The sequence below is a fragment of the Thermobia domestica genome, chromosome 6 (assembly GCF_964235325.1).
Source record: "Thermobia domestica chromosome 6, izTheDome1.hap1.1, whole genome shotgun sequence".
Taxonomy (NCBI): domain Eukaryota; kingdom Metazoa; phylum Arthropoda; class Insecta; order Zygentoma; family Lepismatidae; genus Thermobia; species Thermobia domestica.
In genome coordinates, this window is record NC_137459.1 from 141722582 (window position 1) to 141866760 (window position 144179).

The window sequence follows — 144179 nt, forward strand, 5'->3', positions numbered from 1 at the left end:
TATCTATTGTCAATTGGAGAGTGTGTGTGGTGATAGCACTCTTGCAGAAAATAGTATTAGAAAGTTCGTGCGTGAGTTCGAAGCAGGGTGATTGATTGTGAAAATTGAACAGACTTCTGGACGTCCTAAAGCCGCATCAATTGAAGCTACGTTTGTCCGTGATGACAGTTGCATAACTGAAAATAGGTGTGCTATCATGTAAGAGATTTATGATACACTCACACGGGAGGGTCCCACAAGTTTTCACTGAAATCTGATTGCTACATAACACATCTCATAGAGCATTATGAGAAATGAAAATCAGAAAAAAAAAATAGGATGCTATGGACCAGAAGGATAGGAGCTACGGGGATTCAAAATTTAAATATACAAAAAAAAATGTATATCATTGAATTATGTATGTTTAGAGTAAATATATTGAAAACCGTTAAAGCAATCAAAACAAAAGTTGTATCAAAACAAGAGAACAAAATGTTCTATCGAAAGTCATAAACAGTGTTGTCGTAGGTGAATCAGTGTTGCCAACTCAACATAAAATATTTTCTTTGAAATAACACCATACACAAATGTGCACAGATTTAAAATGCACTATTATCACTAAATATAACAGTGAAGTGTAGTGGTAAAGTGTTGCACACTGTTTGAGCTACGTGTACTGAAAATGTACAATGGAGAAGTCTGATGTGTGGCAGCAAGACGTAATAAAGGAACCTGAGTCTCATACTATGAATTTAGTTCAAATGCATAACACCGATAGTATAACATAGCTAAATGTGAGCAATGTCACAAAATATTGACACATTTGAAAAACGAAATTGAGTGATACCACTTTTACGTCTGGTGTCAGCTCCGAAGATATATAGGACGGGACCTATAGTGTAAAGTATGATCCGAACCATTATGAAAGAGAAAGATAAGCATGAAATGTAAGGTATGACAAAACCATGTCCTATGTGGGATTGGAACACGCGATCAATAATATGTCAGTTGTATAGCCTTCTAGACCACACGGCTATTCGGGCCGACTAAAAACTAAATGAGGTAGCAATAAAATAATTATACTATTTCCAATGTGAATATGGTAATATTACAGTGTACAAACATAGTTATATGGTATGGAGGAGAGGAAGTAAAAGAATATGTCAGTTAACACGAAAGACAAACCAAGAAAGTACTCTTCCAAACATTGATAATATAATCTGGAGAATCAGTTTACAGAATTAGAAAACATGTGTTTCTTTCCTCGCGTGTATTATTTTGTTTTTATGAGTTGTCTGCTTATTCACCGGGGTTACGGAAATGTAATGCAGATCCCTCACTTTTTTTCTAGTGCATTCCTTTATTATTCTCTGTTGCCACATATCAGACTTCTCCGTTCTACATTTTCAGTACGCGTAGCTAAAACAGTGTGCAACACTGTACCACTACACTTCACTGTTATATTTAGTGATAATAGTGCATTTTAAATATGTGCACATTTGTATATGGTGTTATTTCCAATAAAATATTTTTATGTTGAGTTGGCAACACTGATTCACCTATGGCAACACTGGTTATGACTTTCGATAGGATATTTTGTTCTTTTGTTTTGATACAACTTTTGTTTTGATTGCTTTAACGGTTTTCAACATATTTACTTTAAACATACATAATGCAATGATACTTTTTTTTTGTATATTCAAATTTTGAATCCCCGTAGCTCCTATTCTTCTGGTCAATAGAATCCTAAATGTTGCTGATTTTAATTTCTCATAATGCTCTATGAGATGTGCTATGTGACAATCGGAATTCAGCGACAACTTGTGGGACCCTCCCGTGCCAGGTGTGCAATGGCTATAAGTACTAACGAACTAGGCGTAAGGAAAATTTCTTCTTACTGGGTTCCATGAATACTTAATGGCGATCAAAAAATGACAATGGCTTGTCAAACGTTGCAAATTTGAATTGCTTCAGAAGAGAGGAACAAGATTGCTTGGAAAGTGTTGTGACAATGGGTGAATCACATATTTCATAATTAATCCAGAAAAAAAAAAGAAGTGGATGCAGTGGATAAACAAAGATTCAACATCCTCTATAAAATTCAATAGTCAGGTGGCATCTAAAGAGGTGCTAATTGTGTCTTTTGGGATTCCTAGGGAGTAATATTATCCATCCTGTTTCGAAATATCATACAATTATGGGCAAGTATTTTTACACTGTGCTTTCAATAATGTATTTTTGTGTTTTTTGACCATGCCTTTTTGCCAAAATTGATTGAGACGTGACAAGTGGCCAATGGTAATTTCACTATCCACATTGGCAATCAACCGTCACACCGAACTAATGTTGTGACCTCATTCCTGTCTGACCAAAATGTTGAACTTCTGTAATATTCACTCTATTTACCTGATTTAGACCAAAGTAACTTTTGATTGCTCAGAAACCTCACATTCTTTTTCGTGGACGCCATTTTGTTAGCAGATCACCCCTGAGAAGTACTATTTTCTAGTATCTGAAACCTATTCCTAAAGATGATGACTATACCACGTTCTACATAAAATGGATTGAGTAATGGCAAGTGTGTAACAATAAAGAAGGGAGTTCGTTGAGAAACAAACGCTTGACCTCTCCAGAAGTAGTACAGAACCACGGAAGAGCCGTTCTCAATCACTATAAAATGAGATGGTTGTTCGAAACGTAGAGTTTTATGGTGTTTCTGGAGAGATTGCAGTGGCGAAACCACTCGTTTGGCTGCAAAATAATGCAAAATAATAATAATAATGATAATGATAATAATAATAATAATAATAATAATAATAATAATAATAATAATAATAATAATAATAATAATAATAATAATAATGAACAAAAGAAAAGAACGATGGACCTATGAGCAATGAAGGAAGATACTCTGCGTCGACGAACCTAAATTTCAGATATTCGGTTTCCGACGCCAGATGTTTGTGCGTTGCCCTTAAGGAAAAACGCTTTAATCCCGTCCGTGTAACACCTACAGTAAAACATCGAAGAAGTAGTATCATTGTGAGTGGTTGTTTCATAGAAAATCAAATCAACATAATGGTTGACAAAACCGGATGCCACAAAATTTTAAGTGAGCCTTTTAATTCCATTAGGAACAGTCATTCTGGGCCGTAATTATGACTTGAACAGGATAACAATCCAAAATTCTTCCAATTTGTGTAGTAATTAACTGTAAAGTAAAGAGTATGCTTATATCATCACAAGAATAGAATCGCTGCCATAGTCTCACGATTTGTCACTCATCGAGTTCATGAGTGACAGTCGGTGAACACATGCAGAAGGATACCGAATATATATGAAAGGGTCTCCTAAGCTGTTGGACTCGCTGAAGTTGGATAAATGCATGAAGTAAATCCTTGGGATTTGTAAAACTCTTATCAAAGCTAAGGATCGGCGCTAAGTTAACAAACTTTCTTAGTAAATGTGTCTCAGTGAAAAAAAAAAATAAAACAGTGTACCTTCGTTTCATTATGTGACAAGTAACGTTTATTTGCAAAATAGGCCCAACAAATTGGTGTTTGTATGGATATAGTCCACTTCGTCTGGAAAACTCTGAATTGTATATGTTTCGTAGGGTAACCCACTTTATAAGAAGTTAGTGTCCTGCTTTTAGTTTATGTATCTAACTAAACTACTAGGGTAACGAAAAACTATAAAAGAAATAAACAATAACAGACTTTAAAATACACTAAAATCAGAAAACAAAAAAAAAATATCAACTGACTTGCACAAAAGCGTTAAAAATCATAAAATAACAAAAGCACTGAAAATATAATAATAATAATAATAATAATAATAATAATAATAATAATAATAATAATAATAATAATAATAATAATAATAATAATAATAATAATACATCTCTTACATGAGACAATAATTAGGTGGTATTATATATAAAAATGAAGTCTCTATGAAGCCTAACAAATCAATTTGTTATATAAAATTAGTTTTCATGATAATTTTATGTCACTTTAATTTATTTGTCGTGCAACAGACTTCAAATTGTTCTATAGATACTGGTAATAAATAAGTTTCTGCTTACAAGAGTTTTATTATTATTATTATTATTGTTAAAATGCTACGAATATAAATTTGTATGTCTGAGCAAACTCTTGCTAAAATTATATATACCTATATCTATCTATCTATCTATCTACATATATATATATATATATAAACAGGCAGGACACATGGAACATTCTCATGTTCAGACTATCTGGTTCCGTTGGAGGTTCCTCCCAGCACCGATGGCATGTGAGGCGTGTGCCTCGCTGATAGCGGGAATCGAACGCAGGTCGCATCCTAATCACATAGTCATGAGGTCGTACCGTGTCGGTACACTGAGAATAGGCATATTGATGATTTTCAGAATTGCAAAAGCTCCGACAAGTATTTGTGGTATAACAAGATACATCCAATCGAATATATTAAAAAAATCAAAATAATAACGTCTTTGTACCAACTTGTGACTTATATATTTGAACGTTAAGTACTTGTCAGTCAAACGCTCATTTATGTTATGAAAATAGTTTAGAAATATAAAAGTGACACTACTTATTAATCTAATGTTCTGGAGGATATATAATAATACAAATTTCGTAAACAAACCAATGTGTTAAAATGGCCATCGTTATTGTTTCCCTCGTCATATGAGGTAATGAAACCGTAATTAAATTGATGAATTTTTAGCTTAGTGTATATTCCCGGTGGTTATTTGGACAATACAAACCTTTCCAATCATGGGTGTTATAGCGTAATTACTAAATAATTATATAAAATTATTTTTACTATTGTATTAAGACGTAAAATGTGAGGCTACTCTCGTAATATACGTGTTTTAAAAAATGTGTTCTGTCAAGGAGAATATATTTAGGTTGGTGTTTTTTCTTTTCTTTTTTTACCAGATTTCTGCAAGTTGAAGATATGTTTATTTACCAGCACTTATACACAGTTATCGTTTGCTTTTTAATTTGAATATTATTACCTTTAGTATTAGCAGAATGTAAAGCTGTTAATTACTTAGCATAAATATTCCTGTGATAATAATAATAATAATAATAATAATAATAATAATAATAATAATAATAATAATAATAATAATAATAATAATAATAATAATAATAATAATATAATGAGTTATTTTCTAAGGAACAAATAATCCTCTAATAGCTTACATTATATCATGAACTCATTTCAAATCTTGCAATAACAGTATAGTCTTTAGAAAAGATAAAATTTTCGAGTTATCTCAAAAAAAAAAAATGTGTTTGAAAGTTATACATTCCTTCCTAGTTGTGTTTCTCCCCAGTGTTGATCTAAGAAGAATACTGGGAGTTAACTTCCACAAATTTCACGAACAGTTTTTGTTTTTAAAATTGTATTATTTCCTTTTTGAAGAAAAAATATAATTGATTTTTCTCCAGTAAATTCGTTACAAAATACCTTCAACTACCGCACCTTGTCGACCAACATATTTTCTTGTAATTGTAAACAACATAATACTTGTTTAAAGCAGAGACCGTAGGTTATCGAGTTTCCAATGTTGATTTCTTTTTTCTAGAAACGATCTTTCAGCAAATGTATTGAGCTTGCTTTGTTCAATCCCGAAAAGCATATTTGTTTATATCTATAGGGATTATTGCAAGAGTGACCGCTGCTAATATTCTGAAGCATTCGCAGCTTATGCGCTGGAGTATACCAAACATTTATCTTAGAGTCCATATGCACTTACGTGTACTTGGAACAGCAAATACGATTCAAATCTTAGTGAAATCCCTGATAATCTTCGAGATTATTATATTCCAAGAAGGATAAAATCGAAATAATATATACATTTTTAAATAAACCAATCTTGCTTTTTATGCATTTTAAAACACTTAATCCTTTATTTCTTATTTTTGTGTTGAAATTACAAAATACATTTTTTATTAATTAATTAAAAAATAAAACAATAAAACTTGACATGCGTGTTGCCTGAACCTATATGAGTTTTGGACGAACTTGCATGTTTTATCTTATAATATTAACATATTCTAATAGAAGTGCATTAATATATGTTAAATTAAAACAAACCCAAAAACGCACTTTTTTTAAAAAAAAAGGAGTAATTGAGTACAAACAAAATGACTTCTTATTATCTTTTAATTTTAATTTAATTATATTTTTTTCTTATTATTTTTCTTCAGCAGATTAGTAGAAAAATCAACTCTTTGTTTCAGTCGTTGCAGAGTTTTAAATCCGCTACCAAGTAAGCATCAATTATTATTCTTACACGATTGATTAGCGTTTGTTTGCTCATTTGGTAACGCATTGTGCTAAACAGATCAGAAAATAACGATTAATGAGCAATTTTGACATTAGTCAGCAAGATTACAACAACACGCATTTACTCTTCTGCACACGATCAGAACTGGGAACAGTTTCGAAGAATAGCATATGGATCGCACAACACAGTGAATTAATAATTCTAAGTTGACTTATTATACTCGTTTCATAGCTAGAGTTACATATATGTGGTTTTGCTTGAGATAGCATTTCTTTATGCTTTAAAAGAATGTAAGTAAATTGTAATCTTATAACTAACATGAATTTTGAGTTTTAGGGAGGAAAAACAGTTTGCAACTGTTTAAGAACCAAATGAAGAATAAGTTGAAACCTCGATGTGTAGCCGGTACAAACTATTCCTTCAGTAGATGTTTTGCCTTTAACCTATCAAACAAACTTTCTTAACAGATGTTGCTTTTCATACCGCCTACATTCATTCATCTTTGTTTCCACATGTATCAGAGGTTGGCATGGAAACAAAATCTTGCTTAGCGTGATAATCAAAGAGAAATCTTTCTTGTTGTTTTAGCAGATATATTATATTTGCTACTTCTCTTTCCCTAAATCGTTTTACGCAATGATATAAAACCGTTAATATATGATATCAGACCACATTTTCCTTATGTTTTAGTCATAGCATACACTTTAAAAAATATTATTATTATTATTATTATTATTATTATTATTATTATTATTATTATTATTATTATTATTATTATTATCAAAGTAGCAAATATTTCCTCTACGAAATGTTTCATACATGTAATTTTGTAAAATTCCGCACTTCTTAAACAAGCTTGCAAACCAGTATTTTGCGTATGATAAAAATTGTTTTAAGGAACGTTTTGTTTAAAAGTTAAACATCAATTCATAAAAAATAGCAATCAATCAGTGCAATACTGTAGTTTATAAAAAAATACCAAATTTGAAAATCTTGTAGTGGAATGTAAATTCCTGTTATAAATATCACTTGAAGTTTGCTAGTAACGACTAAGATGCCTTATACCTAGGTAATGGTTAATATTTCTGTGTAACTATGTTCTCCAACCATCTTGAGGTTAAGCGTTCAAATAATCATCAATAAGACCTATTTTCACTTTATTACTATTTACGTATATTACACATTCTTTTAATTTTGTTAAGTATCTCAAATAAACTACTACAATTAAATCACCCACTTGTCTATACATCCGTACAACAACCTCTATGTTGTATAACACAAAACATTGCAAATATCACTACAGCATCCAGGCATTCATCCCGCGAATATGGGTGATATTTATATATTATCACATGTCCTAATAACAAAATATTCAAGATATGAATAACAATAATCCAACATCCATTTAAATGCATTCAGGACCCGAAACATGATATAAACTTATGTCATTATTATCACCTTATAACTAATAGTAGTTATTATTATATGAATGGAAGTATCGTCTTGAATAGTATGATTGTTGGTTTGATTTTGATTGGATATTCTGTCGGTATCAGTACACAGGGTTTGAGTACAAGGAGTAAACGTAAAGAAAACGCAACGACTTCTTTTGTCAGTTCTTAATATATTCCAAACTATCTTAAATGTCTATTGTTCGCGCAGTGACGATAAGGCTTATGAAATGTATCATATTTGAAGCTAATCATTGGAATAAATAAACAAAAAAGGCTATGCCTTCGGTGTTGTCCCTGCTTATATCAGTAAACTAAATAATTGCAACACAACGCCTTTGGCGTTACCCCTGTCAGTTCTAGGATTGGCTGTCATGTTTCTTCTTTCCTAAACTTAAACTCAAATGTCATCAGAGCTTTCGCCAATCAGCCTAGCAATCCCGAAAACTATGCATTTGTCACCAGTATCGGCCATTTTGAACATTATGTTTTTCATACCCCAGCCACCATGACGACGGCATTGGGTGTGTTACCATTCATCAAAACAACTACTAGAATTTTTAATTTGATACTAATATATGGCATCCCAGTTATTTCTCAGCTCAGTTTATGCGTGCATGTTGGCCTCCTATAGCCTCCCTCGCGGCGTATTAAAAAAAAAAGTTTCATACAGAATAAGATCTCGTGAAGATCGATACGAGTACCAAATACATAACTCCAGATCAATTCTTTCTGTACAAAAAAGTTACGATAGACACATAGATAGACAGACAGACAGATGCACACAATATTTACAAAGATTAAGAAATGAAACATATTTTCGTATAAAATTATTCTTATATTTACAGTAGTTTATGACTGAATGATATGCAACCCAAATTGATCTTGAGCGTGTTGGGTTGCATAAGCAGACTTTTGATCATTATTGCATTCTACACAATTATTGTATTATTGTTGCCTTGGATCTCTGAACACATAGATCAGAGCAACAAATTGGCTAATTTTTGTTTTGTTCTTCATTGTCTTCCGACATTCACTTTAGCAAATAGTTTAGGTTACGAACAGTGAAATCACTATTCTAAAGATATGTATTCCATAGATTTTGTATTATAAACGTTGTTCCACACTTACCACAAGATGTACGTAGAAAACTGTAAATCTTCCTAAGCTATATAATGTACTTGTAAAATGTCTTTAAATAGGAAAATTAAGTCTTATAAAAAATATATGAAGTATTTATACATTTTTCTGGTATCGAAATGTATGTTAATGCAAACTCAGTTTCGCTGAAATTACCCTCAAAAGTGCTGCCAAAATTGACTTTAAAGAGTTTGTTACTATGTCATGACTGAGTCAAAACTTTTTTTCACGCATCTTGAACAGTAGATTCACGCAAATTCATAGAATCGGTAGTCTGTCCCGTCAGTGAGAAATTCATTTTTTTTTCACTTACACCTATAAATATATTTTGTCAAATTTATAGCCTACCTATAAATAGTCTTCTTACACTCGAAATCAAAATATGTTTTATGTTTCGTGGGCATTGTTACTCAAACTTTGTATAGCTCAAATTGAATTTTACTAAGTTAACCTTAAGCATTTGTCCAGCATCGATACTTAGCCAGATCGTTTTCCTGTTTGATACATTCTTATTGTGTATGTCACAACATATAATATATAAACATTTCATGGTTGTACGTTAACTGTTTCAAAGCAAACTAGTAAGGCTAATGTGAAGCGTGTTAGTAAACCTATGTAGGTCTCAGAAAAGCATTATTCAAACACCCGTCCTAGAAAAATTCAACTTCTTAATCGAAAATAAGTTTCTCTCACTTTCCGCCCTATTACGTCTTGAATTTTATAATTTTACATGATATTCGTAGTCTAGAATTTGAGATACATTTTACGAAGATTCCAGTTACTTACGCTCAACTGTTTCGGCGACATAACAGAAAAAAAATGTCCAAGCCCGCTTTCCCTCTGAGGTTCAGATTTCGTAGATTCCCGGCCTACCCTCAGTCTTCGGTTCAATGAGGAATTTTGTACATTTCAATTTATATACCCAAGAGCTCCAAATATATGCAAGGAATTGAAGGAATTTTTTAAAGAAAATCATTTCTTCCCTGGAGGAGTGCCATTTCCAATTACTCTACCTCGGTCTTGCTTTAAGGTTAAATGAGTACATTTGTTTTATACAATTTGAAGTTATTGTGGTGAAGAGTTCCAAAGACCAGGCGAAAGTAAATTAAAATATTATTAACCTAATACTTTCGTATGTTTGGCAAAAGCCAAGCAATCATTCAAGATTAATATATCTCGTTAGAGACACATAAAAAAACAGTTACATAAAGCCTAGGGTATAAGAACATGTGCGGAAAGTTCCAAGATGTTACTTGTTATAATTTCGAGATTTTAGGAATGACAATACATACATATATATATATTCAAGCCCTCTTATCCAGCATCGCCATTTCAGATTATGTCATGAGGTGACAAGTACGCAGAGTACGCAGACATATAGCTTCAGTTTTATCATTAGTGTATTTCTATACAACTGAGTAAATATATGCATTTCACAAACTCAGGTGTGGTAATTGTCCCCTGGACTCAATAAATGTCTTCCTAAACCTTATCACTCCTTGGGGCTTGAATTTTGAAGTATCCTATATCATTTAGAACTTAAGTTCAAGGGGAACATTTATATAAAATTTCAAGTTTCTACGCTTAATGCTTTCAGAGATCAATAGAACGACAAAAGATATTCAAAACATTATTGTCCTTAGGGACTTTTTAAGCAATATCGGTATTATTTACAGCGTAGAGTGCAAGAGAAACATTTGAACAACATTTCGTAGGTTTGGGGAATAAAAACAATCAAACCATATTATCCTCCCTTATAGACAGAATTTCGAAAATTTGATCTTAACTTCAGCTTAAGCTGCAAGGGGAACATTAACACAAACTTTCAAGATTGTACGTCTAATAGTTTTGAAGATTTAAAGAATGGAAAAATCCAATCCTGTATCTCTCCTTAGGAATTGTATTTCGGATAAAAATAAATAAAAAGTTTTACCTACAACTTGGAGTCCAAGTAACAATATGTATATACAATTTCAAGATTCTACACATAATAGCTTCATAGGTCTGTAGAACATCATGTTTATTATTATTATTATTATTATTATTATTATTATTATTATTATTATTATTATTATTATTATTATTATTATTATTATTATTATTATTATTATTATTATTATTATTATTATTTGAGTCCCTTTTCCCACTGAGGGCCTACATTTCGAAAAAGAATGTTATTATCTAATACTTAATTTGTCTACAGTAGTAGTTTCGATCCACGAGTAATAGTTTCGAATTTCTGGCGAACGGCAAATAATCAAGCAAACCTTCTTTCCATTTCTTAGATACTTTATTTCAAAAGGTCATGCATTATCTTGAGTTTAGATTGCAAAGAAAACAATTATACAAAATATCAGAGTTCTACGTTTAACAGTTTTAGAGATCTGATGAACGAAAAACAATTAAAGAGCATTAGAGCTACCCTTAGAGCTGCATTAAAAATATATATATACACAGCCTAACTGCTAAGAAAAGCACTTATACAAAATTCCTAGATTAAACATAATCGTTTTGGAGGTCTACTGGTGAGTGAAATAGTGAGCCAGTCAGTGAATTTTATTTTTTACAGATAAATATTCGTAACGTATGTATCATTTTGTTGTAACACAACATTATCGACATAGTGAGGTATAACGCAGTTTGTGTTTCCAAACGAAGCTTGCCAACACATTATTCAATTGGTTGAAATGAGTAAAGGAACTACAGAGTGTACGTGTTTCATTACACCTGTGAAACAAAGGATTCTAAATTGTAAACCCGCTTAGAAGTAATTTACCTATTGTGATTCATGATAAATGAGATTCTGTAGAGCGCAGTGTAGTGCACGTGAGTAGATAAAATATGTGAACAACGCCATATTCTTAGTTATGAGAGTTAAATTTTTTTAACTACACTGTGTCACAATTCCCTAACTACCTATGACAATTCAGACTACACATAAAGTGAAAACCACACCAGAAATTCTGAGAGGCATTTCATAGGGATAACAGCTTCGGAAACTTGGCTTTTTTCCCCATCACAATACCGTTGTAAGCTTCTGCCAGAGTTGAGAGGACGGAAGCATTCCAGAAGCATCCCTGTCGAGACCTTGTAATCTGGATGACAAGACCTCTGCTCCGCAAGCAGTTATTCTCGAAAATTCTCTGCAAGTTGGAGAAGAAGTTGAGTGAATAACAGTTTCAGATTTTCGTGACACTTCCCTCTCTCTTGGGCCCCGTTGCTCCTCGTATTTGTGTGCCACCAAATGAAATAATATCGTGTGAAACATTCTGTAGTTCAGAAGTTCTGCTAAATAATTAATGTTGAAAACAATTCAAAATATACATTCGTTATGCTGCATCACTAAGATAAAAGAAACAGCATGCAGAGTCCAGTCATATGGTAGTAACAGTTCTCTCATTAACGCAGTATGTGACATACTTGCCTGATCTTATATAGCATTATTAATACTTAATAAACCAAAGTATATTAATCAATAAATATTAATACATTATTTCACTTCTTCTCTTAAAAAGTCGAAACAGATAAGTGATTTTGATGTCGGTCAAGATTAAATTTTAATTTATCCTGTCAATACGGAGGACTACAAGAGACAGAGCATTGCCTGAAATGTGGGACTCGAGTTATTATTATTATGTTGCATGTTACTTTACCTACCAACTATTTAGCATCTGCATCTTGAATTAAATCTCGGTGGAAGTGATTGTCTTGGATGGAAATATTTGTTTGAGATCCGTCTTTAAACATTAGATTTATGTCATAGACCATCGATACTAAGCATCTATATTTCAGTCAATTACGATTCGGGGTTTCATAGACACGTACTATGACACGTATTGCGATAAAATTCACAACATGAGAGGCATAATTATGAACTTCGTACCTCTAAGAAAATTGTAGTCAAATTATTCAATTCGTTGGCAAATAATACAATAATGTAAATAGGTATACCACTAGGTAGCAAATGACGTAACATTTGGATTAGCATTGCAGGCACCATACCCTGAGTAATATTGCTACACCTATCATGAATCCTGTAATGGCTTCTTCGTTAAGAATATGACATTGTTGTTATCAGAACATACGGGATTTTTCTTCTTGTGTAGGTTCGTTCTTTGTTTCTAATGCAATTTTACAAAAATTGTGTAATTTGTCAGATGTATTAAATTCTTAATCTAGATATATAAAAATTAGTATAGGCAAGTAAATGTTATTACTATATTTTACGTCATGAAAAACGATTTGGTTCTTAAGATTGAGAAAGCAGCTTCCATGTTGACCCAACAAGACAACATGAATTAGAAGGTAGTGAACTTCGGTGTAGAAAACCGGAAATATATTAATAATGTGTTATATACTGACTTACCAACTAGTTAGGTAGAGTTCTCATTAGATTCTACTCCATGTAATCGACTTTTATTCATGTAAAATGTATTCCAAGTTCAGTCAATGGGACACAACGTCTCAGTGGTAGGATAATCATTACTAGGAATAGGACACTATATTTTATTCAATAACGTTCATACACCACTCAAAACTGTCATGAAACAGCTCTTTTCAATGGACCTGTGTAACGCAGATAAGAAAGGGCTAAACTAGGCAATTGATGTGTTGAGACTGAAAACTGCAATATGTAAACACACAAACAATATTTCACTTAAAACAATACTTTTGAGGATAATATGCATTTCAATTTTGATACTTGCATGTTACTGATGGTAACTCACTTGCAGTAACAAGATACCCCCACATTCACTGATCTTAGCTACGTTGCTTTCACGTGAAGATGGACTGTTCTTCAAACATTGTTTTTCGCATCTCCATGCAATATACCCAACAAATATTTTAGGTAGCTTAATTTTTCAAAACATCAAGCTATCCAATCTAAGAGACGGTTCTCGTTCAGAAGCGATTCCCTATAGTAGTGCTTGCGATTTTTTGGAAGAAAAATAATATGAAGGCGGAAAATATGTTATTGTATTTCAGTGATAGTTAGTGTTACATATGGTATACAATAACACAAAGGGATCAGTTTGGAGAAGAAGTAAAATGAAAATTTAATTCAATGTTCCACGCTTGCAATTACGGGTAGTTAACAGCATAAGTTATTTATTCGTTTATCTCTTTAATGTCCCTTTTTATCAGTGAAATATGAATCTGGTGATTAACTTGGGATGAAAACCAACTATGCTTAAACAATTATTCAAATCCAAATATTATCCAATTATTATTATTATTATTATTATTATTATTATTATTATTATTATTATTAGTAGTAGTAGTAGTAGTAGTAGTATTGTTATATAATAATAATAATAATAATAATAATAATAATAATAATAATAATAATAATAATAATAATAATAATAATAATAATAATAATTATTATTATTATTATTATTATTATTATTATTATTATTATTATTATTATTATTATTATTATAAAGGGGAGTATATATTGTCTAGGTGGTTATGAGCTACTATTATTACGCTTCAACTTCATGAAGCTGTTAAATGCTATTATTTTATTTATATGCCTTTTATTTAGTAACTTAATTCTTTTATTTTTAGTAATAGGATCCAATGAAATTCACAAAAGAATAAAGTGTAAAGATTTTCAACCTCGTCTGTTATCATTACTTCTTTCTTTTATTCAATTCTGAACAGTTTGGATTTTATTTGGGTGTTTCCACACTTTTGGATCTCCCTGGATATATATTCTCTATATATATCCAGGGAGGTCCAAAAGTGTGGAAACAAACAAATACAATCCAAACTGTTCAGAATTGAATAAAAGAAAGAAGTAATGACAACAGACGAAGTTGAAAATCTTTTGAGACATGGCGCCATCACCGCCATCTTGAATTGGCGGGAACTTTTTAAAATGGGAACCCTGTCGTCTGATACATCAAATGGGGTTAAACGTTTTGCAGGAATCCAGTGGTTAAATCTTTTTGGTTCTACCATCAACCGATGCAAAGTTCTAACCATTTTTTTTTTTTTGCAATTAGCTGGAGATAACACAGCGGGCAATGTGTGGCCTACAGACTAATGATACAGCATGTTAAATGTATCCACTGCTGCCATTCATCCATTACCCTACCTAGTATGTCCTCAGGAATGTAGAAACATGTCCTCCTCGTCTGTCGCCATAACTCTTTTCCCAATTCTGAACGGTTTGTATTTTACTTGAGTGTTTCCACACCTGTGGATCACCCTGTATATATAATTAAATACTACATTTTTTGGCATGCATATGCCTGAAGTAGCAAAAAATCTTTCAATTTTACGTCCCATGTACATGGCGACTTGGCTAAGAAAAGATGGTGATGATGAGAAGTGAATGAAATGGTGGGATGGGTAAAGTGAGAGGAAACGGGAAAATCCCGAGAAAAAAAACACACAGAGTGTTTGTTTACCAAATGTCCACTTGACGAGAGATGGGATCGAACCAGAGAAACCACCCATCAGAGGTGAACACCCTGGGAGTGAACCACCTCGGCCTCTGTCTGAAGTAGCGTTTCATCAATTTTACCTAAGAATATTTCACCTAAAATCAGCTTTAAAATTATGTGTTCAATGGATTCGGTAGTATGTAGAATAATGCACAATGCGTTAAGGATTTATACTCGTATATTTTGTTTTAAATTTACAGTAATCAATGTTATCGGTAGAATAACTCATTTAATGTTAGTACAGTTAATAGAGCTCATATATTCTAGCTTTTTATAAATATCTTCAATATACGATAAATCTAACACTTCTAGCTGCGAAATTTTAAAGTAGTGTTTTGTAACATGTTTTGAAATAGCAACAAAGTTGCCATCTTCATAGACGTGTAAGAGCATCACGAACAGTTATAAGATGTTAATTTGCAACAATACGTGTTGTGAAAGCATCCAGACAATATAATTGAAATGGGTTTACAGCGTTATCAATATTGTTCAACATCATGAATGGTGTACCTTAGTGTTATTCTGAATCAGTTGGAGTGATGTGTAGTCTTACTCGTGTAACTGCAAAAGTAGAGTATGTTATAAAACACCATGTCTGAATAGGTCTGCTATTTTGTCAGGGTGAATGACGGTTCTATATGCAATGTGATAACCTTATTGTCACATTTATTGATGTTCATATTTGTTTTACATTGTAATATAATTATATTTCAGACTAACTTTTCTCGAAACAGAAAAGGTAATTAATTATACGATAATTAGAAAGTCAACCTCTCCTTTAGCAATTATCAAAAATTATTCTAGACCTGCATTCAAACACGTGCTGCTTGTCTCATCATTTTATTGGTATACCATTGGGAGTCTGTCGTTGCGTGATAACTTATTATCTACTGAAATTGTTATGGCTTAGGAGAATAATTTATGCATTAGACTTTACACGTGTGTTGTCTCGAAAATTGAGACCTATCTGCGGGCGCCTGTTCTCTAACTGAGGGAAGAGGGAAAATCTGATATGGAAGCTAAGATGCCGTGTCATGGAAATCCCATAAGAATCTTCCAGATCCGAGATGATGGGAATTCATGCCTTAGGTCTGATAGAGGGAGAGGGAGAGAGAATAGAAAGGACGGTAGCAACGGGTCGAATTACAGCTAACACGAAGATTCAAATATTTATTCTCTTGTTTGCCTTCATCTCTCATAAAGTAACGGACAAAAAAGAAGAAAATGCTGGAAAATGGAACGGAAAGAAATAGTGCATATATTAAAATGAAGGTAAGTCTCCCAAAATTATATCCAACTGAAATTGGTTTTAAGATATGACGTAAATTTTCATAAAATTAGCAAAGTTTGGCAAACAATAAATCTTGCAATTTCAACAATATACAATATTTCGTGTTTACATATCTTATTAGCCATATTTCTCTAAGGCGATATAGTGTGGTGGGGAAGTCATATACTGCAAGGATTGATCTTAGATGATGGTCGGATTCAAGTCCGGATCGTGGTTCTCAGACCATATTAATAGTTTGCCGAGTTCTTCATAACGTCAGAGCCTCAGGAGAACGTAAAGCACACACAAACATGCACACAAACCTCTCGCTGGTGTTTATAATTCCGGTGCACTGAAATTGCACAAACTATCACTTCCTTATCTGTTGATACAAATAAAGCCTTAATGAGCAAGCAACAAAATTGGAAATTGCGCAGCGTTGCCATTATTACATTAAGCATTTCGACTAATAAAGACAGTCACTAAAACGCAAGTCATTTTAGGGAAACAATACAAAGTAATCGATGACAATATATTTTCAGTTATTGCTAGTGTATGTGTGCAAGGTAATTCGTGTTACTACTCGGTTCAACATTTCTTGTCGTCGCAAATTCTGTCGAGGAATCTGAATCTTCAAATATACAAAACGATAATCATGCCTGTTGTTCTGTATGATTGCGAAACATGGTCGCTTAGTCTGCGGGAAGAATATAGACTGAAAGTATTTGAGAGCAAGATCCTGAGACGAATATTTGGACCCAAGATGAACAGGAATGGGGAATGGCGGAAACTTCATAACGAGGAACTACATAATGTATACGGTTTACCCAACATTATTAGGGTCGTCAAGTATAGGAGGCTTAGGTGGGCGGGTCATGTAGCTAGAATGGAAGAAAGTAGAAACGCTTTCAAAGTCTTGACTGGAAGACTAATCGGAAAACGACCAATAGGAAGACCTAGGCCCAGATGGGAGGACAATATTAAGATGGATCTCGCAGAGATTGGAATAAAAAGTAGAAATTGGATGCAGTTAGCTAAGGATAGAAGTCAGTGGAGAGCTTTTGCGAACGCCGCATTGAACCCCCGGGTTCCATAGGCCATAGAGTTAATTGTTAGTTAGTTCAAGGGCATGTTACTCAATCAGAGATAAGGATTTGTTTCATTTTCCAGTTTTGGCCAAGCATTTGTTTACATATTTCAGGTGTGTCTACCACGTATCTTAGTAACTCTCATTTCACCTTTCTATAGTGATCCTTACATTTGCATTTGTATCAAAAGTAGCGTGCTTTTCAGGAGGAAAGTACGCTTAGTTTAGGAATTCTCAGATAAACAATGAGAAATAACGTATGACATAAAAAAGCTGCAAGATTTAAATTCCAAGATTCAAACTGTAAACGTGAAAAGTTTTGTAAATATATATTTTGATTTGTAAATATTAGAATGCAACGCAAGTATATTTCATAAAGGGATGACGTTTATACACAGTTTCCTGAATTTTGTTATTGGCAACGTCGCTGTGAAAATTTGTGCAATTTCAGCACGTTCTCTTCCCCGTTAATAAGATAGATTACAAATATTATCAACGATCTAATCATTAGGGAAATTTGCGCAATGTCGTTGCACCGAATCAGTAATGTCACCCCATCTCACTCAACTCTATATCTATTCTCACCTCCTTGCCGAACGGGGTCTGAAATTACTGTAAACAACACCCATAGTGTTATTATTTACTTCAGTAACCCATAAACTACGAAGTTAACACTAAAATCGGTTAATTTATATTGGTTTTACATATCATTATCTTTTTTATTTATTTGTTTATAATGATTATTATTTTTGTCGAAGACTGACTTTCATTTGTTCTTTGGAAGATATTTGTTTTGGCTATGTTCATTGATTGTAAGTTCTAAGTAACCTGCCTACACAACAGGTTACTTAGTGTAGTAACTTATTCCACACTCTAATAAACCGATGAAGGTCTACACCAGGCAAAATTTCATTCTCCTAAGCCCGATGAGCTCAGTGTGTTTGTTTTGGAATACATGACCAAAGTTTGATCCGGATGGGATAAGTCTGGTGTATGAGCTATTTGGTTTCCAAAGTATGACAAAAAAATCTTCCACCTGTATCATTGGAACCGTTAATCACGACAACATGGATATCATACGCTTATGTAGTTATTCTTCAGGTCAAAATAAAGCGAAAATGCTATATAATCGTATACTCTGCAGGACCTCCTTCAATCGCTATGATGAATAAAAAATATCACTATGTGACAATGTCACAAACTACCTTGGAACCGTTATTTCCTCGATTGCCATGATAATAGGTGGTGCTAGTGTGCACATCTATCAACTTAAAGTGCCATCTGGAAGTAATCGATGGAACTATTTGATGGATTGGTAGATCTACTCTATGTTTTTTTTTTCCTGCGATATTGCTACGTGACGAAAATTTTCCGGAAAATTTTTCGATTCATAAAAATATACTCCATTTATTCCTACATCGTTGTGTAGTCGTGATGTGAAGTGAAAAAAATTCTTCTATATTTTTTTTAGGAAAGAGAATCCGTTTTAAACAAATATTAGTGATCAAGTAACAATTCTTCATTAATCATAAAATTGATTGAATTCATGTGTAGAAATGTTAAAAAGTGAATGATCGATTAAAGAATCTGAAAATTTTCATGGCTCAGATAATTTCCCGTACTGTGTGGAAACAAGTGAAACAATTTTCCATGAATCGAAAAATTGAAAAAAAAAAAAAATATGAGACGAAAAACTTTTATCATTTTGAAGCAAAAGGTAAAACAACTTTTTGTAAATCGAAAAGGTTTATTCCTCTGTAGAAACAAGTGAAAATAATTTTCATGGAACGGAAAATTTTCATTGCGATGTAGAAACAAGTGGAAATACTTTTCATAAGCCTAGCAATTTTGAATATTATGTATAGTGATGTTAGGTTGAAAATTTTAAACTATATTAAACTGGACATTGAGCTATAAAATTGAATTCCTGTACAGGAAAGTTAGACAGCCACAAATTATAATTTTCCAATTAGCTTTCGAGAACAAGATTTTTTTTAATATTATGCATAAAAATGTATTATAAATAATGACGATTCGACAGAACAAGTGTACACACACACACACACACACACACACACATATATATATATATATATATAAAGAAATATGTTTTTTTTTAATTTTGTAAATTAAAATGAAATTACTTGTTGCTTTTAGAACGCAGCGCTAATAGCGCAGCTTTCTACGTTTCTTTTATTATTTTATTGGAAGAACAACTACACAAATTAGTTTCCTTATTAGGTATATTTAGCTTTCTCTTCTGAATGAATATATGAATAAATAAATGGTGTTTGTTTCCAGAAAATGATCAGTATGAGTTACTTAAACCCGAATTTTTGGTAGTCAAAAATTTGCAGTAGGCGTTTTATATTATCTCAACTTATTTATAAATGTTGCAGTATGTAAATGTAGAAAAGTAGTAAAGCTATGACAAAACATCGTCTATTAAACTAACGAAATATAAGTTTGGGAGACTAAAGGTGATTTCTGAGGGAAGAACGCATTGAAGGTCTGGAAATATTATTAAAGAAATGAAGAATCTTTAGATTTTCACTTCATGAAACTTTTTAAGACAATATTTATTACCAATAACTTTTACGGCTGAACAACGATGTAGAAATATGTGAAATATGTTTTTAGTAATCGGAAAATGTTCATCACTTTTAATAAATTTAAATTGTAAATAATATAATGGGGTATATGTTCTCTACGAACTCGATGTATGTTCTCTGCACTTCACACACACACACACACACACACACACACACACATACACACACGCAGAGAGAGAGAGAGAGAGAGAGAGAGAGAGAGAGTTGATTTTCAGTTTAACGCTTTCAGTAGTGGGGCTATATGAGACGGTACCAACTGATTAATGCAGAATCCGAACTACATGATCTTCTGCCGAAAATCGAAGCAAGGTCTCCTATGCCAAAGCGCGTATGCTAACCGCTTAGCAACGAAGGAGCTCACAGAGGGAAAGAGAGAGAGAGAGAATATGTAAATTTTTACTTCCCAACTTGAAATATTAGAAAATTTTCCGGTTCCCGAAAGCTAATTGGAAAATTATAATTTGTTGCTGACCAACTTTTCTCTACAAAAGCTAAATTTTTAGCTCAATGTGCAGATAAATATAGTGAAAAATTTTCCAACTAACATCACTTTACATAAAATCGAAAGTTGTCCGGCTTATGAAAAGTTTTTTCCACTTGTTTCTACATCGTAAATAAAGAAATTCCGATCTATGAAAATTCCTTTCACTTGTTTCTACAGAGCAATGAAACTTTCCGATTCACAAAACGCTGTTTTACCTTTTGCTTCAAAATGATGAAAATTAGCCAATTCATAAAAAGTTCTTCAATTTCTCCATAGAAGACAGAAAATATTTCTATTCATGAATAATTGTTTCACTTATTCCTACATAGTACTGAAAATTTTCTGAGCAATGAAAAATTTCAGATTCTTTAAACAATCTTTCATTTTTTAAAAATTTTTATACATGAATTCAATCAATTTTATAGTTACTGAGGAATTGTTACTTGATTACTGACATTTATTTACAAGGGAAAATTTTCCGGAAAAACATAGTGGAAAATTTTCCACCTCACATCACTAATTGCTACATACTGCAATTCGCATCTTTAGGTAAGGACCCGAAATATATACAAGTATATATATTCATAATTTTATTTTGACTTGTAAAATATTGCTTTATAATGCATGAGTACCGTTTATAGAACACCCAATATATATATGATAAGTATTGGGCGTCCAGAATATGACTGTTTTACAACGTCAGGTGTCTCAGTAACCGTATCTCTATAATGATGCGTTTCCCGACATATGATCATGTGAATCTTTTTTAATTGTCTATCCGTAAGGAAACCACCCCTGAAATGTTACCGTGTCTTTTTGTTGCACCCTATTTCCAATAGTTCTCAGAGCAACAGCTGAAATATATAGATTTATTTCCCTCTCCCTTTTCGTGTCTTCAGTGTTCAACGAATATGATCCGTATATGTCATTATTTATGTCATTAGAGTTCCTCCCTTCTAAAACTGAAGGAAACTAATCTATCACTTTGAATTTCAAGGTTAAACCACTAAATTTGAAAATTTGCCGCAGTTATTTTAAATGTAAAACAGGTTCACTGGTTTTCTGGTGCATCCTTAATTATGTCGTATAAAATAAGAAAGACGACGAGAAACACAAGCTGATACAAGTAAATTGATGATGTGGTAAATACCCACATACTTAGCAGAACTCAAACTTGCGAATGGCATGTTCTAGTTCATACGCTGAAACTGTAGCCTTGTATAGGTTACCCGGCTAAAATATGTACTACTTTAATATACAACTTATGTATTTAATACGTAGGAAAATATTATCAAAACATATTTCAGCAATAAAAGCTTTAACAACCTAACAATGTGAATAATTACACTGACAAAATTGATACCTTAAATCCTTTCATTAATTTAATCATTTTCGGCACTGTAACTGTTGTGGAACTTAAAAGCTAATATTGGAAAATAAGTTTCATTTTCATTTGCATGGATGCCAAAAATATGTATTCCATGAAGAACTGTTAGATTTACAGGAACAGTGACCAGCGGAGGCAAAAGTTCATTTTTTGTGGACCCTTGATGGACAGTGGCCGTTTTCTAATCGGTTTTTAATGTTTCACTCGTCAGTTCTATTGGGTTTGGAACGTGAGTGTAGCGGAAACTTTTTTTTTTTTTTTTAATAACGTAATGATCCATGCGGAAACCTGCCTGGGAGATGAAGAGCCTCCATTAGCTATGCATGACTAAAATGCTCTGCAATGCCAAAATAGAGAGAGAGAGAGAGAGAGAGAGAGAGAGAGAGAAAGAGAGAAAGAGAGACAGAGAAAGAGAGGAGAAAATATATATGTAATAGAGAGGGTGTGTTTGTGTGTGTGTGTATATATATGCGTGGTAGGTGCATACGTGCATGTGTGAAAGAGAGAGAGGAGAAAGAGGCCAATATTAGTGAAGAATGTCTAGTCAACCTGTACTGTAGGCCGTGCTTTAGTTTTCAGTTCTATAAAACTTAACAAAACGGAAAACAGGATTCACCTTTTCTGCAGTACTGAGTCAGAAATGAACCATATGAAGAAAATCCTTCTTCAGTCGTGTCCAACGAAACGGAAAGTACGATTAAGTTACATGTTTTTTTTCTCCTCCTATTTTCTTTTTTCATGATGTTTAAACTAATGGTTACATTATGGACATTCAACAAGCAAGAACTATCACGGCACTTTGATAAGCTGTATTTGCAGTACTAGGAAACTAAGTAGAAATATTAAATTGAAATTTAACTTTATATGAATATGTTTGAGTATTGACGCTTTTAATGCTAAGCCCAGTAAGTCTCGTAATATCTTATTAATAGAGCAGGACGTAGTCGAAGTTTAAGTCGCGTCTTACGTGTGACTCCCTCAGTTTCGTTCTCCATGTTGCAGTCGGTAGCATGAGAAATATATTCGGGCTACCACATAGGATATGCACACACACACACACACACACACACACACACACACACACACACACACACACACACACACACACACACACACACACACTTCCATTTACTCTTGAAATTTGTAAACTAATGGATAAAAAAAATGAACTTTTGAGCATTTCCGGTCGCATTAACATAAACTGCCTTCCAGAGACGAATCCGTAAAAAGGACCGTAGAATTATCTTTAGATCTAACTCTTTCCCCTGCATTAATGCCACCGTGAAAGGTGAAAATTGAAGAATAATATTGTAGGATACATACAAAAAATCGTTGTAGATAAAACAGCTAGTAGAACAGAAAATGCGGCTATTTTATATCGCAAATTTGATAAATTATTTATATTAAAAAAAAGAAGATAATGATTCGCCCTGAAGATAATGTAATGATTAAACAATATATGAGAAATACACGACAATAAGTAGGGGAAACGTCGTAACTATAAACAGAGTACTGTTATTAACCATTTGCTTCACAGGATTTGCTAATTGATTCACTGCCAATTCCAGTGTTCCCAAAATATACTTTTGCCGTTTCCTTTCTTACTTGTTAGTACCAAAACTAAGGAGTAATTTAAGAAGAACATATTCGAAATCAGCAGGATAAATACAACAATACTTGATCTTTGCTGTTTTCTGGTATAACATGCGATTCATTCGTTTCTTACACAGGAGGCTAAGATGAAACTGATATTTGTTTCTAAAACGATTAGCAATTTCAGCAAACAAACTAAACTCATATTTATTTGAAATTGCAGTATTACATCCTAGCAGAAAATAGACCAAAACATGAAGAAATTCAGCTGCACATGAAAGAAGTTACTTTATGTCTTTTTTTCTAAAGCTGGACTCTTAAAACAATATTATTTTTTAGAGAAATAAATAAAAACCTTTTCATTTTTTTCTGTTAAGCTCTTCCGCAAATAACTGTGTAGTTAGTGTTCAAAATAAGTATATTGAAGCAATGAGTAAATCTTTTAAAATTATGATTTTTTTTTTTGTAATAAATACAGTGATTTGACCGTTAATACTGTTTCTGGCGTTTGGCGTGACTGGACTTCGTGGTGCACAAACACTGTCAGTGTAAGTCTTCTCTGAGTTTTCTCACATCCTCCAATTCCTCAGTCTTTCATTAACATCCATTGCATTATAACTGCCTCTTTTAACCTCAGCACATAATCCTGGGAGCTTAATCTAAACAAAAATTTTCTTATGTATATTTTATTTTTATTAAACAGGAAGAAAGTAACACAGTGTGTAGTGTGTTAATTACTTTGTGTTAATATTACAGCATGACAAGTATTAATATAACACAGTCCCTGTGTTATTTCAACATGATTTACTTATTATTTCAACACACATTATGTGTTATATTTCAAGGTCAGAGCAGTATAAGTAACACTGCTTTTTTGTTAATTCAACACTTCGTGTGTTAAAATTCAAGGTCAGATCACCAGCTTAACACCGTTTTTGGTGTTAGTTCGAATCCAGTTCTGTGTCACTACGACACCTATTTCGGTGTTGAAGTAACTCCGTGTGCGGTGTTGATGGAACAGATTTTCTGTGTTGGAAAAGCTTGTGGTGTGCATGTTTGCGATTACCGAAGATTCTACTTTTAAAATGAGAATAGTAAACTACAGAACACTTCATTGAGAGAACATTCATAAACTTTTCTTTGTCCTCCCCAACACTTATTGTAAAGTATTTCTTGATGGTTCGAAACACAATCTTCACCAACAACTTGTTCAAGAATGATAGGAAACTCTTACCGATATCCTTATTGTAGGTTTGCCATTGACCACCACCGTGTTTTTACTGGTTCTCCGCTATGTTGGAGACAGTCGCCGCTGGTGATTGGTGAGCTCTAGTGCAGTGTAGAGGTGACACAGTAATACGGTGTTGTTTCTCGCTGTTGTTCTTCAGAAACATTATGTAAAACAACTGAGAGCACATCGCGCGGTTTCCACATTGAAATTAAATACCTTGATTTACTTAAGTATTTCTTTCTACTGTGTCTGACTGAACGGGTCTTAATATGCTTAGCCTTTCATTTCTAAGGAAGTTGCTGAGTATTTTCCAGTGAAATTTTGAAACTGGTTTTCATTCTGTGTTTGCACATATTTTTTTTCGGGGGATAATGCATATAGAAAAATAAGATTCAGAATAAATCTTATTCTTTAATATGATGTTTTTCTTTTATTATTAGATCTCTCATTTCTTCAAATCTACAGGTTACATGCTGAAGCAAACCTATATTTCAAAGCTTAAAGCTATTGGGGGATAAAAAAAAAATCACTGAGAAGAGCTTGGCTCGGAATCAGCGGGTGAACGATTCGCGTCATTTGTCAATCTGTTCGAATTCTACCCTGATGGAGAGGAAACGGTTGCAATTTTCAATCGTGTCTTTATAACCACTGCCATTTGCTCCTTATTTTCGCTATCTTATACAGAAGTCTAACGCAATATTTTACAGGATATGATACAATTTTCTTGACACTTTTTGAGGTATTTCTTTCTCGTTGATTTTTCTTATCAACCTGTAATTCTGGAACGGCAAAATCAAATAAAGTTTCTATTGCTTTCAAATCTTGCTTTCATATCTTCTACTTAAGTTACAGAATGGCAAGGTTGGTGCGTGGGATCAAAAGCATTATTAACCTTCACGAAAGAAATAAAAAAAAGCATGACATGTTGCTTTTACGAATCTCTATTAAAGACGACAAACTAATATTAGTTTAAATTATGTAATGCAGTAAAATAAGTATAATTTGTAACGCATTTCAGATATTCCAAGTCAAATAGCTCAAGAGAGACATAAGCAAATCCATGACATTTTACTAAATCGTTTTATTACGGATTTTGCTACCAAGTGTATCGTTCATTTATTTATTTATAAGAATAATTCCATATACGACATTCTAATCATTCAACTTTGAAACAAGTAACAACGGAAAACAACAAAAAAAATCTGCAAGGAAAAAAGTGTTTATTTCAATAAAGCACATTCAAAAACGAAGGCCGTAAAGCATAATGAGTTTATTTATTAGTATTAAGTTATATTTTATCTCCTCATCTATCAATGTATATATATATATATATATATATATATATATATATATATATATATATATATATATATATATATATATATATATATGTATGTATGTATGTATGTATGTATGTATGTATGTGTGTGTGTATATATATGTGTGTTATAGTACAAGTTTATACTCGTGGATCAATTTTAACCAAACTTGGTACATATATTATTTACAATCTAAAAAAAAAAAGAATACAAAGGAAAATGGAAGTGGGAGACGTATAGAATGATCGGAAAAGATTCAATCCAATTTTCAGTATCGCTGATTTGAGAACAACCGATATTAGTGTTGAATTCATAGTCATCATGGTTCCTAAGTTGATTGATGGCAATTTTAGTACCTGTTAAATCAAACCTCAGTTTCCAGCATGGGGCTGGACCCCACTAGAACGCTTGAGAGAGAGTAGGAGGCTGACTTATAAAATTTATTAAAATTACTGTTATTAGTGTCGAATCCAGTTTTAGGACTCGTTGAGATGAATCGTGACACTCTCGATGCAATTTGAGTTCAATTTGTTCCTCCACCAGAACCAATAAATGGAAAATGGTAGCTTGTAAAATAATCGGAAACAATTAGTATTAGTGTGAAATCAAGTTTTCAGAATTACTAACTTCGTTGGTAACATTCTGTTGTCGTTTATGTCCAAGTTGAGGTCCCAAAGGTGGTAAGACCCTGTAGCGCCCCCTGGGGTTTCGAAAAGGAGAAACATGTACAAAAATTTTATTAGTGCCGTATCCATAGTTTTTGGGGTTACCGAGATAAATAGTGACACATCCATATCTGTTTAACTTCATGCTCAGCCTCCATTAGCATATCTAGAGCGATGGGAAGAGGTGATACATAAACATAATCAAACCCCACTGATATTAGTATCAAATCCATAGTTTTGCACCTCTCTGAGATAAATAGTCACACTTCCGATACCCGATACTGTTAACGTTTACACCGAGCCCCAGTCGGTATGGAGGGTGATAGGAGTGAAAAACAAACGTTCAAGATGACCTAGATTAGCATTGAATCTATCGCGTTTTGTCATCGAGTATATTAACCATATTTATGCAAGAATGAGCATGCTTGTTGGTCGTTGTTATTTATTGTACTCGATTCATTAATTTGCAATAGAGGTAATACCAAAGGTATTGCTCTTTTTTATTTATTTCCTGGCAGATGCTATGCCCTAGACATTGCTCGTACGTTCCTCTCTGTGTGTGGACAATATGTATTAGTGTGGAATCGATAGTTTCAGAAATAGGTAAATTGATTGGTGACAGTTCTGATGATATTAAAGTTCATGTTTAGTCCAGAGCGTGAGACATTCAGAGCACACCTAGGGCTGTGGGTAGGAAGGAGACGACATGTAAAAATAATCGAAAACGGCCGATATTAGTGTCAAATCCATAGCTTTCGGGGTCTCTGAGATGAATAGTGACACACCCATGAACAAGATTACTGTCGAATCCATAATTTGTAGGGTCAGAAAATCAGCTAGTCTGTTTTATGGGTTTAAATAAATATTCTAAACGGTCCAAAACAACTCATAGGCTGCTTTTATCGACCAGACAAAACTCTCCCTTGTACATATTGGAAGCATGTCGTGACTGTATGATTGCCGCCGTAGCAGACTGCAATGCAACACTTCTTGGAGATTTTAATATTTCCATTGACTGGTTTTCCCTTACATATGGTGTCTCATATTATAAAAACTATAATAATGACTATTTGTTTTTGGACAATTTTATGCATGCTCTGGGCTTAGCATAGAATACGATGCATTCTACTAGAGGCGTTAGTAACCTATACTATATTATATAACCCAAAAATCGACGGTTATATAATAAACATTAAACTTTTTCCCATCTGATCACGATTCCCTCAGTGTATTCTTTCCTCACGTCAAACACAAAATATATCAACGACAAAAATCAGTGTCTTCTTTACCTCAGTAGGAAAAGGCCCTTTGGAGTGAAATACGTCAAGTTCTTCATATTTTTCCATGGTGCTTACTTGCTTCAGGCTCAGTTGGCGATGCAGCTTACTTATTTACTAACGTCATACAGGCTGTGGTTAAAGATTTTTTGCCTTTCCGTAAAATACCTTCTTCAAAGTTCCTCCCGTGGTTTGATAAGGAACTAAAGTGCATACTTCGCAAAAAAAAAAAAAAAAAAGTGCATGGAGGCTATGGAAGGATTTTCCCAGTGAGTATACCTACAAGAACTTTACATATATTAGAAGACATAGCAAATATCTTACGAAAAGAAAGTATGAGGAGTACATTGAGCACATTAGAATCGATACAAGTAATAACCCTAAGCGTTTCTGGACCTAAGAAATAACCGAAAAAATAGTTCTCGTATACCGACAGAACTGACTCATAAAAAATGCATATGTAAATGAAAATGACAGGGCAAGGTGTTTAATGAATGTTTTGCTAGTAGCTTTGTTTCATCCCCTCCCACCTCTCCTTCCTACCCCTACTCTCTTCAACCTCTTTGTTCTGAATCGTTGTCTTCTATCAGTACCACTTCGACCGACGTACTTTCTCTTATCTTGACATTGACCCAGCAGCCCGCCTTAGGGCCAGATAATATTTACACTTGCTGCCTACGCAGTGTTGCCAGTTCGCTTTTTCAACCCCTTTGAAATTTACTAAATCGCTCTTTTGCAGAAGGTGTCTCCCACCTGTTGGAAGAGAGCTAATATCACTCCTATTTCATAAGTCTGGTAAGAATAAAAATGATATATCCTCCTATCGACCTAGTATTTCTTTATTATCACCTCTCTCACTCGTTTGTGAAAAGATAATCAAAAACAGGATCTTTCAGTTTGTTGCTCCATTTATAAACTCCTGAAAACACGGCATTTTGCCAGGAAAATCTTGTATTACTAATTTATGTTTTTTCTGTCCGATGCTATGGACATCTCAGAAAATTCTCAATTCGACATTTTGTATTTGGACCTGGCTAAGGCTTTCGATTCCCTTCCACACTATCTTATTATATACAAACTCAATTCTAGATTCAATTTACATGGCAAATTGCGTAGTCTTCTGGAAAAATATCTCAGTAATAGGACATAACGAGTTTCAGTTTCAGATTACTTTTCTGATTTTATTCCCGTAATTTCTGAAGTTCCTCAAGGCAGTGTTCTGGGTCCACTTTTATTCCTATTATACATGGACGACTTGCTTTCTTTGTTCACAAACAGCTCTACCAATATTTTTCTATTCGCTGATATTTGGAAACTCTACAAACAAGTTCAATCAGAGTACGATGCGCTTGCTCTTCAACATGATGCTTCAATTCTTCTCAACTGGTGTAACTCTTGGAAAATTGCGTTAAAAATCGAAAAAATGTGCTTCTCTTACGATTTTTCTAAAAAAAAAGGACTGTAAAACACATTTACAAAATTGGTCATAAGAACATAAATCCTGTCTCCTCTTTCAGAGATTTTGGTGTTATCATTGACAATAAGCTTACTTTTGCGGATCATATAAGCACAATATCGTGTACTGCTATGAGGAAACTGGGACTCCTTTATCGCTTCACTGACATAAAAAATCCTAATTCCTTAAGCTTGTTCTGCAAGTCATGTGTTGCTCCCACTATTGAGTACTGTTCTTCTATCTGGCCTATGGCCTGCCCTACTCATTGTATCCTGCCGAGTACCTCACCTCCGAACACTTCCAAAAAATGACGTTTTAAAATGTCTCAATATCAAACCTCTCCTAGTGAAAACATTTCTAACCTAATATTTTTGCAAAAAATTGTAAATGGCCAGACATCATGTGAACAGTTGTAAAAGCATTTCAATTTTCCCGTACCCGTTAGAACGATACGGTCTAGTGATCTCTTTTACACGAGAGCGGCGAGAGTTAATATTGCCCAAAGGTCCCTTCTAAACCGAATTGTCAGTGTCTATAATCAGTTGCCAGAAACTGTAAACGTTTTTTTTTTTTCAAGTAAGTATACTTTCAGATCATCTACAAAGAAGCTATTTTTGTAATGTCACTGTTGTGTTGTACCATCTTGACTTCAAATTGTTATTAAATTATGTTATGAAATTGTTAAAGTGTTTCAGTGTAAAATGGCCTAGTGCTGTATCTAACACCTGTTTTAACTAACTAACTCTATTGCCTATGAAACCCGGAGGTTGAATGCCGCGTTCACAAAAGCTCTCCACTGACTTCTATCCTTAGCCAATTGGATCCAGTTTCTACTTTGTATTCCTATCTCTGCGAGATATATCGTAATATTGTCCTCCCATGTGCGCCTTGGTATTCCTAATGGTCGTTTTCCGATTGGTCTTCCAGTCAAGACTTCCAAAGCGTTTCTACTTCCTTCCATTCTAGCTACATGACCTGCCCACCTACGCCTCCTAGACTTGATGACCCTAACAATGATGGGTAAACTGTGTAAATTATGTAGTTCCTCGGTATGGAGTTTTCGCCATTCTCCATTCCCGTTCCTCTTGGTTCCGAATATTCGTCTCAGGATATTGTTCTCAAATAATTTCAGTCTATGTTCTTTCCTCAGAGTAAGCGACCATGTTTCGCAACCATACAGAACAACACACATGATTATCGTTACTTTAAGCTCCAAATTCCTCGACAGAATTCGCGAATTCCTGCTTTTGGTCGATATTTAATTTCTTCGTGAATATGATTTTCGTCTGTTAATATTGATCCTAAATATTTGATAGTATCCACTTTATCAAAAGTATTATTTAATATTTTAACGCATCCATATTTGCCGTGCGTCCCGACGCACTTCAATGTATTTAGTTTTATCTGCATTAACCTCTAAACCCATGTCTCTGCAAGCCTTTAATAAGATATCTGCATTTATTTATATTGTTCTTCTAAATAAATAAATTGCTTTTGGATTTTAGTTATTACCCACTTGAAGCTGACTGTTTATTACGTTACTTTGATTAAAAGGCATATTCGAATAATACGACATAAAGATATATTGTAAGGGGATAAGGGGTTCCAAAACATGTGGCAAAAAATATATTATTAAGTTTCATTGAAATGCGTATCCTAAAGAGAACGAACTTAAATATTGGTCATAAACCTATTATCTCTGTTCAAAAAAATGGACATTTTAGGTTCCGACGTTAAATGAAATTCAGATAGATGTCTTACTGCACGTAGAAATCAGAAGAGTTTATATTAAGAAAAATGAAGTCTTTAAGTTTTATGTCCCACGATTATGCCGGCTAGGCTAAAGGAAACAGTGGTGATGAGAAATGAATGAAATGGTGGAATGAAGAAAGTGGGAGGAAACAGGAGAACACCGAGGAAACCTACTCACACGGTGTTTGTCAAGCATAAAGTTCGCTTGGCGTGAGGTGGGATTGAGCCAGGAACTCCTTGCGCTCTACCACTGAACCAGTGCTGCCTCGTAGTTTATTGTAATTGCAATACGAGCTCACCCTACTTTTCTTGCAAACGAACAATGAATTAGGATAACTTATACGAGTAAAACTAAACAAGATAATTCACGTGATTAGTTGCGTGCTAAAATCCCAATCTTTTTCAGTACACGTAAGAACATTTCCTATAAGATTTATGTTTTCAGGGTCTATTTGCAGATATTTTTTCATTGGCTGCTTCCCATAAAATGTTTCACTAACTCCGCAGTTCCCAATCTTTTTGACTGATGACACATTTTATACAATTTCGACGATACCGTGACTTGATTAGACTATTTTTGTTAACAGTAATACACGATATAATAGCATAAGACTATATATTTCAATATTTAGTAGGCCTATCAAAATAAGAATTTAGTATTATTATGTTATAGCATTAATATAACCTGTCTCAAAAATTATTTTGATTCATTAGTTAAGACTTGAAAGTTTAAAATTAAATGTATAAAGTATATGGGTTTTCTGGATAATACCTTTTTAGTTCTTAAATTCTCAAATTTCGCGACACACCTCATGCGGCTACGCGACACATCAATTTGTTGCGACACACCGATTGGGAATCACTGCGTTAACATGATTCTATGTTTTAAGGATACGTTTCTTTTCTTTCTTTTCTTTCGTCTTTGTTTTTTGTCAGTCATACCCATTTCTTGCGTGGTTTCAAATAACAAGTATCAATTAGACTATGACAAATGTACTTACAATTATTTTATCAAATACATCACAGCCATTTATGTTCTACGTGTTAACGATATAGCTTTTACAATTGGCCATATTAATTTTACGTGACGTCATGCATACAGCTGGTGTAACTTCTGAGATAATGGGAAATCTATTAAAACATATAAATAATTCAATTTTATTTCTACTAGGAATAATGACATTTAGAAATATGCGCGTATTGACGCAAAACAATAGCTTTATTTCAGATTCGTCCCAGGTGGGCAATAACTGCAAAAAATAAGAAAAGGAAAGAATGCATCAGGTTATCACCTGGTGAACTTCGTGGGAAAATAAAATATGGAAGCTTAAATGCAGTTTGCTAAATTACTTTCTAGTATGAGGGACGGTTAACATCAGATACGTTGCAAAGGTAGATATATTTTATATGTTAGTTTATTTTTTCATTAATCGCTGAACATTAAACAAACTAAACTTATGCAGAAAGCAAACTACTCGTCGTGCAAGAATGAGTTTATAAGTAACTATGTGACAAACAATAGTTAAATGAAATCATTAGCTTATCAATATTTAATCGGTTGTATTTAACATTAAGAACCACATGTTAAGCATTCGTTACATTACATTTGATGATCAAAAGCTGAAATTGGTCTAACGTAAGTACAAAATGTATGATAAGATTATGTAATCTTTATGAATAATATATATGCTTTCTTGTTTTATCAAATATATCGCACTCCGCTCCTGTAAAATGATACTATATGAAACTATGTAGTCAAATGCAATTTAACTAATTATACATTATGATCTTATGAAACCGTTAAATAATGGATATTCTATATATCAAATATTTTTCAAGAATGAGCCGCTAAAATGAATTATTTTTGAAAATTTATAAGGGAAAATTTATGTTTAATTAAGATAAAAGATAAAAGAATCAGTGTAAAAATGGAAAACAAGGTGCTAAAATTAAATAAACTTGAATCAGATGTTACGTATCGCCAAACAATTTCTGCGCTGTGTATACTCTTCTGTTCTAAATGCAGCATCATGAGAAAATCAAATTATCCCCCTCTTGAGTGCAGAATTGAAACGACTTATTGTTATAAAATGTTAAGGATACAAAACAGAAGGACAAAGCTGTATGTATCTATTTTAGTTCCCGGTGCCTCAGTTGTTGGTCTGCCTAGCTTCGTAAATATTTGAGACCACTGACCTGTCCTTCATGCATAATATATGGCTACGTTCTTCAACAACCTAGCCATCTCACCAAATCGTTAGACTTAACTCCACAATTGGACCTACTACATAACATCTGGCAAGGTCTCTCATCAAATATGCAATGTGAAAACAGACTTCACAGAAGGATGAAATAACGCCGAGAATGTCCATGCTTATAATATGCATGAGTCTCCAACAATTGACATGAGCATCGTTAATGTATTGGAGCGTGGATTATGTCTGAACAATCCCTGAATGAAGTAAAAATGTCAGCGTGGACTAGAAAAAGTAGTCAATGTACGAATGTACACAAGTATGTATGCACACTCTAATTATCTTTCGTAATGATGGTACCGCCAGTATATAGACACTAGATCTCGAAATTGAATTGTATTTGATAATGTAAACAACATTACAAGAGTCTTGAATATATAACTTAAGCTGATTAAACCATTAATAGTTTCATATGTTCCTAAATTACCAAGAAAACTATATCAGTATATTTTGATCATGCATGGTTCAGAATAGTAAAATAAAATCACCTCGAAAACTTCGATGAACTGTACGCATCACTGAATATCAATCAATTCAATATTATATATATATATATATATATATATATATATATATATATATATATATATATATATATATATATATATATATATATATATATATATATATATATACATTATGTGATCAAAAGTATCCGGACACCTGGCTGAAAATGTGGCGCCCTCCATTGGTACTGCTGGAATTCAATATGGTGTTGTCCCACCCGTAGCCTTGATGACAGCTTCCACTCTCGCAGGCATACTTTCACTCAGGTGTTGGAAGGTTTCTTGGGGAATGGCAGCCCATTCTTCACGGAGTGCTGAACTGAGGAGAGGTATCGATATAGGTCGGTGAGGCCTGGGACGAAGTCGGCGTTCCAAAATATCCCAAAGATGTTCTATAGGATTCAAGTCAGGACTATGTGCAGGCCAGTCGATTACAGGGATGTTATGTTATTGTAACCAGTCGCCACAGGCCGTGCGGTATAAACAGTTGCTCGATCGTGTTGAAAGATGCAATCGCCATCGCCGAATTGCTCTTCCACAGTGGGAAGCAAGAAGGTGCTTAAAACATCAATGTAGGCATGCACTGTGAGAGTGCCACGCAAGACAACAAACGGTACCAGCCCCCTCCAAGTAAAACACGACCACACCATAACACCACCATCTCCGAATTCTACTGTTGGCACTAGACACCTTGACAGATGACGTTCACTGGGCATTCCCCATCCCCACACCCTGCCATCGGATTGTTACATTATGCACCGTGATTCGTCACTCCACACAACGTTTTTCTACTGTTCAATCGTCCAATGTTTACGCTCCTTACACCAAGCAAGGCGTCGTTTGGCACTTACCTGCGTGTTGCGTGTCATATGAGCAGCCGCTCGATCATGAAATCCAAGTTTTCTCACCTCACGCCTAACTGTCATAGTACTTGGAGTGGATCCTGATACAGTTTAGAATTAATGTGCGATGGTCTGGATAGATATCTGCCTATTACACTTTACGACCCTTTTCAACTGTCGGCGGTCTCTGTCAGTCAACAGACAAGGTCGGCCTCTACGCTTTTGTGCTGTACATGTCCCTTCACGTTTCCGCTTCACTATCACATCAGACACAGTGGACTTAGGGATCTTTAGGAGTGTGGAAATCTCGCGTACAGACTTCTGACACAAGTTACACCCAATGACCTGAACACTTTCGAAGTCCGTGAGTTCTGCGGAGCGCCCCATTCTGCTTTCTCACGATGTCTAATGACTACTGATATATATATATATATATATATATATATATATATATATATATATATATATATATATATATATAAGTAGCACCTGAAATGCCGAACATACGACAAATGCTAGCGATAGACAGTTTGCGGTAAACAAGAATATCAAACGGGGCTCGTCAATCGCAGGTTTGGTGTGGTAGAAAAACATATCAACAAATAGGGCACCAGAAACGATGATTTTTCTTTGTTAGTAATTGAATGATAGACAAAATCATGAATAACGTGAAAGGCACACGCGAGAAAATACAACACCGTTTCTATCATGCTTCTACTGCACATAATAATTAAGATATTAGCAAGGGAATGGTTATGAACAGAAATACAAGTGATCCACTTGACCGCAGTACTACGGAATGCATGCCGTTTGATGTGTCTGACACACCAGTCCTTGTCGAAGAGCAAGTTGCGTTTGCCAAGCCACGAGATCGTGCTACTTCGTAACAGGCAGTCGTAGTGATAAGATTGAAGACGCTGGTGTTTACAAACCCGGATGCAGGAAGAATGCCTCAAAAGCCTGCCGCATGTACGCAGAGGGATATATGGATAGACGGCAGCCATCGCGGTGTATTTTTGGTAACCTATTCGTGCAATTAAGGGACAGCGGACGTGTAAAATTGCGACAAAATGTGAGGAAGAAGCCAATGTTGCTTTGGACAAGCAACAGGCTCTATTGGTCTGTAACACTAACGCATCCAAAGTGACAAATGCTCTGCCAACACAAATGTCAAATCTTTTGTGTCTTTGTGTGTGTGTGTGTGTGTGTGAATTCATACAATAGAACTCGTGATATTACTAGGGATGGTCGTACAAGTCAGCAAAGTGTATTACGTGTTCTGCATATACATAAGTTTCACCCATATCATATTACTATCCACTAGGAACGACATGGGAATGATTTTGTGAACTAGTAACATTATTTAATATACCGCTTCAGACAAGGATGGAAATATGGTATTAACATGACAGGTGGCCAACTCACAGTGCATGACGCACTACAGCGTGATTGAATATTTTTTTCTCAATAGGTGGTTAGGATGGAAGAACCTGTCAAATGGCCTGCACTTCTCCATATTTTAGCCGTTGGACTTTTCTTTTCTCTGGGAAAAATTGAAGACATTGTCTACTACGATATGCCTACAACATCAAACGATAAACAACAACTCATTACTGTACCCTATAGGACCATTTCACATGCGACGTTACATTGTGTGGAACGATCTTGCGTGTGCACCTCGAATGTATCGCAACAAACGGCCACAATTTTTAATATAGACTTTGACAGGCTAGATTCACGTCCATTACACATGGCAGTCTCTCTGGTTTTTAGACATCCTGCCATGGTCATTGGCGGTCAAGTAGGTCACTTTTCTTTCTGTTTACAAGCAATGTCATTCTCATATCACCATTAGTATGTGCAGAAGAAGCATGAAACAAACGAGGTTGTATTTCTCCGTGGCCCCTTTCATATTATTCATATTTTTGTTCACTGTTCAATTGCAGAAAAAAATCTTCTTTTCTGATAATTCATTTGCCGATATTTTTTTTTCCTACCAATACCATACCTGCCTTTGAAGGACACCGATTGGTATTGGTATTTACAGTGATATATATGGCAAGCGTTACTTCGGTAGGTTCACGTCTCATATACCAGGGTTCACGTCTCACTACTGAAAAAGACGTAAAACTGAAAATCAAATCATCAATTCAAAAAAAGAAGAAAAAGAAAAGAAATGAAACAACATGGAATTAAGACCTGTAATCATTTATAAATCCGTCACTAGAGAAAGATGGAAACAACTTTTTTTATACTTTGTTTTTTGTATTTGTTGTGTATCCCGAAGTAAACATGATTTCAACACACATGTTGCGTGTGTGTTGTGTGTGTGTGCATTTTCTTTATTTGCACTTTTTTCTGTGCGTATGCAGTTTTCAACGTATGCATGCAGTGTTATCGTATATAGAGCTATGTTGAAAAGTAACAGAAACTTTGAAGAGAATACTGAATTATGAGGTTTTAGTCGGTTCTGTTTTGAATCACAAAATACACTGACAGTTATATTTGGTAAGGGATTAATGATGGATTTTTTCTTTCTATCTTTTATTTATTTATTTTGCAATTTTAAAATACTACAAATTTATATTATACTTGACCTTGGTTTCTTCTAAAAATAAATTTAGAAAATCACCCGTTAAATAACAAAAAAAAAATGATACAGTATCTTCAATATAAGGTCTAACGTAAGTTATTGTAATGTAAAAATTGATGGAGAAGGTAGTTATTAAAAGTCACATTTTCGAGAGAAATACTATTATAAGATTAGTATTATAAGTAAAACAATTTAAAGTTAGTTACACTGCTAACACTATTTGAACGTTATTTCTTATATTGGAATGCAATTAAGATCATCCTATTGTTAATGTTGTTTCAGATTAAAGCGTCAGAAATTAATTTTCAATCCATAGACATGCAATTATTACATGTATATAAAGACATTCTTAATTAAAAGTTTAATTAATTTTAACAATGTACGAAGCTCTCAGATGGATATCTTTTTTTCAACCTTCATTCGTGAACAATAGTAATCACAATGTATAAATAATTGTATATTATGTATCCGTACGTATCTTCCAATTATTCGAGAGGGTAGTCCCGAGGGCTAGAGTGTGCTAAAATGCCTATAGTTTTCATCAATACTTATGTAAAGTGCATTTTATTGACATTTTAAAAATACAAACAAAGAATGTGCATAGAATGGACATTCGAAGTAATATTAGGCAATAAGGTTATGTCCCAGGAGTTCTTATTTATTATTTCAGAATGCACTTTTTTGATCGAGGAGAGATGTCGCATCATGATAAATGATTACTACCCAGAGACAACACATAAGGTTTGAATCCTACCTCGACATGTGATTCTACGTCTTATACTTATTCGCTGTTAACAAGCATAAAAAGTATGGTCAAAAGTACTAAACTTTGTTTCTCCGATTTCTTAAAATACAGCAAGTTGCGCTGGAGTTATTAGTGAGCAGGTACATTTTAGGTAATAATAATAATACTTACATATTAATTTTATTATTAACCCGTAAGTACTATGGACCGTCTCTCAGACCGCTGCGACTTTTCATATCATTATATTTTCCACAGTCTCACTACTACAAGTGGATCTTTTCATCTACCTTCCTGTCTACCAAATGGTTACGTACTGTGAAGTTCGTGTTATAATTGATCCCCTGTGCGCGGCGCTGGAGGGGTCGAGCGGTCTCAGAGACGTACTAAAGTAGTTACGTGAGTATTTTGCTGATCAGTTGTCTTTCGTTATCTACTGATTATTAGCTGTTTTGTGTCTTACCGTGTGGCACGTCTTGCACCACACATCAAATAATGACCCAGAGACCAGAAAACCTGAAATAATCACATTTTATAGCATGAGTAAAGGCGGAGTGGGTACTGTAGACAAAAAATGTACAGATTACACATCAAGTCGTCGAACAAGACGATAGCCATTGACAATTTTCTTTATGCTGGCGGATGTTGCGTTTGGTGTCAACGCGTATGTCTCGCATCAAGTCTACGCTAAGTCCGCAGTGATGACAAGACTTGATTTCATGAAAACGTTGGCAAAAGGACTTGTTAGGCCTCACATAGAACGTAGATTGTTCATCGGACATCTGCCTCGAGAGCTGAGTTTTTCAATCAAGAACATACTACAGCTTGAAAGTGAGTTTCCCACCATTGCACATAAGGAGTTCAAAAGGAAAACATAGTCTTCTGTCAACTGAGTTGTAAACGGAAAGCAAAGATATTCATTCGTGTCAGCGGTGTGAGGTACCGATTTCCTTGCAGTGCAGAAAAAGAATATATAAGTGCCTACCTGAAGAAAGTGTATGCTGTCAGAAAAGTTAGTGCGGTACTTTCTTTACCGGCAAAACGTATTTTCTTTACTTTCTCCATCATATAAGAAACAAAAATAAGTTTTATTCATTATCTTTTCACTACAAAAAATGTAAGAGTACAACTATAACAGTACCTTCTTGTAAGTTTAAAAAAGCTAAAATTCCATGTTTTTCTCCATTTTTACTGTATTTTTTATTCTCAGTGCATCTGTAAGAACAGTGTATTTTAAATTAGTGTTATTTTGACTACATAGAAACGGAAGAAAATGAATATTTCAACAATTACAATTTTAGTATAACAATGAAAGCATTGTTGCAAATTTTGACTATGTTCTATTTCTCATTGTTTTAAAAATATAAAGCTTTTTTTTTTACATCTCGAAATTATTATGTTTTACTTTTCTATAAGCAACTAAGATATGTAGGATATCATTTTTAAAAATATGGAATGAAACTACTATTCAGAAAATGTGAAACAACCATGCGGTCTGAGAGACCGTTCCATAATAGTTACGTGATTATTTTCGTCCATAGTACTTAAGGGTTAAGTGGTTCGGGAAAACATAATGGTGTGTAATATTTTGTAACTTTATAACAATCTGGAAAAGAAGGTTCAACATTAACATACAATTTAGTGCAATGGCACATGCCAAATAAGTTTCATCTCCCAACTACAGTTACATTTCCGACCTTAAACTACCTACATGATGTTAACTGATTAGATGGCAATCAATTCTACTAATCATCAATTTCACCGTAAGTAATCCTTGCCATTATATTTGCTCGAATCACTCATTTATCAGTATTTGTTTCTTCATATTTCACGACTTATAAGGAAATACCAATATGTATGAAATTTTGAGAAAATATTTCAAGTCACATTCGCTTAAATTGAAAACAAGGAATATGACATTTATCGAGTGCTCATAAATTATGCTTAAAACAGACTTTAATAACTTTAAACCTATACTAGATGATAGCAAACTGTTTAAAACATGTGACAAGATAAATCATACAGTTTATTATTATTATTATTATTATTATTATTATTATTATTATTATTATTATTATTATTATTATTATTATTATGCGATTATTATCCATTTGACGCAGATTTGATGAAAATTGGACGCCACACAAGAAAGCTCAGTATGTAGGCTGGTTCATAGGGACAAATTCTTATATTCAAGTACAACAAAACGTTCAGAAACAGTACGGAAGGAAAGCACCGTCCCTACCAATTGATCTTGCTTGGCATATGCCACCTGTGAAAGCATATAGTAATCTTCATAAACAGGGTCCAGGTCGCCCATCTGTTCTAGACGCCACCGTGGAAAAGATACGGCAAGCATCTGGTAGGACACAGGCAAAACCAGTGCGTACGGCGGCCAGAGAATTGGAAATGCAACAGTAAACGAAGTCCAGTTGTTTGACTGGACACGCTACAAGAATTATCTTTGCTATGATTGAGACACCTGCAGTGTGATGTCATATTCCGGCAGGATGGAGCACTACTTCACCGTTCCTTAAATGTCCGTCAATTTGTGAATTACAAATTTCTGAATAATTGAATTGGACAATATCTTCCGATTCGATAGCCACTACAACCACCTGGAATCACGCCACTTTACTGCATCCTACATCTGCAAAGGATCAGGTGTACCGGAGCAATATTACAAATCTACAGGACTTGGAAAAACGTATTCGCAATGCATTTGAATAGGTCACCATAAAGATCCTGGAGCGCACAGTAAAGATATTGACTACTGATTGGGCGTTGTCTGTGCCAGTGGCGGTGCCCAATTAACGTGTATAACGTGTAATGCACCTTTATGAATAAATTTGTGTGAGGAAACAGAGTGAGTTATCTTGTCACATGTTTAAAACTGTTCTTTATTATCTAGTATAATTCTGAAGTTATTTAAGATATAAATCTTGGAGACTCGGCATTTTTCACTCTCAAACGATGTTACACCAAACCTTTGAGGCTGCGAGTCATACGTATGTGTAATCGGGTTTTCAGACATCCGCTGAAAATTAATTACTAGCAGGTTTATTATTATTATTATTATTATTATTATTATTATTATTATTATTAGTAGTAGTAGTAGTAGTAGTAGTAGTAGTAGTAGCAGTGGCAGTAGTAGTAGTAGTAGTAGTAGTAGTAGTAGTAGTAGTAGTAGTAGTAGTAGTAGTAGTAGTAGTAGTATATTTCATAAATACCTAGCAAAGGTAGCTAGTCCTAAGTTAAGCTTGTTTATACAGTTTTCCTGGAAAAGGCTCCCTACTGAAAAAAAAATAGTTTTCACTGATTACTGAGCAATTTAGCACAAATGGAGCACAAACATGTCTCAAATAAAATTGACTTACTTCTCCTCGTAAAATCCTAATCCGTTATTAAAAATTAGTGATCCATTTGAATTTTGGAAGTTACGCCCAAACCACTTTCAGATGGGAATGGTCTGATTTCGTCACAGGAAAATTTTCTCCTACAAAATATTAGTTCATTTCGAACAATTTCCTCGTCTGATGCTTACATATATATATATATATATATATATATATATATATATATATATATATATATATATATATATATATATATATATATAGAGAGAGAGAGAGAGAGAGAGAGAGAGATAAATAAATATATAGATATTATACAGTCAGTGTTTAGAAACTTCACCTTACTTCTATTCAGACATAATTCGGTCCATATCTTTTAAACGATTGATTCTACGAAAGAAAAAGTCTAAGGACATCTTGTTAGTAGAATTGTATGAACTGCACTTCCTACATAACTAAGAAATTAAATGAAATCTTTGAATTTTACGTCCCATGATTATGCCAGCTAGGCTAAAGAGACGGTGATGATGAGAAATGAATGAAATGAACAAGTGGGAGGAAACGGCAGAACCCCGAGGAAACTCACGCACACGGTATTTATATACCACAAAATTCATCTGGCGGGAGCTGGAATCGAACCAGGGATCCCATGCAGAGTTTAACGCTCTACCACTAAGCCACCTCGGCCTCTTGACGCATAGCTAATTTCTTTTCAAAAATGATAATATTTGAGTAAAAAATATACACTTAACCTCTTAACTCTCTAGAAAAAAAAAAAAAAAAAAAAAAAAAAACAAGGCACAAATCAAGGACATTTCTCAACATAAACTGAAAATTTCAAAATAAATTTATCCACAAATTCTATTGTTCGTGTTTCTCTTGTTGTTTTTTTTCCTGGACTAAGCTGTGTGCAAACGTTAGTTTGGAATGAGATGGAAGTAAACAATATAGGCGTTCGAAATATATAATTTCAGTAACTAATGAAGGTAGCGACATTGAAACTGAAACACGTAGTAGAAAGTCATAACTTTTTTTTATTTTGTAAGGTATTGGGGCGCCTTTGGCGATCTGTACAGCAACAACGTGACTTGGGAAGAATTAGTAGATGTCCTGCGCCGTTTGCAGAGGGATTTACAGCCATACTTCTTGAAGCGCAGCGGAAAGTTCGCCATGTATACGTAGTATAGGGAAACGTTTCCTGACTTTATACTCTAACAAACCCTATACAGGTTCATAAATGTTGAGATCTGGCAAGTGACTAGGTCATGGCAGATATTCAACCTCACTATCAAGCTTATCAAACCACTCTGTTAGCAGTTTAGCAAAGTGGATGGGGCAGTTATCGTCCTGGAACACAGTACCGTCGTCTGAGAAGCGTGTTCGAATCATAGGGTGTAAATGGTCCCCCAGAATGTTTCTATAGTCATTTGCAGAAACCAAGGCTTCAAAAGGTAATGGAGGGAAGAGGGTAATAGTACTACGTCATTCTTTACTGATTTCAGTTCTGCAGGGTGTTTCGAAACAACACCGATAACGTTTGCTAGGTGATTCCTGACACAAAGATAATACAAAAAAGTATAGATCATCCTGGGTGCACAAATGCTTCCTTACGGAGTTATAGATTGCTGAAAACATGAAAACATGAAATTTAAAAGTCCATAGCTCCAAACCTATGGTCCCTACCGTAGTCGGGTCAAGACTTCACCTAGAACTAATATGTGCTCTATCCAAAAATGCATGTTTCATAATCCCGTTGTACTTCCGCAACAGCATTTATAGAATCGGTTGGAGAGTACTTCAAATTATATGGCCGTAGCCGAACTACCTCTATAAGAATTGTTTCGTGAGTACCTTAGGATTCTGAAACATGTATTTTTGGATAGGGTACATATTAGTTCGGAAGACTTGACCCGACTACGGTAGGTCTTATAGGCTTGGAGCTATGGACTTTTAAAGTTCATTTCTTTCATGTTTTCGGCAGCCTATAACTCCAAAAGGAAGCATGTGTGCACCCATAATGGTCTATACTTTTTGTCTTATCTTGGTGTCAAGAATCACCTCCCAAACGTTGTCAGTGTTGCTTCGAAGCACCCTGTATATAGATTGAATTGTTGTGAAGTCTTAAGTGAAATGTGCGACAAAATATTTAAAACTTGTTTTCATTGTGAAACATTATTCAAAATCCGTACAGAAAGAACATTTACTATTGTCCGGTCAGAAATACAACTTCAAACGACGCTGACGTCGTGCAAATTACAAACGTTTCACTCCCACAAATATTATATTTCATTTAATGTTTTGATATTTTTTTTAAAGTATACACATATATATTTTCATATAATATATTCAAACTATAACGAATCCAAAATATGAATATTTCTAGATTTCAATTTAGAACAAATATCTCTGAGGAATAGGATTTGTGTGGGTATAATCCAAAAATGCATTCATTAATGGCTACACCGATTCTGTATATCAAACTTTGCGTACACTAATAATTGCTCGCACAAACTTTTATTACACACATTTTCCTCATAACAATACTTAAAGGTCTCCCATATCACATTATGGGTTTGCTTCTCATTATTGGCTGATTTAAATCCAAGTACATGGGATTACGAAAAATAATCAAATAAAATACGCAGAAAGGGGCCGCGGTGGCTCAGTGGTAGAGCGTTCACCTCTTGTGCTTGGGGTCCCGGGGTCAAACCCTGTTCCTGCCAAGTGAACTCTGTGGTGGAAAAACACCGTGTGCGTGGGTTTTCTCGGGGTTCTCCCGTTTCCTTCCACTTTCTTCATTCCACCATTTCATTCAATTCTCATCATCACCATCTCCTTTAGCATAACCGGCATAATTGTGGGACGTAAAACTCAAAGATGTCATTTCATTTTCAAAATACGCAAAATACTGTATTGAAACCAAATGAGTTTTATAAGTTATCGTAGAACTCTGTAGAAAATTGGAAGAGGGTAATACTACTACGTCATTCTTTACTGATTTCAGTTCTATATAGACTGAATCGTTGTGAAGTCTTCAGGGAAATGTACATGTTGCACTAAAATCGAACAGTCTCAACGGGAGTTATCGAGGGATATATTTGTAAATTTAAACCATAATACATGAGAAGGCTGAGGCATATACCAAGTTTTGTGAAAGTCGCGTAAGTTTTGCCAAAGTTACTGTGGAACAGTCAAACAGAGTTGAGGCTTCGTTTTAACTCAATAATTTGGTTTAGTTACCGTTATTCTTACAAGAAACGTTTGTGCTGACCGCCATAGGTGGTAATGCAAGCGTTCCAACACTTTTGCCTAAAGTGGCAAATTATTTAAAAGATTTCAAGGTTATTTTGAGCAATATGACAGACATCATATAGACGCTACTCCGAAACATGTATGTCACGAATAGGAGTGCCACGCACTACACTCTTAATATGTCCACAAAAGTTAAAACTCACAGGCTACTCCTGAAGTAATTACTGGGTATATACATTTCCGATTTTCATAGATGTCTTGATTCATACAGTCTGCAGCTTCCTATTTCCTCCGTAAGGATTCTTTACTTATAGATACGCACGTTCTACCTTTGATCCAAATTCTATCTCCTCGACCATTTCTTAGACAATTTCTCAATTTGAAAAAGATGCACTTCCGTTACGTGAGGGAAGTATGCAACCATGCCAATCATTTCTTATATGATATATCGACATCACCCAAGCTTTTTTCTTTCTTTTTTTTTTTCTAGTGATGAATGTTTCCATTTATGTTAGTTCACGCTAGTATTCATTTTCCAGAATTGTCAGGAATACCTTTTCCATCATATGGATGCCACCACCGCATCCTTCGAAAAACGTTCATAATTTTACAGATCAGGTTACGAGTCTATAATGGGCGCACATTTGGGCAATATTCAGCTCGAAAGGTCATTATTGCATGGTTTCAGAGGCCTGTAGTTTCTGACAAGTAAACCTTACGTTTGGGTGAATCAAGTTGCTGACTGAGACACATATGAGAAAGTAGTAATAAATGTGATCAGTATTTCAGTGAAGTTTTAGGTGCGAAGCTCCAGGGGTTTAGGAGATACAGCTACCAGAACATCACATGGAAGTACAGAATAGTCTTCATAGAGTTGGAGGTAAAAGCTCTGTAAGACCTCTTGTAACGACAAAAGGTGAATAACAAATATATGGGTACATATTAGGACTAGGGGGAAGTCATATAGTAAGGGTATATCTGACGGCGGCCATCTTGAAATCCGCCATTTTGAATTAAGGTTAAAATTTTAAAATAGGAATAGGGTCATGTGATACATGATTTAAGGCGCAAATTTAATCAGAAGAACAATGGCGACGTTAATTTTGATTTACGCGCAATTGGTAAAAAGTTACAGGGAAATTAAATATTGTTGCTGCATATGTATTAGTCCTTTACCCCACCTTGTAAATTTTGTGTTAATGATAATAATTAAATAAAAAGCAGATGGATAAATATTAGGTCTATGGTAAGAGTTGTCTTGATGGCGGCCATGTTCAAATCCGCCATTTTGAATCAGACAAAAGTTTTAAACAAAACGTAAAACGTTGACACCTTATTAATAGCAAATTTTACCATAACTCCAACGGTATAACCATTTTTGCTTTATCATTAACCAGCACAAAACTAATGGATCGCACCTTATGACTACTGCTTTGACGGAATTGTTAACGATAAATGTGTCAAGTGTAACTCGATTGCCTTTGTCAGGTGTGCTCACTGTGAGCAGAGCATTTGTGCAAGTCATGCACTCTTTTCTGAACTACATATTGATTGTACTAATTGAAGACTTTTCTGGAAGAAAGACCCAAGTTCAATTATGACTCAATTCCACTTTGGCCATTTTTCCTTAAATTAGCAACTTGTTTATGCGATAACAAATGCTCGTTAATGATAAAGCAAAAATGGTTATACCGTTGGAGTTATGGTAAAATTTGCTATTAATAATGTGTCACTGTTATACGTTTTGTTTAAAACTTTTGGCTGATACAAAATGGCGGATTTGAACATGGCCGCCATCAAGACAACTCTTACCATAGACCTAATATTTATCCACCTGCTTTTTATTTAATTATTATCATTAACACAAAATTTACAAGATGGGGTAAAGGACTAATACATAGGCTGCAACAATATTTAATTTCCCTGTAACTTTTTACCAATTGCGCGTAAATCAAAATTAACGTCACCATTGTTCTTCTGATTAAATTTGCGCCTTAAATCATGTATCACATGACCCTATTCCTATTTTAAAAACTTAACCTTAATTCAAAATGGCGGATTTCAAGATGGCCGCCGTCAGGTATACCCTTACTATATGACTTCCCCCTAGTGCTAATATATACCCATATATTTGTTATTCACCTTTTGTCGTTACAAGAGGTCTTACAGAGCTTTTACCTCCAACTCTATGAAGACTATTCTGTACTTCCATGTGATGTTCTGGTAGCTGTATCTCCTAAACCCCTGGAGCTTCGCACCTACAACTTCACTGAAATACTGACCACATTTAGTACTACTTTCTCATATGTGTCTCAGTCAGCAACTCGATTCACCCAAACGTAAGGTTTACTTGTGAGATACAAGTTGCCGCACACCAGTTGTTGATAGGTACTTTTTTGTCTTGTTTTCACTTGTATAATCACCTTCCTAGATTCACACTCAAAGTTCTGATACATAGGTATATAAGTTTCTATCTACTCCTTAGAGTTGACCCAACTCTCGGTTGACTGTTTTAAAAATGGTACTCAAAGTAACCTACAACAACAGCCAGATCAGACAATCTAGGCATATTGTTTCACTTTTCTTCCATCAAAATGTATATTTTTTTTCTGGCCATTGCACGTTCAATCAGTCATTTAGCTTATCACAATATGGTAGTGTACAATATGTAGTCACCTCGGAATGAATATATATATATATATGTGTGTGTGTGTGTGTGCATGTGTGTGTGTGTGTGTGTGTATAGTTATAGTTATTTTAGCCTCAGCACATTACGGGTACATATATATTTTGCACGTCCTATAAAAGAATGCTTCTTCCGAAGTTCTACTGTTTATTGACTATTCACGCTGTTCTTGCTACATTATGCACATATGAATAGGTTGTTACGAACAATGAATTTAATAAATCCATTTGTTTTAAATGGCTAAAAAGATACAAATATCAAAACAAACAAAAAAAGAAAAAAAACATTCATCTCCTTGCTACACATATAAAATATAAAATGTGCATACTATAAAATGAATGTGAAAGAAGCAAAAACTCTTACGTTTTTCGTATGCATTAATATATGGAACTGACGTATAAAACGTATGAAGTTATATGGAGTGGAGAGTGTTTTATAAAGGTTCATGGAATATGTATTAGCTGCACGGAAGAACATTCAAATATTTTATTTTTGCCTTAAACATTCAGTAAATATAAACATTCTACGTATCAAGTACGGTAAAATATGAGTCTGCAATACTAGAGAAAAGAAATCAATGTTGTTCGTCATAGATATTCTTGTTTCTTCTTCTTTTTTTTGTTTGTAGTGTCATTTCCGTAAAGATACGTAACAAAATAAAATATCAGAACGTGTTATGAACTTCATTCAGTGTAGTGTTCTTTTTCATGACATACAGAGAGAAATGAACAATGTAGCTGTTCTTTTATATGGTATACTGTTCATTACACACACTAATCAGGGCGTGAGTAAACTCCAAATATAAGATACAACATTTAAAATATATATCATATAAAAATGTTTATATAAATTACGTGAGTACCGTTTTTCATTTTGTAATAATAATAATAATAATAATAATAATAATAATAATAATAATAATAATAATAATAATAATAATAATAATAATAATAATAATAATAATAATATAGAACTAAATGCATCTCGATTATTTTCTACAAAGAGCATATCTTGTTGACTATCTTTTTTTTTTCAGATGGCTTTCATTTATGCTTAGTTCGACATCTAAGAGTGTAGTGTATATGAAGACATACTTCTTCATATGAAAATTATATTGAAAACACAGATCATATCACTAATGAGTAAATTTTATCACTTAAGAAAGAATATTCACTCATTCTAACAATAATCCCAGAGACTAAAATAATGGGAGTGTGATTGACTAATATCCAGGAACTCATTTATTTTGACTTTTTCCTAACAATGGGCATCACCCAATTGTCCGGCTCCAATTTCAATGAAATTTCTTTGCTGATAGAGGACATGTATTCACTATTTGTGATGGCAGAAATGTTTGCCATGGTGCATGTTTTCTTTTTTTTTCTTTTTTAATTTTGTTTTTAAGAGTTTTGATCTGGTTATTAGAGATTACTGAAGAAGCCCCTTACTACCCTTTGTGAAGAGAGTGTAATGAAAGAATAACCATGTAGATACATATAAGGTCTAGGGGGAAGTCGTACGGTAGGTATGACCTTGGCATTAGCCATCTTGAAATACGCCATTTCGAATTAAAATCAAGATTTTCTTAATGGAAAGAGGGTAATATGATACATAATTTTGAGCTAGAGTTTAATCAGGAAGACAATGGTGAAGTTAGTTTTAAGATACGCCCATTTGGGTAAAAGCTACAGGCATATTAATTGTTTATACTTAGTATGTGCGTATACATACTAAGTCCCTTTCCTCCGCTTCTAACTCGCGTATTAATGACAATAAGTGAATAAAAGCTTCGGTAATACATATGCTTAGAGGGAAGTAAGGCGGTAAGGGTATCCTTGACGGCAGCCATCTTGAAATTCGCAATTTTGAATTAAAGTTAAGTTCTGAAAAATTAAAACCATATCATGTGACACCTCATTTTAATAGAAAATTCTCCCAAAAAGCCAACGGTATGCTTATTTTTGTTCTATATTTAACCAATATGAATTTAAGACTGCTTCTAATGTGCACCAAACGTTCATTATTCGATCTTTCAAATTGGCAACACTCCTAATTTTAACCGCATGTTTTAAGATTCCAACTGGCACTTTGCAATTGTTGCCATGGCTCATGTTTTCTAAATTGATTACATTTGTTAAGAGTTGCTATTTATCAGTTAGTGAATAGTTTGGGATAAGCATCCAGCAATCTTTCTGAATTTTGAAGACTTGCCATGCAATTATTTATTTCCTATACCTGCCCTTCTAAAACACGTTTACTGACATGAATCATCGCACAACGAAACAGCTCCAACTTTGCATTCAAGTAATACCGAAGACGCAGCTTGTAATGGATAGTAGATGAAACGAGAAGTCAAATGAAAAATCACTTCAAAAAGGAAAACGAAATATGATTGTTGTGTAAATCAATGTTTTTTTTTGTTTTGTTTTATATATATATTTCTGTATTATATATTCTATGGCAATGTTTGGCCACTCAGACAAAAAAGTCATTCGTTTTCTAGCAATTGTTGTCGAAGGTTCATGTTTGTAAGATTTATAATAAGTGTTCATCGGGAATTCGACACCTCTTTATAAACAAGTTACCTGTTTTCATATTATGTCCGTGGTACAAAAAGCGTGTTGGGAACAGTCATATTATGTCTCTCTGATATTTTATATCATTGCTGATGTTCCTCTAAAGTTGTATTTATTAAAAATATTTTATTGTTTGATGTTTGCGCAAAATGTAGGATATTTCCTGATAATTTTGTTTCCGTATAACAGCAATTTGTTATAATTTCATTTGCATTTCTTTACGTTACATAGGTCCATAGGTTCCTCATGTATTATGGTTTCAAATTAATAATTACGTTTCAAGTCTTCAGATTTCAGAAAGACTGTTGGATGCTTATCCCAACACTATTCACGAATTGACAAATCGCATCTCTTAAAAAATGCAATCAATTTAGAAAACATGAGCTATGGCAACAATTGCAAAGTGCTAGTTCGAATGTTAAAACATGCGGTGAAAATTAGAATTGTTGCCAATTTGAAAGATCGAATAATGAAGGTTTGGTGCACATTAGAAGAAGTTCTAAATTCATACTGGTTAACTATATAATAAAAATAAACATACCATTGGCTATTTTGGGAAATTTGCAATTAAAATGAGGTATCACATGATATGGTTTTTATTTTTCAAACTTCACTTTAATTCAAAATGGCGGATTTCAAGATGACTACCGTCAAGGATACCCTTACCGTATTACGTCCTTCTAGGCATAATATGTATTAACAACGCTTTTATCCACTTATTGTCATTAATACGCGAGTTAGAAGGGAAAGTAAGGGACTTACGCACATAGTACGTATAAACAATTAATATGCCTGTAACTTTTCCCCAGATGGGCGTATCTTAAAACTAACTTTACTATTGTCTTTATGATTAAATTCTAGCCTGAAATTATTTATTATATTATCCTATTCACATTTAAAAAACTTGACAAGGTCATATCGACAGTACGACTTCCCCCTTGGCCTTATATGTATCTACATGGTTGTTCCTTGATTAACGCTCTGTTTACAAATAGTAGTAAGGGACTTCTGCAGTAATCTCTAATAACCATATCACAACTCTTAAAAATTATAGAAAAGTAGAAAACATACACCATGACAAAAATTTCTGCCATCACAAATAATGAATATATGTACTCTATCAGCAAAAGAAATTTCATTGAAATTGGAGCAGGACAATTGGGTGATGTCCCTTGTAAGATATGTAATATAATTACGCGATATTATTAGTATAGACGAGGGTAATCCCAGAAGTAAGGTCTCCAAATCACTGGGACAGAAGGAAACTGTTCGTGCGGCTGTTGACACTATTTTGTTTAATGATTTCCCAATTCTCAAACAACGTGCGCGCAACTAGCTGAGATGATTAGTTTTGGCTTGGCAGCCATTTGTAATGAAGCTCTCTGATTGGTGCTACTGCCAAGTGCAAAGTTTGCACAGTTATTCGGATTTTGCACGCAAAAGCGTTAAAGCGATTAAAATTCAACGCCAATTGACTAAAACATATTACTAATCGTGCATGAATGTCACAAATATCCACAAGTAATGTAGGGAAATTGTGACTGTTCTGTGATCCGCAGTTTCCCTGGTTGCTGAGATGAACAGTGACATTTTCGACGCCGTCTAAATCCAACTTTATCATCCATTAGTACCCCTGGGGGAGTAAAAATATAAATATTTGGAAATGAGATATATCAGTGTCAAATCCATAGTTTTCGGGGTCACTTGGATAAATAGCGACACTCCATGTGTCGTTCAAGTCAGATTGTAACCCTCATTAACACCCGGGGAATGGAATAGTGACGTCCAAAGAAATCGAAAGCAACCGATATTCGTGTGGAATAATTATTTTTTTTTTTAGAGTAGCTAAGTTAATTGGTGACATTCGTGATGCCGTTTAAATACAAGTTCAGCCTACAGTGGGAACAACTCCCCTGAACACTCATAAGGCGGAGTGGAGGCATACATTAAAGTGAAAGTAAAAACCGATATTAGTGTCAAATCTATACCTTTTGAGTTGATTGCATACATAAAGAGTGACGCTCCAAAGACATTTAGTTCAAGTCCCATTAGCACCCTGCTGGCTGAAATTGTGACATAGAAAATAATTGAAAATTGCCGACATTAATGAAAAATTCACAGTTTTTGATGGCGTTTTTAATGCCGTTTAAGTCCAAGTTCATTGCTATCTTTAGAGGGTGGGTCAGATGAAAAAAAAATCAAAATTGATAGTTTGTTTTTATCGAATTCATAGTTTCCAGGGTTAGGAAAACGTCTGAACCGTTTGAAATGACTTTCGGAAGATAGATAGAATCCACCTCAAACTGATTCTTTTCTAATCATATCAGTTCGATGAAAGTCGTATTCTGTGGGGGTAGAGAGTTTTAATATGTATCCCAAAAGTAGAGTATCTTCTGAATTTTTATCATTAGACTTTGATTGAAGTAAATATTCTAAGGAGGAATGGAATTCAAATATTTCCAATGAACATATGCTTCCGTGCAGAGAACAAGCATTTCAGCTAGTACACGATATAGTTCGAAAATAAGTCGTTCTCTGCTAATAATAATGCATGTAATTTTTTTCCTGTTAGATTGAATTATTATTTTTTTACTGATTGAATATATAAAAAGATCAATGTTAAGTAGCATTTTTTCTCTTAACAGTGACCCACATAGTAGTTTTAATTTATTTTTTTACTTTATTTATTTATTTTTTGTGGTATACCCAGAATTTTAATTGTAAAGTATTGTTGAGTTCTTGTCGTTTTTCATTACTTCCTTTACTAAGTCTATCATAATTGATTTACAGACGTGGTTTATAACAATACTAGCTGAAATGCCCATTCTTTGCTTCACTCCTGCATAGGATACGTGTGTCACTGGAAGTGTAATAATTTAAAAAATATATCCATAATATATTACGGAAGCTACTAATGGTTTTGCTCACTACTTTTCCTCATGCCGAGGAAATTAAATTTTCTGAAACAAATAAGGATTTGAACTTCGATATTCTGAATGTTGGGTCAATAACTAATGCAGAAGTTCTAAGTACTATGAAGAAAAAGTTGAAGCCTAAAAGATCGGCTGGTCCATATGGTATTCCGTCATATATTATTAAGGGTTGTGCTGAAGTAATAACTCCACAATTAACGTTTATTTTTAATCTGGCTTTGAGAACATGTGAGTTCCCAAGTGAATGGAAGGCATCTACTGTTAATCTTATTTTAAAATCAGGAAATTCATCCGTGATTTCGAATTACAGACCGGATTCTATTATTAATTCATTAGCTAAAATATTTGAGTACATTCTGTGTGGCAGAATTTTCAAACATAATAAATTGGGAATATTGTAGCTACAACTTTGTTTTGTATTTGGAAGATCAACAATAACATATTTATTAAGTTTTGGAAAATGTATTTATGATCAGTTAGATGCAAATAGACGTGTGGATGTGATATATATAGATATTGAAAAATCATTTGATAGAGTAGATCACGAGATTCTAATAAAAAAGATGTACAATTTTGGTTTCTCAAAAAAAAATATATATATATATATATATAAATATATATATATATATATATATATATATATATATATATATATATATATATATATATATATATATATATATATATATATATATATACTGAAGTTCTTCTGCTTCTACTTATACAAAAGACATTTATTTGTATCTTTCAATAATAGAGTTTCTCAAGAATTCGTTGTTTCTTCGTCACGGCGGGAGGTCATGTGTTTCTGATCTTACGTCAAACTGTGGTTTCACGTCTTATACAGCCTTGCTACAGAAACGGACGCCAAACTTAAATCAAATCTTTTTTTTTTGCATAAATTTTGCCCCCCACTCTCCTCTTTAGAATATGTGTTTTAACCAAAGTAGCATGGCAAAAGCCCAGGTCGAAGTACGTGATAACGGTATAAAAATAATTTGAAACAGTCTAGTCACTTTCCCGTGATATTTATCGCTGAACATATATGTTTGTATTCACTTTTATAAAATAGATGCATCATATTGATAGTATAAACCATTTAAGTAAGTGCTAATACTAAATAATTATACAGTGGCATTCAATATTATTGTTTCATATACTGAAATGGTAAATAGATGTAAACAAAAAAAAAGAAAGAAAGAAAGAAATATAAATGTAAACTAGACTGATGAAATAGTCTTAAACTAGCAAATTTATAGTCTTTTCATAAATTGTAATAGAGATTAGACTTACTAAAACCCACTGCACATAGTGTTGAGCTATTTTTTCCCTCAAGTCAATGTTCACTAGTTTTATATCTGCAACCAGTAATAGATTTGTGTGAAAAGAATTTTATGTACTCTTGTATAAACAAACCTTCTTTCAATCTCTTTTAACGAATTTTAGGTTGCCTGTCGGAAATCTTTCATGTTTTCCTTCATTTCCTTTATGAAAAGAGAAAAGAAAAAAGTTCATAAAAACATCAGCTATTTGTTAGCAAAAGTTTTAACATCCTTTGTAGTTTCGTTTGTAGAAACCAGTGTTTTCCTAATGAAAGGTCTGATGTCTGGTAATGAGTAATACCACAGTCAACAAGAATAAAACATAAAGAGTAGAGGCAATGTATAATTATCATCACAGGAATATATTGACTCTCCTGAGCTTCCAAACGTCGACGCATTTCATAATTTACTTTATTTCAAAAGTTTGAGAAGTAATTAATATTTAAATGCAATATCATAGTTACTTTCTAAGAATGGATCAGCTTTAAACTATATATATATATATATATATATATATATATATATATATATATATATATATATTAACAGCATGGTTGGTTGGTTGTTATCATTTTTTTTCTTTTTTGCAGCGCATATGAGATATAAGAGATAAACCTACAGCTTAATGTGGGGTACAAATCACATGACCTGCAATTCGGAATCGAACCCGGATCTTCTGGAGATGAGACATATCGACAGTCTTGAGCAGTTACGCTTAAACATTCCGGACTTCATTATCAAGGGAAATAACTATTCAAAGTTCACTGCTGGTGGCACCACTGAACAGTTCCAAATTCAGAGATACGATTTATTACAACTGTCTTCGCAATTTTCTAACCTCAACTCGATTGAATATCATTGGATTGAAACAAAGAAATCATTTGCTTCTCATACAGATCAACGTACGGCTCTATACGAACTCATGAATTGCACACACGCACAAAAAAAAAAAAAAAAAAAAAAAAACTGGAGTTCTATTCCGGATTTTACGTGCTGTATGTGCACAATGTAGAATCGATGCCACGAACAATTTTGCTACATTGCTGTTACAAACAATGTACATCAACTAAAACAAGGAATTGGATCTGCCTTTAGTAACTAAAGTAAACAATTTTAACGTTTTATTTATTTATTTTTTTTTAATAATATTGCATAAACTTTGAAAATATACTAATATTTGAGTTTTGTGTTGATCTTTGGATTATCGTGTCATTCTTTGAAAGCATAACTTGTATAGAAGCAAAGCGAAGTTTTCGTAATTGTGTCACTGTACCTTTAACTTACAACTGATGGTGCATGGTAAGTATGGTAAGTGCATGCATTATATGCACTGCGCTGTACAACGAACTATTTATTTAAACAAGTGGCTACACACTTGTCTTTATTGTTAGTCGAAAACACACACACACAAATATATATATATATATATATATATATATATATATATATATATATATATATATATAGATATAGATATAGATATAGATATATATATATATATAGATAGATAGATAGATAGAGAGAGATAGAGACAGACAGACAGACAGAGATATAGAGATAGATAAATACTAGATATATAAAAGATATATAGATAGAAAATGAACTATACCTACAAATTGGAAGAGCTGATTCCTCACATCAAAATAAGAGAAAAATGTATTATGGACCTGTGGGGAAAAGTGCATAGTTTCATAGCTAGGGCTATCCAAAATTGCTAAAAAGCCAAATTTCGAGCGGCCTTGTTTTGAATTCAAAAATCTGTCGATGATGGTCGTTATGAGCATAAAGGAAGTCAAGCATACGCAGTCCAAAAATGCACATTTCATTAATGCTCAATGGGTGTGCAGGGTATTCTCTGCAGGGAGAAATTCCCAGGCATTACATCAATGGAATTTTGAGATATGCTCTGACTCTATGATTGGTACAAAGTAGGAAAACTATAAGTCTTGATAGCAGAGAACAGGGAATCCTTTGGTGCAATGTCGCAGGTGTTAAGGATCGTCAGCAGCACGGCCTCTTGTGCTCAGGAAAATGCACGCTGCGATGTTTTCTTTCACGCTTATAAGTAAATAAAACATGAAGTATATTATGACGACATGAGTGTGATATACAGCGCATCACACGTTATTCTGAACACAAAACACCATGGAGCTACCGATTCCGACCACTTCCGACTTCCCTCCGAACCATTGGATCACCATTGTTGTCAAAGCTTACATCCTGCTTACATTGGACCCTCCTTGAAATCAGGGTATATTTAAAAACTCTATTGAGAGCATATCTGAGAATTTCCTGTACACTTATTGAAAATTGATGAAATATGCACTTTTGGATTTTGTGTGTGTGGTTACCTTTACGCTGATAAGGACACCATTCACAGTTTCTGGAATTCGAAATAAGGCCTGTTGAAATTTAGCTTTTTCTCGATTTTGGACAGCCCTAGCTCTGAAACTATACGTTTTTCGCCATACATCTATATGAAGTTTTTGTTTCTTATTTTGATGTGAGGAATCACCTCTTACAATTTGTCGGTATAGTTCATTAACACCCTGTACATATACATATACATACACACACACACACACACACACACATATATATATATATATATATATATATATATATATATATATATATAAGGTAACAAAGAAAGTTATTTCGCTTTCTCACCCAACACCTTCGAACATCGATAAGTCACTTAAGACATACCTGGAAGATAAAAAATAGTCCCCATCAGTATCGACTACCTTCTGTGAATGTTCTGGAAGGCCATGAATTTCATCGCGGTAGAACTTGGAGGACCGTCAAGCGAAGAATGTAACAAGTGCATTTGCATCTCTACTACGGATTTGAACTGGCGTTCCCTAAGGTGATTGTCCAAGGAACGGAACAGGTGATAATCGGTCTGTGCAATGTCCAGAGAGTATGGTGGATGCAATAGTGTTTCACATCCAAGGCGTAGAATGGTGTTCCGCGCCACATCCTTGCCACGTGGGGCTTAGCGTTGTCCTGTAACAGGAGGACCCCTTTGCGATTCAGAAGTGCTGGCTCCAGAGTTTTGAGTTTTCTCTTGAACACGGCTTAGCTGCTGACAGTACACATTTGCGTTGATGCTCTGACTAGCTGGTAGCAGTTCCCTATGCGCGATACCACCAAACACACAAGGGGACCTTCTGGTGCAGTCTTGGTTTCTACTGTTTTGTAACCGGTTCATGGGATGCTAACCAACGATGACGACGATGTGGAGCTTCGTACAAGACACACTTTACATCACATGTCAACACCATGTCTAGAAATGGCTCCTTCCTCAGACAAGGCAGTGCTAGGGGTCCCCGGTTCGATGCCAGCTCCCGCCAAGTGAACTTTGTGGTGGACAAACACCGTGTGTGTGGGTTTTCTCGGGGTTCTCCCGTTTCTTCCCACTTTCTTCATTCCACCAGTTCATTTATTACTCACCATCACCGTCTCCTTTAGCCTAACCGGCATAAACGTGGGACGTAAAACTCAAAGATTTCTCAAAGATTTCAGACAAGGCAGTAAATAAATGCATGTATCTACTTGCGTTGCCTTCTGGCCCGGAGTCAAATCATGTGGAACATATCGATCCAACTTGTAGTGGTTCTCAATTTGATGGAGGTGTTACCGAATGGTTTCTCCACTCACACTGAATTGTTTTCTCGCATGTCTGGCCACTGTTCGCCTAAATTGCTACCTGAAGATCTTTATTTTACACATATGTTGCTCTTCTGACACGTGGTGGGTCTTCGAGTGTTTCGTCACCGTCCTTAAACTTGTTAAACTACCGCTGCACTGTCCGTGTAGTCACGACACTCCCACCAAAGGCCTGGCATATCTTCCGCCCCACTGCAGCGACATTTGACTCCAGTTTGAACTTGTAAAGCATACACGTCCTTATGACGCTCTATGGAGGTGCCATGTTCACTTTGTCGTTATGCAAGTTCACGGTGTAACTGAACTGCCAGAACCAGGTTGAGTAGTGGATATACTCCCACCAACAATTAACCTTTACTTTATCTCTATTCGCATTCAATTCATGGTGTGATGGCCAATTGAACACATACCTCTAAAAAGGCAACACAACTTTCTTGGCTACCTTTATGTATGTTTAACCGCCCCCAAGCCACCTAAACCTTGGAATGCAATTATAATATAGCATTTAGCATATAACGAAAGTTTGGAATATACCCTTATAACTTTGAAAAGGCTAAATGAAAAGGGTGTATATTTTGGATAAAGGTGATGCATATCAATCCACACTAGAAACTGAGTAGCATCAAAATGGCGGCCATCTTAAAGTTCGCCATCTTGGATTCAAACCCAAAAGTTTGAATATAAATGGGGTCGTGTGACATATCGTTTTGTTGTAGCTTTTCATCACAAACACAAATCTTTTTCTTATTTACAACTTATCTCTGATCATGTAATAGTTATTACGTTTATAATAACACTGTAATAGCCTTCAAGATTGTCTTTTTTATATTTTACAGAAGTATTTAAAAAGAGGTGCATATAAGAAACAAGAAACATTATATACGCTATTATATAATAGCACATTCCGTCCCAATGCACACCAACCTATTATTACGGACTTGATCGAAATGTTTATAATTTCGAAAATTAGACTGCAATATTATTTTAGTGCATAACAATGCAACCTTGGAAAAAACAAGTTACATAAATAAGTATAATTACATACTTGAAGAAGGACACCAGAAAACCCAAACAATTATATAAAAAAAAACATTATGTTTGTGGAAAATGTGAAAGCTGTGTTTTCCCGCAAACGTCACGAAAACTATTATTTCATAGTCTAGAATGCACTGGTTCTGAATGACATGAGAAAGAAAAATAACAAATGAGGCACATAAAAAAAACTATGGTTCTTAGACCAAGGTATTCAATTCTATTCAGTGATTGAGACACGGTCGCTCGATCGGAATATCGTCTCGTCTCGACTCGCTTTATTAAGTCGGACAGTATCGGGCAGGTAGTACAATTGTATTGACCACTGCAGTGACGCGGACTTATTGTCGTCGTTCCTGTGTGACAACGATGGATCTGTAAGTTGCATATTACATGGTTTTTTATTACACTTTTACATATGATTATGGCAGGACAGCACATATCAATTAAATTCTCATAACTGTAGGTTATGATAAACCCGGATCAATTACCTTTTCAATTGTTCCTTCAATTATCCTTATAGGTATTTCAATGTGTCAACTATTGCTCATGCAGATCTCACAATATATTTGGATTGGAAAAATGGTGCATGTGTTGGGGAAGCATGGCAATGACAGCATCTGCCATGAAATCTTTAAAGATAAGGTTGGGATTGTATTTATCTGCCAATAACTTTTTCTCAAACAAGTAGTGTGTTAATGGTTCACCCGGAGCCTGAACACGCGATCTATAGGCGTTTAATGCTGTTAATTGTATCTGACAAGGTTCAAACTGCTCCTCGAATGCAGCTTTTAAACCCGCCCATTCTTTGTTACGTAAAGACTCTTCTTGCGTCTATAACCAATACAAAGACGGTCCACTTAAGCAAGTGGGAAAGATAGCTTTCATCCGATCGGGAGTCCATGCGTTGATTTCGGCTAATCGTTCAAAATTTGCCAAAAATCTGTCAACACTTTTGGACGATCCGTCGGAAAATACATCTAAGGAGATTGAAGGAAGGATCATAGAAACCGGTTTAGCACTATTAGACCTACTGTTTGATCGAGTATTAGCCATGGTTAACTAGTTAAACTAGCAAAGTAAAGGATGCAAATTGCACTGATAGTGGACCACAAAACTACGTGAAGTACACAAACATACATATTTAATATATTGAAGGTTTAAAATGACAGTAATAATAAAAAAAAAACTGAAGGCTGTGAGTAACTAGCTAAATTTCACTGCCTAATTAAACCATTTTTGTAGCACCTGTATACTATTTCCTGTGTTCATTGACGATATGCAGTACGTATTGTTTTTTCTTTCCTGTCCTTCGTTAGAGTATATCTTTTAAAATGCTACAATAACAATTAAGAGCGACTTTTTCTGTCCGTCGTCCCACTAAAGGGTTTTGTCCTTTCTTTGGGTAAGTGCTTCATATAAAAGGTAGATTGCAGTTTAATGTGGTTGGTCTAAGAGGCGTACAAGTATATAATATGTATTTATGTAATTAGTGCATATATACACAGAGAAATGATTCAAGGGTGTCGATAACATCTAATGAAGTACAAGTATAATATAAGCATGAGACGCAATATTGTAGAATATGATACATTTATTACCATGTAGTGCTGAGTTAAGACGAATGCAAAACTGGGATGAATATAGTGCAGGAGGCAGTGGAGAGAGAAGTAGATGAAGATGAAATGCAGTGCTCTGAACGCCACATCACAAGGTATTTGTTAGTACTGACGAATGCAAGTTATCCATAACAGCTTTTTTTTTCTTTCTATGCCAGCGAAAAGCCAGCAGCCGTTAGAAGGTTGCGCTTTCTGTCCGGTAACAGATTATGCAGATAATTCATTGGAACTCAGTTATAATTTGATGCGCTATGAGATGTTCGTAAAGTAGGAGCAGGATATTCTATTTTATTTTCATTAAATGGGATATAACCCTAAAAGGACACTCTGGGGTGGCCGGCGACCCTACATGTGTTGACTTACGCACCTGCGCTTAAGCTAAATAGCCTAAATAGTACATGATTTGTCTACCTTCAATGTTTGAATAGTGGTCAAAGTAGGAAAATTTAATTGTTGGTTCTGCACAGTATTTGTATTTATTTTGTGCAGCTGGGTCATATACGACCCCAGAGTGTTCTTTTTGCTACGAAAATTCCATTGTTATATATATATATATATTTTTTTTTAAATTTTCTTTTCCTTTTGAGCTCTTTACGGCCATATATCGTAGCGACCAAAGTAAGGGATTCACATTAGGAGAAATGTCTGAAATACTGAGTGAGGAGACATCAGATCAAACTGAGAAAGAATCACTAAGTGGTAGATCTGGTCGGTGTTTTCTGTCCCCGGGACAAACAGTATGTACGTATTGCTTACTAAACTTACGTGTTGAATATCGTTTTGGAATTTGTGACGACTGTAAAGATGCAAAGTGACCTAACTAATGCTGTGAACAAATCAGAACTTTCAACATTTGTGTAGCTGTTTCAAATAATTTTAACGGGAAAATAGTATTAACATTTGTATTATTTTTAAGCAATAGAGCTAATGAACACAAAATTTGGTATTCTTCTAACTACTGACCTACCTGGCTATATCTATAAAATAACCTAACCTAACCTAAAAACCAGTTGCAAAAAATACATGTTAGGATAGGTTATAGTTATGTGTATACGTCGGTAGGTCACTAGTTAGAAGAAAACCGAAAATTTAAAACTAAACCATTACCAAATATTTGTGTTCAATAATCAAAGCAGTTGTCAGACTATGAGAACTTTCACATCTATAAGGTGACATACAAATGTTGTAGTCTAATCTAAAATAAATTAACACATGGTACCACCTCTTACTCGACTGGTGTATGCATTTTGTAATGGGTCCTTTATGACCCCACGGTGTACTTTGTGTCATGATAATGCTATGGTGTCCTTCCAGGGTTAATCATCATTTCATTTTATCATTATAAAAAAAGGAAAATGGGAGAAGTAAATGAAAAGAGGAACATGAAGTGCACTGTCACAACACAACACATACGTGATAGTGTAACAGATGAATGTTATCTTCTCTCAAACTCTGGACGTGATGAAGACAAACGGGTGCGCTGTTAATACATGAGGTTTTTCTTGTGCATAGAATGAAGGTGCTGTGTAATGAGGAACGACGGATGATGAAAAATCTGCAACTGCATCTAAATCTGGATGATCAGGAAGTAGGGTATAGCGGCAAAGTGAAGAGAGTAGCGACAAAGGTGTATCCAGTAATTTGCGAGGTGGATTGAACAGGATGTCTACTTGCATTGTGGTGAGGAGTAAGGGATGCCGGAACTCGGATATGTTAGTAATATACTTCGTCCGTAAAGCTTCAAGATGGAACAGAAGATGTGGGAAAGGCATAATTTCGTAAAGATCTTGAGTAGGACTAGGAAGTTTTATTCTGTAGGATATTCGTATGGCATGTAGTTCTAGTATTTTCAGTTTTTCATAATGACGCTGGAGTGCGGCTATCCATGCAGTGAATCCGTAGGTCAGGACTGGTCGCAAGAATACTTTGCAGGTGTTAAGGACGGTATTAGTTCGTGGTCCACAAGTAGTACAAGTGAGGTGTTTAAGGAGGTTAATACTGTTATATGGGTTCTGTATGACATTCTGAAGGTGAGGGCGCCAAGTGAGGCGGTGGTCAAAAATAACTCCCAGATATGTTACATGTTCAGCTGGATGAACCCACATGTTATCTACTTGGATATTCAGTAGTGAAGAATTTCGATGTACCCGTGATCTGAGTTTTGGCGGGAGAAAGACTATTGCTTGTGTTTTATCTGGGTTGAGTTTCAGACGTCACTTCGTACACCAGGTGAGAAAAGTTTGAATTGCTGCATTAATTTCAATACTTATACGATGAATAGTTCGTCCTAATGTAAGAAATGCAATATCGTCTGCACACTGCAAAATGTGTGTGTTTGGCGGCAATGGTGGCATATCTGCTACATATAGAAGATAAAGCAAAGGTGATACGGCAGACCCTTGTGGTACTCCAGAGATAATAAATATCGGGTGCGAGAGAGTGTCATTAAGAGCGACATAAGCAATACAGTTGTGAAGAAAATTATAGATAAACCTGATGTATGATATGAGAAGTGTGAGACGGATAAGTTTATATATGAGAGCTGCATGCCATAACGTATCGAATGCCTTTTCCAGGTCGAAGAGCACTAGACAAGATGGAAATTGTGTATCAAACTGATTGGTGATAATATTAGACAGACGAAGTAACTGATCATTGATACTAAAACCGGAGCGGAAACCAGCCTGATGTAGAGGGATTATATTACGTGTTGTTAGACAAGAATGAAGGCGTAGAACAAGGATTCTTTCAAGAATTTTGCAATACACAGAAGTAAGTTGAAAAGGCCGGTAAGAAGAAACAGTATTTGGTACTTAATATTCCAACCTATAACTTTTGGTTTCAAACCTTTGATTTACGGTTATTTGTGATTTCACGTTTATAACAAAAAGAAATATATTTTTTTTTAAAAAAAAGGTGTACTTTAAATAAATTACTTAAAGAGATATTTTTCACAGAGTTTATCCTTTTAAATTATTGTTCAAGGCCTTTGCATTTTAATAAGCCTTCTCCAAAATAAAAGCAAATGAATTGTGCTGCCATCTCTGGATTTTTAAACTATACGTTTGTGGACGTTTATATGTTTGTGGCAAATCCTTTCGGCAGTGAGATCTCGGAAACTACAGGCTATATAAAGATGACGTTTTCACTGATCGATTTAAAATTTTGCGCAGATTGTCCAGTTCTAACTCAACAGTTAAAAAAGCGTGACCATTATTTATTTGCTACACTTTTGCGGGTACACTGGAAGTGTTGAAATTAAAAAAGAAACAAAAAATACTAAAACATCATACCTATTATACATTCCAACACCATATAATTGTATATAAGGCTGCATATCTCTCGGGTGTTTGTTTCATGGCCAAATTATAATGAAAAACGAAAGATAGCCATTTCTCCAGTCTAAGTTGAATCTTTATTGTTTGGAGTGTTTTGCCCAATGAACACTCTATATCATGGACATTATAATTGATTTTATGTGTATTGTAATAGATTATTTTAAAATGTATAAAACGATAATCATGCCTGTTGTCCTGTATGGTTTCGAAATACTCGTATGGTCTCTTACTCGGAACGAAGAACATGGATTGAAAACATTTGAGAACAAGATCCTGAGACGAATATTCGGACCCAAGAGAAACAGGAATAGGGAATGGCGGAATCTTCATAACGAGGAACTACATAATATATACGGTTTATCCAATTGTTAGGGTCTTCAAATCTAGGAAGATCAGGTGTGCAGGTCATGTAGCCAGAATGGAAGAAACAGCGAACGCTTTCAAAATCTTGACTGGAAGGCCAGCCGGGAAATGACCATTAGGAAGACGTAGGCGCAGATGAGAGGACAATGTTAAGATGGATCTCGCAGGGATTGGAATACAAAGATGTACTGGCATCAGTAGCACCGTCCATTACTGAGTGAAAGCTACTTTGAAAAACTAATTCGAATATATGGTTTCGGCACGGTAGGTACAGTAAATCACGATCAAACTTCTTCTCAAGGTTTGTGCAATTATCATTTATTCTGCCGGTGTTGCTTGCTGTTGTATAGAAGCATAACACTTGTATTTTGTGTCCTATTCCCCATTAATCCACTACTTCGTAAAAAGCGATGGCTTGTGCTTCTCCTGTATGTAGACGATGATATTTCAGGGATGGCTAATAATTGTTCTTTGCCGTTAAAAGTTGCAAACATTACTAGTCTGTCATCCTTTTCTATGCTACTTTCAGCTGGGGTATATATACCTTATAACTTTCTACACTAGCGCATTCAGGTTTCCTTACAGAAAATAGACCACATGTATATTTATATTCCAAAGGTGTTAATTATTACGTGATCAGAGAAAAGTGGAAAATAAAGAGAGATGCTTATTTGAGGTGAAAGCTACTCAAAACTTTATGTCACACGACCCTTTCTCTATTTAAAATTTTCAGTGTGATTCCAAAATGGCGAACTTCAAGATAGTATCCACCGTGGTACTACTCAGTTTCAGGTGTAGATGTACCTTCATTACCTTTATTCAAAATATGATCCCTTTCTCTTCAATCGTTTCAAGGTTACAATGCTATATCCCGAACTTTCGCTATACTATATATTGCAAATGTAATCAGCAGTTTAAGTCACTTGGGGTCGATTAAATGTCTTTCAATGGAGCCACTTTTTTCATGGGTTAATTTGGACCGACATGGAATCAGTTTAGTGTTTGAGAGCAAAGAAATTCGGAGATTTAAAACTAAGGACCACTTTAATATATAACAAATATTCGGGAACCACTAACCACTGTAAATAATAAAATAACGAATTGTGGTAAACTGGTATTATTTAATATTTTTGCCCTTCAACCTGCTATTTATGCCTGTTTATTATGCATCATTTCTCAGTGAAAACAACAAAAAAATGTTAATAAGGAGAGGGGATTCGTCATTCGTATTTCATCTGTAAAAACTTAGGCATTTACTTCCGTCCACAATAGCTGTCCCCTTCAACGCACTTTCCTCCAAAACAATAGAATTCTAAAAGTCTTTCATGCGTGAAACTTCATCAATTTTCTGTCTTGCATTACCTTACATTTTGAATCATTTTTCTCCTGCTCTGATGGCAGACGCTATAGTTAGGCCATCGAAACACCCATTCATCGTTTTAGACTTTTAATGCTGGAGGAAAATTGCTTCTTTTGTTAAATGGAAATGCTTCCAGACTTTTGAAGTCTCAATCACTATTTTTTTCTCTCTTCTTTTTTTCACTGTCGTCTTTTTCCTCTCATTTTACACAATACATGCGTTTTGGAAGTTTTTAATGTCAGTTTCCATTTAACCGAATTGTTTCACAAAACACGTTGTATAATGAGATAGGGATTTTAGAGCACTTACAGACAGGATTTTTGCTGGCCATGAATATTCCAGATTAAATTACCAGTTTCAATATTCGATACCAGCTGCACCACACATTGCTATTCATATATATTGGTTAACAACGCATAGAATGCCATTGATTTCTGATTGAAAATGTGATTACTTCAAGAAATAATGTTGCTGATGACAGCTAAATTCTAATTTAGTATATTTGCATGTCATTTTTTATCTGGCTATGCATATAGAATGTTAAATGTGGTTAGGTAGTATTAGTTTTATTTGTTTATTAGTTTCCTCGTAACTCCGGAATGTCTGGACCAATTTTGACAAATGGTGTATTAAATTATTAGTCTTAAAATTGTGAATATCAACATACACAATTCATAATAATTAATATGAGCACGTTAGGCGCCATAGTATTTATATAGAAAGTCCGGATTTCTAATCCAAGCGCTTATGTCGATCCAACCTGTTAAAGGTATTCAGAAATTTTGTACTTCGTAGTACACATCTTGGACAGCAATTTTGAACATATATGTGCATTCTTTGAGAAAAGTCTTAGCACATTATTGATTTTTCAAAATTTGACAAATAAAAGGCATTATCTCCACACAAAATCATGTTTATTGGCCTTCTTTTTTTTAAAAAAAAATATAAAGAACGTTGCTCTTACAAGGATTAAGAAACTACATAATCTTGTTGACGCCAAGACAAATTTATTGAGGAAAGCTACTTGACAATAAGCACATAACTAAAGAGCATACAACTAAGATCTCGCTTTGTATCATGATGCATCGTTTAAAAGACACTTAGCGATGTGTGTATGAACCCTCGTCAATAGTTGTATCTTTACTTCAGCGAACAGTTGTGCATGCGCTATTTAATCGTTTTGTAATATGGGCAAAAGTAGATACAAATGTGTAACATGCGACCTTACTGTTTTTCTTAGCGCGAAACAGTTGAATAGTGTGAAGAACATGTAACTACTAGAAAATACGGAAGAGAAACTTTTAACTAAGTGTCGAAGAACGCACTCAAGTGGTTATTTTGAGAGAAGAGAGAGTCAATTTATGTAAAGGATTGCTCAGTGATTGGGCTGAGCAGTGCATCGGACTCCTGAAAACTAGGCATATACTAGTGTAAAAATTACACAGAAAAAGCACTGATCTATGGCCTTGGAAGTAGAATTGCGGCAATGAAACCACTTTTTCAAGAAGGAAACATTACAAAAATATGCTCGTAAGCAAAAGTAAATAAATAAATAAAATGAAAATAAAAACATAAAATAAAATAAAAACATAGCAATGAACTATGAAAGATGACACTCTGGATGGAGAAATCTAAATTCCAAATTTTCGCATCCAATGCTAGAAATTTGTGCGTTGTTGCAACGAAGAGCGCTTTCATCCCGGCCCTGTAATACCTGCAGCAAAGCACGAAGAAGGTAGAGTCATGATGGAGATGCTTTACAGACTGGTTCAGATGGAATAATGGACAAAAACGTATTTTACGACATTTAAGTAAGGTATGAAATGCATCAATAACGCGGATTTGAGGCAGTGACTTTGTCCTATAATGAACTACTATCCCGAACGTTCTTCGAAAGTGTGCAGTAGTTATATTCAATGCAAGGAATCTTACATCACCAGCAAATGGATTAGTCGTCACAGTCACTGCAATTGTTACCAATCGTGCTCTGGTAAAATGAACTTTACAGGGCACGGTAAATTTCACATTTTCTTCATGTAAATGAGCGTGAAACAAAACATCACATCGCGCGTTATTCTCAACACGAGAGACCGCAATGCTGGCGGCCTCCAATACGTCCAAGCTCCTTCAGAAGAATTTCGCGCCCACTGTTGTCAAATCTTATTTTTGGCAATTTTGAATCCACCTTGAAATCAACGCATATGTGGAATTTTTTAGAGCATATCTGAGAATTATACTATATAAGTAATCCCTTGCAGACCCATTTAAAGTGGCAAGATATACACTTTTTGATTGTGTATGTATGGTTTTATTTACGCTGTTATGGACCAAGGTTGCTTGAAATGACAGGTTGCCTCACACGGGATAAACATCGCGGCGTGACGTCACTGAAGGCCCGCTTTCTCCCTGCGAAGGCAGAAGCACAGGCAAATATCAACTACTTTTGCCTACGAACGTTGTATTTTTACTGAAGTTATTAGCATTGTTATTCTTTATTGAAAATATTTTACTACTGTAAAATATTGTAAAAGATGAGTACACATTGCTGTGTCTGGTAAAGAAATTGAAAAAATGAAATGCCAGGTAAAGAAATTGAAAAGAAAAAATGAAGTACGCGACGAACTTCCTTCATTTTCTTCCTCCTTCGACGCGTAAACACCCCTATAACGGAGGAAAGAAATGCAAAAGTTCGTAAATAATAATAATAATAATAACAATAATAATAATAATAATAATAATAATAATAATAATAATAATAATAATAATAATAATAATAATAATAATAATAATAATAATAATAATAATATGCAATTAAACTTAAGTATCATCCTAACATATTTATGAAGTCAATGAAGTGCTGAGAAATGCAGGTTACGAATTCAAACATACCAACCACTCAGCACTTCAGCATATATATAAAGGTTTTTTGGTACACGATAGCGGTCGCGTTTGTCAACTGAATCAAATCAAACTTTGTACATAATTAGTATGGAGTAAAATATTGGCCACAGTCGAAGATAGGTCAAATCGTTGTAGGGTCTGGGAGTTTAGCCTCGCTCCCCCCCCCCAAAAAAAAAAGCAGGTATGTTAACTCAGGCTAGCAGCTGAGTTTTTATCCGATTTAGGATTTATATTTCTGGGCTCTCGGTATCTTATGGCCATATAGCCCGTCATGTTTGAGGGATGAAGTCCCTCGGCAAGTACACTATCCGGGGAAAGGGAAGGAAGAAAGGATTGGGGAAGGTAGGAAGCGGCCTAGAAGTTATAAGTTATGGTGGTGAATGAGGAAAACCCAGGAAAACCTCATTTAAGGTCGCTAGCCTGAAAAAGCTGTTACACTTTTTCGACCGAGTATCCCCACTGGGAATCGAACCCGGGACCGCTCGCACTGAAGGCGAGATCGTTAGCGGTTACGCAAGTTTTTATCCAAATCAAACAAACTTTGTACATTGGAAATTAATAAGTTTCTTTAAAATCTACAATATTTTGATATCTACCTACCGTATACAGGCCCATGCCAGAATGGATTTCTTGTGTTTATAATTATTAGTTAATTAATATAATTTATTAAGACCTTCAGGCATCTGTTGTTCATTTTGCGATTGAAGGACATGGCAGGCGCCTATTTTTAAAGTGTATCATTCCCGTATATCTCGGTGAGATTGAGGAGAAATGTTGAAATTTTTTTTCAGAATTTCCATCAGTGGTGTTCGAACTTATGACTTAAATAATAATAATAGGGGTCTATTATTATTATTATTATTATTATTATTATTATTATTATTATTATTATTATTATTATTATTATTATTATTATTATTATTAAACACACAGATTTCCACACCACCCTGAAGTACTGTGTATGGTGCGTTACTTTTTTTTTAAAAAATGGAAGATTCCCCTGGAGGCCTATGAACTATTTTGAAAAAGTATGCGAATCACACTTTACCTAACTTTTTATGTGTCTTCGTTTTCAAATATTTCTTTTTCTCATTCGATTTTTCATTAATATGTCTTCTACGAATACACTGCTTTACAGAAGTTTTCATGACACTTGAATCAATGCCCTCTCCATACAGCCTACGTGCCATTCTGTTAGATATATTAATTACTAAACCTTTGCCTTTGGGAATGCCCCCTCCAACAATTCCTAAAAATACTATTTCTATTTTCTTAACTTTCTTGAAGAAAGTATTAGTTGGAACAGTCAAATATCCGTATGATAAATGTGAGACCCAGTCTGGTATAATGTAATCATGGCACGATGGTGTTTGGTCTCGTGTTCTTAGTCCCAAATTTTGATGTTTTCTTATGCTTCGTGGTTATCCATCCAGCAAGATATTTCAAGCCGTCTTCAGAAGTGTCACCTATCTGAAGCTCTTTTGTTGGTGATCAAATCTTGCTAGCTGTGTCAGTATCACTACTTACAGTTAGATGAGAATCCATTGTAGTTATTCGCCTTCCATTTCATCTACGTTGTCCATGTCTTCCGCAAGAGTTTTTAGAGCGGATGAAACAACAAATTCTTCATCTGTAACACCAGTAGTACACATATTCATCTTAAACATTTTTGGACTTTTCCCTAAAACTAGAGTCTGTATAGAGCATTCAAAAGGTGACGGACGGTCATCAAAACCTCCTCGATATACTATTTGAGAAAATGAGCTTTCAAGCATGTCCTGTTTAATTTTGGCTGTGAGAATATACTTTAGGTTATAATCTCTCAAGTCTTGGAGGAGCATTTGAATTGCGTTAATAGACATTAATATGCCTTTCTGAAATAACACTTGTTTTGTTTTTCATAGAGCTCACAACATCATAAAAATCTTGTAGTTTCTGTTTCTGTACGTCTTCGTGTCTACCAAAAGGGAATTTATATGGATTTATCGCTCCTTTATTGGACGAAACATTCAGTATATCGAACCAGTCGTTCACTAGTTCGATAAAATGTGTCGTCTTCATTGTTACTTCGTTGTTACTTCCTGGTTTATAATGTATTAGAGCTGTATCAACCGTATGGGACAGCAACTGTGAAGCCAATTTCACATTTTGCCTTTGAGTACCCTTACATTCCATATGGAGATTGTTAATCTTAGAGCAAACATTTATTTCACTCGATGTCAATTCTATCAGAGCTTTTAGAGCCTCTTGATTAACAACCGACCTGACCTGTCTTCTCAATTCATTTTATACTAACCCGCTCAATTGATTTTAAAAAGCATCCAAAATCACGGGAAAAAAGTACGCTTCAAGCAAGCAACAGAATATTCGCGCGGTTCAACCGGCCTTCAGTGACGTCACGTGTGACGTTTGTTTACCTCGTGTGAGGCAACCTGTCATTTCAAGCAACCTTGGTTATGGACCACTACTCCATGGTATCTCGAATTCGAAATAGCGCATGTTGAAATTTAGCGTTTCTATGGTTTTGGACAGCCCTAATTCTGGGACCATGCAATTTCCCCTACAAGTCAATACAAAACATTACTCTGATGTGAGTAATCGGCTGTTATAATTTATTGGTATGGTGCATTAACGTCCTACATACCTATACACAATCGTGTTCTAAACTTTCCCGATTTTACACAGTCAGAGTTTTGTTTATTTTCATTGTAATACAATTGTGCTATTTTTTGTTTAATGAAGACCAAAATCATTTCTAAGATCTAAAAAAAAGAAAAAAAAACACTAGTCTACTCCAATAATTTGTCAGAGTTGTACACTCCGTTAGTTGTACACTCATGTCCAAAATTACTGTCGCATGTGCGTAAATATGTTGTTCTAGGAATATAATTTGGTAACGAATTCGCCCGGTAATTCTAATAATGTTAGTGTGTGTATAATCGGCAAAGAAATTTATGTGACAAATTCCATATCAAAAGAGCAGTAAACAAGAACAATAAAACGAAAATAAAATGTACTTGTACATTTAGCAACATTTTAGTTTACTCATTATAATTTTGGTATTTATAATTCCTTTGCTATGAAATTTACCACAAATATACATTTCCCGACTTTACACATAGTATCAGTATTAAAAGTAACCTGCAAAATCATTAACAAATTATATTGTTACAAGAAGACAGTTATAGATATGCAACAATAATTTTGGACATGAATGTACGTTTGGGAGCAAATATTAAATTTTGTATGATAGGCGAAGGAATAAGTGACGGCTAAAACCTAAATATGCAACAGTCTAATTTATGTTTTCTTGAATTTTAAAACTGTCCTATTCCTGACTACATTATTTTGCTGTCTTCTAAATGCATTCTGAGAATCAACCGTTACAAAAGTAAACACAACTTAGATAAATGTTTTGTTGCCAAAGGCGTTTTTATTACTTTTTTAACTTAAAAATACCATATTTCGTTTTCATTAATAATCTTATTACATCCTACCTGAAGTGTCGTTTCTCGGGAAGTGAACACTATGGAACCAGCAATACAGTAATGTGTTATGGATTATCTAACGTCATAATTTTTGAAACTCCAGAACTTTCAGTCCTATCTCGAATGAGAAATCAATTTGAAAACAACTTTGTAAGCTACTAGAAGTAGTTAAAATCTACATGTATACGAAAATTGGTGGTTCTGAGTGGCTCCTTCGATTAGGAAAATCTGATCAACAGACACACACTTTTTTATACATGTATATTTTAGTAAAGAGTAAGGATTTTTCTTCATAATCTCGTTTCGCCACCTTAATGCAAATTCGTAATTTTGTTGTTGAAGGCAGAGGCGGACAAAGGCAAAATTTCCACCCGGGCAAAGTGACTTTTTGGCACCCCCCTGGTTGTAGCCTATATTTTACATTTTATTACAGTGACTTTAATATTTTAAACCCAGTTTTCAAAAAGAAAATAAAAACAATACTCAAATGCATGATATAGGATTATTTAGTACTTAAAAATATACATGTGGTATAAATTACATTATTAAGTTGAGTTGTTTTTAGTTTAGCGTCCCTTTCAGCAGCGAGGCTACATGAAACTTGGACATACTGATTAACGTGGAATCCGAACCACATGAGCTCCCGCCGGGAATCGAACCCTAAATTACATTATTATTATTATTATTATTATTATTATTATTATTATTATTATTATTATTATTATTTATGCAAACATATGTATAAACAAAACCAATTTCGAACAGCATTAATTGAATACTACTAATGGTGAGATGATTATTGCTATATTGTAAATTTGTTTTGTTATATCAATAATAACACGAGTCACATACAACAGTAACATATACAAAATCCAATAACACTCATTGTCTGTTATGAGAAAAGTTCACAAATAACATGACATGTTATAAGCAATACCAACTCCCCTTCACTCTTTCTTTTACATGCCATGTCTGCATTTGTAGATACAGCCCCCTTTCCCCTAGTATTATGAAACTTTCTTTTTCAATGGTGGAATGGAAACATTATGTAATTGACGCTACTTTCCAAGAATATAAACCAAAACAGTTAGTAGAAAACACACTATAAAATTTACTTTTTGAGTTGATTTTAGTTTAGCGTCCCTTTCAGCAGCGATGCTATATCAGACGTGGATCTACTGATTAACGTGGAACCCGAACCACATGGGCTCCTGTCGGGAACCGAACCCGGGTCTCCCATGCCAAATGCGAGTACGCTAATCGCTTAGCCACGAGGGAGCTCAATTTACTTTTTGAGGCTCGTTTTGGCGTCCTCTGACTAAGGCGCCCCGGGTAGTAGTCCGGGTTACCGGCCCTTGGTCTGCCCCTGGTTGCACGTCCTGTTTCCGATCTTCCAGCATATTTGTTTTGTTTTACACTTTATGGGAACAAAACGGTGCTATATCTAGCAAACATGCCCGATGAAGTTGTTTTTGGTAGCCAAGTTGCAAAAGGAAAGTACCAGGCAATTGCCGTAAAGAAAAACAATCTAGCGTTATCTTTGTTGAAGATTATACGTTCCACATTGACTAACTATCGAATTGTTTTCAGTTGCAAATGCAATGAAATATTTAAGAGTTATCATAACAATAAATTAGGCTACTTAAATCAAATTGGTCATCATTTCTAATGCAAAACAAAACAAAAAAATACGTGTTTTAAGTGCAAACGAACATATTATATCACTGGTGCAGGCGAGTGGACCAAGAGTAACCAAATTTTGGTCAGGGGTACCTTGGCCCTGGTCCAAGATCAAGACGAAGCCCTTATTTTAAAAAAAAAATCGAACCAGGGGGTACTAAGGGGGGCTTTTACCAGAACCGGCTTGGGTACCAGCCAAATTGACCAACAGTTACCAAATTTTAGTCACGAATACCTTGGTCCAGGCTCCAGACCAGAGTTAAACGCTTTTTGTCAAAATTCGAACCAGAGAGGTCTGAGGGGGGCGTTTACCGGGACAGTAGTAGAAAATGACCGATATTAGTGTCGAATTTATAGTCTTTGCGATCGCTGAAATCAACGGTGAAACTCCGAACGCATTAACTTCCAAATTCACGCTATTCGGCTCCGGGCCGCATACTTTTCGCGTTCGCTGAAATCAATGGTGACACTTCCATTAGCGATGAGTTGCAAATTTATTTGCAATTGTAATCGGGACGGGAGTCAGCGGGTGAGGGGGATACCGAGACATGGAAAAATAGCCGAAATGACCGATATTAGTATCAAATCCATAGTTTTCGTTGTCGCTGAGATCAAAGGTGATACTCCCACAGGCGTTTACTTCCAAATACAGCCCCCGTGCGAAGCATGGGTATATTCAACTATATATATATATATATGTGTGTGTGCGTGTGTGTGTGTGTATATATATATTGGGGCACAATTTAAAGTAGCGCGCATCCACTTTGAATTCGAATGCAATATTTCGATTCTGAACTTCAGTAAACAGCTACAACAATAAGCTGTTTATGCACTTATCGATTGTTGTTTCTTCAAGAATCGATTACATGCAATAATCGACCAAAATAATCATCGATTGTTAGTATTTTTGTTAGCATTCTTGACTAACGTCAACGATGGTTTCTTAGACCCTTTCAATTACATCATGAGTGATGAGGCATGGATTCATCTTTCCGGCCATGTGAATGCACGAAACACGATTTACTGGGCAACGGAGAACCCTAACGTTATTTGACAACAACCAAGCCATGATGAAAAAATAAAAATCGGCGTTTGGTGCAATGTAACAGGAACGCGCATCATTGGACCGATACATATATATATAACAACATGTGATTTTCTTCCTGTTTGGACACCTGAAGAGCAAGGTAAATGAAACAAATCCATACACAATACAGGAACTGAAAGACAACATTAGTCTTGAAGTTGTGTCATCGATATCTGAACTTTATGCCGGCTGTATCTGAATATGCTTACACGTACAGAGCTCTGTATTGATGTTGCAAATGATCACTTTCAACATATTGTATAAATGTATTTTCCTCTCTATTTTTCATCATAAATGCTGTAAATGGTAAGTCCATTTCAGCTCTTTGCTTCTTTTATTTTACTATATTCCTTTTATTCTTACACGGCGCCGTGTATGTATGTGAACTGTATATTTCAATATACTATCTAAACAGGAAAGTCTGATGAGTAATTGTGGTAATTTGAAAACCACTTTTTAGGTACGAACGCAGATACATTCTTTGATAACTGTCTATTCATTAGAAAAATAATTTAATTACAAATGTAACAACGTTTGACATTGTGGAATCACTTGTTGCCAATTGTTATTCACAAGCCATCTATTATTCATGACCCACACCATAACCTATTGTTTGTGCCAATCAGCTAGTCGATTGAGAACTGAATAACAGGTAATATCAAACGACTTATGGATTACCCTGTATATTACATCCTAAATGTTCTACGAAACAATTTTGATATTATTGAATATACTACTTTCATGTTATTAACAATGTAAGTGAAGCTTAATTATTTAAGACTTTTGTCGTGAAGCAAACGTTTTTATTGCTTTTTTTAATTGTATACTGTTCACTCAGTGCAATAACTTTTTATTTTCTTTTGTTAGCAATGCTTCTACTAAACTCTAGAACAATTGCCTATAACCTAGCAATATTTTGGTTGAAATTCATTACTTCTGTAAGATTTATGTCGTAAAGTTAAATAATGAACATTAACAAAAATAGTCCTAACAATAATACTAATAGCATACGAAGATAATCACCAGAGCAAAAATGAATGAAATATGCTTTTATCTTGTCAAAGCAAATATGAATCAGACAACCTTTGGCTGATTTAAAATTTATTTTAACTAAGTAAGCTGAATACCCATAAAACAAGAACAACAAATATATGTGTTTAGCAAGCATTCTTGTGAAGAAAACCACTATCACCACAAATTGTATAAGTGGGGAAATCAAGTGTGTAAAGAGTTAAGCTACAAGAATATATATATATATATATATATATATATATATATATATATATATATATATATATATATATATATATATAGCTTAGTCGTTGGTTGGTCGATAGTCAGCAGTTATCTGGAAACTCCTGGGGAAAACCCTCTCCACACTCCATTTATATGTATAAAAAACCGTGGTCTTAAAACCAAGGCAAGCGTTAAATTGGAGCCGCCACTTTTAATAACGGTGATATTTTAAGACTCGATTTATTCAGGATGGCTACAAAAGTTCGCTGAACAGGAGAATGCCGACGTGGAAAGGGGAAGAAGGCTCTTCAGGAAAAAAAAAAAAAAAAAAAAACAGCATACTTTAATTTGTCACGACCGTAAGTGACAAGTTGTGATTGTTGAGGAAAATTTCTCCTCTTCATATGACAGATTCCTGGCAAAAGAATTAAAACTATGACGCTGAGTTCTTTAATTCATTGGGAAATAGTGTGTAAATTTCAAAGACGAAGTTTTTAACTGAACGCACGTAAACAATGGTAGTCCTCGTTCCCTTCACGAAATTAAAAAAAAAAAGAACGATCGTGAAATAGAATTTCGTGCAAAACATAGAGAGGCATAAATAAACTAAAATTATGTTGAAACTTCTAATATTAATCTTTCATGGAAAATTACTCAATTATAGAGAATAATTAGAAACTAGACTACAAAAAGGGTATCTACAATATTCAGAATAGCGTGTAATTCTAGACAGCAAAATAGATCAAATTTGTGCTAGAGTGAATACATAAATGCAATATGTATGTTTTTGACAGTATAGTAAAGTGTTACTTTTTAAATGTTTTTTATTGTGCTGTGGTAGATTTCAGCTGATTATATATATATATATATATATATATATATATATATATATATATATATATATACGAGGTTTTTTGGTCTAGTCCAGTTTTCTTCCTTTGTTAAACGTGTTTTGTCTTAGAAAATTTGACTTAACAGGATTAGGAACTGAGAATTCTCCTTAGCTAGGAGGTTTTCTAAGAAAAAACAATCTTTGAGATCAAAACTAACATTGTGTTCATTACAATATGAAAGTAGCATTACGAAATCACATATACATCATTTTTTGCGATGACTTTTTGCCAGTTTTGTGTCAACACCATAAGATTATTCTATAGACACCATCATTCCATCAATTACATTAGGGAACAATATTTCAAAAGTTTTCTGTTGCATGAGATTTTCCAGCTGTTTTCATATATATTTTTTGAAAAGGGTTTCAATACATTTCTACATTAGATGTAGGAGTGTGTGTAATTGCCAAAGACAAATACTTTCGTATTGGAATATATTTTATCTGTAATGTACATTTATAATTTTAAATTATCAATATCTAGAATATATTTCATCTGTAATGATTATTTATAAGTTTAAATGCTCAATATCATCATTTTTCTAATGCATGTGGTGCTTATGTAGACCAGTGTGTCATTATCATGTGAATGCCTGAAAATTACATTTGTGTACTACAATATTGGGTTTGTACGTAATACCACTGAAATGTTGCAGTTCCAATTTTTAATGTAAATTAGTTGATTTTGCAAGGCTTAATATCAACTTTCTGTAATAGATGTGTTTTACTATTATTATTATTCAGACCTATATGTTAATTTCTGTGTAAATACTTATATTCTATTCATAGTGGATGCATATATAACGTCCGGAAACAAGTGCGTTTATTTTGCATATTTACAATATATATATATATATATATATATATATATATATATATATATATATATATATATAATGTGTGTGTGTGTCATTTGTGCATATTGTGGTGCACTCATAGTTTGTTCTGAATATATAGATTATTCTTTTGTTGATTATTCCAAGGATTTGTTCTTGCCCTATTTGGAGACTATATTAAAAGATTTCTTCAAGTGCATTGTTATACACTACGACAAGCCCCAATTGTAAAAATTATACATTTGATAAATTAACATTACAGTAAGAAGCACAAGACACTGAATTGCAAAAAAAAAAAAAAAAAAAAAAGTTTACACACAAAACTGAAGTTCCTATTTGAAAACAACACTCGCAAATTAGAGTAAGCGAGGTGTTGGTATCGATGCAACAAAATTGTTGTTCCCCAGTATTATCGCCAGTGAGTTCCCCTAGTCAACCGTGTCTCCAGGGACAATAACCGTCACACGGCAAACTAATTATATATATATATATATATATATATATATATATCGATCAGTACAAATTTACAAAAAAAATATATGGTTTCCGTTATATTATGTTGAGTAGGTGGGACTAATGTGAATCTTTCATCAGCCAGAATTGTTCTGATTTTTTGGCATTCGTGTAACAGCTGAAGTTTGTTTTGACATTTGCGTAACTATTAAATAACACACACACAAATACATTATGGTGTACAGATTATAATCAGTTAGTCTGGATGATGTGAAATCCAGATACATGGAGTTATGTTGTGCCAAGTGACTACGAAGCTGTAAACAAAGAAGATGATTATACATTTAGCGCTAATGTACTTAAAAAACATTTAATCAATGAAGGAAGATGATGCAAAATTACTGGAAGTATCAGATAAATTTGCTGAACTTAAAGATAAGTTGGTCTACTTTTTTTTGTGCAATAATCAGATAGAATCTGAAACATTTTAAGCCATACGCTCAAAGGATAGGATATGCAAATGACATTACGGCATTTAAACTGTTGGGTATACCTGAATTACACAAGACTAATATAACAATTCAGATTGTTTAAATCATTTATATTTTTTTTATTTTAGAGAGGAATTTTAAAAGCAAGTAGCAATGTCACTTGTACAAAATAAGATGGGGTTAGATGTGTATGGTGTATTGTCTCAATGAATATTGAAACTGTAAGTGGTAGTAGATTCCTACCACTTTCTGTTTGCTTCTTTTGTTTATTGTAACAACAGAACAGGCATTCTGAACATTTACAGTGTTTGTTTACATGTGGTAAACGACATGATTTTTTTTTTTTGTTTTTACAGACAAGAAACACAGAACATACAGAATACTAACTAATTCAGCTTATCATGTTACAAATTGCATTCGTAAACACTATTTCAGATATATTGAAGACATCTAACACTTGACATTTTTCTTCAATATTATTCTAGTAAGAGCTCATTCTCCTTAAAAGGGATTTACACAGGATGTCAGTACGTGCTTTCTTACAGTACAGAACACTACTATTGTTCAACATCATTTTAGGCGTTGGATCTTGCAGAAATATATTAGAAATTAATTATATGTAATTGATTTTATTATTTTATCTTCTATACAGGAAAACTAAATCACTAACAAACCTTCGTTGTTTTAGTATCAGTATATTGAAGTTGTTTGCTAGTTATAGATGTAATATACAATGCTTTATATATATATATATTAATAGTTTCAACAACTTGCGTAGTACTCTTTCAATCATTTGTGTATATTTTGCATTATTGGGAATCTAAATATCAGAAGAGCAATAATAATATAATTTCAACATTGTCATATAGCTGTACACGATAAACAAAACCAATATTCTCATATGCATTGTTTGTAACAGTTTCAATGTGATTTCCGAAAGTTAGTTTTGGAACTAAGGTTGCGTCTTTAGTAAGTATATTAGCATGTATATGAAAGGTATTATTGGGGCACGTCATCGATTTAAGAAAACAGCTTACATTTCTTCTTATTTTATAGAAATCAACCTTAAAATCGGAAAGTGAAGATTTTTTACCACTATTGGGTTGAAAATAATGTTAAGAGTTAATATGGTATCTATTTTTAGAAGGCTAAATCGATTCTCCCCACAAGAAACGCTCCTCACTTCATATTATCGTTTCTGGTCTATGTAGATCAATACTGAAATCGAAAGTACAGTTGAAGTACATTTATATCACTTCTGATTTATTACAGAGTTAAGAATGGACACAAAATATATTTTTGGCACGCTTAATGAATAAAATAAAATCATCTTTCGTTTCTCATTACTGCTATTATTACTGGCTCAATTATGAAACCAGAAATAATCGATTTCTTAACATTTTGCGTTTGAAGACAGCATCCATCAAAAAATTCGATTGCTACTAACTTTCCACCCTTTACATTGTGGCTAAAATTGATTGTGATCCATCAGGTCGTTCTTCAGATTCCTCGTTTCACGATCGGACGAATATATACCTACCGAGTAAACATGTAAACAAGTTTTGGTAGGAAACATTTGTTAAAATAGACATAATGTTATTTAGTAAATTGAGACAGATAAAAATTTAGCATATCATCATATTAACAGTCATATCTTTAGCTCTAACTGTCAAAATGATACCTAGAAAATTAATAGCAGTAACAACCAATATAATCTTCTGACCCTATCTTTTTTGTTTATTTATTATTGTTGTTTTATTTATTTATTTTAATAACGATCTATAAGGTTGTGCGGAGTGACAATTGACAGTCCATGCAAATTCAATAGTCAACAAAGTTCTCACATTCAGGTGCGTGTCAAAGCTTCAGTTTCGTCATGTGTTGCATGCAGCTTGTCATAATTGTTTCTAATGTTTATTATTATTACTATTACTATTGCCCTTTATTCGTAAAAAAATGCTCTCAAATTTACAACTATTTATTAGATCTGTAAGTCATTTAATTAATAGCATAGCATTTGCGTGAGAGGAAGACTGTTTTCATTTAATTTCCTAAAGTGTCATACCAGTTGGGGCAGTGGACATGACTGAGGATGTAGAAAGGAGAAAGACAGTGCGGGGGTACTTGCATGTTGGCATTTTATTTTTTACTCTTTTCATCTACTACAAGTGAGAGCCCTAGCGATTCAAAAAGAAAATAAAACGTTGTGGCAATTACGGAGGCCAGGAAATTATTCACCAAAATCAACAATCTTACTAGCAAGTCTGAAATCTAATTGAAATAATTTACTTAACATTGATGAGTCGTCAAAATAGGAGTTTGTGTAGTGTTAGGAGTTTGATTTTGTTTGTTTTCAACTACGATGCTAATAATAGCGTGTGTGTCACTGTAGAAGTGTGTGTGCCAGTGTTGGGAAAAGACATGTATTCTAAAAAGGAAAAGAAAAAATGGTGTTCAAGGACTACAGAGTACTATTCTACAGGGCAAAGCAAAGCGATATATATATATATATACTTCTATAACTTTGGGGTCCTCGTATGGAAACACAAATTGCACTATGTGACAACATCACAATTAAAGAACCGCAGAGTAGATCTACTATTCCATCAAATAGTTACATCGATTTCTCCAGATGACAGTTAAAGTCAAAAGGTGTTGACACTAGCACCACCTGTTAGCGTAATAATCAATGTAACGGTTCGATGGATTCCTAGCGCAATGCTAATGGTTCCAAGTTAATCTACGGCGTTGTCACATGGTGAAATGTTGATTCTTCAAAGTGGCTAAGGAAAGCAGCAGGGAGTATGCCATTGTATAGCATTTTTGCTTTATTTTGAACTGCAGAATAGCGCTTTGTTATACGTGGGAACCATTTTGAGAATACAATTGTAAATACATACATGCATCTATCCAATATTAACTATTCATAAAGGTTGATATAAAGTAACGGGTACTTCTGGTTGACGTGGAAAGTTGAAATGGTGCACGATTTGGCTAGCTTTTCGGGACTAGCTCACCGCAAAATTAAAAAAGGGCTATTTTTAATGTTTATGAGGTCTAAAGGGAGATAAAGAAATCCCCATGCTAATTAAAAGGGATTTGTTATATATAATGTCATGTTTCAGATACTTCAAATTGGAACAGGGACCTGAAATTTGGTATGCTTGTACGTTTCCGATAGTGTTAACTGACTAAATCACAAAAAAATCCAACTTTAGAGTGATTTTGTGGGTAATTGAAAAATCTTCCCCATGCTATTTATACAGGACATCTTCTACACCACGATGGCTCAGTGTTAGAGCATACCCTCTGGGCATGGGGTCCCTGGTTCGACCCCACCTCGCGCCAAGTGAGCTTTGTAGTGAGTAAGCACAGTGTGCGGGGGTTTGTTGTGTTCTTCCGTTTCATCCCATTTTCTTCATTCCACCACTTCACTCATTTCTCATCATCGCCGTCTCCTTTAGCCTAGCCGGCATAACCATGGGACGCAGAACTCAAGATTTCATTTCATTCTTCATCATTTACACCCCAAAATGTTTAAGCACTTCCGGCAGGATTAGAATGATGAAATTTGCCATTATTGTAGCCTTTCGAGACTAAACCATAGATAAATTGCCAAAAGTAATGTTTTTTTTATTATTATTATTTTAAGGGATCTAAAATGGTAAGAATAAATTCCCCACGTTATTTAGTATGATCTCCTTTGGACATACAATCTTAAGTTTTAGGTACTTGGGATTAGAATAGAAGCTTGAAATTCGGTAAGATTGTAAGTTTTTCATAGCGTTATCTAAGTAAATCACCAAACAATAAAAATTACAACCTTAAAGTGGTCTTATGGGCAGCTGATAAAATATCCCCACGTTCCAGATCCCAAACTGTTTATTCACTTTTGGCAGGAACAGAATGATGAAATTTGGCACGATTGTAGCCTTTCAGGACTACCCCACAGGAAAATTGCCGAATATGGGTAGTTTTGGTTTCTGGGAGCTTTAAAGAGAAATGAAAAATTCCATACTAATTAAAAAGGCGTTTTGTTGGTACATAAAATCTTATCTTTTAGTTGAAATACGAAGAGAATCTTGGAATTCGGTAGAATTGTGAGTTTAACATGTTCGGAGGTCTGGGAGTGAAGCACCCAGCTGGCCAAAGGCTAGTATATCTATATATATATCTATCTATATCTATATCTATCTATCTATCTATCTATCTATCTATCTATCTATCTATCTATCTATCTATCTATCTATATCTATATATATATATATATATATATATATATATATATATATATATATATATAGAGAGAGAGAGAGAGAGAGAGAGAGATGGAGAGAGAGAGATAGAGAGGTATATATAACCTAAGCGTACGAACAACGTGTTTCAGCAGAATTATGAATTAGTATTGATAATGAACTGTATACCTTTAACCTTAAACATATAATGTTGTTAAGCTGAATATGATATAAATTTTATACTTGGACAATATTTTAGTTAAATAAAAGTTAAAGAGTTCATCTTATTGTGCTATATCTCATTATTACATGCTGTCGTCTTGCTACTGTCATCATAAATAGCTCTGCGAAGATGCACTTTAATGTCAGTCTCTCCTTAATAGATGGCGTGGTTCCCGATTAGTATTTTTTTTTTAAATTTATAAAACAATGGTTTTCCCTCAATTTTCTCGAAAACTAATTATGGGCTTTTACGCTGACACACATGTTTTTTATCATGGTAAAATCTATTAATTAGTGTATTTATCATTTTTGTTCAATTTCCCTTCCTTATAAAAACAGTGATACTGTGCAATATTTATATAGTTTTACTACGAAATGGGGGTTGTATTTCAAATGCTAGTAACATGTTTCACTATAATAATAACTGCATTGGATATACGATGAAACGATTTTCAATACCTGCTTCGACTTTGATTTTAGTGCATTGATTTACATGGGACGATGTATTTTGAATTGACTGGGTTTTAATTATTTGACTTTTCTTTTTACTGGTTTCTTCTTGAAATGCATATTACTTTGTCAAATTTAAATTTTGTTACATATTGTGTTATCTAATTAAATTTAGTTTAGTTAACATTAAATTAATTGAAAAAATAATATTCAATTAAATAAATTTGAAGAAAGCAAAGTATAAAATACCATCATTAATTTCTAGTTCATTAAAACAGTAATAAACCTCTTATGAATCAATGGCCAAAAAAATGATGCTGTAAGTACTCAGCACCGTTAATTAAAACCACTCTGTCCTTTCAATTCATCCATTTCAACCCTACGCTTATCTCCGCTCCCAAGAGAAGGTATTCTCTTCTATGGATTATTGCATGGAAAAGAAACAGTTAATTACAGTGCAATCTCATGGTTAATAAACTGGGGCTAGAAACGTATAAAAATTCTTAAAAATTGTCAATCGATTGAATTTCTTTTCAACGACACATGTCAAGTTTTGGCACGAAATAAGTTAGCAACAATATTCTGTTTACTGGGCATACATACACATTTTCTGAGATAGCTGAACCTGTCAAGCTGTTGCTTACGCTTGGTATATTATTAATAGATATTTTTTTTGGATAAACTGTATCAAGTAATATAGCTTGTTTTTCTTATTGTTTCTCAAAACTTGGATTTTCTGGCATATGTTGTTTATTTAAAAAAATATTCAATTGCAGTACCAATAACTAATTTTGTAAAACAAGCCAAAATGGCAGATACTTACGGTTACTTAAGTAGATGGATAGCATAGACTTCAATGAGAGAAGTGTAATCAGTCAGAAAGAAGAGAATACCTTTCTGACATTGTGTTAGGAAGTTGTTCTAGAATTGAATGTAGAAAAAAAATAAATATATAGTAACAAGCCCATGCTTCATTTATGAATAATATCGTGATAAATAATATTGTACAGAAGATGAATAAGTATTTGGTTGTAATGGTAGCATATTATTTTATAAAATGAAGTGAATGTGAAGATTGAATGAAATCAAATTAGTGGGTAAAATTTGTGTTACTAATGCATAAGGAAAGCATGTTATCGGCGTGGTTAATATAGAGGTTAAAAAAAATAACATTTTAGTTCTGCGTATGGTATGCAAAAGGCAACTTCTTACGAGGTTAGATTAACTCACACTGAAAAGTTTTCGTAACCAATGTTTTAGATTTAATATATATATATATATATATATATATATATATATATATATATATATATATATATATATATATATATATTAGGTTGGAAAAGAAACAAATGAGTAAATTCAGAAAGCCATACAGCAAGGGACTTCGCAAAATATACGTGTAACTGAATATCGCACGGATAGGAACATCAAAACGTACGGTTGTTTATTCTAACGGAAACGTTTTGGGTCACAGTTCCTGCACTAAATAATTAAAGCTAAGTGTATTTCGAGAAGATAATCGAAATGCACATTGCCAAAATCATTTCGAATCATCATTAGCTAAAGACTGTTACAAGGTGCAAACGATGAGTAGCAACTGTGAAATGATAAATGAAGGGAAACAGCTAAAGTGGTTTTGTTACAAAACCTATTTCTTGTTTCTTTCTGAAATTTCGCTTCTACTTTGATAGTAACAAAACCAGAACCAATTTCGTTAGAAAATCAATTTAATTTATGGTTGTAGAAACTCATTTCTCTGGAAATTGATTTCAGTAAGAAGCCCTGAGCATTATTTTAAAAAATATATTTTATGTTCCGCACAAGGAATCGTATTTTTAAACATTCCGTTTCCAGGACCAAAATCTGGTGGAATCTATTTTTTATTATCGGTTGACTGCTAATCATAGATTATAATTAAATAATATTTGTTTTTACAGCGACAAACTTTCGTATATCCTCGGTCAGAGTTAAAGAAAGTCAAAACACAATCTCAGGATAAATATAGCATATGCTCATGAATTTAACTTCATACTTTCAATACTAAACATCTCGAAGCTTGACTTTAGACAGCCGAATAATGCTCACAATCAAGGTTTTTTAAGTGTCACACTCCGATTTGCTTGAAACTCCTCGAGTGAATAAAATAATCAAAGGTAGGGAACGTGATTTTTATGTCGGTCAACGTGGGGGATGAAGGTGGTAAATACCCCCTAAAATGCGAACACAGGGCAATATGACACATTTTAACAAGGACATAAATAGCAAAGCCCAATCAGAATGTGCTTTTAACTACTGGCGTGAATAAACGAATTAAAAGTAGGACATACGCGTTTTTTTTTACATCGGTCAATGTGGGGAATGAAGGGGTAATTACTCCCCTAAAGTACGAAAATATGGCAATATGACATATTTTACCAAGCCCATAGCTGGCAACGCACACTGCGGATTTCGCTGAAACTTGCAGTGAAAAGAATCAAAAATAGGATATAAGTGTTTTGTTAAGTCTTGGCCTTTCCTACATGGTCTTATAGTGACCAATGTTTGCAGTTTAGGGGTGTGTTTACCTTTTTATCCCCCACTTTGGCCTATATAATAAACATACATATCCTTCTGTTGATTTCTTTATTCACTCCAGGTGTTTCAAGCAAATCGGAGTGTAGCACTTGAGAAACCTTGAATATCAGTAGCAAATAAAATAAAATAAAATAAAATAATAAATACATAAATAAATAATAAAATAAATAAAAAATAAGATAAAGCTTCCTTAGCACTGACATGTATCCTTTCCGATGTATATTTTGATGGTGACACACAATGAGGATCCAGTGGTGGCATTAGTCAAGTGGTGTTTCTATTTAATCGAGTTTAGCAGAGAACAAGAAATAATAGACGGAAGTAGCTTTCTCTTTCGATTAAGGTATCATATATCACGACCGGAAAGAACAACGTAGACCATAAGTTGAACATAAATAATGCACAAACTCTCCACTGAGATACATCTATCAATCGTAACACTCCTTTACATAATTTATTATATCTATCAATATACATATATTGATTTAAATATTTAGTTCACTTTTGTGCAAAATATAAGTACGAATTAACAAATGGTTCATGAAATTACTGGGATACTACATGTTTCCCTAACAGCATTTTAAGTTGAAAATGCAAACTATAACCTTTACAAAATATTTGATCCAATAATCGCACTTGAAATTTTGTTGGCTGTAACAATTACATGAAGAACGATATTGTCAAGTCTTTCTATTTACACATTGTATACGCAGATAGAAAATAAAAAAAAGACAGTAGAAGCAAACAAACAGAACATAAACAGGTGAAACTGTGTGAGAATGTTCTGAGGAATTTCTAAGAGAGAAACAACGGTATAACTATCATAACCTTTTCCACACAAAAGTGCACTTACTCTTTCGCTGGTTCCGTAATAGCTACGTTCAATTATCTAGATATTCCATGGGGAAATCAATGGAGGAACTAGACAATTTTCTATGTCCAGGAAGATTAAGGACATTGATGAAAGTTTACAAAGCGTATAATAATCACTCCAGAGAGTCTACTAATCAATACTAAAAGTGAACATTTTTTGGGACGTAGATAAAATTATATTGTTACTTTACCAATGACTCCAAACTCGAAATAAGAATTTGCAATGTATATTCGAATATCATGCACAGTCTTATTAACTGGATTAGTTCGAGTTATTAGGTAATTACATTTTGGGTAATATACTCGTTATACTAGATGAAAAACAATGTTTTATCGAATTAAAATGACTTGAATCAGTTTGAGAATCTTTGGATTGAATGTTGAGGATTAGTATAGAGTAAATAAATAGCATTATTATATAACAATATAACTCAATACGCCAGTCACCACCTTCATAGATCAGAGTCAGGGTACTAGTTTTTACTAGCTGTGCTGTCTGCTACCTGGTACCATAAAGTTTCATTATCATGCAGACAATTTGCATATCAACCGAAGGATTGGGGGAGCATCTAGAATGTATTATTTACTAAAAAGTATATATTTTTTTTCAAATAAATATAAAATGCTATGATATCCAAAGCTTATACGTACGTCGCATAATAGAACCTTTAATAGAAAAAAAACAAATTAGTTAAATATGTATACAGAATTAATATCCAAATAGAAAATGTTACATCGATTAGATATCTTGGTGTAATTTTTGATTGTAAATTAACATTTGGTAATAATTTAGTTAGTGTTATAGGTTCAGCAAATAGAGCCTTAGGTTTTGTTACCAGAAACACAAAAATATTTTCACAATCATCAGTAATTATTACGTTATGAGCAACCCTTGTTAGAAGCAAATTAGACTATGCGTCGGTAATCTGGAGTCCGCACTTTAAGAGAGACATCCAAACAATTGAGGTGGTTCAAAACAAATTTTTGAGATATTTATATTATAAAACATTTAAACCAGATTTAACAACTTATTTGTCATGTCACTTTTATGCTCTCTATTCAACCTAAGTAGCTTAAAAGATAGAAGAATTGTACATTCTCTTATTATTTTAAGAAACATATTGACAAATAGTATTAAAAGTTCAACACTGCTGCTACATATCCTTTTCTATGTACCGAGATATCGCTCCAGAAATCAAAATATATTTTATATACCTATGTTGAAAAGTTCAACTCATGCACACTCACCTATTATATGAATGCTGAGAGTTTATAATAAATTAAATGAAAGGATATACCTATTTCAGATGGAAAAGTTAAATTTGTTAAACTTTTGTATGAAATACTGAATAATGACCATGTATGATCTATCATTATAATGTTAACGTACTGATATATATATATATATATATATATATATATATATATATATATATATATATATATATATATATATATATATATATATATATTATTGTTCTCATGGCTGGATTGTACATTCTTTCCTTTTTATTTTTTTAGTTTTTTTTTTCCTTTTATATTTTCCCTTTCTTTCCATGTTTTATTTTGCTTCTTTGTAAGGTAATATTGCCATCAATTATGCATGTCAAGAAGGTCTGTTATGGGTGTATGCCTGTATACTTTCATATAAAATAAATAAGTAAATAAATAATCCAAATTTACAAGGATAAATCAAAAAGTAAGGTGAATACACATAGTATTGTGTGTAGCTAATTAATTATTTTCCATGTTACAGGTAATCTGGTAATAGAAGTGTGACGGCTTGTACAACATTCTATGTCCACCCGTCTGGTGCTAAGAGCAACTCAAAGATGGCGAAACGACTGGAACATTACACTAAGAAGGAAGTGCACGGTGTCATTCGTTTTTTCTGGGCCAAGGGAACAAAAGCACGTGATATTCATCGAGAATTGATGCAGGTCTACGGAGATAGTGTTATGTCGCTGAAACAAGTGTACGTGTGGTGTAACACATTTGCAAGTGGTAGGTGTACTGTCACAGATGATGGCAGAAGTGGCAGACCATCAACGTCCATCACCGACGCGAATGTGGCTGTCGTCGATGCCATGATTCGTGAAGACAGAAGAGTGCGGTTGCAGGACATTACCAATGAATTGAACATCTCTTATGGTTCCGTAAGCGGTATCGTCCATGACTAACTGGGCTTCACAAAAGTGTGTGCGCGCTGGGTACCCAAGCTTCTGAGTAACGAACACAAAAAACAGCGAATGGGCATTTCCCTGAGCCACTTCACACGTTATGCCCACGAAGGAAATTCCTTCCTTCATCGCATCATAACGGGCGATGAAATTCCGATACATCTATGGACACCTGAATCCAAACGTCAGAGCATGACATGAAAACATCCCTCGTCACCACAGGCCAAGAAATGCAAGACAATATCATCTGCCCAGAAAACAATGGCTACTGTATTTTGGGACCGTCTCGGTGTTATTCATGTTGGATTTCTGGAAAAGGGTACGACCATTAATGCAGACACCTACTGCCAAATCCTGGACAGGCTGAAAGCAGCCATACGGCAGAAACGGCGGGGGGCACTCCGAGAGGGCGTGTTGTTACTGCATGATAACGCACATCCACATACAGCCGAACGGATCCGTACACACCTCTGCGGGTTCAAGTGGGAAATTCTCGATCACCCTCCGTATAGCCCTGATTTAGCCCCGTCGGATTACCATTTGTTCGGCTCCCTGAAGCAACATCTCCGTGGGCAGCGTTTCCAGACACTGACAGAGGCACAACAGGCTACACGTACCTGGTTAGGAAATCTGGAACCATATTTCTTTGAACAGGACATGGATGATTTGGTGCCACGTTGGAATAAATGTTTAGACAACTACGGTTCCTTCTTCGAATAATTGTGTGATGCCATAGTTCAAACATAGAAAAGCTTCATCGACGTATCTCTGTACGCTTTTCTGTAAATCAACATTCACCTAACTTTTGACTCACCCTTATATTGTCTGCGCTGTATCAAGATATTAGTGATGAGCGCAAGAGTCTTGGTCTTGCAGTTTTTGCAAGAGTCTTGCATGCAAGACCAAGACCAAGACCAAGACCAAGACCAGGAATCCCGATGCAAGACCAAGACCAAGACCAAGGGGTGCAAGACCAAGACCAAGACCAAGACCATACCTGCAAGACCAAGACCAAGACCAAGACTCTTGCGCAAGAGTCTTGCACAAGTATGGTACTACTTGATTTTTTATAGAATGTAAAAAGGAAGGGGGGAAATCATTACATCTTTCACGTGAACTTCTTGGCTCCAGTAAAAATACCGCCGGAGTGAATGTGTTCCCAGTAGTTTGTGCATTCCATGTGAGTCGATCTGCTCCTGTAACATATAGCTGCAATATGTCGTTTTTTGAATCGGTTGTTCACGAGACGACCGACAGCATAATTCTATGAATTGTTACAAGTTATAATAACTTCCGTGTCTGTTTTACTTTGGTCATCATTTGATCATTCACGACGGCCCATGATTGGATTTTGGGAAATCATACGAAGAATAGTTGTGTCCATAAGAAGTGGATAAGCAAAAATAAACTAGAGCATGTTATGGACACGGTAACTCAGTGGCAGAGCGTGCACCTCTGGTACATGGGGCCCTGGTTCGATCGCAGCTTGCGCTATGTGAGCTTCTTTGGTGAACAAACACCCTTTGCGTGGGTTTTCCCGTTTCCTCGTACTTTCTTCATTCCACCATTTCTCATCACCACTGTTTCCCTTAGCCTCAGTGTAATAATCGGGAGACGTTCAAGTAGATATTTCATTTCATTTTAAAGCATACTAGTGGTGTTCTTCTTCCAAAACTGAAGAGAAATGTAGTATTGAACATCGCAATTCCGTACACCATAGGTGCCGACTACATGGGTATGGCCTTGGCTCTGAGGTTCAAGCATCCGTTGGAAATTTTTAATGTGTACTTATAAAATTAATATTGAAATAACATTTTCATGACATTGTCAAAAACTTAGCGCATGTGACCGCAAGTTTGATTTCATAGGTGGATGCTTATACGTTGAATAATTGTTTATCAATATAGCTTATAGCCCCCTTAGATATACGGCATATCTAGGATTCAACGATATAACATTATACTGTACAACAATAAATAATCTATATTCACAACTAAGAGTGATTTCGTACTTATTTCAAATAACTTGAAGTTTGATGCCGTTATTATGTATTTCTAATGTAGGTCAAAAGTATTTATATAAATTGAATTGACACAAAAGACATAAACAGTTGAATCGTTTTCAGTTTTCACTCAAATTATTCTAAAATATTGGGGCCGCGGTGGCTCAGTGGTAGAGCGTTCAGCTCTGGTGTTTGGGGTCCCGCATTCGATCCCAGCACCCGCCAAGTGAACTTTGTGATGGAAAACACCGTGTACGTGGGTTTCCTCGGGGTTCTCCAGTTCCTCCCACTTTCTTCTTTCCACCATTTTCATTCATTTTTCATCATCACTGTCTCCTTTAGCCTAGCCGGCATAATCGTGGGACGTAAAACTCACAAATTTAATTTCATTTCATATTCTAAAATATTAAGAGGTTTAATTATTATTATTTTAATTTTTTCTCTCTTTTTTGGTCAATATTCCAAAACATATCATCATCGACATAATAATAGCTATTCTGCCATTATTGGCAGGTCACTTGCTGCAGCTGAGAAGCTTCGATGACTGTGGTCCTCAGCTAGTCTCTTCGTCTTAACGTAGCAATTTTCTGTCTTAATATATTTCTTCAACTACAATCTCCTTCGCCCCCTCCCTCTAGCACGTCCCTCATTATACAGTTCCTCCTCAGCAATGTCCTCCTCTTAATTACATCTAAAATTCTTCTTTTCTCCCCTACTGCTAATATTTCTAAAACCTTCGCATTCGTTTTCCGTTCAACCCAACTGATTCTCTCCTTTTTTCTCCATGCCCACATTTCGAAAGTCTAATTGTTTCATCGTTTTTGCATAATGTCCTTGTTTCTGCCCCATACAGTACATATTAGAATCAGTAAAACAAAATATCAATATTTAATTAGGAGTTTGTTCAATACAAAGATGAGCTATTCGTGGTTGGAAAGAAAAAAATCTGATGCCTTTAGAGTGTAAAAATAATTTTGCAATTTATGGTATTTGTGCCGTCTTGGTATTGTTTCATTCGTCTCACTGTCAGGGGTAGCCTCCCCAGTTTGGGAACCAGTGGAGTATTGGATCTGTTAAAACATATAAAAATATTACGAAATGTTGTGATTTATCTTATAAGTAGTGTAGCGTGATCACTCATTGAAAAAAAAAAAAAAAGGTTATCGCCTATGTTGTACAGTATCATCACACTTACACGAAGGTAAAATATATTACATTTAGAAACATACATTGTATTTCCCTCGCTATTGACGCAATGTAGGATTTATTATCCCTTATATCCAGAGTAAAATTTGCTTATGAAAATCATAGATTTCTTAAAAGCAAAACTTGCAAGACTCTTGCAAGCAAGACCAAGACTGGGTGTGCAAGACCAAGACCAAGACCAAGACCGAGGGTTCCAGTGCAAGACCAAGACCAAGACCGCATGTGCAAGACCAAGACCAAGACCAAGACCACCCGGGTCTTGGTCTTGGTCTTGCATTTGCTCATCACTACAAGATATGGTATGATACGTGATCAATTGATACATTTTTTCGTGCATTTTATTTCTTCAAACATTCAAATGAAATATTATTGATACAATACGTTTCTTCTAAACACTTTAACAAAATAAAGCTGAGTTTGTTATATTTCTTTTGTTTGTTTAACGTCTCCGGAACATTTTAATGTATCCGCTGTACTTATACATTATCCCAATACGTCATCTTAAAGAATAAATCCAAGCCGTGGTGTCACAATAAATCGAACTAAGTTTAAGTTCTTCGAGAATTGCGAATGAACACCTATACATTTTCAGAAAGATACAGAAATGTGCATCACAGTGATGAGTGGCCGTGATACACTTGTTTCAAATTATGAAACTATGCCAACCTATTATAATAGTGTTAAGTTTATGTTCTTCCTTATCTTGTAAAATGAAGATTCCTGGCTTAGCTAACTTATATTTTGGTACTCCATACATATTAATGTTACAACTCAGAGACATCTATCGAAATATTCAACAAAATTAATAATATGGATATGAACCACTTTTAGTCTGCAGTACAAATTTGCATTACTTGTGGTAATACGTATCAGTCGTGAATCGTTTCCGGAAGAATATTAAACCATTATTCACTCACTGCAGCTCTTTGTCTAGTCAGATATGATAAACGAGAAAACCTTCATTATGCTCGCTCCTCTGGACCTTACTATAAATGTTCAATATCATTTAAGTCTGGGGATCTAAAGGGACAGGAGAATTCTGAAGTTAACTTCGATATTGCTTAATACAGAAGTACCAGGCTTTAACTGCTACGTCTACTACCAGAGGAGTTGTTGTTGTCCGCACTTTCTTGAAGTTATCTTTACGCTATAGCTATTGACTTTAAATACATTTTAAACTAAACCAATGACAGCAAATGATGAAAGTTGCTCTATTCTGCATTTATAAAAACAAAATATTTACATATATGACATTGCTTGTATTAGTTAATCAGGAACATCAATTTGAACGCTGGTTTTGCCTTGGCAGTATATACATTTAGTACACTTTTTTATAATAAAATTTATCACGCTTTTGCAAGGTGTAGTGTTTCATAAAGACACGGAAGTGATACTTTAAAAAATGTGTTTGAGACTTAACATTTTTTTTTTTTTTGCGAAAACTATGATATATTACGCCTGATGCGATAGGAAGCTCAAACTTACCCACAAAAGATGTTTTTTTTTAAACAATAGTATATACTTCATGTAATAGAATTAACAAAATTAATGTAGAATTCAAACGAATATCTAAAATAAATCAAGAGATCTTTTAAAAAACGTTTTACACTACAAGAAATATAGAGCTCATTGGATAAATCCCTCTACCATTGTGTTTCTAGGGTTAAGCACCACTTGAGCAGGTCTGGCTGTGTGTGTTGACTTATTGCCATATTGGAATGCAGAGTAAGCGATTATGGTTTTCAGCTATACAGCACAACAGTAATAATCATTGTGTTGCATATTTTAAACTTCCAATTATTCGACATAATTCGCGAAGATAAAATAGTTTGGACTGAATAATAGCACGAACTCCCTGCTTTCAGACATTAAAATTGTTTTGGTTATGGTATTAGAATGCTAATACTGATCTTATTTATTTGAAAATGTCTACTTTGTCAAAGTATTACTTAATATTTTAACGTATCCACAATTTGCAATAGTACGATCATAGGAAATTCCCTTTTATTCAGTTTTCCCTGCATTTATTTATAAAACTATGCGTCTGCTGGCATTTAATGAAACTTTCTTGGTAATATTGTCCTCATACGATCCCCTACCAGGTTGATATCATTATCATAAGACATAAGCTGGTGTGTGCCATTTAGGTCTAGGCCCTGGCTGAAATCAATTTTCCTTATAGCATATTCCAGAACAAAATTGAAAACCAACAGCAACAACATGTATCATTGTCTCAAGTCATCCTCGACATGATAGCTCGTGGACAAGCATTTTCCTACTGAGACTTTACTTTAGCTCTCATTCAAACACATCTTTATTAATCGAACTAACTCTTTTTGGCCTAGCAAATTTGGTAAGAATATTCTACAGTCAGAAACAATATAGATTATAGGTTGGAGCTATCATTTTTAATGCCTCCAACGTATATTTGATACTGATTCTGATCGTATATATTATTTTTTCAAGTCAATAAATAATTGATGTACCATGGCGTTGTATTTCCATTTTTTTCGAGTATTTCGTGAATGGTAAATGCTTTGTCGATAATTGATCAGTTTTGCCTAAACCAGCACTGATAATCTCCAATAATTTCATCTAAGTATGAAGTCAATCTTTGTAATAATATTTGAGAGGATTTTACAGGACACTGAAAAAATAGAGATGCCTCAATAATTATTTGTCTCCCTTTCTTGTTGGTTGGAAAAATGATTGATTTTTTCCACTCTTGTGGCATTACCCCTTGCTCCATCTAAGGCTAATGAGTTTGTGTATCTCGTTCAACATTTTATGCGTTCAGTTAAAATTAACTCATCGGCAATAACGTTTATAACTGGAGATTGCGTTTCTTTAATTTATTTATAGCAATTTCTATTTATGTTTGGTTTGGGCCTGGAATACACGATTATGCTCTATCCGGTAATATTTTTATTTGGCTGTACATTTAACAAACTATAAAATAAATATTTTCACCTATTCAAAATATTATGCATGCCTATTGGAGCTTTACTGTCCACTTTCTTTAATGCGCAAACACGAAGTTAATACCTTCTCTTAAATTCGTTGGATTCTGTATGTATGTCTTGAATACTTCAATTTTTACTGCTATATCCAAATTCAATAACTTCAGTTTTTTTTTTAAATCGCATTTCCTTGTTCTAAATATTTTGGAAGTTTTCCGTCTGATGTTGATGAATTTTTATTCAATTACTATCTGAAATACCCATTCTTCACATAGGTCAGATAAAATATCTATGTGAACAAACTGAACAACGAAATAAAACAAAGGCCATTTTATACTACTTTTATGTTTCAAGGTAAACGCACCCTGAGACCCCCTGGTTCGAATTAAAAGAAAACCCACCTGGCACCCAGCAGATGGAGGCTGTATTTGGAAGTCAACGCCTGTTGGAGTGCTACTATTCATCTCAGCAACCGCGAAAACTATGGATTTGACACTAATATCGGTAATTTTGGGTTATTTTTACATGTCTCGGTTTCACCCCCCGTGACTTCTGGTCCGCAGCCGAATGAGGAGAATTTGGAAGTTAATGCGATCGGAGTTTCACCATTGATCTCAGCGACCGAGAAAACTATAAATTCGACACTAATATCGGCCATTTTCTACTACTACTATATCTACCCGTAAAAAATTCCCCTGAGAACCCCCTGATTCGAATTAAATAAAACCTGGAGCCTGCACCAAGATCTTGGTCTGGGGCCTGTACAAAGGTACCCATGACCAAACTTCGTTAACTCTCGGTCCACTCGTCTGGTCCCCAGGCCCCACAGAGAGGCCCCACCGACACTCATCTGGTCTGACACATACATACAGACAAACTCTTTATCTTATTTATATTAGATTATATATCGTTCAGATTTTGTAGCAAACACATTTTTGCCAGTTTTGGGTATTTGTCGAACCGCAGTTTCTTCCTACGTATTTATGTTTAATATTTTTGTTGGAATTTTATTACTATCCCTAGCTTTAACCTAAGTATCCTTAACATAAATACATTCCGTACCTTCTAAAACTGATGATCTATTCAAAATTGCAATCTGATATTCACCCTCTTTCCTGACTCTCCTGTAACTTCTTTAAATTAAACTTATCCGCCATCATATGTCAGGTAGTGATCAATACTATAGTCGGTCACCCTAAGTGACCGAATATCAATTATGCTAAACTGTCATCTTCTATCTACTTAGACGTGAGTTTTCTTTCTCTTTTTTGTTTGTTTATTTGGTGATGTACAAGTATATTTATGAGCATCGTAATGTGAGAGTTTTGTATTTTTACGATGAAGTTTTTAGACGTGGCAAAGTTCGCGAGTCTAACTCCAATACACTTACCTTTCTTGTGCCGTCTTGTGTTCACTACTGTTGGTTTGAAAATATCTTCTCGTCTTACCGTCTCACTGAAATTCCCCTGCCATAATTTTCATATGGTATTGCGGAAGTTAGTCAAATACGTTCCACTTCTTAAAACTGCCGTATATACCATCATCCTTATCATCTGTTGAGGCATGCACATTTAGAAGAATTATATCACACCACCGGCTCTTAAAGGTACTAAAAAACAAGTCCGCTATTAACAAATTCCTCCCATTTGATTGTTAACATTATTCATTTGTGAACGGAAAACTGTCTTTAGTTGTTGATTTTTATGTCATTTCCCATTCAAAAAACGTAAAATTTCCGGACTGCATTACTTCTTCTTCTTTGTCATCCAACTTTAAGTAGTCTTACACGGTCAATCCTATATTTATCTAACTCGCTCGTTACGGATTGTAATGCGCCTGTCCTATAAATACTTTTTTATAATCAATGTTTTAAATATCATGTCAATTTTACTTTGCCGAGGTCGTGCCAAATTGTCAGTCTCCGAATCCGAGGCTTCTGTGAATGTTTGTGAACAAGTGCATTTTTCTTACACCACGAGGTTGTTAGCCTCACGCAAAACCCCCAGCCTCTGGGACCGCCCGTTGTCGTTTGTCCATGATTGTGTATTAAATATATCCGCAGGTTATCTTCGTATCCGGAGACCTGCTCGAATCGCAACCTGGTGCTCCATGTCGTGGTGACAGGAGCCCACATTAAATGACAACATGTGGAACATGCTTCTGAATTTGACAAATTATCATCTAAAAGCACATTAGTGACGTGATATGTTCTCCTCTCCTTAGCATAAGTAATGTGTGCATCAAAAAATGATGAAACACGCTTTGAACACTTAATTTTGTGAAACTAATTTCTAACTAATTTAATGTAGCGATATGTTGGAATATTGTGTAGTTTAGTACCGGACACATATACTAGCGCATATATATATATATATATATATATATATATATATATATATATATATATATATATATATATATATATATATATATATGGGGAGGGAGACAGAGAGAGAGAGAAGGAGAAATAATTTATTCTATTTCCATGAGGAGGAGGATAGTTGTGACCAAATATGTGTCACTAATTGTAAATCAGAAATGGATAACACACCGTTTCAAAAGCTTAGAAATAAAGCGATCCAGCCTTGTACGAAGTTCTTCTGAACATACTATAAATAGCGAAAGTAATTTACGCAAAGATAAAAATACAGTATTCTTCAAAAATATGGGATGGTATGTTGTGTAGATTTAATTCAACAAACTATCAGGCCACCTTTATACATACCTCCACCTAAGAAAGAAAAAAAAAGTCTAAAACCGTATAAGGAACTTCTGACTTTATGACTCAAATGTGTCCACGAAAACTCTTTTGAGTACTTACTTTTTTTTTCCTAGCTTTGATTTAACTTGGAAAATTTCCAAGACCACTAAATAGCATTCCGTCATGCAATCGCAACAATAAATGCCTGAAATTAATTGAATCTTGCACATAAAGAACGTATAATAGCAAATTTACGTGTATTAAAAGAACAAACCAAGTTATACATTAATGCTAAGATTACATCAAATATTATCAATAATTAGCCACTAATTATCCTTAGCGCATTTAAATCAACTATTATCTTTAATGGGTAATGATATGTTATTTATTTCCATTACATTCAAATGTCTCTTGGGAAGTATTGTAGTGTATGAAACAGAAACGCGAATATTACGAAAATGTTATATAAAAAAATAAATGGAGAAAGCGTTTAAAATGTGAATATGGAGATCATAGATTAAAATTAGGTTTGTAGAAATAAAAAGTAAATGAGAAAACACTTACATAGGGAAAAGGGAAACAATAATACATCAGATGCACTGTAAAAAAAATGCCTTAAATTTACTGACCGATTACCGTCAACTCTCGCTGCCATCCGATTACCCTAAATTTTACGGATCACCGTTTTTTTCCATAAAAACGGCAGACCATATATTTAGAAGCAAAATAATATTGACCATGTTTAGAAACAAATTTGCTACCGTATATTTTACGGTAATTTACTGTAATATTTAGGGGTCGTTTTTTTTAAGCACAGGTGTGTTATTACCGTACAAGATTTACGGTAATTATCACACCGATCCTCTATCTAGAGGTCCTTGCTGGTTCAGCATGCGCTCTTGCTAGATCCAATAAGAATTATTTCGGGGCATTATATATTGACCCAATTTTCATCGAATTGCTGGGAACTGTATCAGTACACACACTGATTAGCAATAATTTTTGCTGGATGGATACAACTAGAGTGCACACTGGTCCACTGGTGTTAAAGACTACTTAACTAAAGAAAGCACAAAAGTGAACGAAAGATACGTTGCACCTACGACGTGCATAATATCCATAATAATAAAAGTTGAAATTAATTCTTAGTTTGTAATATTGAACTCTTGTTCTGATATCATCTTGAGCATACATTGCTTTTTCTTTTCAAAATTACCAATTTTGTCATGCATTGAACAAAACACCAGAAGAGGATTCGATATTACATACAAAAAAAAAGAAAAGAAAAAAGAAAAGAAAGAAAGAAAGAAACTGCTTCTTGAATTTTATAGCTGAGCTTTCGCACGCTTTAAGGATGTAGTTAAAACAAACATCCATTTCCTTTTAAGATATTCATAAATCAATATTCTGTTGCAGTGTTAGGACTAGCTTTACTGCATGCATTTTCGCTATGAGTACCAGTAGACTAATTGACCTCAAATACTATAATCAGCGATTCATTCCATTAGTCGCATTATTACGGTTTCAGATAACCAGGCAGCCACCCGACAACACAGATTAGAATGACCAGAAGTACGACTAAACAAGTGTAAAACCATATGACTTCTCACATCACTGCCTACAGTATCCAGTATTCGCTATCCCAAATTAATAAATACGTATTAGCATAATTATGTAACAGTGGCATCAATGCTAAAAAAAGGGCACCAAACTTCCACAGTATCGAACGTTTGCATATTTATTAAACGCTCAAATGTATTAACAAGACACCAGAACAGATTATAGGCACTCATAACAAATTTAAAGAAAAAAAACATTTACAGAAATATTTTTCAAATCTAACAATTTATTTATCCAGAAAAATAATAACAGCATGGGCGCCCAGTGAAAATTTTCTAGGGGACTCATCTCCTATTACATTTGATATTTTTATTTGTATTAAGAAATTTAATACGTTTTCATTAGCTAGGAGAGTGAATCCCTGCCCCTCCTTCGGGCACACATGAGTGACAGTATACTTTTATTTATGTAATATGAAAAGTCCCAGTTGATGCAACACAATTTATGTAATGCTGTACTACGTACGGTGAACTACGAAGCACTTTTCCTAAAGTTTTTTTTTCTTTTTTTTTTAAGTATTCCAACATTGTGATTCTAATTCTAGCTTCACCACCACTCGTAGTTGGCCACATCATCATAAGGCTTTAGTTTATACATCCAGCAGCATCTTGGTTTCGAAGCAATCTGCTTGCCACGATAGCCAACTAAAGTTTTGTTTGTCACCGAAAAAAGTTCAAATATTAACATCGTGCTTTCCCATACATTACCTTGCTTAATGTTGAATTTCCAGGATATCTTCAACAATAGTAGGCCTACTGTATTTATCACACCAGAAAACCACACACTAAACAAACAAACAAACAAAAGAAAGAAACAAAACAAAACAAAGCACAACACATCCGAAACTACGCGCCATCAATCCTCGCTTCGAACATGTGCTTTTTTTTTCCAATGCGCATGCCCGACACAAGCATCTGACAGGAAAACGGTCTCCTACCATTATTTTAGAAAAAACGGTAAACCGTATATTTTTCATGGTAGGAGGCACTTATTTTCAAGTTTTTTTGGTTACAGTGTAAAAGGCGGATGCGAACACATATGAAAGGATCAATTATATATATATATATATATATATATATATATATATATATATATATATATATATATATATATATATATACATGCTGCTCCACAAAACTTAAGCAACCCGAGAGAACGTGGTATAAGTGACGTGTGGGGCCTATTCAATACTGGTTAGTGGCATGCGCATACACAGAGACACACAGGCAAGGCGAGCACCCATTCTGTCGCATAAGCAGCAACGTTGCAAGCGCGGTGAACACATTATGCCACGAGACGTTCACCACAGCCCAGTAGTGCCCGTGGCTCCAAGCATTGAGTTAGTGGTTCTTGTGTGGGGTGCATACCTTGCAATGGCTGGTAGACAACATTTGAGTGACATTGACTACGGGCAAATAATTGGGCAGATCGCAAGTGGAAGTGGCGCGGTAATTCAACGTGGACGAAAGTGTTGTGTCGAGGCTGTGGAGTTGCTTCCAAACTGGAGGTGATGTCAGTAGACGTCATGGAGGAGGCCGTTCGAGGCCGACCGACTTCTCACAAGGTCTGCCAAACGTAACCGTCAAGCTTCATGCTCTCAACTGGTCAATGAGTTGTTTCAAGCTACAGGACAACGCGTGAGTCGTGAAACTGTTCGGCGGCGGCTCAATAGAGCAGGACTGTATGCAAGAAGGCCTGTGCTGTGTGTGCCATTGAAACTGGAGCACAAACGTGCACGTTACAAATGGTGCCAGGAACATGTTGCATGAGGGAACACCAGTGGGCGCGCGTCATGTACTCCGATGAGTCGAGATTCAGCCTGTCGTCTGATTCTGGTCAGACTTTAATGTGGAGAGAGCCAGGAGCACGCTATTATCCAAACTTCATTGCTGAACAGCCGTCCTATGGCGGTGGTTCCATTATGGTGTGGGGTGGAATTATGCTGGATGGGAAAACGGACCTCCATATTGTGCAAAATGGCAGTTTGACAACACAACGGTACCGGGATTAAATTTTTCAATACACATGTGCGCAATTTCCGCGGTGCATTTGGTCCAGACTTCCTGCCCATGGATGACAATGCCCGCCCACACCTTGCACATCTTGTGTCCGAGTATCTGGAGAGCGAAGACATTACACGTATTGCATGGCCTGCATATTCGCCGGACTTGAATCCCATCTAGCATGTGTGGAATGCTCTTGGGCGGCAAATAGTGCAGCGCAGTCTACCAGCACGCACTCTCCCTGACCTGCAAACAGCTATCCTCAAGGAGTGGCGCCATTCGCCGCAAGACTTACTCAACACTCTGATTTGCAGCATGGAGGCCAGATGTCGTGACTATATAGCTATTCATGGTAGTCACACGCCATATTGACTGCATATGCCCTCGCACAATCCAGCTTTACCTGTTGAGGTATCGTTGTGCTGAACTTTTTGGTCACTCTGTACATACTAACTGTATTGTTCGTCTTCACTTGTGTTGCATTGTGCATCTGGACCCTCTATTTGTTCATTATACTTGGTGCAGTGATCGTGTCGTTTTATTTTCTGCCATTTTCTTCGAGTTGCTTAAGTTTTGTGGAGCAGTATATATATATATATATATATATATATATATATATATATATATATATATATATATATATATATATATATATCGTCTGGACGTGTTATTTCTCATATATATTTAAGTTTTTATCAATTTGCTTATGACAATATGTTCAACCTTTCTTCGAACTGGCCACCTGGAGCTCTAACCAGGTTAAAAATAGGGCATCCGTAGCTGGTGGAGAAAAATAAGCGAGTGACTTGGTGTTTCCATCCCCATTGGTTTAATTAAAATCGCGAACTCCTCATATACGGTTGGAGTACTTCCCTCATTGAGGTTCAAGGAAACAATTGACTATTGAATTGATTATAAGCCTCCATAGAGGTTATCAGACGTAATTGATCCTAACAGTTGACGACCTTGCTATTTCTCTGGCTTCTCGATTTTCTGATACTATCCTCCTCGGAGGCAGAGATACCCGAAATCAGTTGACGCCATTGGCATCTCTACCGGATAATGAATACTTGTCTTTCTCTTCCATTGCGAGCTTTCCTAACACAGGGCCATGGCTTCTCCGACACAACCCTCATATCAGCATTGTGGATTATCTCAAATCATCCCGGGTCCACCAGAAGCAGCTGCTCTTGACAGGCAACGCAGGAAAAGCTATAAACGTGTTCAAGGCACTAGTCGATCTCCATCTGGATCTCGATCTCGATCACGTTCACCAGATGTTTCACGATCAACTCTGTCTCAGCCATCAAAGAAAGCACACACCATTAGCGATTCTGAATCTGAACTTCAGATAGATCTAGGAGACGACTGGTAATTTTCCCCACTACAAACACCGCAATGTCCACCGGTATACAGCTTTCTGCTTCAACAGTTTGATCCTAAGTTTACCAATCTCAAAATTTTGCTCCAGCGAATCCTGTATGTACATACCTCGTACATCAATTTCTGAGCTAATACCTACTCGCAATGGCATCATCATCAAATCAACAGATGGAAAACTGGTCAATAAGATTCTGAACTGCTGTGAAGTCTTTGGCAAAACTGCCACTGTGACACGGTTAACCGACAAAAGAGCCAAGCAGCCACCACCACCACGGACATCGCCTATCTTGTATGTAGTTATACGTGGTGTGTGCCCGTCGATCACAGACGAAGAGGTTGTAGAAGAGCTCAAACAGGAAGATCATGTCATTACGAAATGCATCCGCATTAAGAAAAATATGGGCCCGACTTATATGATGCATGTCCGACTTTCCTCGCATCAAGAAACCATCGATGAACTTCCAACTTCAGGGACATTCATCTTCAAACGTCGACACCGGGTCGAGGCATCTCGCACTCCACAACCTCTCCCACCTCGATGAAAAAAGTGTCAACAATACAACTCGCATTCAATATCAAAATGTCCAAATCAGCCAACGTGTGGCTTTTGTTCCGGGTCTCACTTCACTAAGGTCTGTCCAAATACACACCAACCGCCTAAATGCACTGCATGTCCTGAACAACATCCTACATTCAGCTATAAATGCAAAGCCAGGCCACCAGTTGACGAGACTAAACCTGAATTTGTGAAGGCTATCAGAACGCCCGAAACTAAATTTGAATCTCCGCCTATCACGTTAGTGTATCAACCTATCATGATCGAACAACTGGCATTTTTCATCGTAGCTCTGCAAAACATTCATCCCTTTCAAAGACAATATGTACTCCAACAAATCCAATTTGCAGTTCAGGCAACTCTTAACGTCACATTCAATGCTACATATTCAGGTTTATATGCTTATTTCCATGCTACTGCGGTTTCACCTAGTTCTTAAAAGCCTCACTCACTGTATACCAATCATTATGGCTTTAATATTTCTGTTTCTTAATATCCGGTCTCTTCAATCTCTTAAACCACTGTTTGAGCAACTACTACGAGAAGAACAAGACAATGCATTACTCCTTAACGAAACTCATCTGAAGCCTAAACAAAGCTGCAAATTCTCACTATACTCATTGCTCAGACATGACACAACCATACTCATGTGTCGTACAAATGGCGGAGACGCCCTTGGGTTTTCTCCTACAATCGCCTATCGCCAACGTTTTCTGTCAATACCAAACATACCGGAATACATCATTACCACTCTATACTACAAAGATATATATATATATATATATATATATATATATATATATATATATATATATATGTATATATATATATATATATATATATATATATATATATATATGTGTGTGTGTGTGTGTGTGTGTGTGTGTCACTTTGGCTACCATTTACATCCGCCCTGGTCATGCCATACCTCTCGAATTATTTCAATATATCTCAAACACGTTCCGCACGAACATCTTCATGGCAGACATAAATTTTCACAGTCGAACGGCCCGCCAAAAGGAACAATTTCTAGATAACATTGCAACCGAAACAACCGGCACATTCAATACTCTGCATCATTCTACCCAACCTATGTCGGATCCCACTCTACTTTTCATTACTTCAGGCAGTCTCTCTGCACGCGACACTTTCACAGTACTCGATCCTCTTGGTAGTGATCATGTTCACGCTAAATTATCACTCACGTCTTCACACCATCCAGCATCACACTAACCTCTTGTCACTCGTACCACGTTGCGCTGCGATAAAGGTGACTGACCAGGATATCGAGACTACCTCAGTAACACTTTTGCCAACTAAACTCTACCAGAAACGGAGGCAGATTTTTATAATTCTTCGGATAGAATAACTATTGCACTCCATGACGCAACCAGCTGTTTTATACCGACTAGTACATCCTATAGTTATCACCCAACGATCCCACCCCATTTTTTACCACTTATCAGACGTTCACGAGCACTCTACAGAGATTACAAACGTACAGGAAACCCAGAGTCGTTGCACTTACATCGTCAATTTCAACGCACAGTTCACAATTATGTTAAAGCATATAAACTCCGTCAATGAATAAAAGCTTGCAATAATGTGGCAGACACTGCACACCCATCCAGATACTGGCACCGTTTCCACATGCTTACTGGTCGCAAGAATCACACTACCTATACTCTCATAGAAATTGAAAATCTTCTTCAGAGGGACAAATAGAAAACAGACGCCTTCGCAACCTATCTACAATAGGGTGGAGCGTTTTCCACTTTTGTTGGAATTAGATGACGGCTAGTGCGGAAAAGGTGCCATTCCTGGCACCGGCCTTAATGATTGTTTTTTTTTATTTTTGGGGGGACAACCCCTTACACTACCCCAACGAACTTAAAGGTTTTAAGTGTTGGTTAGGCAACACGCACAACTCCAATGACAGAAAAGCTTCTTGTGGTCGTTTTTAGACTTACCTCATGGCTATAATACAATTATTTTATTAAAAGAAACCTGCAGCAATGCCAGTAAATAATTTTAATTTTTTTTTGAGTCAAGTATAGCCATATTAGCTCAGTTGTTGGAATTAATGTCCAGATTGTGTTTGGAATGGCACGTTAACGATGATTATAGGCATAGCTCTTGATATAACACGATTTTTTTTTTTTTTTTGCAAATCTTCGCTTGTTATGTACACCGACAGCAAATATCATCTAGCGGCAGGATACACAACCTCATAGTTGCTTACTTTGGCCACACTTTTCGAGCGTCGTCGCAACGTCCGGCTCCGTCCAGAAGATTCGCGCACCATCCGTTCGCCTCGTTGGCTCCAGAACCTACGCCGACGTTTCTAGAATATTATCGCTCGAAGTTCGGCGGTTGTATAAATATTGTGTACTTCGGCCAAACAATCAAACAGACCAGCTTATTGCAACTTAATCTTTAACGGTTTTAGTTCACTACTTTTCCTGTTAAGACAGAGAGTTTGTGCATTGTACCTAAAGTTACAGTCTTCTTAGTGCAATACGATTCATATACATTTTGTACACTTTGGTTTCCAAGTTCGGAAGCAACGGAAAGCAAGATGAAGAAAAATCCTCATAGCAGACCAACGCGAGAAAGTGGGAAACGAGGCTTTTTGGCACTCCAAGTGAAATGAGTGAAGTGCAGTTACCCACGTACGCTGACGTTATGTGACATTATTATTTGTTTCGAAGTGGTTTAAGTGGTGACGAAAGTGTAACTAAATTACGAGTGACTGACATTGCTAAACTAGTTGAACAAAAAGTTGTACATATTTGGCGTAAAGCAAGCATTCCTGTGGTTTCAGAAAAGAGAGTTTTTTGACATGCTGAAAACATTTTATACTAAGTGAGGCACCAAAGAAAAACATTTCAGTCGGCAAGGACAAGAAGCAACACTTCGTTCCGGTTTTGTTGCACACGCGGAAAAGTCTCGTTTGATATTGCGTCTTGCAAATGTAAAACCGTCGAAGATTGAAACTGTCAGAGGACACGCAAGATTCCAAAATGAGAATTCAAGTTTCTTTTGGACTAGAGAACATCACGGAAAATGAGCATTATTAACATTGACGTCCGAACAAGCAAATCTCTGTAAGAGATTTTTTTTTCCCGTAAAGTGAGCAGATTTCACGGGCAGACAACCAAGAAAGACGCTGGAAGTGTTAAAACAAGTCCATCAACTAGTGTGATTAGGCATAGGCACAGGTCAGAGATCCTGGCGTCGTAAAGGGAATCCAGCGAAGCTGTTGAATTGGGAAGCACGTCGGGATCTGACTTCGAGGCGCGACCAAGAAGGTAGCATAGCCTAAAGCGCATCTGTCTTCAAAATACAGCGGAGGCAGCGTTTAGAACTGGAGCTTGAGACAGACAGGTTCTTTTGATCGCTTCTGCCGTACTTCAGGACGCGAGACTCATAATGCCAGAGGACAAAAATCTTGTTGTTGACATATCTAAGGTACGAAGAGAAAAAGATAAACTGGGTGAGAAGATCCAGAAAGAAAAGGCCCACCTAGGCCGGGCGATTACTGTTATCTACTTCGACGGAAAAAATGATGCAACTCTTGTGCAATAAATCTACAACGGCAAACTACGAAGACGAGAAGTTACATACAAGCATATCACAGTTCTATCGGAGCCCGGTTCAGAATGCTTGGGTCATGCCACACCTAAGTCAGGCACTGACAAGGTTATTGCCGACTCTATATTGGAGCTTTTAGAGAAGAACCAGTATAGCGTGTCAAGTCTTGAGGCAGTCGGCAGCGATGGTGAAGCCACGAATACAGGATTGGATAACTGCGTGATAAGTCAGATACAAATATCCCTGGGAAAGGAACTGCAGCATATCATTTGCCATCTTCCTACCAACGAGTTACCATTTCAACACCTGGTTACCAAATCGATGGTGGAACGACCGGACACAACGCTTTTTCCGGCCCCATCGGAAGGAAATTAAAGGATTGTGAACGTTCATCGGTCGTCTCCTTTACACCCATTCCCGTGGAATGAGTGCTTGAAATGAAAGAAAAAAAAAAACAGATGGTTTAAGCAGCGACCAGAATTATCTGTTTGAAATTTATAAGGCTGTTGCTACAGAAATGTGTATTACCGATCTAGCAAACAGAAAACCAGAACCATTATCACATTCACGATGGCTTACATTGGCCTGTAGAAAGCTTTCCCAGTACATCAGTACTGATATACCTAGTTCAAGTGTGTCTACCTTGCCAGTACATTGTTAAAGTATACACTCCCGTCTGGTTTTCAAAACGGCGAAATCGTTCGTGCGAAATGGGCGTCATGCATATGTTTAGCATGGTTAAGCTATCACGTTTTCTGACAGAAAATCTACAACACAAGTTCATTCTGTTCTACAAACAAACGGATACTACGCTCATTATGTAAACCTGCTGATAGCGATGACAGCAGATGAAAATTTGCATATTCGAACGTTAGGCTGGAGAAGGGTCAAAAAGTGCCGCAGCCAGAAGACTCCGAGATCAAGTCGCCCACGTGACTTCATTGTTTCGAAATTAAACTTTACAGATGAAAATTACTACGACATGATTAATTGACCTAATGTCTAGCAGAGTCTCCAATCACACGAAACATAACGGACCAGCAGCTTGAAGAAAACATCTGAACTTCAGCTACTCTAACAACAACATTCCTTTGCCATAGTCAAGATGTGGAACGCACAGTGAAGCTGGTGTCCGAGGCAGCGTCGAAAAAGTGCGGCCAGAACGAAAGAGATATCTACGTTAGAGCCAAACTAAAGTCTAGAACAATAATGCCCCGCTTCGAGACCAAAAATAACTACGTGACCTAAGGTCAAATGTCAACGTATGCCTACTGGGTGAGTACGTGGGTGGAACTCGATGTGCAAACACCTCCCGGTGTTGAGTACTGGGTTATTTTGCGTACGGAGCACAAATAAAATCGTGTTATATCAAGAGTTATGCCTATAATCATCGTTAATGTGGCATTCCAAAAAAATCTGGACATTAATTCCAACAACTGAGCTAATATGGCTGTACTTTGACTCACAAACATTTTAAAATTATTTAGTGGCATTGATACAGGTTTCGTTTAATAAAATAATTCTATTATTGTCATGGGGTAACTCTAAAAACGACCACAAGTAGCTTTTCTGTCATTGGTGTTGTGCGTGTTGCCTAACAGAACGCTGAAAAACACTAAGTCCGATGGGGCAGGGTAAGGGTTTGTCCAAAAAAAAAAAACAGTAAGGTCGGTGCCACTAATGGCATCTTTTCCGCACTAGCCGTCATCGAATTTCCAACAAAAGTGCAAAACGCTACACCCTAATCTACAAATTATCTTCACGCCATATGAAGCTGCCATTCCTCGCAGGCATTCAACACATACCTTTGTCATAAATTCACCAGAACTTCAACCCAGCACGTCTCATATTTTACCGGACAATCCTCTTGCAACGCTTATCTCGGTAACAGATATCAACTCCGTCACGGCTCGCAAACGCAATACGGCCCCTGCTCTGGATTCAATCACTTATCGGCATGTAAAAGAAGCGTCTTACGTCTTTCTATATCTATTGGCAACTATCTTTACGTTTATTGTCCGCACAGGCTATCTTCCCCCTCAGTGGGAGACTTCCAAAACACTCATGTTTGCTAATCCACACAAACCAGTGAATACCGTATCATCTTATAGGCCCATACAATTAACGCCGACTTTCAGCAAAATATTGGAGGCCATCTTGTTAGACTTCACAATTACTTAACAGCGAAAACTTTGCTACTTTTACATCAAGCTGGTTTCCGACCAGGATATAGTATTAACGATCAATTACTTCGCCTCTCCAACATGATTACTAATCATTGAAATTCTTCCAAGCCTGCATGTATACTTTTATTCGATCTCGAAAAAGCATTTGATAAAGTATGGCACGTGGACTTCTATTCAAGCTTCTGTTTTTTTTTTTTGTCTTCCTATCTCGTACATTCGCTTCATATATAATTTCCTTACAAACCGCTTAGCTTACATCTACATTAATGACAGTGTATCTTATCTTATCTATCTTCATAGCGGCGTACCTCAAGGCTCTGCCTTGTCCCCACTTCTGTATCTGCTTTATGTCGCTGACATACCGTCCTTACCTCAACATGTTCATAATTTTCAGTACGCCGATGGCACGGCTTCCCTGCGTTACCTAAAACTATCTCTCAAATAAACGCAGCGATGAATGAAGCTATCCGTCGGTTTAGCGATTGGTGTCGAACGCGGCGCTGAACAATAATCGCTACCAAAACTCAGACCATAATCTTTATTCCACCAAAACGTCGATCACGAGTTCATCGAAACCCAACTCGTCTTGCACTTACCGTCAATGATACCGACATATAACACTCAAAGACAGTGAGCTACTTGGCTATAACATTTGATCACCATCTTACATGGCGTCCAAACCTCGCTACCGTCGTAAGAAAATCCAAAATTGCTTAAACTTATCATAAGCACAACGTGGGGTCTCCATTCTTCTACGCTCATTAACACTTACAAGGTCTTCATCCGTCCCGTTCTTACGTATGGTTTCACCGCATGAATATCAGTAAGCACAAAACATTACGGAAAGCTATTAATAATGGAACGATATGTTCTGCGCCTAGCCTACGGCATTAAATTAAGAGTCCAACCCATGAACTGTACGACCGCATTACATTTCCTCATCTTCTTTATCATTTAGAAGCTCTTCGTCTTACATATACAGATGGTGATCAGAAAAATGGAAACATCTGTAGTTGGCAACACGTCAGATGTATGGGTTGGCAGTGGTGTCGTGGCGCCCGCAGCGCCGGATCGCTGGTAGTGGTGTGTTAGGTCGGTCTCCATACTACGTCAGGCGCAGTGGAACAGTAGTGTTCAGTGGCTGCAGTAGACGGAGGTAGTGTAAAATGGGATACCTCTCAGATTTTCAAAGAGGGCAAATTGTTGGTGCGTGGTTATGTGGAGTGAGTGTGACGGCAGTGGCTACTCTGTTAGGTGTGTCGCGTGGGACAGTTTTGAAGGTGATGACGGCCTACACAACACACGGGAAAACCACATCGGGGAAGCGGAACAGTGGGCGGAAGAAAATCATGAGTAACAGGTCACGCCGGGTATTAAAGCGCATTGTCACGCAGAACCGTCTTGCCACTGCAAAGCAAGTGACGGAGGAACTCAATCAACACCTCCCCCACCCTTTTTCGACAATCACAGTCGAATTACATAACATGAACTTACGGGGTCGTGTTGCACGGGCCAAACCGCTCATCAGGGACCATAACGCTTTCGCACGCCGCAAATGGTGCCGCGACCATGCAACTTGGACCGTTGAGAATTGGAAACGTGTGATATGGTCGGATGAGTCATCCTTCACCCTATTCCCAACCACGGGCCGTGTTTATGTGTGGAGAATGCCCAAAGAAGCTTATGATCTACAGTGTCTCCGCCCAACTGTGAAACATGGCGGCGGCTCGGTGATGCTATGGGCCGCCATGTCATGGTTTTCATTGGGTCATTTGGTCACACTTAGCGAACGAATCACTGCCAACGATTATGTCGCAATTTTAAGAGAGCACTTGCATCATATGGTCCGGATGTTGTTCCCGGACAATAACGCCATCTTGAAGGATGATAATGCACCCATTCACACAGCTGGCGTAGTTGTAGCGTGGTTTGAGGAACATCGGGATGAAGTTCAACACCTCTCCTGACCCGCCCAATCCCCAGATCTCAATATAATTGAACATCTGTGGTCCGTCTTGGAAACACGACTCCGGCGACGATTTCCACCTCCATCCTCTCTCACAGAACTGGCCGATGCCCTGCACGAGGAATGATGTAAAATTCCACTTGCTACCATTCACGACCTTTATGCCTCCATCCCATGTCGCATCAAGGCTGTTTTGAAGGCTAAAGGTGGCCCGACACCACATTAATCTGGTAAGTTGATATTTCGTTCAGGTGTTTCCATTTTTTTCTGATCACCATCTGTACATCTCAGCGCTAAGACAGCGAACACGCTCTCTTTTTTGAAACCGTTTACAGCGACGCTCCCTACACCCAAAGCCATCGCCACACGCCTACACCTCTCTCACTGCTTTCCGCACTACATAAATATATTGTACCTCCAGTTCATCCCGATTCTAACATCATCAATATCCTCAGTACGTCACACATCCCGGCCTATATCTCACCTTCATATCATGCACAGTAAACCCGCTTGTTACTAACAGAGCCTCCTCATGTATCTCATCACGTCCAGAGTCGCCCATGGACAGAAAATTATAACTCAGCATCTGTCTTATCAACCAGTTCCTTTGTGTTGTTCCGTCTTTGCAGCACTTCTTTCTCATTTCACTTCACTCATCTCACCACTCAGACTTCCAAACTGCATCTTCGATTAAAAAAAATGTTATGGATGTTAAATAAAGTTAGTAAATGTCCTTTTGCCCAACATATATTCCTTTCCCCAATATAATGTCAAATCTCGTTCCCTAATAGAGGGTGTAGCCCTCGCAATGGGTGCTAGCTACACCATAGCTAGCTAACTTAAACAAACAACAACAACCTTTTTTTTCATTGCGGCATAAAATTATTATTTAACCCTGAAACGAAACAAATGATTTAAACACTTAAATAAAATAAAATTGGCCATTCGATATGAAAGAAGAGTAGATGTATTTTTCTAGTTCTAACGCATTGTTTGTAAAGCTATTAGAGCAATATTTATCGATTTTTAATGTAAAATAAAAACTTTATTACTATTACTAATAAATATCATAACTAATGTTATAGCTAGATGTAATGGTACACAATTCTCATTTACATTTTTTTTTTTTTCATAAGATGAAACTTTCAGTTAGTAATGCGTTTTATGAGCTATACACATATTTTATGTGGAAACACATAAGAAATACGTATATAGCCGCCAGATTTATCGATGTAATTAAGATTCAAAGGGGTGAAAGTTAAAGACACTTTCCACAAGTATTCTGTCTAAAACAATATTAACTCGTCGCTACACGTACCCGCGGCAAATTGAAGCAGTTTTATAAAAACACCTTCACTTTCCATATTCTAAGACAATAGGGGAAGAAGGGCCGAGTTATTCCCTACCCATCCCACCTCCACCTGACCCTGACCGGTTTGGTCAGTCACGACCATTTTTTCGGGAGTGGAAGGGTATGTCTTGGTCTCCGTGCGCAAATTGCTCATGGCGCGTGCAACCACGTAGAGATTGTTATAAGTAGGCTCCTAACGGGCGTGTTCTAGTGTTAAGTGTTGTATTTTAGGGGCCGTTTGCTCAAGCATTTTTAAACGTATTGTTTGAAGGGTAGAACAACAGGTGACACTAAAACGCTCTGCAAATTTCAAGAGGAAATTATGCTTTGGAAATAAGAAACTTTACACAAAATTTAACAAGATAAAATATATATATATAAAAAACTATCTCCTTTTCTGTATAAATTTTATAATTATAAAATTGAAAACAATTAGTTAAAATAGCAGAAGCCTTTACTTTAACACCTGCAATCATAAGTGCTTGCAAAAGTTATTTATGATTGTATGTTTTCTGTCGTTAAACCTGGATATTAACTTTAAATTTATTGGAGCAAATGGGCATTAGGTGTTTTAGTGTAGTAGTGTTCTAGTAGGTCACTACTCAGTTTCCCGTATCTGCCCTCGTAGCAAGAACAGGAAACCTACCGTCTTATACATCAAATACAACACTCCGATATGCAAGGAACACACAAGACCATCATGCACAAACTACACCGAGCGTGGTCAAGGACCAGCTGCAAACGATGAGGATGGAGAAGGTGACATGTAAATATACGTTCTAAATTTCACTGGACTGGTTTCATAACATCACTGTTCTAGTATATCAATGATGTTTCTGTACATTTTTTTTTTTTGTATTTGTAATAATAAAATGTGTGTCAATATAACGGAGTAAATTTCTTATAGCCCAAATAGCTAATGCGGCAATTTGCTCACAGCACGTGTTCTGGCGTTACTTTGTAAATCAAAGAGTGCAGCAATATGCTAACTTGGCATGTTCTCGTGAACTAATAGAAAATTCAAAAACTGTGAAAACATAACAAAAAATTGTCAAAATCTTTAAGTTTATCTTTTTTAGGTCTATAAAGTGTCTTTAAAAAGCTGAGAAACCGAAATTTCAAAATGTAAAATTTTCATTCTCAATAAAATTGTACAAATACTAAAATTAACTATCAAAACTTGCATGAGCAAATTACCGTCATGGCATGTTCTCATGTTACAATTGGGGGCCGTGTACTGACGAGTTAACATAATATAATAGAAAATAAATAAATTATGTGATTAATCCATTTTTCCTTATTGTGATAAGTTAATGTCATGCTCAAAATGGCCACTTACAGGTTTATTATTTTTGTAAACTAAACTCAAGATAAGTTCTAACAGAATATCGTAAGCTTACAATAAAATATTTCCCGAATGAGAAACGAATTAAGTGAAGTTAAGAAAAAAAATAGTTAGTATCTGCTTGTTTGTTTGTGATAATTTTAACTTACCAATTTGAATGTAGGCAGCCCGTAGAAAGAAAATGTAACGAGATGTATAACATTCAAGTACCTAGTAGCTGGTTAAGTAACCAGAATGGCGAATGCGGTATGTTGGATAGCATAACTTATACTGAATGGGAACCAATGTAAAGTCAGTTAACCAGCTCCGGAGTGAACATAAGACCTACAAGTACTGAATATTGTAAATTCAGGTTTGTATTTGTAGAACGTACTACAGGAAAATTAATGTAGTACTTGGATAAGAAAATTGTAAAAAAAAAAGAAAATCCCATAAAAAAGAATATACAGTATCTCTAGTTAGAGGATAAATAATGTTACTAGATTGATACAATCTTTGCTATAAAGTAAAGGAGACCAATAACAGTCACTATTGATAGATGTTCTTAAAGACAAGGAAGGCTGTATCGCAAGCACATTTTTCAACTTGATTAAGCAACTTGTTAATGGTTGATTTGAGTGTTTTGCGTCCTTATTTAGCACCAAGATTAATAAGAATTTGACATACTCTTAACATGGTTTGTGAACCATGTCGGGCCTTGAACCGGTATGGTTTCCATGTGCACAGACAATCATGTATGTTCAACCCTTACAATGAAAGCTGTTCTCCACCACACTATATTGTCTCCAAGAGCGATTGATTAGAGAACCACCACAAAGACCGTGGATGACTTGTGAGTGTTGTTGCTGGTGCTAGTGGTGATAATAATGATTAGGTTAAGACCAAGTGTATGTTTTAGACCTTTAACAATATGTGCTTTTCGCTAATCATTATGCTCATATAAAAAGTAGTTAAATAAGTGATCATATACACACCAATTGCACGACGACCATTGTGTACAATACGGGCTCAAAGTTGGAAATCCTTTTAACTGTCACCACTTTTCGAGCCCTTCATGGGAACTAATGACTAATAACTGCGTATTTAATGCCTGTAGTTCCTGGTTTGATTCCCCGTTGAATTAATTAAAATTGAACGCATTACGGTAGTTCTGATTCCACGTCAAACACACGTTCATATTTAACGTATCCTCGGTGATGGATAACAAATGGATGTTGAACTCCAATCTAACCAACCGTAGAATTTTAATGTTGTACATCCTAACTGTGCAGCATGTTCTTTTAGAAAGCTTAAACGTTTCGAGAGATCATTACTACTCTCAAGTTATTGTAAGGGAAAATGTCAGTTTTGTTGCAGGTATTGATGTAGGTGTTATAGTCAATAACGAAAGGAAAACAGGTATTTTTTTAAAAAAAATAACGTTACACAATTATGTCCTTTAGGTTAAGGGAGATGATGGTTAAGACAACTTAATGATTATGTAATAATTGATGGAATTATAATGTAGGAGAAAACACGCGAACCAGGCCGGGGATAAAACCACTAACCCCATGCACAATAAGTCAGCGTTCTACTACTAAGCCGCCGTGCCGCCAATGACAAAAGGAAATAGTAGATTCAATATAAATTATGTGCATATGTTCTTTTCATCTTCGATTTACACTGTATCGTTTATTTCTAAATAGTATCCAACATTAGCATGCTTCGTGTATAATAATCGCATAACGTTATTAATTCCAAATGCATTTCTAAGTAGAATAGTAAAACTCCCAGCAAAATAGAATACAACCTGTGAATGCAATTGTTTTGAGAGCCCCCTCTTCATTATTTTAACCCAATCCACCCATATACAAGGCTGAAATTAAGACGTGGACGAGGTAGTCTAAGAATATGCAAAAGGCTTTCATTTTTAAAATCAGCTTTGAAGATAAAATATATAATTGATATAAGATGGCAGAAAATGTTTACATAATTTGTCTTGAATTGACCTTCTCTTCCCTTACATTTTTTTTAAATACATGCTTGCCTCCTAACTTTTGGAAAGAAAAGGACCAACGAGCTTTTCTTTCACCGGTTTTCATGAAGCTATAATGAATGAATTGTTGTGTTGGTGTCATATATTCCTCATTATAAAATTAATACAAAACTCAGCTAAAGTTAGGTTTTATTAAAGGTCCGATCAAAAGTAATAATGAAGGAGGAAAAATTGCAGTTCAAAGTTGTTTACAATGGTATTATTATTATTACCTGTAAGCAAAATCAGGACTTTTGGTAATTTGTAAAATGTATGCATTTCTTCCAATAATATGCAGAAAGTCTTAAGAGGTCATTAAATTCAAAACTGTTAAGTAATCCATCTTCTTTTTTTGTTTTGTTTTGTTCTAGTGCATCTTTCGAAACGAGAACGTCTCCTGGGGATGCTAACACCCACGTTGAGAACCACTGACTCAAACCATGGATTCACCTTAACATTTTCATTACAAAACAATGTCCTCTTTAATATAAAGATGGTTAGGATATTAATTGAAACACCATACTTGTACTGCAACACATGGTGTTTGTGAGTGCAACACTTTTGGATTAACACTGACTTATGTAAGTGTTCTGTTGGATGATAGTAAGTAGTACGCAATGCAGTGTAGAACATATTTGTGTATCCAGTAAGAATACAAGGTGTTTCAAAATTCCTCTGACATAGGGTAACTCTGTTTTTATCAGGCACAACAAAATGTAAGAAGGGAAACCATCTCTAAATATGTTATGTTCAACCTAAAGTGAAGGATTGTTTAAACAAAAAAATAGGACGAGCCGTTTGGGCTGTACACTCTTTATACCCACAATGCTAAATGAAAATGCAACGTTGTTGCCATTTACCTGGACCTACAACATAATTGAATTAATTTATTGTATTTTATGCTAACCTGTCGTTGGCCGGCCTCCATTTCAAACAGTAACTTCGTTCACTTATGTTGTGGGTTAAGATAAATGGCAACATTGTATTTTCATTTAATATTTGGCGCATATCATTCACTTTAGATTGATAACATCATATTTGGAGACGGTTTCCTCTCTTACATTTTGTTGTAACTCTGATAATAGCAGAGTTAACATGTGCCAGGGGACTTATGAGACACCATGTATATTAGTGGTGCAACGCTGTAGATTTATCCGATTTTCAAAGAAGACAAATTGTGGGTACATGGTAAGTTGGGCCAAGTGTCTTCAAGACTGTCAATATCTAAAACGTCTCAAGAGCAGCAGTATCCATGGGCACCCGAAGGTGAGGGCAGAGGGCCCCCTGGCTTACGAAAATGTATAATGTATATTTCTAAATTTCTTTAGATTTTCTCAATACAAATACAAAATACCAAACGCAATATAGTAACTAGGGAGATGCCCCTCCCCTAGAAAATCTTCGGGCGCCCCTGGCAGTATCTAATATATTCAAAACTTTTGACAATACACAACCAGGAAAGAAAAATAGACAACTCAAACGAAACATTGCGGGAATGTATTACTGAACATTGAAGAGAATTGACACCTAGAACCGTCAAGACAACGCGGTATAATTCATTGAAGAACTTTTTATTTTAGTAACGCCCACATGATTATGCACTGAGGCTAAAGAAGGTAAAGAAAAAAGTAGTAAAAAGGAATACAGTATAATGAAACGGGAGATCCCCGATCAAACACGCACACCACACACATGTTTGTCCACTATTGCTCTCAAAGGAAGAATAACTTTCATTGATTTTATAGATATTTTAAGTGGCTGGCTACATCCTTTAGGACGTGTATTGTTCCCTAACTATGTAGTATTCCAAGATAACAACGTCTCAGTTTGCAACCAGACCTATTAAGGCGCATATTGAAGAATATCATGATGAATTACAAGAAGTGGTCTTGTCCGTTTTAGTCTTTAACTCGAGCATTATTGATCACTTATTCTCAGTTTTAGAACACTAATTATGGTACAAAGTGCCTCCCTCACCATCGCTGACGCAAATGAGTGTTACGCTGCATGAAGAATGACACCCACTGTTTTCAGGAAACCACTCGGGAGTTATGTGTTTTAATTCAGTGACAAACGTACGGTACGTGACAGGTTAAAAGTGATATATTTTGTTATTATGATTTCATTATTTTAATAGCCAGTTGTATGCATCAATTAAAATCGCCTTACCCTCTATATCATTCTGCCACTTTTCTATTACATTTCTAATAATACATTATCATTTTTTTTCAAATAATATCCAAATAAGTTACACACTTTTAAATTGCCCTCCTCCTCCCAATATTTACCAGCATTTCCAATATATTTTTTTTTCTTGTTACACGTCGCTAATTTGTGTATTTCTTCTTCAAATCTACATTTTGAATATTCCAAGTAGTTTACCATCGTTGTTAAGCGACATTCACGAATCAACCAAGTATCTGACAGATACATAAAATATTGCATACGAAGACACGGGGGCTCAGCAGCAGAACTCTCATTTTTGGTGCGAACGGACCATGGTTCGCATGCCAGGCCCTGAGAATTATGGAGGACCCCATAGTGTTCGTGGGGTGCTCAATTATTGCTTAATTTTCCCAATTATTTCATAACTATACGCTTTCATTAATCGCATATCTCTTTTAGCCTACAAGTCGTAATTGTGAAAAACTTAAAACAAGAAACGTAAGTACTTCTTATACAATATTTGATTATTACTGCTCTTAATTATATGTCCAACTAGCAGCGTTCACCCCGCTTCGCTGCGGTCACCCCGGAACGCAATAAACTTTGTTACTTAGATAATTTTTACTTTTTCGCTTTCAAGTGATTTATAGCGCCTGTCAGTTATGTTAACCCGCCGAGTCACAGGGTCATGCGGGTTGCATATAAATACGTTTATTTTTATACCTATGATGAACTAATAACAAAGGATTTGTACGTATGGACACCTGAATGGTCAATTATCTCAAGACACTGGTAATTGAAAATTAAAGTGATATGATAAAAACCATCTAGGGTCCACATCCTAACAACCCCCCAAAAATGAAAGAAATCGGTTCAGCCGTATTAGCGTGATGAGCGGACAAAGGATTTTTTTTACGTATTGACACCTGATTGGTCAATTATCTCAAGACACTGGTAATTGAAAATTAAAGTGATATGATAAAAACCATCTAGGGTCCAAATCCTAACAACCCCCCAAAAATGAAAGAAATCGGTTCAGCCGTATTAGCGTGATGAGCGGACAAAGGATTTTGTGCGTTCTCTTTTATATATATAGATAATCAACGAAACCCGCACCTCTCGTTCCTACGAACGAATTTTGTAGTTAAGATATATTAGTATTTTTTTTCTCATACTTGATCGTTTGAATAGCACTACTTCTGTTCGAGATACTATTCATGGTAAAATATAATCAACCAGACGGTTGGTTCTGATTTTTGTTGGTTCGTGATATGTGGTCAGTTAACAGCTCCCACCCCTCTTAATCTTGATGTCCTGCACCCGACTTCGCTACTTTTTAATTCGAAAAGCTCCTTAAGTTCCCTTATGAGTCAACCACCGAAAATTCTACTCTCCACTAAGAACTGAACCCGGTATTACGTACAGCAAAAACATGAGTGCTAATGAGTTGACTATATGTGTCAATATTAATACAAAATTCATAGATTTAACTAGAATCTAAAGCTAATTATCTGGCTTTCACTTTCCCTCGATCTTCTTTAGTTGACACACTTCTCTGATTGATAGCTATAGGAATATCACTTTAGTGTGTGTGAGAGAGTGTTTTATTTTTAAAACTTATTGTAATCCAAGGGTATTTATGCTTTGCACAAATGTTCTAGCATACACTTTTTTTGTTGTTGTTGAGACTACAGTGAAATGGATATATTAACTGCGTAGTTAATACATTAGGCATTCTCAAAACATTGCTTTCTAGTCATTTCCTTTAAACCAATATTGGATACATACGTAAAATGCAACGCTACTGTCGAGCTCTTTTCCCAGCGCTTTCATCTGTCAGCTATCTCCGCTGGTCTTGTGGCTTCACGCACATTCTTGGTGAAATTGATTCCAGGTTTGATTCCCGGTGGGAGACCATTGAAAACATTACAGTTGTTCAGGTTCCACTTTGAACCATAGTTATACTTCGAATATAGTTTAATTGTTGTAAAAGAAACGTAAAACATTAGCGAACTCTATCATTTTGCTTCTTGGACTCATTCGTTGTGTCATGCTCCAAGTCGATTCTTGTATTATTTTCCAATAATATTTAATAGTCACATGAAGTTATGGATCTTATTTAACCTATCAAAAATATTGTCAAAATATTTGTATTTTAAAACAAAAGATATGTTTCTAACTTTCCATTGTGCTGTCTCATCTAAAAATTTAATATTTAGAAATGTTCATGAATTCTTTTGTTAATTACTATTCGGAAATTTAGTTACTAGTAAAGATTGTAAGCAAATTAAAGTGACAAGGTTGTATATGCCGGTATAATACTTAAACTCAGCAGGTTTATGTTATACTATCTACTGAATCTAGCCACAAATTATTTGTAATCTGTTCATGTCTCGAAACAAATGAGCAATAACCTACATATGCCATTAATTACGCAACTATACTAAAGAATCAGACATTTCAGCCGCTATATGATGTAAATAAAACATAACACGTTTTATTTTGTTTAAATATGCCAACAACTCTTAACACTGTATGATATTGATTTAATTGTGCGGAAAAAAAACTTTATAACAATTTTCCTTTGACAAGATCCAGTTTTGCTAGCGTAAATTGAGTAATTTATATTAAAACTCTTCCCTTCTAGTTTTGTATATGTATAATTACATGGCAACTGAAAGTTTGCTAATATTCACTAATTTTCCGCTTAAACTGCACGTGCTCTACACCCACCCACCCACGCACAGAAGGAGAGAGAGAGAGAGCGAGAGAGAGAGAGAGAGATACTTTTTCTTTAGACAGCATATTCTAGATTTTTCCACTTTCTAATCGATACGATCCCATTGTCACCAAACATCAGAAGATTGCACTATCGAGCACCATCGCCTGAACGTTTTTCTTCATTTTGATCACTTAAGCACGAAAACTTTTGGCGTTAGACAGATAGAGACACGAACTTTTTAAAATAAAATAAAAAAGCAGTCCTTTGTTTCCAAGGAACACTAGAAAGAAAGGCTTACGTAACACAGGAGGTATTAAAAGTGAAGGTATATAAATATATATATATATATATATATATATATATATATATATATATATATATATATATATATATATATATATATATATATAATCCTATCCTTTTTTAAAAATAGTGATAGCTCAGCCTATATGTTTAGTTAGTATTAATGTCCTACGTTTAAGCTTGTTCCCACTTAAATATTACCTCACATAAAGCAAGCTTTATTTTGTTCAAACGTCCACAACTCTGTAAATTGTATTACATCGATGGAGCAGTTTCTGCAGACATACTTTTCTTTTGAGAACTTTTTCTGATAAGAAATGGTTTAGCTTATATAAATTGAACACTTTATTTTAAAAGTGTTCCCTTCTCGTTTCGTATGTGTGTATGATTGCAATGCAGAACATAAAACAGTTGCTACTGGATATTAATTAAAAATTGCAATACAAATAGCTATTCTCGAATTATGAAGTGTTAAGACTACAGTTATTTGTATTGCAGTGCTATTTGTGGAAGCACTAAGACCAGTAATTGTGTTCTGGGCATCAAACAAAGGTGTTTTTAATTATTTGGATGTTTCATGAAAATTACATATATAACATAGTACATTTGCATAGCACTTTTGTTCCATTGCTTCCTTAAATGTGTGTAAACTTATTTTCTGTTGTAAATGCAAACATATGGAGCAGGTGATACAATAAATGCATGTATTAAATTTATATTATTAGAATAACACCAATGACGTAATTCTTTTGAAACAAAATCTGGGAAACATGTTAAATAAATATTTTTTTTTCGAAAGGCAACAATACTTAAATATTCAAAATTTAACCGTTAAAATTCATCACTAATCCGGTAATTTTAAATATACATCATATTATAAGACAAAGAAAACGATAAGAATTGCTTAGAAGTGGTAGAGAGGATTGTGTATGAATTTAGAAAAGTATCTAGTCAACATTAACAGCATTAACAAATACGAGCCAAAAGTTATATGTATGGTTTCTAGAATATTCCTCAGACACAACTGGCCTTATTATGAACATATTTTCACGAATGTCCTCGTTCTTCGCTAACTACTCCCACATCTAATATATCAATGTATAAATAATGATATCAGAGTATGCAGTTTTTCGTATTTGAAAAGAAATAAAGGCATATATAGTTAAATATTAAAATTAGTCCACTATTAATTACAAGTCTAAACTATTAACTTAGTCGTAATTGTATGTAAGAATATCAAATATGTTAGCCTCTTAAACAATTGTTCAATCAACTTTCTAGACAAAAATAGTCTCAACACATTCTGCTAGGAATTAAAAAGGACCACGCAATATGTAAATTTTATAGGCAATATTCAATTCCGAAACAAATTGTTTCTTTATCTTAGGATAATTCAATTATCAACAGTCAACTTATTTATAATATAAAACAAATAAAAATTAATTGCACGGTACAAAAGCAGGGAAGAGTAAAAGCATGCATGTAGTGATGAAACGCAAAATGTGTGAAGAAAAGGCAAAGCAAATAGCAAATTTGAAAACGTGTATTTTAGTAAGTACTAAATACTACTACTACTACTACTACTAATAATAATAATAATAATAATAATAATAATAATAATAATAATATTAATAATAATAATAATAATAATAATAATAATAAGAAGAAGAAGAAGAAGAAGAAGGAGAAGAAGAAGAAGAAGGAAAAACAATAATGAACGACACTAAATATCTTGTATCTATATCTTTCTCATTTTTACCTATTGTAAGCATATTTTAAAACCTTAGTTTATGTACGGCAATTAGTTAAACAAGCGAACCCCAGTCCAGTAAGACTATCTGGGGCACCGCAAGAAACAATAGAGAAAAAATATGACAATTATCCGAAAAATGACATATCTAAGAAGTTATGATAATCAAAATTACCGTAGTGCAATCCAATATATGCCAGCGAAAATTATCATTTAACTTTGCTGCAGTAATTCCGTTCTCTCTCTCTCTCTCTCTCTCTCTCTCTCTCTCTCTCTAAATATATATATATATATATATATATATAACAATTTTCGGATATGCGCATTTGATTTACTTTAAGCGTTGCTTCTCATCCAGAGAAATAAAGTATTTTACTTGAAATTACTATTTCATTCAATTTCGATTATTTTATAGCTACAGACAGTGGCTACACATGAATAAGACTTTCATAAACTACAACTGTGAGTATCAAATAACGGTGAAAGGGACCTAAATGTTGTTTAAAAGCATATTAATAAACAACAAAAAATAAATAAAAACGTTCTCCTTGTAATGTCATTAGTTTCGTAAGTTAGATATGGCCAGTAAATTATTATGTATTTCACAATGCACGAAGTCATACACTTATAAATTATAATTCAAGTAGTGTTGTTAGTGTCGAGATACAATATTATTTAAAATCCTACCAATGTATTCCCAATGTTGTACATTGTTCTGAACACAACGTTTTGAAAGAAAAAAAAACATACAGAGAAATATACATGTTTTGTCTTGTGATTTAATAAGTAATTTAACATTTCAATCTCTAACTTCCTTGATATTAGGAATAAATAAATTAAAATATATGCATAAACAAATAAGCAAACTATGATACAACTTCGGTACAACAAATATTTTGACAGAATATAATAGTATTTTTCTCTATTTAAGACAAACGTAACTGATTGCATTTCGTAGCAATTACACTCCAATATATAGAATGATTAAATATTTTATATCGTCAACTTTGACTCACAGACAAAGCACTTAAATCGAGAAGCCCCCACATCCAGCACTTATATTCCTCCCTAACGTGTAGTTTCCTGGGAATCAAGGTATTCTATTTTTTTCTTCTTTGCAATGATGTTTACAATTTTAGTATAGCATATATATTTGATTATTTCATTATATGAAATATAATTCAGTTGTTTTCTTTTATCATAATCTACTTTACAGTACAACATATAACTATCAGCCGTTAACTCAAAGATTTAGTCTTTAACTCACACACACACATACACACACACACACACACACACAAAAGTAATGTGTGGAAAATAGTCTACAGAATACATTAAAAAAGAACATAAATTATGAAATTCAATTATAGGGTTTTCATGCTTCTATCTATGATAATTGTTTGGTGTTTGTACCATTTATAAATAACATATTTGTTACAAGTGAGATTTGTCAGAAATATGGGTAGGCAGGTAATACTATATATTACTATATTTAGATTGTGTGCCATGTTATTTGACTTGTAATTTTGTAAATTATCATAGATAAAATAAATAAGAATTAACTAACATTTGTGTTCCTTAAATGAAAGTTTTCATTAAATTCATCCCTAGTTTTAAGAGTCTTTTTCTAATATCTTAACTGTATGCGTAAAGAGAAATAAAATGTTTCTGGACATATATTGCAGTAAAGTGTTATGTCCTTAAGGGTAAATAACATACTCCATTCGCAAGAAGCTTCTAACGACTAAACTGTTAGCGTTCCGCCTTCGGTTCGGAAGACCTTGTTGCAATTCCAAATTACCAAATTTGCAGTTTGTATGATATGTCAAGCTATAGATGCACGTGCCATATAGCCTCAATACTGAAGACTGAGACAAGCTATCGGGCTCCAAGTAACCAAACCATCTTCCTTTACATCGAAATCGTGTCCCTTAAGTGCATGATGCAAATAAGGTGCAATTTGACATATATTGTCAGGAATATAATTTTATTATAGCAATACCATTTTCGAGACGCAGAAGTAATTGGTTAATGTTTTGAAATCCGGAATTGAATTTTCTAATTCTATAGGCGTTCTCATACCGAGGTTTATCCTCAGTTCTATCAGGTTAATTATCTGATGGAAACGCGTAAGTTCCTTCCAACGTATTATTCTTACCATGAGAAGAGTACATGTATTTATGTCCTAAATCGATACATCTGAACTCGGATATAAAATAATTATCTCTCATATTCACTATTGTTTCACTTCTGAGTTTTGTGGGACACAATAAATTGATTTATCTCCGGAAAATGATAAACAGTAAATTGTGAACTTGGATCTTGTAACACAAGTGTTGTTGCTTTTGTTTTAGTAAGCACATTTTAAAAATGATAAATTAGAAATATGTCATGTACTAGTATTCACGTCAATAAGTGCAAGCGTAAAGAACTTTCGTTATAAATTTTAAACACTTTTTTTTTTACTTTATTTACGTAATACCTCTTGAAACTTCCGAAATGTATCGGTCATCATAACAATTACAAAGATGGATCAAATCAACCATTTTAAAGTAATTGTAAAGCACTAAGCGTGAAACGATACACATTAATTCATTTAGCATAACATTTATTTGTATGCTCATAGCAGGAAAGAACAAAGGCATAAACATATAATGGAAATCATTCTCGATTGTATGACACAAATAAAAAAAAAAACGTATATTCCTTCTAGATTATAGTAAGACTAACGTGTTAACAAACACATGAGTTCCGTGGTTAAAATTTAGTACATTACGTATATAAGAGCGCCAAACACGACGAAATTTTTTGTTTATTCACTACATTTAATACTTAAATTGTGTCAAATTCCGTTATCTAAGTATAATATTTAGATTTGCAAACAAATCTATTTTATTTATTTCTAAGTTAGAACACGCCTCATAAATGCATATTACTTAAAATTCCCTAGTGATCAACATATAATAATAGTTTTATATCGCTATGATTCGTACATAGCAATATATATTCATATCTTGTTTATATCTAAGTTTTGCTTTAAGTGACAAATGTAGAAGAACAAAGGAAACATTGGAAAATAATTCTCATATTATGTTTTCGCTATTCGCAACAAGTGTCAGAATAAAAGATTGGAAAATGTAAGTCCGCGCGATCAAAAGAGGAAAATTATATTTGAATTTATTACAAATTACACTTTGGAATTTAATTTTTATATTATCTATATCTAAACTGTATAACGCAGAGTGTGATTGTTTTCAACTTTTCTTTTAATCTTATTTCTTTTCTTTTCTTTTTTTCTTTTTTCTGAACAAAAAGTTGAATTTTAGTTGCTAAGTGTTAATATTAATAAGAATCAAAACTATTGTTTTGATACTTATTTCGTCCGGTATCACCTTTCACTGAATTTTTTTTTTTTTTTTTTGAAAATAAAGTTAAGAAGTAAGAAGTACTTACCGCCATACTTCAACGTTCAAGAAGTATAAAACATGCCATTCTGGAGGTGTTCACGTCACTTCTGGTTCTTGTTGATTAAAACACTTGAGTCTCATACAATTTCCATTTGACACTAAATTTGACGTTTGCCGTTCCCTTGTGGAGCTGAGTTGTGAGTGCCGGCGAAATGCCGTGGAGCCAGGCAGCGTGTTTTACGCTGAGCAGAGCGCGCCGGAGAAAGGTCCGCCTCGCAGAGGGAAGAACTAGCGACTGGCAGGTTTCGAGGCAAACCCCGTTTGTTCATTGTCTAGCGTGCGCAGCGCACCCCAGTATTGTAGCTTGGTACCTAACTGGCAGGAACACATTACGACAAATTACATTTCCATATTTGCATGCATCTGTTGTGCCGAGTGTCAGAACACCTTAGCTTGTATCTCATCTTCTCTTTTCACACGAACATGCATACACACTTTTTCCCTTCGTGGTATTCCTATTTGACGCCTCGCACGCCAATGAAATAGCGTCTTGTCAGAACTGTCAAAAATACCTATACCTCAATCTTGGAGAATTATGTGCATGTGTAGGTCTCGGTCCAAGAGGATTCTTTTCCCTTTATTCTCCAAACTTGTGTTACGTTTACTTCAAATTTGTTCATTCCAATATCGATATATATATATTTATGTATCTATCCATCTAGCTCTAGCTTTCTCTCTCTCGCTCATTATATATATATAAATATATATATATATATATATATATATATATATATATATATATATATATAGATAGATAGATAGATAGATATAGTTAATTTTATGTTTATTTCAGGTTAACTCAAAACCGTGTTTCTGTAAACTTTTAGTAGCAAACAACATTCTATTTTGATTTATCTCTTAACAACTTCTGAACTCAGAAAACGAAAATAATGAATCAATAATAATATATATCGTTATATGTGTGCGTGTGTATCCGATTTTCAACCTCTGCTGACAAACTCTGGAATCGCTAACAAGTATCTTTCTATGTGCATGATACATCGCTCCATTCAAATTCTAGCATTATATATATATGCATGTGTCTGTGTGTGTGTGCGTACATGTGTTTGTTTGCTTGTTGAAATTGAACACCTTTCAGTATCGAGCATACGTAAGACGTGAGTTTCAGTTAAAAACACCGTTATGCGTTCATTTGTATGCTCTCCCATGGAAATCGAACCCAGAACTACGCGAAACAAAGAAACACGGAGTAATCCTAGGCAAGTGCAGAAGACATATTTTGAAAACAGATTATTTTCCGCATATCCTAGAAACACCTATCTAAATGAACAAATAATACTATTTAGTATTTGGTGACATGCCGGAGGAAAATATATTAATAAGAATACCTGAACTTTTCATCTCGTTTTGTATAAACATTTAAATTAAAGTGTTGTGCTAAAAGTCCATAATATACTCTATTTTAGGGACACATTTTGGACAATTGCAGACTTTTGGGATGCGCCTTTTAATCTAAACAAAATAAACACGGCTAGAGATGGGTACTAATTTCCAAATTTCATTTCAAACTGTTCACCTAGCTTGTTGTGATGCCATCATAAACAACTGAGAAAGAAAATCGCAAAATAGTGATACATATTGACCTGTTCCACTCCTTCGAAGAAGACTTTTCGAAAACGCTAGGACAGTTGTAAATTTATTTAAATGAGTTGTTTATATACAGACTTTAATCTTCCTAATTCAACAGGTTCATGAGATACTGTATTTTGACATACATTATACCCCTATACCCCTTTACGGTATGTTCTTTACTCAAAGTAACTTAAGGGGGCGCGGTGGCTTAGTGGTAGAGCGTTCACCTCTGGTGCTTGGGGTCCCGGGTTCGATCCCAGCCCCCGCCAAGTGAACTTTGTGGTGGACAAACACAGTGCTCGTGGATTTTCTCGGGGTTCTCCCGTTTCCTCCCACTTTCTTCATTCCACCATTTCACTCATCTCTCATCATCACCGTCTCCTTTAGCCTAACCGGCATAACCGTGGGACGTAAAACTTAAAGATTTCATTTCATTTCAAAGTAACTTAATACAAGCCTACCTCAGGGTAATACTAACCATACTCCAAACCTGGTTTCAAACTGTTCAACAATTCACCGTGATACAATCAGAAAGAAACACTGAAACGCCGTATTCAAATGACCTTTCATTGCTAAAAAAAAGCACAGAAAAGCCACTTTTCTTAAAACAAAACGAACAATAAATTGGGATGCATATCCACTTATTTTTAAAGAGGAGTTCGCATGATAAGTTTTATCTGCCTAACTTCACTGGCTCCTGTGATACTCATCTTCCACCATGCATTCACACCCATACATTAACCCTCTTCCCCCTTTTTCGATACATATTTTAATCAAAATTGCATAACAAAACTCCAGCTCAAGGAAAGTTCATGTCGAACTGTTGATTTTTTTTTTTTTTTTTAATGCGGTCCTACTCAAGATCAGGTTCATATGAAGATGTAAGATTATAACGGCATTTTTATACTTTAGACATGCAAGCTATTGTATAAGAAACCGATGAGCGATAGTGATATAGGTATATATATATATTTTTTTCAGTTTAATGTCCCACGACTGTCTCTGTGAGGTTGAGTGGAACTATGATCAAGGCAAGTGAATGATGATAGAACTATTGGTGGAATGAGAAAGTGGGAGTAAGCATGAGTATCTCAAGGAAACCCACTGACATGATGCTGCCCATCACAAACGTGCTTGGTTCGGGATCGAACCAGGAACCTCACACACCAGAGGTCAGCACTCTACCACTAAGCCACCGTGACCCCTAGGTATATATACCAAGTTGTTCATTTCCGCCGCACAATTAGTGAAGTTGGAGAACCAACCTTACAGTGAGGTAAGCTGGTTCCCTAAGTTCAAGGGATAGAATACTTACAAGATCACTTTGTCTTCGTATATATATATATATATATATATATATATATATATATATATATATATATATATATATATATATATATATATATCATGCATTTAAGAATTACATATATTGGTGGTATCATGCTAGTTGCTTTCGTCGGTACTAAAGGTAACAAAGTATATTCGTATAGCATAAGAGATACGGAAGTTGTTTAGAAATCATTACTGCTACAAGAATTATATAGATTTAACAACAATCTGCATTTACAGCAAACGAGGTAATAGAAACAAACAAATAAAAAAATGAAAATAACCAAAACGTTCGAGTCAAGCAAATTGCTAAGGCAGGTTACGTGTTTCATCAATTACTTTACTATAAGATAGGGCTCCATAAGGACATATCTGTTGCATCAATCATACGTTATTGTTTATAATTAAGTCTACCCGCAATTCTGAATAACAAAGCAGCAATTAGTAATCAACACATTTATCTAATTTGTTGACCAATTAAACAAACAAATCTTATTTTAGACAATCTAAACTACATCTATAATTTCCAAATAGCATAAATCAGTTGGTTTGAAAACCATCACTTAACAAGACAGCTTCCATCAAAAATAAATAACATTTTGCTGCATATCTAAATATTTGATTCCAAATTAATCATAAACTATTCTTTTTTCATGTAAGTGACTTAATCCTCATACGCCAAATAATAGCATCAAACACATCAGTATGAACATTGGGAATACAACTTAGTCATACAGAAACCATCTTAGCTATAACAGTAACCAAGAAAGTTCTGTAGCATTTTATTCAGATGTGTGTTCAATTAGTCCTCACACCATGAGTAGAATGCGAATGGAGGTAAAGCTAAGGTTTGTTGTTGCTGTGGGTATATCCAATATACTATCTGCTTGTGGCAGTTCAGTTACACAGTGGACATGCGTAAGGATAGAGCGAACATATGACCTCCACAGAGTCATAAGACCGTGTATGCTGTACGAGTTCAAACTTTGGTCAAACGCCGTTGTAGTGGGGCGGAAGACATATCAGGCCTTTCGTGAGGGTGTCGTGACTTTGCAAACAGTGCAGATGTAGTTTGACAAGTTTAAGGACGATTACTGAATACACGAAGATGCAGCACGTGCCGGAAAACAAATATACGCACAAAATGATATTCAGGCAGCAATTGAGGCGAACAGTGGCCAGACATGTGAGGAACTGGAACTACAATTCAGTGTGAATGGAGAAACCCTTCTGCAAGCACCTCCATCAACTTGAGAAACACTACAAGTCGGGTCGATGTGTTCCACATGATTTGACTCCGGGTGAGAAGGCATCGCGAGCAGACACCTGTGTTTCTTTGCTGTCTCCTCTGACAAGGGAACATCTTATATTGATAGTAGCGTTGCCCAATCAAAGAATTTGCATTCGATAGAGGAGTGAAGAAAAGTGAGAAATCCAAAGTTTTACGAAGCGACACCCAGAAATACAGGAAATACAGAGGAAAGAAGACTCTAGAATCTTGTGAATATAGCAATGTGAAAGATACATTGACAGAGAAAGAACTTCAAAATGATTAACGTAATCAGAATGGCATTTCCACAACAGTATAGTAAGCAATCCTCGTACCCACAGACATGCTCAATAACATCATATGCAATGCATTGTTGCCAACTGAGCACAAAATGAAGTTTTCTTAAATGGTACGGAAAACAAATTATAACATGTAGAAAATCTAATTATCAGTAGAACCATACTTGTGAAGTAATAATGCACAGTGTTACCAACGTTTGAAGATAGGCTTATATGCATTCCTATATGAATCTCGGATGTAGAAGAGAACATACAGTGCACGGTTGAAACTAGTTAAAACCAAAATATGAGACCACAAACAAGAATATAATCACTGGAGTACGAAAATAAGGGACGCAGAACAGTGTCGAAGCAGGTTTGTCCAAGTGGGAAATCAGAATAGTATCAAACACAACACACAAAATTGAAATGATGCACGCTCTTGAATTGACAATTGATTAGCAGGCTCACTTTTGTGATGCACGTAATATTGTATCACCTCGCACGTTATTTGTAGCAATTTTTTTCAGTGTTGCTGTTGATAAAGCGCTCCGCAGTATGTTGGTAATGTGTGTACTCTTCTACATCGATATCCATATAACCCTATCTTTAAATGTTGGCAACACTGTACATCATGACTTCACAGGTATGGTTCTAATCACAATTAGATTATCTACATGTTATATATTTTTTTTTCCGTGCCATGTAACAAAACTTCATTTTGTGCTCAGTTGGCAACAATACATTACATATGATATTAATGAACATGTCTGTGGGTACAATGTTTGCTTACTATACTGTTGTGTAAATGCCATTTTGATTATTTTAATCATTTTGAAGTTCTTTCTGCGTCAGTGTATCTTTTGCATTGCTATCTCCACATGATTCTAGATTCTTCTTTCCTCTGCATCTCCTGTGTTTCTGGGTGTCGGCTCCTAAAACTTTAGATTTCTCACTTTTCTTCACTCCTATATCGAATGCACATTGTTTAATTGGGCAATTCTACAATCAATATAAGATGTTTCCTTGTGAGGAAGGAGCCAATTCTGAAGAGGGTGTTGGCATATGATGATAAGTGGGTTATGTACGAAACTCCACGGCACATCCAATGAACCGGTTCCAGAGCAGCCGAAACCAGCACTGCACCAGAAGAAGGTGCTATTGTGTGTTTGGTGGACTGCTCGTGGAATCGTGCATCATGAACTGCTACCAGCTGGTCAGAGCATCAATGCAACTGTGTACTGTGAACAGCTGAGCCGTGTTCAAGAAAGTCTCAAAACTCTGAAGCCAGCACTTCTGAATCGCAAATGAGTCCTATTGTTACACGACAACGCTTAGTCACATGTGACTAGGGTGACCCGGAACACCATTCTTCGCCTTGAAAGGTAAGCCTATTGCATCCGCCATACTTCCCAAACAATGCACCGTCCGATTATCAGCTGTTCCATTTCTTGGACGATCACCTGAGAGGACACAAGTTCAAATCCCTATTAGATGTGCAAAATGCACTTGATATCTTCTTTCCTTTACGGCCACCAAGTTCTACCGCGATGGAATCCAGGACTTCCAGAACATTGGCAGGAGGTCGTCGATGCTGATGGGGATTATTTTTTTTTATCTTCCAGGCACGTCTTAGGTGACATATCGATGCTCCAAGATGGTAGGTGAAAAAGCGATAGAACTTTCTTGGTTACCTTGTATTTAAAAAAAAAAAAAATAAGATTGCACGATCGTCATTTGCTGAACTTGCACTAGCATGCACACCGAAGCAAATGAAAGAGAATAGTAGCATACGAGCATTTGGAGAACATTCATAGATGTTCATTTTCATTCCTTGCTGGTAATTCCGTGCGTAGTTTATACCATCAACAACAATTTAATTTGAATCAGTATTATCTTAGGCAGGTGTCGAAATATCATACGCAAATGTCTAAAATAGTATGTATGTTGAATTTTAAATAATTTATAGCATACTGGTTTGAACATTTATGTTCTTCCCATTTACGAATTTACGAATTTATATTAGTATGTGCACAAGTTATAGGAACTTAGACGGTTAGTATTAATACAATGTAGGAAGGCAATAAGTTAAACTAAATTGCGTAAAAAAATAATTTGGCATTATAGAATCACACATGCACGCACCAAAATTGCATGGCTGGACATTAACACAGACACCCACACCTCGACAAAAAGCAGACATTTTTTTTTTCGTTGTGGCTCGTTCGCTAATCTTCTCTAGTGTTCGATTCGGTGTAAATACAACTAAAAAAAATATTGGATGAAGCATCAGGAATAAAATCAACTATATTTATTTACATTAATCGTCTTCCAAAGCGTGTATCCACATGCATTTAAAATAATTTATACATATTTTTCGAATTAACAAAACATTTCACATTGGCGTATTACTAACCAAATCAAAATTGCTAAACTGAATTGCATTCTCTAATGTTCCATCACTGGTAATCAATCGTTAAATTATATCAGTGAATCATTATAACAATTAGTATAGCAATAATGTCAGAAATGGTCATACCTTTTTGTGGGGCTTATATTCCATATCGTAGGATCTTCCAGCTTGCAATGATTTGCATGTCTGAACCTGTACTTTAGGTTTATTTCTAGAGACACGTGTCAATGTAACTAATAAAGTAAAACCAAAATGCTTGTGATTTTGTTCGTAATATAAGTGTTCAAAGGCTTGTTCTTTATGCCTGTTGCACAGAATTAAACGTGTCTGTGTATTGGAATGTGCTCTTTGAAGCTTTGGTTGTGTCGCAGAGACACATGTATGAATAATTTTGTTGTAGAATTGCTCGGCTTTCAGGTTCAGCTGTAAACGCTTGCTCCCTAATGTAGTCCCACACGAACAAATAAATAGGGGTTAGCTCTGGGGACCGTAGTGTCCACGCGATAGAAAACCACATGACCAATCCATCGTTCAAGATACACTGCATCAAGATATTGCCGTACAGGGAGAACTTGATGAGGTGGTACGCCGACGTGTTGAAACTAATGATTAATGACTAATTGAACAGGAACAGCTTCCAACAAATTCTGCAGGTTCAACTCTTGTTTATTCAATTCAAATATAGTTGTCGCGGAGGCCTAGTTCGAGAAAAAACAGGCTCAATGAGATAGCCTCCAGGTATACCACATCAAATATTTACACCTCATCGCTGCTGCGTATGTTGCGAACGCACCAAACGCGGATTTTCTATGACCCAGTAGTCCATGTTGTGCGCGTTAACATTGGAATCATTAACAAAATAACACTCATTAGTCCAAAGAATATTATTGATGAAGTCAGGAGTCTCATTTAGAATGTGCAGATTTTTTTTTTCTGTAGAATGTAAGTCTTCTTTCTAAATAATGTCTATAGAACTGTTGGATCAGCTGAAGCTTGTATGGGTACCAGCGTTTTTCTTTCAAGATGTTATATTATGAAGTTTTATTAACTCCCAGGGTACGACTCTCTCTTCATTGACCTGTGCAAAAAAAAAGAAAAAAAACTATAAATTGCAGAGCAAAACTAGTCAGATGCTATCGTCATTCATAAACGTGATATGTTGTACATGCAAGCGGGTGTTCTCAAATGCGAAATTAAATTGCCAGATAATGTTTTGAGTTTCGTAAATATGCTGTACGTGAATAAAGTGAAGCAAAATGCAAATAAATAAATAAATAAATAAATGGTGTAAAATTGGCAACGTTCTTATCTAGTCATCACAATGATTACTGAATTCTTTGAAATATCGTAGTTATAACGGTATCTTATCATTTAAGCTCTTGCGTTTACAAGACAGTGTTCAGTCCTAACACACTACATGGAAAAGGACGTTGAAAGGGTGCTTCAAACTGATATAGTTTGTGTTGTCACATACGCTATTACAAACATGAAACTTGGAAAAACACTAGGAGAAGATGCAGTTAGCATTAGACATATTAAAATAATTGCGGCTTTGTACTAGGATGCAAGAAGGTAGTGTCCCCTAGAAATGGATAAGTGCCATGATGATATTGTTTCATAAAAAGGAGACAAATATCTACGGAATTGCAGACCCATAAGTCTCTTTCCGGCAGTAAAGTATTAACAAAAATGCTGACGCGTCGAGTAGAAAAATACAGCTAGACTTCACCCAAGCAAGAGAACAGGCAGGATTTAGGAGTGACTATAGCACAAGGGAGCATATCAAAATTGTGAGGGAACTGATATCAAAGATCAAACGAGTATAAGTTGCCTTTATCACAGTCGTTGGAAATATTTATGAAGAAGCCAGTGCGATTGTCCTGACATTTGGTTGAACGAAGAATGTGCAAATTAAAAGGGAACACGACAGGGAGACATAATTTCCCGCAAACTGTTTGCAAACATGCTAGAAAGTGTATACCGTTTTGTAAATTGGGAAAACAAGGGGATATATATTAATGGGGAATGTCAGACCCATCTACGTTTCGCCGACAATATAATTATCTTATCTAACAACAACACAGTACTTTAAGATATGATAGAAGATGTAAATCTAAAAGCAAGGAAGTCGAGTTAAAAATGCATATGGGGAAAACGAAAGATCTGTTCAACAAGTTCGCAGTGAAGTCACAGATAGAAGTGGAAGACACGCAGTTAGAAAAAAACTAAAACGTATGTTTTGTTGAGGCACAATACCTCTACGGATGGAAACATTAAAAAAATAAAATAAAAAATAACAGACATATCAAACTAGATAGTAGTGCACTCGAAAAAAAAAAAACAAGTTTGTATTGAAAAGTAAAATGCAGGTGTGCCTGGAACAGAAAATGTTTAACGAATGTATTCTACCTGTTCCGAGATATGGATCGGAGACTTGGACACGTATAAAATCAAACATTCACTGCCTTTGGACTATACAAGACAGCATGCATAGATTTATTATCGGTGTAACACACACAAAAAATGAGGGGGGGAATACATGGATCAAAAAGATAACAGGAGTGACGGATATTATCGAAAAAAGAAGGTTTAAATGGCAGTGATTGGGACACATTGTAAGAATAACTTATGGCAGCTAAACAAGATCAATCCTTGACTGGATTCCAAGAGACAAAAAATACATAAAAAACGTCTAAATATGATTTAGTGTGACGAAATAAAGAAGCTTTGTTTTTTTTTTTTTTATTAACTTGGAAACGGATTGCTCAAGATAGATGGTCGAGGAGAAATGTCGGAGAGACGTTCATCCAATCGTGGATCAACAACATTTGATAATGAATATTATTATATCATCATTATTATTATTATTATTATTATTATTATTATTATTATTATTAATAATAATAATAATAATAATAATAATAATAATAATAAATAGGTCTACTAGAAAACAATTATATTACTGGTAATTATCAATATAAACAATTGTGCGTGCAATTATTTTCCAATAATCATAGAAATACTAAAAGCTGAACTCACAGGAAACGAAGCCATACCCCTGCACTTTAGATAATTGCTTTACCAAGGCCCTCTGATCATTTTTTTTTTCATACGTGCGTGCGTTTCCCATATCTCGTCTAAGTTTGGGAATGCTGTAGTCTCCAACATCTCACCATTTTTTTTTTCGTTCCTGTTAGTAGAAGGTTATCAAGTGCTTGTATATAAAATACACCAGGTAGACATGTTTTCAAATGTTTGGTCTTTTCTTGTTTGTTTTGTTTCCAAGTGCATACGCATTTTTCTGTCTTTCCAGGTGGAAACGATTAATTTACTCAAGCTTCGCTACAGGGAAGTCGTGCACCTGTGAATATAACATTTCACTTGGAACTAAGTTTACGAATATTATTTTAAAGGTTAATCGACACGTCTGCAATTTCGAAGCCCGTTTTCAGTTTTTCGAGATGATATCACACGAGACTAGGGAACGAGATAGGTTCCTAGTCATGCTTGGCAACATATTCAGGAAAGTGTATACCCAATTTACATTAACAACCTTTTGAGTGAGGGTTCCATAGAAAGGACACTTTCTAGAAGCCAGCTGTAAAACTGAGGAGTTCGTTTTGCTTTAGAAGAGCGAGCAAGCGACCAATATATATATATATATATATATATATATTTGGTCTAGGAATTAATTCATGCGGTTGGTACGCACACATTGAAGCTGTAGTGTAGTACAAACACAAAATACATAAATACCTTAAGAAAAATATTGTCCATCGCTAGCCACCACTTTCGCCCATCTGTCAGGCAATGTACGGATTCCGTGGCGAAAGAAGTCATCATCCTTGGAAGCGATCCAGTCAGAGACCCATGTTTCGATATCTTCTGAAGAAGTAAACCGCTGTCCAATCAAATCGTTGTTCATGCAATCGAACAAGTAGTAGTCCGAAGGAGCAACGTATGGTGAATACGGCGGGTGGGGTAAAACTTCCCATCCGACATTTTCTAAATAGGTTTTGACCGGTTTTCGACATGTTGGCGAGCGTTATCATGTTGAACAATAAGTTTATCATGTCTGTTCTCCCATTCTTGTCGTGTTCTGGCCAGAGCTTGCTTCAAACGCATTAATTGTCGTCGATAACGTTCTCCATTCATAGTTTCACCCGGTTGCAGCAGCTCATAGTACACCACACCTTTCATATCCCACCATATGCACAGCATAACCTTTGAACAGTGAATATATCGTTTTGGTTGTGATGGACCTGGTTCACCTGGTTTCACCCAGGCCTTTTTTCGTTTAGGGTTCTCGTAATGGATCCACTTCTCATCACCCGTAATAATTCGATGCAGAAACCCCTTTCTGCTCTGTCGTTGAAGCAGCAATTCGCAAATGGTTTTTCGTCTTTCAACGTCTCTGTCTTTCAATTCATGTGGAACCCAATGTGACATCTTTTGAATCATTCCCATGGCTTTCAAGCGTTTGGAGACTGTTGTTTGATCAACGCCTAATGCTGCTGCAAGTTGTTCCTGCGTTTGACACGAATCCTGCTCGAGCAATGCTGTCAATTCTTCGTCTTGAAATTTTTTTTGGCTGTCCAGCTCGCTCTTGGTCTGCCAAGCCGAAATCACCACTTCTAAACCGTGCAAACCACTTCTGACACGTTCGCTCAGCTAGAGCATGGTCACCATACACTTCCACCAAAATACGATGACTTTCCGTCGCACTTTTCTGCATGTTAAAGTAATGCAGCAGGACACCCCGCAAAAACACTTTATCAGTCACAAATTGCGCCATGTTCACTTAACTACAAACTGGTGTTGTTGACGCTTTAATCCACTGCCCTATACTACGAACGATACGCGATGACAGGGGTTTGCAACACATGTGTGGATACACGGAACTGTGGGACGCTCCGTTCGTTGCGCTATCTCTTGTCCACCCGCACGAATTAATTCCTAGACCAAATATATATATATATATATATATATATATATATATATATATATATATATATATATATATATATATATATATATATATATATATATATATATATATGTAAGGATGCCAGGATGCCAATTAATATTTTAAATAATAATACTTTCTGCTTGTGTTTGTGTGAACTCTCCATGGCAGTTATCGCACTATTCACACAAATGAACTCATACTACTCATGGTGAGGTCATTGCGCCACGTGAAGAAACGAGTTGTTTAATGTAATATAATATGGCATTTTAAATCAAACTTGACAAATCCCTACGATGCCCACACTGGACTGCCACTCGTCTCGGAGCTCCGACGCACAGTGTTACATTCATGAATTATTCAGACACACTGTCAACTTGCAGTAGTTCATTATAGTTTAAGTGCAACGTCTTAAATACCAATAAATATAACAAACATGGTAAAAACATACAATTGCATACTTACTATGTGTCGGATTATCCTGAAAATGATCAACCACTCTTTCTACATTTTCGCCGTTGTCACGTACAGGTCAATTCTTCTTGCTTGCCCTTTGTATGAGCCGTGTGATCTGTCTTAGCTATTTCTGTGCGTCTAAATACATGTGCTGACAACAATTGTCGCATTGGGAATCGTTCCCGATATAACCTCCGAGTTGCGGATGCATTTCGCCGTGTTTCGCCATAGATATGAATCACGTCCATGTACTGCTCACTGCTAGAAGCACCTGCAACACCAGCCATCTCGTCACAAATGAAGTCACTACGTACTACCACTACTAGTGCAGTCTATGACCAACATACACAAATAAAGACTGAAAAGGAATAAACAAGTTACATCTTACGATCATACATAGTTTTAATTACTTTCGTTATTTCCGTAACCTGGTGCGCCTTAGATGCAGGCAACTGCTTCTTCACATAAGTATGGTTGATCATCTACTTGCGTATTGTACGGCGCAAGTGAACCACCAGGTATATAGACTGAGTGACCCAAAAACAAGTTCTATTTCTTATCATAATTCTCTATTCAAACCGGAACAGGCAGAAATGAACCATTTCTGGTTACAATGTTTATCAGCATAGAACAAGAACCATAGAACGTATACCGAGAAATGGTTTTCAGAAATGAATTTAGTGTCCTCAGAATAAGTTTCATCTCTACCAATATCACTCAACTAGAACCGGATTAAAATATACTACGACTTCCGTTTCTAATATTGATATCTATAAAACAAAACTGGTAAGATATAGCGAGAAATGACGTTTAATATGAATTCAGGAGTTCAAAGAATAGGACCGCTTTCATCCCTATCAAAAGAAAGTGGTAGAAACCTACTATTTCTGGTTTCAATCCTGATCATCATAAAGATGAAACTGTAAAAGATTGAAATAACTGATTTCTTAGATTGATTCAGCGTCTAAAGAATATTGAACTGTTTAGAATAACAGCAATGGGTAGTAATACATACACTTTTTATTTTGCTCACTGACACAAGAACACTTTCTTTTATTTCACCTAATTCTCTATTCAAACCAAAACTGGTAAAAATGAACAATTTCCGGTAACAATATTTACCACCATTGCATCACCGTACATTCAATCGATGTACACATACCACAGCACCTGATCTCCAATGAATGTCATCACACGTGCCTATGATTCTTGCTAACAGCATCTTATTGGTCACGACTTCCATACACCAATCTCTGCACATGTCCCTACATGAAACAGTTCAGTGATATGAAGTCTGAAGAACGGAATAACCACATCATTTCCTTTTGGTTCCTATCTCCAATCTGTTCGCGCACAGCAAGTGGTCCTTCAGAAGATCAGGCAATGCCTACCGAACAAAAAAGTCCGTTTAGACGTTTGAAAGACGCACCTACCTGTCAGCTGATAGGCAACTCTCACAGTGCACGTACTCACTAAAAAATAATAATAAATAAGAATAAAGAAAAACAGAAAAAAAACAAGACTATTTTGAGTTGGTGTAGAAACATTGGCATGTGTTGCCATAATCTCGAATGTGGGTTATTTCGACTATTGAGGAAATCATCTATAAATTAAAGTTCATCAGTGTACAGGATAATGTGAAAAAAAAATCTTGTTGCACGACATGACTTTATAAAAAACAATCTTCAGTATTCGCGTCATGATTTGTAATCGAATGGTCTCACTGCATGAACCCTTTGTGAGTGGTATAGATATAGATGGTACATTTTCACTCGCTGTCATATTGTTTCATCAAATGCTGGTGAATTTACTGTTCAAACTGTGCAAGAACTGTAAAAGTTTGTTTGCACATATCCAATGTATTGTAAGTTACATAATTCTGGAAATATGGAACGTCTTAAACCAATGGTTGCCAAATGGTGGCTCGCTAATAGGATTCGGCTGCAAATAGAAACAAAATGTTACATGAAATATTCCTTGTTTGATCTTCATTGATTCCATGGAAAAATCAATGACAGTTTATTTAGTACAAGTTCAACCAAACCAGAAGCCGGAAACTGAATTAAACTTGGCGTGGTGGTAGATCTTGACCTCTTGTATAAGCTTGTGAATTATTATGGGGTGCAATATTTCAGTTACCGAATTATGGACTGTCAAATTGTGTATTGTAACTTAGTCACATTTTCGGGTAAAAAAAAAATACCTTATTTGATGTGAATCAAATTTGACATAGTGATAGACTTGATTTGTTGTACAAGTTTATAATTTCCAAGTCGTGGGGCATCACAGTTTGTGTTAGGACTTAGGTTTGTTTTCAAAAGAAAGGAATAAAAAGTTCAATCGAATTTTACTTTTTATTTATTAAATGAAACTTTCACTTTTATGTCCGACACTTATGCAGGCTAGGCTAAAGGAGACAGTAATAATGAGAAATGAATGCAATGGTGGAATGAATGAAGTGGGAGGAAACGGGAGAACCCCGAAGAACCCACGAACACGGTGTTTGTTAATCACATAGTTCACTTGCTGCGAGCTGAGATCGAACCAGGGAACCCACACACCAGACGTGAATGATCTACCACTGAGCCACCATGCCCCCTTCAATCGAATTTATCTTATCTGGATCAAACTTGGAATTATGGTGAAATTTGACCTGTTACAGAAGACTATGAAGTATTATGGTATGCGAGCTTTTGGTTTCGGGTCTAGGTCAAAACCCCCACAGCCAAAACCCCCACACTCAAGAAATGTCAAAACACCCACACAAACGGTCATAACCCCCACACAAATGGACAAATCTCCCAAACGCACGAACGGTCAAAACCCCCACAGCCAAAACCCCCACACTCAAGAAATGTCAAAACGCCCACACGATCGGTCATAACCCCCACACAAATGGACAAATCTCCCAAACGCACGAACGGTCAAAACCCCCACAGCCAAAACCCCCACACTCAAGAAATGTCAAAACGCCCACACAATCGGTCATAACCCCGACACAAATGGACAAAACAGCCACACATAGCAATGGTCATAATCCCCACATAAATGGACAAAACTCCCACAAAATCGGACAAATCCCCCACACTCTGAAGTGATCGTCATTTCACGTCTTTGTTGCGGCTCTTTATGACGCCCAAAAAGAATAGTTGCAACATCAGTTTAAGTGGAATAAAAAATGTTATTAAAAAGTACAAGGGCAATACATGAGTATGGGGTTTTTGTCAATTTGTGTGGCAGTTGTGACTATTTCTGCATGTGGGAGTTTTTTCCATTTGTGTGGGGGTTTTGTCCATTTATGTGGGGATTGTGACCGTTGCTATGTGTGGCTGTTTTGTCCATTTATGTGGGAGTTATGACCGTTGGAGGTTATGACCGACTACCAGTGTGGGGGTTTTGGCTGTGGGGGTTATGACCGTTCGTGTATTTGGGAGATTTGTCCATTTGTGTGGGGGTTATGACCGATCGTGTGGGCGTTTTGACATTTCTTGAGTGTGGGGGTTTTGACTGTGGGGGTTTTGACCGTTCGTGCGTTTGGGAGATTTGTCCATTTGTGTGGGGGTTATGACCGTTTGTGTGGGCGTTTTGACATTTCTTGAGTGTGGGGGTTTTGGCTGTGGGGGTTTTGACCGGTTCCTTTGGTTTCATTGTTATGAGTTATCGAATTTGGGGTTTTGACTTAGTCACATTTACAGAAAAAAATAGTAGATTTTCTAAAAATCAATAAACCATATCTATTTTCAACAAATAGAGAACTCATCTATCTATCTATCTATATCTATCTATCTATCTATATATATATATATATATATATATGTGTGTGTGTGTGTGTGTGTGTTAATGTATGTTCCACAACCTAGCGCACCTAGGGAGAAGAAGAGTGATACACATCAAAATGATCAAGAATTACTGATATTAAGGTCTAATTCATAGTTTCGTGAGCTCATGAGCTGATTGGTGACAGTTTCAGTGCTCTCTTTAAGCTCAATTTAAGCCCTCCAGCGATGGCAAGATCCCCTAAGCATTCCTCTTGACAGTGAGAGTGTCAGGCATAAAACAGATGATAAGACGACCGATATTACTGTCGAATCCATAGCTTTCAAAGTCACTTAGAGAAGGAGAGACACTCCAGATGCCATTTGAGTTCAAGTTCAGTCCCTATTAGTACCCTAGGGGAGATTATGATATGTATTTTTTTTTTTTTTTTTTTGAAATTTCCTGTGTTAGTGTCCAATTGATAGTTTCCGGGGTTGCTGAAATGACTACTTATGTTTATTTATATAGAACGAAAACGGTAAGAGATATGAAAACATGATTTTGGATACAGATTCAGTCCCCAAAAATATTTTTGTCTTGGCTTCATCTGTGTGTAGAAACTGGATGTTGTGAAAAAGTATGTTACAATACTGATCACATAATGGATAAAAAGAAATTGTTAGCGAAAAGAAATACTTAGGACTTTTTTCCTATCTGTTCAGTACCAATAATATCTCATCTAATATCCCATCTCTGGTTGTATTATTTTCATTGTAACCAGAAGTGATAGACATCAATTGCCGCTTTCGGTTTTAACGTTAACCTCCGGAGTGCAGAAACAGTAATCGATAGAGAGTGATGATTTCTTTAAATGGATTCAACGTCCGAGTAACAAGTTCTATATTTGATCATATTAGTATATTACAACCAGTAGTTATATATGCACTACCTCAAATTTGAGTATTGAATTCACACTCTTTGGAAGTTTATTATACTTTCACACTGTGAAACGAAACTCAGTTGTTTCATTTGCGAAATGTTCATTTTAACTAATCTTTCTGACTGATTATCATATCATTTGTCCTGTTACGCAAGCTATTACTGTGTGCTGTTGCTATCAAATCAATAAATTTCTTGTTTCTAACTAGCATAATAGTATGAATTAATTAGGCAATCAATAGAGAACCTAATTATAATAGGTCTTCAGACATCCTAGGCATTTTGCCTCAATCTAAATAGTGAAGCTTATTTCTTCTTGCTCGTAACTTTACGGGCTTTTAACGTCGATGCAGGTGTAGCGAATGTGGATC